Raw genomic sequence first — 113,618 nt, 5'->3', positions numbered from 1 at the left:
TATTTTCTAAAAAATAATTAATATGTTAGTGATGACTGTTTTGTATTTACTTAAAAACTCCTTTAAGTTAAAAGTTGTTTGCTGATTTTTTATAGAAAAATTTTAGTTTTATTTAAAATTTGTTATATCGTTCAATGAAAAAATATTGTGTAAAACTAATTTGATTTATATGTCCTTATATGATATAAAGTGAAATTTTGTTTAATAAGTTTCACTGTTAGATTAAGACCACCACCACTGAGTCACCAAGTCAATTCTAAATTTTGTTTAAAAGCTTCGCTATTAGACTAAAATGACCTCCGAGTCAGCGAGTCAATTCTAAATGTTGTTTAATAAAACTATAGAAGTAACCTATTAGAACAAGACCACTCCATTTAGTCAATTTATTTTATTTAAAAGCCTTGCTATTCAGAATAAATTCGTCAGTCACTCCCAAATTTTGTTTAATAAAAGCTTTAGTTAGAATAAGACTACCAGTTCCAAATTTTGTTTAAAAGCTTCACTATATCACCAAGTTACTCGTAAATCTTAAGATATGTTTTCATTTGAAACATTATATATAGTCATTAAATTACAATATATTTTAAATGAGATCACATCTTAAAATAAGAAATGGAAACTACTAATAATAGCCAATAAATTATAATAAAATAATTAACAGTTGAGATTAAGATTTGTATGATATTTTAATTAATTTTTAATATTTTTTAATAGTTGAAAAATTATTTGGTAAACAATTTTGAGTAATTTTTAACTTTTTTCAAATATTACTTGAAATAATATATTTTTTAAAACGTTATCATGTAGTTTTTATTTTTTTATATTTTTTTATTTTTATCTTAAATATATTAAACTAATTTTGTAATTATCTTTTTTAAAATAAATCATATTTTTATTATTTTCTTATCATTTTATATTTTTCAGTTACTTTAATAACTAGTTTTATCAAATACTTATAATTTAATAAATCAACTTTTTAACTTTTGGTTAGCAATTAATTTTACAACTTTAAACAAATTTTTCAGATAATTTTACAAGAGATAACATAAAAGTTATCTTTAAGTAAGTCACTCAAATCAACTAACTATTCGTTGATAAATAATAACTACATTTTTGTACCTATATAGTGTCACTCATCTATTATATTATGTTGGTTTCTCTTTCAACTTAATCTCAAATCTTGCGACATCAAAATTAATATCAAGTAGCACACACAAAAATATAGAAGTGTAAAAAATAGTAAAAGTTTGATTGTGTACTTCATTAGTTAATTTCAGACCTCAATGGTAAATAGTAATTTATTCTACCGCTAGAACTTGAACATATTTAACATGAGGAATTAAGTTTGTAAGTTTGCACACCCACAAAAGCAGTGGTGTCGCTGAATTCTACTCTGATGTGTGTTTTTGGTACATCCAAAAATGACCAAATTAATATTCAAAATTCGTGTGTTCGAATTCCAACAGCAGCTACCCGAGAGTAGATAGTCCATCAAGTACTACCTACCCACATCGTAAATTGGCAATTTGACTACTAATCCCACCTACCCACATCGTAAATTCTCATTATAAAAACGAGCTATGCTCACCCTTTTGTTTACATCACCATCACCAACAAGTTAATAGCATTCCGCAAAATGGCTGCCACCACCTTAGTCTCTGAAGTCACTCTCCCCTCCTCCTCCGGCCAGCGGAAGATGCCGCTGATGGGCCTCGGCACCGCGCCGGAAGCAACCAGCGCGGTTACCACAAAAGATGCTGTTCTTGAGGCCATCAAGCAGGGCTACAGGCACTTTGATGCTGCTTCTGCTTATGGTGTGGAACAGTCTGTGGGAGAAGCCATAGCTGAAGCACTTAAGCAAGGACTAATTGCATCCAGAGATCAACTCTTCATCACTACCAAATTGTGGGTCACTGATAACCATGCCCATACTATTCTTCCTGCCCTGCAGAAATCTCTCAGGTCATTGCTAATCTGCTAATAATTAATATTTACTTATGTAATAATTTCTCTGACTATATTTGTGTTAACTTTGCGTTGAAATTCACCATATGCAGGACACTTCAACTAGAATACATAGATCTCTTTCTGATCCACTGGCCCATTGCTACTAAGCCTGGAAAAGTTGTGTACCCCATTGAAGTATCAGAGATAGTGGAATTTGACATGAAGGGTGTGTGGGGATCCATGGAGGAGTGCCAGAGACTTGGCCTCACCAAAGCCATTGGAGTCAGCAACTTCTCCATCAAGAAGCTTGAAAAATTGCTCTCTTTTGCTACCATCCCTCCCGCAGTGAATCAAGTAATTAGTTAATAATTAAGTTAATCACACATTAGTTTAATTACGTGACTGATCCACTGATCAAAATCACTGATCGAACTAAACCTTAATCAATCCTTAACAGGTAGAAGTTAACCTTGGGTGGCAACAACAGAAGCTTAGAGATTTCTGCAAGGAAAAGGGTATTACTGTAACTGCCTTCTCACCCCTGAGGAAGGGTGCTAGTAGGGGTGCTAATTTTGTGCTGGACAATGATGTAATCAAAGAATTGGCAGATGCTCATGGCAAGACTGCAGCCCAGGTATATACTATATACTAATTAATTTCTGATTATTTTTATTTATATATTTGAAGTACTGTGTTTTCATGTTCAGAAAATTAATCAATTTTTTTTGCAGATTTGTCTTCGATGGCTATATGAACAAGGGTTGACTTTTGTTGTTAAGAGCTATGACAAAGAGAGGATGAAGCAAAACTTGGGGATTTTTGATTGGTCACTGACTGAGGATGATTACAAGAAAATAAGTGAAATCCACCAAGAGAGGCTCATCAAAGGACCAACCAAGCCTCTTCTTGATGATCTATGGGATGAAGAATGAGCAGTCACCTAAATTTCATAGTTTGAGTGTTTTCTGGTTACTCTTGAGAGAATAAAGCAAAGTGTCACCATTCTGTTGGTGCCAGATATTGCTCGAGAATTTTAATTAAATAACCCTTGCGAATGTTGATTATAGTGACACTACGCTATTTTCCATGTGATGTGGACGCAATCCAAATTCCAATTTAATTTCACTGAATCTTCTTACTTTTCTTACATTATACAATCAAGTAATTAAAAACTTTCAACTCTTGACAATTACAGATAACTTATTGAATCAAAATAAGTAGAATATCTATATATCCTACTTACCAACTTAGAAAAAAAATAAAAAAATTGTCAGTCCTAAGTCCAAACTGGTGTGCTGTATTTCAATGCAAACAAGTAGAATGAGTCCATTGAATTATCGAATTATAAAAATAATTGCCACGCCAAACCGCTACTCACTACGCTATTTTCAATATCAACCACTGTCACCTTGTGGGACACGTCGCTTCTAGCCAGCCCAAATTTTGCACAATATTTCAATTGAATAATTATCAACTTTATAAAATAATGGCTACAAATACAAAACGAAGTATCGTACTATAGTGTGGTTCTACAAACTGTTTAAAGAAAGTCACATGAAAAATATATTTAAACTTGAAATCCGTCTACCACAGCTTACATCAATTATTATTTATGATGTTTATCTTTTAAATAAAGTAATATGGCTGGTTTTTTTTATAGGAACCTCGATTATCTCACATTATTTTTCATCATACCTACTTCTACATCTGTTGAAAAAGAATCTCTGTATTTTTTTCTCTTTTATGTCTTTGTTAAATAATTTGATGTATTAAAAAATATTTATAAGGAGTGTGAATATTTGGTTAGACGAATGTTGTAAAATTAATTTTGAAACAATGTAATTTATATTTCGATATTTTCGTTAAAATTATTCAACATAAAATTTTTTAAAATTATTTCAACTTCTTAACATAAAAACCCAATAATGTAAAGGCACTTGAAAGATTATTAACTTCTACTTAAGAATTGGGCCAAAATTAGTATTAGGGCTTGAGAGAAAGTTGTTATAAACAATACCTACTATCTAGTACCTAGTTGCATAAAAGATCAAGATGTCAGCAAATCTAATGGAGAAAGTTGATATAGACAATAAATATCAATTTGTGTAAAACATAAGATGTCACCAAATCTAACACAATCACACATAAAATGTTATTTATCATCAACACCTTGATAGAACTTTTTGATATCATTCTCTAATTGCATCAGAATTTTTTACTTCAACTCCATTTCATTCCTAGTCTATACTTCTGATTAGTCAAATCTCTATTTTGTATGATTCCAAAAGCATGGCATTTTTAAAATCTAGAGGGTAAATTGTCTTTATGTTCGCCCAATATAATCTTTAAACCACTAATAAAGACTCAAAAAAGAAAAAGGCAAATGTGGAAAAGGCTAAAGGAATGAGTTAGAAGAGGTAACTCGAGAAAGACTATGAGTTAACACTGGAAGATGGGAGGAAGGAGTAAACACTTGAGATATTTAACATCAATGAGTCATGAGCAATTATATAAGGGAACCTGACACCACACTTTAATCCAAAATCTTAAGGCTCAAGTTTATGAGTTTTCTCCTCATTTATATGATGCTCAACTTTTTCACTTCTACTCGATGTAAGACTTCACCTCACACTTATACTCCAACAAATAGCAGTTTGCGAAAAACCCAATAATGTGAAGGCACTTGAAATATTATTAACTTCTACTTAAGAACTGGGCCAAAATTAGCGTTAGGACTTGGGAGAAAGATGTTATAAATAATACCTTCTACCTAGTACCTACTTGCATAAAAAATCAAGATGTCAACAATGAGCCGATCACCAAGTCGAACCATCGACTCCGATACCAGTTGTTGGGGAAGAGGAGTAAACAACTGAGATATTTACATCAATGAATCATGAGCAACCATACAAGGGAAACTGACACCACAATTTAATCATATAAGTGAAAAATTATTTACATCAATGAGTCAGTCACCAAGTTGAACCATCGACTATGATACCGGTTGTTGGGGAATTAAGGGTGGTAACCACCTGGGATATTTACATCAATGAGTCGTGACAAATATAATCTTTAAACCATTAATCAAGACTGAAAAAAGAAAAAGACAACTGTGGAAAAAGGCTTAAGGAACAAGTTAGAAGAGGTAACTGGAGAAAGACTATGAGTTAACAGTGGAAGATGGGAGGAGGTTGACAAATGGGTATAATAGGTAGACAAGGAAACAAATGACCATAAGACAGGTTGATAAGTCCCTTTTGAGGATGAAAAAATAAGTTATTGAAACTTTGCTTCAACATTTTAAGAGGGTGATTTGTTTCAATGTTTGACACCTTTTCCTTTTAATTGTTTATGGCTAACTAATGGATACATATTCAACTGAAATCCAATAATGCAACATGAAAGCAAAAGCTGACCATTGGTATATTGCACCTCCCAATATGAATCTTACACCTCCCAAAAAGCCTCAATGATAAAAAAAAATATCTTCAGCATTAACACCTACTCTCCCTCTTCCCTTGGCTTGAACTCCCCTCCACCACCCTTTTCGCCCGCCCCTAGTACTCCATCAACCATCTCCTCCCCGATGACCACCAAATCATCATTGACTACACCAAAAATGTTATCGTTCAAACCTTCCTTGCCATTCCACATGGCGACCTCAAGTTGACGAAATAAGGTGGTGCATGGTGGTGTGAAGGTGAATACACGACACACAATGACATGACTGCTTAGCAACACATGTTTGAGTTTGAAGAAAGGAAGGGGGGGGGGGTGTCTCCTACCACCTATTCTAGAACGACTATTCTGCTATAAGATATGTTTATGGGATAACTATTTTGAAATATGAAAACCTATGTTTCAGAATAAAAAAATCACATTTTAGAATAATTATTATGAAATATAATAAGTACTTCTTAAACCTACCTGAAATAGGTATTTTGGAATATGAAAAACCATATTCCGCAATAACTATTTTGGAAGAATATCTTATTCCAAGATAATCATTTCGGAATGAAAGTGTCTGGTAAATAAGTATTTTTGTATGCTGAAATTTTTTTGGGAGGTGCAGGATGCAAAATAAATGCCCAAAGGCTCATGCTCAAGCAGTCGATAAGAGGCCCAACCAAGTATCTAACGTAAGCCCAACATCTAGTAATTAAATAGATGGAAACTAGCTACAAACAAAGTGATCGGTGGAAGCCAGTCACAGCACTCGTAAAGTGCAAGAATCATTTGAAAAAATTATTAAGATTATTCAATAACTTCTAATTATCGATCCAAAATCATCCCAGTGATCCCACTCTAAAATTTGCTATCTGGTAATAACCACTGTACTTAGATGTGAGTCTTTATTAACTCCAGTTCTGTAATTCTTCATAAAAAAAGGTTCAATTAAAATCTCAATTCGTTCCATTTTTGGTTTATGGGTCATGTTCTAGTTAACTACATTCTAATCATTATGTTTGTATTAACACGAGACTTCTATATTACCGAAATTCTAATAATTAACATTTTAAAATTATAAATGTAAAAATGATTTGTTAATTGAATAAGTATAACTTGTTTTATTATAAAGATAACAAAATAAACAGCATAAAAGAATGTTATATTCAGCTATATGAATTAACGCCTATCAGAACTACCTTGAGATTGATTTGATATCAGTGCTAGGCATCGTGTAATAGTATTAGGATATATTGTATTTAGTTCATTGTCACAAAAAAAAGCTCAAAAAGGCAATACATTATTGGCTTATCTAGTTTCATTGATGATTTGTATTATTCACATTCTCTTTCAAACTTATGTCTAATATGTGACATCGGAATTAGGTGCCGATTAACTCATGTCTAATATGTGACATTGGAATTAGGTGCCGATTAACGTTGGCATGTTAATAAAACTCGTATGTGTGGGTATCCGTCTAAATCCGTTTCGATTTTGATGAAAAATATTTGAGTTAATTGGATATGAGTTCAGGTTCGAGAATTATCCAACATTTTTAATCGGGGTCGGGGTCGAGGACGAGGATATCAATATCCGTCCCATACCCATTTCCGTACCGGCTCAGATGAATAAATTATTAAAATTTTATTAATTATTTCTTAATTTTTTTTAAAAATAAAATGTGTAACAATCAATTTTTTTAATCAGATTTTCAATATAATTTTTTTTAAAAAAAACTTTTTTACAAATATGAACCGAGATAACCGACGGAGGATGAGGTAATATATTTTAACTCGTCAGGGGAAGATGGGATACAAGTATATGTTGGGACGGATCAGAGATTAGGAAGACAATACTCATTCTCACCCGACAAATACTAGTATATGTTGGGACGTCAGGATCAGAAACTAGGAAGACAATACTCATTCCCACCCCGCCCCAATGCTATGTCTAGATTACCGTGGGAAAGTAAAATTCTTTATGTTTGATGCACAAAGATAACAATGAAGATTACTCACCGTTAGATTGATGATCTTTATATTAAACCATTGGATTTGGTCTCTCCAACCTTTTACATCAGTTAATTAATTTTTGATAGTGATGGGTTATTTTACTTTTATACCCTTATTTATTATTAATTATTTTATTACAAAATGTTGGCAGACATGTTATTGTCTTAGTTTCCTTTGGTTAAGAATTTTTTTAATTTTATTTAATTATGATTTGTTGAGGCCCACAAGAATGACATCAAATAGGCGAAGAGACACGCGACACTTCCACCAAACTCGTAAGGGATGGATCCATAATTTCTGATGAACCAGAGGTACGTCAGGAAGCATAACAAGAAGAGCGGTGAAACAGCCACGGAAGAAGACTAAAGTGTCACTCTCAAGATTTACTATTATAATTATTTTTATGAGTTAATTTAATTTAGAGAATGCAGTACTTACTCTCATACTATCCTTGTTGGTTTTGTTTAAGATGCCTGAAATTCTATCAATGGATTATTTATTATTCAGTTGTTTATGCTTTAAAAAAAATGGCAAAATTGTCTTTTTCTGTTGACTTAAATAAAATATTCAAATATTTAAAAACCCTAGAACTTACCATATTCGGTTATTCATCTTTGTGCACCAAACACACAGAAATATATTTCCCCACCATAGCCTGCGCTTCGGAACTAATATCAAATAAACATATATAAAAATTTAAAAGTGTAAAAAGAGCCAAAATTGATCACGTACGTTTTCTGGTTCATTTTTTTTTCTGCGGTTCATTTTAAACTTGTGCAATAGTAATTTATTCTACTGCTGGAAATAGCAATATTTCAATTAACTTCAAGAGATTGATCGTACGGGGAAAAGGGAAAAAAACGATCCGAATAGGAAACGGTTGATTTTTTTTATTTAAATGGGATGCTTAATAGTTTACTAAAAAGACGATATATATCTTTTAGCACACAATATTGATTTTCGCACATCTCTTGAAAATGGTTATTAGTAATTACAAAATTAGTTTCTACAGGTGAGACCTATAACTTTCCAAAAATATCAATGCAACTATCCTTTTATAATATTCAAAATTCACCTCACCAAAAAAATATATCCAAAAATCAAATTCTAAAAACCTTTTAATAACAAACTCTTACAATATACTAATAAATTAAACAACTCAAATAACTTTTATGTTTTAACTGTCAATTCGTAGATACTAGCAGAATTTTTATTCAATTGGATGCTCAATCAATTAACTTATTAGATAGCAAAACTTCAATGAACATGAGAATTATATTCATACGTACGCACAAAATAGCTCACACATCACACATTAATTAGTGCAAGTTTTAATTACATTGAAAATTAAAGTACCCTAACATCATTAACTTATACCCTTTTTCATGTACACATTATCTTAATTATTTGAAGATTAACCACAAATGAAAATGAGCTGATATGAACCAAAGGGCAATGGGTGAATCCGATGCGAAGGCATGGGCAAGTTTTGGATGGTGGAAAGAGAAAGCATAGGTGTAGAATGATCAAGTTAAAGATGTTGCTGCTATAAGCACTATACATGTTAAATAGCTGGAAAGGCTAGTTAGCTTATTATGTTGCTGAAAATGCTGCAGGAAAATTGTGGCATCAATTGACGATCTGAGTTTCTGTTTGAGGTAATTCTATCTGGGGATGTCCCACAAATCACATGGAGGTCTCCTATATTGGCAGTTGCACAAGACAAAGGAGTGGTGGTCATTTACAATCTTCTCTAATCCCTTCTCAGCCAATTATCATCTATCTCTCACGTGGGCCCCACCTTACTACCCTCTCATAATATAATTCTCTTCTTTAAATTCTTCATATCACATACATTTGCACCTTCTCTATAAGTAATTCTCTCTTGTGACACTGCTGCTTTCACTTATCATACTTGCACATATACAGTGCACATATATAGTTTCCTGAAGTGAGCTAGCACATATAGCTAGTTTTAATTAGTATCATTGATCATGGGAGAGTCTTCTAATTCTTCTTCTGCTTCATACATTCATATGGTAAGAGAGCAGCTAGCTTCAACTTCAGCTTTAATTATCTTCAATTTTTATTTTTTGTGTTGATCATATGTACCCTTTCATGATCGTTGTGATATGTTTGGATACAATTAGGTGCACCACCTGATTGAGAAGTGTTTGACCTTTCACATGTCAAAGGAAGAGTGCATGGAAGCTCTCTCCAAGCATGCAAATATTAAGCCTGTCATAACATCCACTGGTATGTTCTCTTCTCTTTCATTCTAACCTATCCCTGTTTATAAAATAACACACTCCTTAGAAACAACACGTACACACATAAACCTCTCTCATGTTAAAATTAATTCAACTAAGCTTCTCCCATTAGTTAAATTAACTGGATTAAGTTTTTTCCACAAGTTAAAATTAACTAATGCATAAGCTAAAGTCAACTATTAGAGAATTTAAATAAGAAACTTCTATCAACTAGCTTAATTAAATGTAAAATTTAACTTATAAAACTAATGTCATTTATCCTTTTTTTTTTCTGTTCTAAGTGGTTATATTAAGAAATATATCCTAACAATATCATACTTGCTGATATTAATTATTATGATTACTTAATGTGAAATTTTAATTTAAATGATGGACACATCTAAAATTGAAAGACTCAGGGTTTGTTAGAATAAAAAAATTCTAAACACCTCAAAGGATATAAAATTAGAAAAAATAATAAAATAACTTTTACTGTAAATTAAAATTAACTTATGAAAAAACTTATTTTATTTTTTATGTTTATTTTTTTCTTATAGAAGTACTTATGAAGAAGTATATCTAAACATACCCCAAAACTATTATAGATTAATGTAACACACGTGTAAGATTCAACTACAATTTCCATTACACGTTATAATCTCTCAAAATTAAGATAAGTAAATACAAATATGTTTTCATTTCCGATGCTTTAATTTTCACGCACCAAACCAAACAATCCAAACAGAAGCATGCACGTGGAAAAATCAGGGTCACGTTTCTAAGAAGCACACAACATGTATATATCCGTACGTTGATGCATATACTGTGTACCAGATTTAATAAATATCTGTGCAGTGTGGAACGAGCTAGAGAAAGAAAACAAGGAGTTTTTCGAGGAGTATGCCAAAGGTAAGAGTAAAGAAGACCGAATGTCGGAGGAAGAGACAACCCAAATGTTACAGAAGATGATCTCAGATTCCTCTAAAGGTGCTGCCAAGGACTAATCGATCAGCCATTGAAAACGATTTCACCTCTCTGTGTGTGTGTTTTTGCTAGCTACCTTCCACTACCATGCATGCGTGTGGTTCATTTTCCTCACACTTCCATTTGCAATAAGCCAAAACACACAAACATATGTACACCTTCTCTTTCTCTCTAGCTACGTACGCTACTATCGAATGTGGTCCTTAATTAAGTTTCCAATTAATGCACATGGATATTTCTTATTAATTATTCTTAAATTAATATATGTTGTTAAATAGTACTATAATATATATATATATTCAGTCATGTTCTCATACGGAAGGAGCACGGAGACTAGACTACTAGCGTGGTCCATACGAGTTATGAACAAAAATTCAAGTCTCTCCCTATCTTTCAGTTAAATGCTATTGCTAGAGGATCTTTGAGTTAGCCAATAACAGTGTGCCATATCAGCAGCTGAAAGATTTGATATGGGATAAAGTTATATGATTAATATTATGATATATTAATAGATGTGGTTGATGTGGCCAATACTGATAAATATGTGTCTGTGTTGTAAACATACGATAATCAGAAAACTCAGTGTAACGTGAAGATTATATAACAGGCGTATCTCGTTGTTGTGAACATTCCCAGCCCTAAGAGCATGATGAGTGCAACCAGCCTAAGAAAACACAGGAGTGTTAGGTCCAGCCTAAGAAATGAGTGCAACCATAGCAAAATGGTTGAAATGTCTTTCACTCATGTTAAAGTTCAAAGTTATTGCAAGTGAGTGATAAAAATAATTGCACCGAATTGAAAACATGCATATATATGCTACCATAATGTTTGATGGATTCACGTTTTATATAATATATATATATATCACCATAAATTACAACAATGTTTACTGTAATTTTAGGCTATTTTTAAAAAAATAATAAATTAAACTTCATTTAATTCCAATTACATGAGAGAATACAAATTGAAATATAATCAAACACATGATTGCTATCATAAAATAATCTTGAAGTCCTTGCAAGAATGAGTTACATGATTTGCTTGTAATGAAACTCACCATTGAATTTTGTAAAACAGCTCTCTACACTTAGCTAAAATAACATGAGATTCAGTAGAGCCTATGGAGTTTGAAGAAAAAGCATCAACCACACCCTTACAATCAAAGCTCAATATCTACATTTTGGATTCCCAACTCAGCCATCAGTGCATGATAGAGACCATATGCCTCAGCTTCTCTAGGTCCAGGGGTACCATTATTTAGTGGCAATTTTAACAAACCAACTGCCACTATTTTACTATTTAGTACAAACTTTTGTGGTTAATAGATATTAGCCGGCAAGAAGTCACTATTGGTTAAGATACTTTCAATGACAATTTTTATATACATATATTACTACTGTTCTGAAACAGTTTTTAATTAAAAGCATCTTAGAAGGGTATTTTTAACTCAAAATTATCTTAGAAGGATGTTATTTTTTGACGGTTCTTAACTTAAAATAATAATATTTAGTTTTCTAATTAAAGACTCTTTATTAACATTCGATATAAATGTTGATAATATTTTAACATTGAATATATTCGTCTGTTGTTTTTTTAGGTGGAGTATGACTGTTAAAAGAACATATTAATGGCCTTTAAAAGTCAACTTTGCTGTAATATGAGTTTTGGAGGTGAAAAAAAATGCACCTAGCAGCAGCAGAAAAACAAAGCTTCATGTGTAAATTGAGAGGTCCTGAGCCTGAGAGAGAAAATAGTGAGTGCATAATGAGAGCTTAACAAAAATATCAGGCTGGGTTTCATCTTTGTTACTCTTTAAAGCTGTAAAATTGTATTAATATTATTTGAAAAGGAGTTGTTTGATTGAGATCGACACACGATACTTTACATCTTCTGTGTAAAAAAAGTGTGGAGAAGATATTATATCCATTAATATAATAGTAATATTTTTGAAAGATCTGTCTCATAGTCTTCTCTTATATAATACTTATGGACCATTTAATTTTATCCAAACTTATATAACTGATAAAGGGAGAGACATGAAGTTTTTTTTTTTTATGATATATTAGATTCACATAAAATAAGTCAAATTGAACTTGTTATAAATTGAAATCAAATTCTTGTATTACTCATTTTAAACGATCTTATCTGAGTCACATTGAACAAGTAACAGGTGAGAGTTAAGAATCGAACAAACAACAAAAGTTTTAAATAAGTTTAAAAGTTACATAAAGTTTTTAAATTATGTGCATCGTGACCAGCTCACTAAGGCCATCACTATGGACAAGATCCCACTGTGAAAGCCATGCTATTTTAACAATTTTCTCTAGTAACTACGATTTTTCGAGTTTCAATTCATATGGTTTTGGATCTATTCAATCATTTTACGTAATGTTAACTTCTCTCGTTTTCATGCAATGAAGATGAAATTTAAAATCCTTTTCCTTGGTGTGGCAAATGCTGATTGGTTTCTTACGTGTATGTGTATATTTAATTTTTCTTGTATTGATAAAAAACGACAAACGTAGGTCTATCTGATCGAATCCGTGAGGTGCACGGCCTAAGCATGGACATTTGTCTTATTGCATGAATACTACACATAGTAATAATATCACCATCGGTGTCCAACATTAACAAACAACAACGTTGTCATTTATTTATTTCTGACACTTTGACCACTTGTATAACTAACAACAAAATGGCTTGAGACGTTGTCACGTCAGCTAACTTTCCATTTTCAAGTGTCACCCCAAGCTGAACTTTAGGTAAAATTTCCAGTTGGGCGTGCTGTGATACATTATTGTCGGTCCTTTTTCTACACACAGAATTACAGTTGGTTGTGCTATGAAAAATATAATTCAAGAATCTAATACAAATACTTGTTGTGTCCAAAAATTAAAAATGATGAAATTTCATAGTTAAATTAGATTTGTAAGTCTTTCTCACTTTTACTTAACTTGTTTATTTATATTGAATGTAAGGTTTCATTTTTACACCTACATTCTAACACATATAGTTTATAAGAACAAGCTTAGAGCTTGGCAAAATTTAGCCATCAAACACCCCTCCTGATACTTATAGAATGGATCAACTGATACAATAGAGATTTTTTTTAATTTAACAAAATTTCGAGTTTTAGTTCTTTGGATATATAGTCACACAAATACTCAAAGGAACAACTTAATCACACATAGCAATCTTACTCTAGCTAATATATAATTCAGTTCAAATAGAATTATATATCGTCGATCTAATAAAGGATGCTTGTAATTTATACCTAAAACACCACTCCCGACAAAGATTCTAAGAAGAACTAGAATCTTCTGCTAAACTCAATCAGCTAAACATTAGCCCACCGTAACAAATCCTTAACATGTCATGAAGTAAAAGATTTTCCCAAGAGGTGGGGTTAATTCAACTTTGGTCTCGTTCATAACCTTAAAAGGATGGTGGGGGCCTACGGCCATAAGTAGAGAGGTGAGGAAAGATTCCCTTGATTAACTATGGGACTCCTTCAAATTCTCAATATAAGACCTAGGCCAAGGGTTGCCTGGAGTGGACTGAAAGCATTCAAAATAATATCTTGAACGAATAAATGACATCAACTGACATGCAGAAATACGACACATGAAATCGAAAACGACGAAGAGGGTCTTGAAATAACGTGAAATGTATTTTAGGGTCTTCTAGCTACTACATTCATATTCATATATGTAGAAAGCTAGATATTCCTCTCCTCTTGCAGTTTGTCTCATTGCTCAACTACAACATGTAGTGGCAGCCAGCCCTAGCTAGTTGAAATCTGGCAAATTGGCAATCATAATTTTGGCTATCCATGGATTATATTGTTATATCTGGAACCAATGGCTTTTTCTAGTATTTTCTTTGTCGATAGAGAGAAAGAATACCCATGGATCATGTTATTTTCATTTATCAATTTATTAATACCAGTGGGAGTTTAATCAAAGCCATATTACGTGAGTATGGACAATAAACCAATCAATGCAACAATTATATATTTGCATTCTATCTAAAGAAATACAAGTCTTTAATTATAACGTCCTTTCTCTACAGAGTACGTCAACAAATGCAAAAAATCTTTGTCAATTCTCAGCAAATAAGGCAAAATCATCCGATGTAATTCACTGTATAGGTTGTCTATGATATATAGTTTGATTGTTTTCCCTGTTTCGGAAAACAATACAATAGTTTCTACTCGTCACGCAATATTTTTATGCAATAAAATGAATATTTTCAAACAATAAAACATAAATTTGAGAATTGACATAATGCTAGGCGTTAGGGAATCCGACAGTAGTTCAAACATTAAAACATAACTTTGAAATTGACACGAATTTCTTAAACGCTTAAAGAATAAGAGGGAAGTAAAATACCTATCAATGATTTACAAATCAAATACTTATCATAATTTACAGATGAAATAGAATTATAAGGTTAATTTAATGATAAAAATAAATAAACCGTAGATTCATATATATTTTTTTCTGACAAAAAAATAATTATTAAAATTGATAAAAAAAAATAAGATAAATAATCTACAAATCAACCATACAAATAAAACTGATATCATATTAACCTTCGAGATATTAAGTTCATCGCATGAGTTCTTCTCACTTTACTCCACTTGTCAATTTCTACTAGTTGCACTCAAACAGCTAGTACTGAACATAAATATTTCGACACAACAATGTCTCTGGGTCAGCCTGTTCCCTGATTATTGGCTACGAAAAATGTCTTCATGACAGCCAAACCCTTGGCATTCACACATTTTCCTGTCCCATCAATAATATTAAAAAAAAAACTTGGAGCATCTCCAACATCAACACACATTGTTGGCCATGCCAACAGCAGTATTTGTGAGATTCTGAATTAAGAATATAATTGGTTTTTAAATTTAAGAATCGGTTCTTATTCATAATCATTATTTGAGGAAACTACATGACTTCTAAATGCAAGAGTCAGTTTTACATAAACAATCAATTCTTATTATTAAAAAGTCATTTTATTAAGTAGTATATATACGAGACATTTGAAGTTCTTAAATAATTGTATATAAGCTTTAGAAAGTTTTTAAAGCTCTTAAATCTATATAAGATGATAGGACCTGTTAAAAATAAGTTAAGAACCTTCACCGTTAAATATAGTTTATTTTGTTTTCTTTCTTTCCACAATCTCCAACTTTCCGGCTACTGTCAAATTTTGTTTTTGCTTGGCTAGTTTTTTTTTCCTCATGTTTCTTATGTGCTGGCCTCTTTCTAGTGATTTTTCAAAATGTAAAAAATTGTGCCGTACGTACTATGACTGCGATTTAAAATCATAATAATAATAATAATAATAATTTTTTAACATAAATTATTCTTTCTAACTTTGAATCTAGAACCGCCAATGAGTTGCATACTTACAGGGATAGAGAGTCATAAATTGATTTGATGGTTGGGGGAGTGACTTTAAGGGTTGGAGGTACAAGGAGATCTGAGTTTGAATCTTTTCAATAATATAACATATTATTTATTAAAATTTATCGAAAAAAATATATATAGGGATGCCGTGGAAGTGGAACAAAAATTTCGCCATTATGTTTAAATCGACTGTGGTCTCTGGATGATACATTTATCATTGGAGTTAGTCTTGTAATACCTGCACAACTGTAAAGTCACTTTATTTTGGTGAATGCGAAATGAATCATGCATTAGAATTCCTATGGTGCCGAAGATATTTTTTATTGAATCTCATGTGTTTACTGTTTTACTTTTACATGCCTGAAGGAAATTACTGAAGCAGTACAATAATTGAAGGTAATAAATCACTTCATAAAATTTTCAGTATGCTACAACTGAAAAATCTCTCGTACAGTCACTTTTTTCCACAAAGCTCAGTACCATGAATACAGATGAGCATCTCTAGTATGTCCAAAATACCGCGAGGTGCTAAATTAAATATCAAGTTGTCACCAAATTTCGCACGTGCATGAATAAATGCACTTTCACTTTACATGGCTTTTTGGGATCATTCCCACATTGGTTTTTTTAGTACATGGGATTGAAATTCTCACTTTGTTTGGTAGAAGAAAAATGGAAAAATAATAAGGACCAAAGAATTGTGAGATAAAATCTCAAATAGAATAAAAAAAAATTGAGTATGATGTGAGGAAAAAATTATGGTATTTTTAAAAATAATTATCTTTATTCAAAATCAATTGTTCACACTTCACCGTATATATAACAAAAAATAACCAATTTTCATCCTCCATAATCGATATTCATCAACAATGCAATAAAGAAGATCGAATTTCAGTTTCTAACATCAATTGGAGGGATTATAGGCCCGTAGTGTGTTGACGCTGCTTTACTTTGCTAAACTCTCATAGGCAGGCCTCCCAATTGCAAACCCCACTAATTAGTTTTTTATTCTTACAAATAGAAAAAAGATATTAAGAAATTTACAACTTATCTTAATTAATTGAGTTAGACATATTTAATAATAAGACCCACTAATTAGATTAAGTTAATGAAAAAAGTTTAAAAAATATTATTTATCCAAAAACATAAATAATTTATGCACCTTAACTTCATTTAATACGTAATTCATTATATGTGCCATGTAGTAATTTGCTGTTTTTTTAACTCTTCAAAATGCAATAAAATAAATAAATATTTTTCAAGCATTGATAATTTGCCTGAATTTCTTAAAAGCAAATGAGTAATGTGTAACATTACACATTGGACTCGAACAACATGACGCCAAATTAGGATTCTCTTCTGCAAAATTTGCTCTGATTATTTGACAGGAAAATTTCAAGCAAATTAGGATCCTTATGTTGATTATTGGCTATGTGTTTTCCGACAGCTAAACCCTTGGCATTCACATATTTTCCCGTCCCACCAATGATGACTAATTAAGAATGTTATTTTCCCGTCTCACCAATGATGACTAATTAAGACTGAAGAGGCAGTGTCCGAAAGATTATAGTCTGCAGTCTGCTCAACTATCATGTCACCCTGGAACATGTAAAGTTACTTTGTTTGATGAATCTGAGGTCAGAGACTCAGAGGAGCATCTGTGGACACGTGTGTATATATAAAGGACAGTCTTAATGACATAGGAGTTGATAAAATGGATTTAGTTATAAGTTATGACTGAAATTTCAATACATGTTTGGATTCCAGTTTACAAACTTAAGTTTGCTAAAATATCCTGTTGTTTTTTAGCCTCAAACATGCTTTTGAGGAGAAATCAAACATGACGTTAAACTCATTTTTTTCTTCAAATTGAGTTTGAAACTCACTCACTGGCAAACCAAACATAGCCTACTTCATTACTGGTGTTTCTGATTAATTCTTAACCAGAAAGTGCTTTAACTAAAGTGGATAAAAATCGAATAGTTTGGTTAGAGACAGAGAGGTTTAGGTCACCCAAGTTATTTGGCTAAGAAACCTGTCACTGTTATCATATTTAAATGGGAATTCATTTTTTCTTTTCTTTTTCTTGCTTAGGTAAAAATTGGGGGCAATTGACTTTGACAGTTTGACTGAGTGTGGTCAAGCCAAAGCAGAAAGTTGATTCTTGAATGAATAAGTTTTGTTTTCTGATCTCAGTAAATATACCTGGAGGTGTGTTTTCTGTTGTGAGCAATGATTTCTTAACAGAATATTCACTTTAATTATTACTGCTTGTTAAACCATTAATCAACCAGACTAATATATAAATGCAGATAGGGAATCTATCATGTGAGAGTTTGAGAGGTGAATATAATCATGACCATTAAATCTTACATGTATGCCACCATATGTGTGTGTGTAGCAAAACCAATATTTAATTTCCTCTTATGATTTAACTGTTTTACATTTGCATACCATTGATTCAACATTTAATGTTTTGTGTTATGCTTTCTTTGTGGGCATAGAAATCCGAAGTCTGTTGATACAGTAACCTTATAATGCTAAACTTGATACACTTATTCGTCGTGCCATGAAACAAAAAGGTTCTCATATTCAAATATGTTACACTGGATTGTGCTATACATTTGTGTTGTGTGGCTGCAGTTGATTGAGCTTAAAGAAGCAGAGAAATATTCCTCCTGAAGGGAATCTGTTTGGTAAAGGAAATTGCAAAAATACAGGAGCTGAAGGTAATAGAAATCGCCTCAAAGATTTTTCTGTTTGGTACAATTTAAAAGTCTCTCGTACTTTCTCTTTTTTCCACAGAAAAAAGCTTAGTACCATGAAGGCAGAAGAAGAGTACTTTCCCAAGTATCCCAGCTTATATTATTATTCCTCTAGTATGGCCAAAAGTCATTTATGCTGCAGAATTTTATACCTAAGAGGATCCAAATAACTGAAGGCAGCAGAATGATTACTAACCTTCTGTTTCAAAACTGAGCCAAACTTGTGTTGGGAGAAAGTTGTTATAAACAATAAATTCCAAGCTGTGTAAAAAATCAAGTTGTCACCAAATTCAAGTGCATGCATGACACTTCTACTTTTTTTAATCAATTGAGAAAGCTTTTTGGTATCATTTGGTGGCTATAGTCGGAAACTATAAGACTAATCTTATGAGACGTAGATATTATTAAAGTGAATTTTACTTCTCTTAATCAATAAAGTCTTTTTCATACATGGTCAGGAACTCTCTTAGCCTGCTTAAGAAATTCAGTTACTACCAATTGTGCTTTAATCCTCTCCTATATCTTGTCTTTTCATTCTCCTATGTTTCGTGTCTTTCAAAGTGACTACTTCCCACTTCCATTTGCTTGGCATTATACCAGTGGAGAAAAATGTATCCTTATTGATTCTTCGAAGTGTACTTTTTCCTTGTTGATTCCAATATACAATAACACTAGTTTAAGGTCTTTCTTGTCCATTTGTGAAATTTCCAATCTGTTGGAATTTAAGCTGAGTTTAACTGTGAGCAATGATTAATTATATGTTGTTATGCATGAGCAACGGCAGATAAGGACACTGCTACCACCATCTAAATTCGCAAGGAAATTGTTTGCCATATTCAAAATTACTTCCTTCCATTCCATCAAAATCATGATATTGATATCTTAATCTAAAATGTGATCATGATTCAAGGTGCACGGAATCATTTAACAAAAGCTGATGTGAGAGGCTTGGATTTAATGGTCTTTTCATGTTCAACAAGTATATAATCTTTAAGCCAGTAACCAAGACTTAGAAGAGAGGATGGCATTTGATGAAAGACATTCCAGACATAACGAATAAAAACGGTGACCCGGAAGCAAAAGTTGTGCAAAAAGAAAAAGAGACCCACATCGACTGGAAGCGAGGTATCGACCCAACATGTAGTAAATAAATATGACGAAAGCAGCTACATTCAAACCTGCCTTAAACTAATGAGTAAGGAAAACAAAGCAAGCAGTGGGAGCTGCTTGCAGCACTCATTGTGATGTGCAAGTAGTTTTTGGAGGGGTTATAGGCTGGCCGTGAGTTGACGCTGCTTACTTTGCAGAACTCTCATGGGCGGGCCTCCCAAACCCAAAAGACAACAATAATTTTAGTCCAAAATGACATTTTTTAAGCTGCTTTAAAACTAAAACCTAAAGTTAACTATGATTAGTCTAATATCCGCCAGTGTAGTGTGTGTGTAGAGTCACCAAGTTTGCTTTGTGTCTGTGCTGTTCATATTTTATAAACATCGGAACCAAAGTGCGTTTAGCTTCGTTAACAACAAAGGGCCTTAAGAATTTGAATGCCCAATCTTTGGAATGCTTAAGGGTTGGTATATGGTAATGTCCTGATTGCCAAGATAAAAATGGCCTAGGCTTACCTTCAAAACTATAATCTCGTCTCAGCCGAAAGGTGAGTCTGGATTAATATCTATTGAAGAATCTGAACTATCATATTCTCTGAGTTCATTCCTTGTAGAAACCCCCTATATTGTAAAATTGAGGGGTAAAAGTGAGTCATGACAGAGAAAGGGAGATGGGACGTGTAGTTTACGGTAAACTAAAGATGCTGGTATGAAAAGGGGAGACCAAAAAAGTGTATCGTCATATATATTGTTATGGCAAACAACTTCAAGGATGCTGTGATGATCGAATCCTTTAATTCAATAGGAGCTTGAAGAAGTTTTCTTTGGGGTTTTGAACACTCAATTCATTAGTTGGTGTGAAATTAAACCTATAATCTTGATTCCACTTGTAGTAACTGATGCTGGAACGCAAATTCTTCCGACGTTAGACGTAGTTCCACTTTAGACAAAACACAAATCAAGTTCAGAGACTATTTTACTGTACGTAGCCTTTGAAGTACTCTGCTTAAATAAATCCCACATCGAAAAGATTTGCTAGAGTAACAAAGAGAATACACTATAAAAGTGAGATGTGTAACCCATTGCAACATACTTACCTGGACGGGGTCAATGGATGATCAATAAGGTCCATGGCCTAGGGAAGTAACCTCCATTGCACTTAGGAGGGGTGCTTTCCTAAGGTCTGCCCAAGTGGCAGAGCCTACGTCATAATTTGTGGTAGTGGGGGCTTGCGTTCGCGCAGCCCCTTCCAATTTTAGTTTTGAAGTTTTTTATTTTAGGAGTTAGATAGGCATGTTTCCTGTTTTGTTGCTCAAAGTATCCGTTTGATTTGGTTGAATGATGTGAGGCTAAGATAAGCTTATTTTCAAACAAAGAGAAATAGTCATAGAATCCTCAGTGTTGCTGGAGAAGGAAGGGATTTTTTGAATTTGCTTTTCTTCTGGCCGGTAGATTAATCTTCACTTTTTTTGAAGCAACGTTCTATGCTCCAATAATTTTAACTTATTTCAGAACACAATTTTTATGTTCTAAGATTTTCACTTTAGTCTAAAAAATGTCATTTTCAGTTTTGTGACAACGCTTATTATTTTCCTTTTTAAAATGTTTTGAATAGATCTTTTTGTAAGTTTCGTATTTTTTTTTGTTATACATAAAGATAGTAATTAATACGATTTTTAAGCTGTAAAAATCTTAAATTTAGGCTAAAATTTACATTTTTTTCATGTCTCATCCTTAAAAATCTTCAATAGTCTTTCTCTCAATTTGAAGTTAATTGTTTTCAAATTAGAGTTCTATTCTAATATCAAAGTCAATACTCTTTCAGAATATTTCTGTTACTGCTAAAATATTTATAATTTTTTTTAGAATTTAAAGATCTTTTATTTCTCTCAATTTATTGATATTATAAGTTATATTACATTAGTTATTTTTTTTATCTGTTTTACTACTAACAGTACATAAAAATATTCTAGTTAGACAACAGAATTAATATAATCAATTTTTATTGTCTGTTTTACTACTAACAATATATCATTACAGGTGGAGTATTTTATTTATTGATTTCTGTCTTATTTCTCAGTACTGAATCTTTGCATTTATTCATTTCGTTATAAGGAAAAAGTGACTGCTCTACCAGGAAAGATAACAAAATCTAAATTGTAATATCTAAAAAATTGTTTACTAAAAGGTTGTTAACATCAAGTAATAGGCAAAGATAAATAAAAATTGTAAGACATCTGCATTCTAAAATACAAATGAAGTTTGCTTCAAATGCAATGAGATGCATAAAATCATCACAGCAAATACAACAAATCAACAAGCAGATTCTTCTTTTTTGGATACAAATGAAATACAATATTTGCCCCACATGAAAGAATAGTGAACCTACTATACCTATATGCTATTTCAAACTCTTGAAATGCCTATGTCCTAATTCAAACTCTCAAAAATTGACTCAAAAACCAACCTCCCAAAATCGACTCAATCAAGCTGTACACCAATTGCTTGTAACATAAAAAATGCTATAGTCGCACACAAAACTACAATCTTTCAAAAATTCTCCAAGCTAACTATCTCGTTTGTGAGCTCCTCTATTAACAACTTCACTATCTCTCTAACAATATCTTCAACATCTTCAACTAGTTCTATCCACCTAATCTCCCCTTCGAGCATACTGTCTGCTAACCCTTTACTAGCTTTCTTTTCCTGTGCAACAAGCAACCCCCACATCTCCTCCTCAATCATGTCCTGGCTTGGTTCAGTATTCAACCTTCTTGACATGGGCTTTTCCCACACTGGGATGTACAAATATGGCTGCAGAATCTCCAGCAGCCCTAGGTTAATGCAATCAAAGAGAAGTTTCCTTTCAGATCTCTTCCAAAGTTGCTGCTCGCCAAATTTTTTTTCCAGGATTTTGAAGACAGAAGGGCTAATAGGACATTCTGCAGAGTGCCATGTTGAAAAGTCTGTAAACAAGCTCCTATTACTTATACCTGCCTCGGTTAAGACCTCAACAATATACGAGAAATCCCTACTTTCTTCAGCTCTAAATAATCCTGCTACATCTTTCTTTTCTTCGGAGTCACCTACAGATTCATTCTCACAATCTTCATCACTTGAAACATTCAAACCATATTCTTCATCATCCACTTCAGAGGAATCTGAAATGAACAAATGACGTCACATTTATAATTAATACCAAAATAAAAGAAGGGGGACTAGGAAATGGAGCATTGACTTCAAATGAAGTGGATGATATGAAGAACAAATGACTCAACATACTCATTACATACCATATACATGATTGCCACATTTAGAGCTGTCTTCACCAAATAAGGGATCCAAAACTGAAATTGGACTAGGTTCGTATGCCTCCTCAAAGCTACCTATGGAATCTGGGTCAGCCTCAGAGCAAAGTGAATGAACGGAATCTTCTTGAAAGTCTGATGTATCCTGTAACTTAACAACAATAAAAAGCAACATCATGATCAGCAATTAAACCTGAAGAGAAAACTTAACATCACTGAAATAACAACAACTACAAAGAAATTCAAAAGATTATCTATGTTACATGCAATGATATAAAGAGAAAAGTCAACTAAAAAAGTTAAATACGAGTTGTCTATAACTATTTGGTATCCAATAAAAAAAATATATTTAATGTAACTAAGGACATTTCAAGATGTTACTCAAGGAAAACAATGATGCAGCAACATTAACTTCTAAAATTAAACTTCACCAAAATTGACATGATAACTAGAACTCGGCAATCAAACTTTTATGCTCAATGCCTCTGATACAGTAACGCATAAGTTTTATGTACTACCTGAGATTAACAGTTTAATGATTTCAATATTTTTTGCACCGAACTAGCTAGAAAACTTAAATGCTCATTCATTCAGTCCATCCAAAACATGAGATATTTCTATTGAAATGCAAAAGAAAATAATCAGCAACTTTACTGTTGTGCCAAGCTCACCCTTTATATTTTGACTTCAATATACCCAAGACAAAAATATCAGAAGTCAGAACTCAAAACAAAAGAAGACCGCGAAGTTAGCCATTCAGTAACAAGTCAGCATTCCTGAAACTACTATTACTTACTATAATTTTCCACATTGGTTTTGATATGGTGGTAGGTAGTGGAACTTTGAGCAGGTCTCAGAACAATTAGCAATACTCTTGAGTGTATAAATTACAAGTAGAAAAAAGAACACAAAAAAGTGATGGTCCCGTGTAAAAGCAAAGAGGGTTTTTACACTTCTAGAATTTATGACTGTTAGGTCATAAGGCAACAATAAAACTACCTTCAACAGGTAATCTGTTAATAATCAATGAGGTAATACAAATTATAACATTTCTTATGCATTTAAGGATTAAATCTCAACAAACCACATGGATCTTTCTATGGTATGTCCATTCATGGGTAAACTGAAAATATAAAGCACACCTAAAACAATAATATTACTCCATTATGGAAAATTCATGTATGTTTCCATCAAATATACAAATTATGACACCTAATATCATTTCAGGATACAAGTGTTATAAAAGTTCAATATCTGCCTTGTACCCACTCTCACCATTAAAAAAATTATTGAAAAAATATGAACATTCCTAAATTGTGTAAAAGAAAAAAAAACCTGTTTCTTTGAAGCATATGTGTGACTCAGAGAATCAATTTCTTGTGACAAAATGAAGGCTGCTGACTTATATTGACGCTTGGTTGGATTATTATGTGACCTGCCAACAACCTCATTTGTTGCATCAGATGCCAAGAATTCAACTGATGAATCAGGAGACACAACATGTTGCTTAGACATACTGCTGTCTTCATATGTTTTGTTCCTCACTTCATCATTTGCTGAGCATCTCTCTTGCAAGATCTGACAGTCTATCAAGGCGGAAGAAGGACTAGAACTTGACAATTGAGGAGGCATAGTTACCTTATCAGACAAATTGCTCCCATAACGTCTCTTCTCTGATGTATGGCCTGTAGAATTCTCTTCAGTGTGATTACTATTGAAATAAGAGGAAAGAGAAGGGAATTTCTCATGGCCAGGACTGAGGTTCACATCTTCCAAACATTCTTTCTGGTTAACATTTTGATTCTTTGACTTCCATGATAATCGATTTGCAGATGCATTCTTTCTCAAACCCCAATATCTCTGAAACAAGATATCCTGATTCATAGTTCCACAGTTATCAGCAATAACTGAAGCTGTACAAAGAGGTATTGCCACTCTTCTGGAAAAGCTATAGTTAACACCAGCCTTGAATCTAATGTTCCTTATAATTTTATCATAGCTATAACCACTTCGACGATTCAAATTTCCTGCTCTATTTCCATGTTCAGAAATCATAGGCAACTGGTTATGTATACAGTCTTGACCACACCGTCCAAGTTCTTGCAATTTTTCAGTCGCATCCCCCTGTGCCAAAGTGTTGGTCCTGGTATCAGAACAGAGGAAAGGGGAATTGCATTGGATCTCATTAACTGAAATATTTGAAGCAGGCTTCAGCATATTATCATTGGAAAATGCTTCATTCCCTCTGAAAAACGAACTTGAAGCAGTACCTAAAACTCCATTTGCAACATTTCCCGATGGCATAGAAATCTCCTCTGAAACTTTACTCAAAGGCCTTGAACTCTGCTTATCAGAATTCATGTGATATGATATTTTCTTTCTCTCCCTCATTTCAGGATATGGTTTCATGCTTTTAGGATAAAACATCTCTTGGAGCAGCCCATCAGGGAAATGAGAATTTTTGCAAGAACTAGGATTCTCTTTCCCATTTCCCTTTGATGGGTTATGTTGCTTACCTCGCCTTAGTGCTTTAACCACTTTCAAAACATCCTCCGATTCATCCTTTTCATTAGTATTCATTCCAGAGGAATGATGCTGATAAGATGAACGCTTCTTTCTGACACCAATAGAGGCAACTTTCTGCAGGTAATTCTCAGAGAGCACTTTCTGTTTATCTCTAACGGGATGTTGGGTAGGTACTTTATCAAGACCCATCAAGTTTAAAATAACACTTGATGCTTCTTGTTTGGACTCCATTGGACAATGATTACTCTACAAGATCAAGCTGATACACTGGAACTCAAGCACTCCCTAAAAATCAATGAAACTGTCTGCAATAAATCACAATGACTGTTACAAGGAAAAAAAGGTGATCAGTACACGCTGATAAACATAATCTATTTGACCATTTTTTTTCCTTTACAGCTATCGTAGTAAACAACTTATCAAAACAGTGAAGTCAAAGCAAGCAGAATAACAAACCAACCTCATATATTACATCTCATCTGTTGCCAAAAGGAATAACAAGATAGGGGCTGAGGAATCTAGAGCTTCCTATGCTTCAACACTTCCTGGAAATGATTTTAATGCTCTATTAGCACAAGAGACCTAAAAAAAGAAAGGGGAAAAAGGCATTAAAGCAAGTTCAATTTCGGCAAAAAAGAAAAACAAAAAAAATAAATCTCATATATGAGACATCATACCCTAAACCATATTCATCATTATAAAATTGTTCAACGAAATGAATATAGCAAAACAGAAGAAAAATTAAACAACCAGCAGCAAATGGATAGATTCGTCTAAATTTGAATCATCCATTGAGTTGAAACCTTGTAGTTAACTCTTCCAATTTAGTAGCAAAACAAACATAATAAAAATATTACAATAATATTTATATAAAAGCATAAAGGAGGAAGAAACCATCAAATCAACATGTCAATGAATCTGACTCAACTGTGTGCAATCACTGACAGCGAAGAAACAGTGTAAAGTGCTCAGGTAATTGAAACAAGTTGGAAAAAGGCCAAAACAAGAAATGATAAGGTTCTTCAATTCATAGAAACACAAGAAGGAGACAAAATCATTCTGATCCCACTAGAAACAAAAATAATAAAATAGAAACTTTGACAAAAACACAAGCAAATCAAGATCCCAACAAGATCACGATTTTCCAAACCTGACCCTTATAGATCATCACCATCGTCATCAAGAAGAAGAAGATGAAGAAACTCAAGAAGAATTTACTAAAAAACAAATGAAGAGGGGGTGGAAGAAAGAACCTTCTCTGACAATTCTCCCAAAAGAAAAGTAAGACCTTTTTGGATTATGCGGGGTGCCCATAATCCAAAATCTCCATTACATGCAACAAAACCAATCAGGGTCGCTTCCTTTTGCGAGAAAGCAAATTGGGGTAATGAATTCATGAATTGTTGCAACCGAATTTTTGTTATTCCACGAAGTTAAAGGACACAGCCGACATGAACATCAATTGGGTCAAAACAGATTTGGATTTTTTTTCGCTTAAAGGGACACGTAACTACTATTTCTCCTGGAAACAACTCTGATAAGTAAAATATTGGTTTTTGTTTTGGTATTTGATTTCAACCAATGAATATGAACTATGAAGTGGGCTCGTAGTGCGTATTGCTTTCTATTATTTTATTTTCTTTGTTGATTGATTTTAGTTTGTTTTGTAGTGTGTGGATTTACGCACCAACTGCAATTGTTTTGTTTGCGTATTTGGCGCCATAAAGTTATCGTTGATTAATCATTTTACTTGCTCTGTTCTATGCATAAAAATAATGTATTCCAAACAGTGTAATGTATATATCTATATATTTTTAATTCAAGTATATCTAGCTTATAAGTTATAGTTTTTCTAGACAGGTGTTACATCCATATTTTTTATATATTTTAAAAATGTATTTTTTATTATGTATCAATTTGTTTTTCATGTGTTCTATATCCAAGACTAACTATAGTTTATGGAACAATTTTTCAAACCAAGTCCGTTCCCGAAATTCAAAACATATGAGAAAGTCTAAAATTAGTATACTAATTACTTATTAAGCTTTTAGAGATCAAATGACTCGGAAGCCAAAATTAGTATATTAATTACTTATTAAGGTTATAGAATTCCGTTGAGGAAGTCTAATTCATATAATTGAACAAATGTATGAATTATTATAAATTTGATAAAAATCTGTTAAGAAAGTTTAACTCAAATAATTGAATACATGTATGAACTATTATAAATTTTATAGAAATTTATTAAGGGAGTCTAGGTCAAATAATTAAACGGGTAAGTAAATTATTGTAAATTTTGATACTGTTTATGATTTTTACGGATAAAAAAAACAAAAAACTTATAGACATCTAATGATTCAAATGTCTGCTAGTTTATACCGTAGGTGTTTTGTAATTCTGTTTGTTTAGTTTTCTAAAGCATAAAAATAAATTGAAATATTACAATCTTCCATAATGGACACTTCTCTTTTGCTTTTGCTTTTGGGGCCTTGTGTGTCAATTGGTTGCTGCTTATGTTATGCAACTTTCATAACAAGCCCGCGGGTCTTTTGCTTTGGCTATTTTTATTTGTTTCAACTTTCATGGAGCTAGCTAACGTACATGCATGCTGTCTTTACCTATTCGTCGTTTTAATGTACTTGTATAATCTAAATTTATAGTTTTGGAGAAATTGCATGAAAAACCTTATTTTTACCTTGTAAATTAAAGTGCTTTATGATTTAATTATATCTTCTTTTTAATTTGTTTTGGTAAATTTTATTGTAAGATATGAAAATGATTTTTAATTAATATAAAAATATGATAGCCTTATTAAATGAATACATAATTGATTAAAGTAACTATCCAAGTATACTTGTTATTCTCTCCATCATGAATCTATATTTTCAACATAGTAATAATTAGTGTATGAGACCACTGTTACCATGCTTGTTAATTTCTTAAATATTATATAGATTTTCATAATGACATGTGATATAATGAAGAGGGTAACACTTATCATTGAGGCTCTAGGCATGCGATCCCTCTAATCCTAGTCCCATAGCGTGTTTAGCTGTAGTTAACTCAAGTGGACGATGGAAGCAAAACAATATTTATTTATTTTAGGATTCATGTTGTATTGTAAAATTAATTATTAAACTAATTTAAATACATTTTATCGTCACATTCAAAAAATTAAAGTGAAAAGTATAATGTGATATAAGAGTATTTTTATTGTTGTAAAAAAAAACTTACTTTTTTTTATCCAAAAACGGGCAAAACATAAAAATACATTCGAACTCATGTCACATTCCTTCCTTTTTCTCCTATTACCAAATTAGAATGGTATATTAGCTTCCCCTTCTGTCCTCAATCCGTCTCCTTATATATCTGCAAAACAAAGCGTTTAAGCCGTTTATGTCTATTACAATATTTGAGTTATTTTTGCTTTGACAATTATATAGTACGTTTTCTTTTCTTAAGCTTGTACGTTATTAAATAGTTCATTTAGTTGGAAGAAATAGTTTTGAATAATTTGTCCATAGAGTTATCTCTATTTATTTTTAATTTGCTTCTTTCACTTATTTATTTATTTTTATACAGTGGGGACAATAAAATTAAAATCTCAAGCTCTATACAAAGTCTATAATCTATAATTAGGCGGATACTAGAGTAGTGCATATTTGCTTCTCTGATTTTATTTTCCTTTGTTTCCTCCTAAAAATCAAAAACCTTAGGCATCATGTATCCATGTATTAGTGGTTGAATAAATAAGGTGTTTAATGATTATGTACAGTATCCTTTAATTATAATTTATTGTTAACATGACTTTTAAAATAATTATCATAAAAATCAACTAATTTATCATACATAAAGATTATAATTAAATGATGATATGAATTTTTACACCCTAGTATAATTTTTTTTTTCATAAATAAATTGGAGCACGACTCATGTTGGTTGCATATTGAATAATGCATGTTAGGACCCCACGCACTACGGAGCGAGGGTGAAAGCGCGCGCAGCCTCCCATCTTTGACTTTCTTTTTTTTTCCCCAAAGAAATTGAAAATATCGGTTGCCGTCAATTTATAATTAATTGAGTTTTTTTTTCATAAATTTATTCTAGATAACATGATTTCCAATTTAATGTTTTTCCCCTATGCATAGGTGTGGAACGAGGCAATTTATAATTTATTTGACTGGGATGCTTTTTAATCAATCAGCTCATGAAAATAGTGAATAGGGGGTTCCTTCGGATTAGGAAAACATGTTTTTGAAATATAATTTGAAGCACTATAAATTAATATAAATGACATAATAACCTTGGAGATGAGATTTGTAATTTTTTTAAAATCTTGTAATTTATTTCCGTCTTGTAAATGAGTACTTGATTTTGAGGATAAAACTCCCACTCTTTCAATTAACTCATTATTTTAATATTCTACCAATTTCTTAGGCGTCCACAAAAGAAGAAAAAAATGATTAATTTGTTAAAATTTAGGAACTAAAAATTATTTTAAAATTTTATAGTCTTAAAAAACAAATACTCCAAATGCAAGGACTAAAACAACATACAACTAATAAGAATTATGTGCAGTTTTTAGTTTAAACTAATCTCTTAATTGCAATAAACATTTATGAACGAGATTTGTAGGACAATTTTTTGTTTCCAATGTCATATATAACTTTTGCTTTCTTTCAAAAAATATTCATATAAATGTTATATTCACAAAATGTAAGCAAACCCATACAACTAATGGGAATTATATGTAGTTTTTGGTTTAAACGAATTTCTTAATTGTAGTAAACATTTATGAACGAGATTTATAGCACAAAATTATTTGTTTCCAATGTCATTAACGATTAGTTTTTGAACAAATGTGCCATTATTAACTTTACAGTTTCTTCTAATTTTTTTTTTGCAGTTTTAAAATATAAAATAATATTTTTTTACAACCAAAAATATAAAATAAAATATTAAACATCCATATTAAACTTTGTGACTTGATTTACAAATCATATTTTTTTTTTCTTATCACTTAAGACAAATTGCCCCAAAGCGGTCTAAAATGATATAGTTTGGACTAGACCACTAAAGAAAAAATGTAGCTCTATATTTTAACTTTCCATAGACGTTGAAATTATGCAAAAATTCAATTTATAGCCAAAATAATGATTGTTGCTCAAAGTCTTCTAAGTCCTAACAACATCTTTATTAATCGTAAGTTTAGGGCCAAATTCACCTTTGAATCTTCAAAATGGGTAAAGTCTCATTTTTTACAAAAATTGCAGATTTTTCTCCTAATTTTCTTACAATAAAAAATAAAATAAAAAAAAAAAGATTTGCAGCTCAAGTTATTTACAAAATATAAAAGTGAGGCTAAAATTCCGCCCAAAAAAAATAGTATAATCAAAATGCTAAAAAGCCTAATTAACGTAGCCTAATAAATTAATTTAATGCTAAAACCACCCAATTAAGTTCAAAACTATTACAATAATAACTCTCACTCATTTATTCCCATGATAGGACTTGTGCTATATGATGGAGGATGGCTTATTTGAATGCACAATGAAAAGAGAAAACAACAATAAAATTTGAATTAATAACTAAAAAGAAAGAGAGAATTTTATTTTTAAAGCCAGGTTTCTATTTTCTCATTAATTAAAAAAATGTTTTTGTTTGTATTTATTTTTTCCCCCTTAGTTAGTCATATATAATGTAATGTTTTCATTAAAAAATTTATTCGATAATTAATGAAAATGTAATGAATGTGTGAGGTAGTGCTAATTTGTATATATTGACAAATGGAAATTATATAAACTATTTGAATCAAATTTAAAAAAAGCGCAAATAAAAGTGTGGATTCCAGGCATTAATTTTTTTTAGTAAATAATAAATGTACTGAATGTCATTTTTTTTATTAAGGGGAATATAACAACAGAAAGATTTAAAAATTACAAATGCCTTGGTAAAACTACTCCTATAGCATTTGGATGAGTCTGATTCACAAACCAGAGAGTTGATATCAAAATTTCAGGCTAGCTTTTAAGTCATGCCAAATAGCCAACAACTTTGCATTGAGACATTGTACTGAATGTCATTTAATTACAAATAATATAAGTTTTAAGATTTTTATAATAATTATTGTATAATTCATATTTTTTTTATTTTTTATGATTGATATTATTAAAATTTCCATACACCAATATTACTTTTTATTAAATAAATTGTAAAAAGAAATGAAAATATTGAAAATTAATAAGCCAGAATTACATGAAAAATTAAACTATTGAAGTATGCAAACCAAAAAAATAAATTAAGGTATAAGAGAAAAGAAATCATATTTTTTGTAAAAGAAGAAAAAAAAAGTGCAGATAGAGAATTAATTTTAAGAATAAATTTATTTTCAATAATACTTTCTCTACTTTGATTGGAAATTCAAAATTCAAAATCACAAAATTATCCCTTAAGCCCTTACAAAGGAACCGCTTCTTCTTCTCTTCATCTGTCTCACTCTCACTTTTGATTTTTTGCCCTAAAACCCTCGCTGCCGTCGTGGTGGCCGCCCAAGGTAAGTCTTCGTCTTCTCTGAACTGCATCGCTGCTATTGTCTTCTAAATTTCTGCATTATTATATTAATTTGTGCAAAAGAAAATTTTCTCACTTTTTTTTCTCTCTATATTGCTTCACAGAAAAGAGAATAGAGAGCGCAAACGAGTCTTCATCTTCGACTCACCATGAAGCTCGTCAGGTTTTTCTCTGCTCTATCTCTCTCTTTGTTTTTTTTTTTTTTTGTTGCGTTGGTAAATTGATCTGTTTATGTGCTGCTATGTATTTTATTTTTTTTATTTTCTGGGATCAAAGTCTAATAATATACGAACACTGCATGAGCAGGTTTTTAATGAAGTTGAACAATGAAACCGTGTCAATTGAGCTCAAGAATGGCACTATTGTTCATGGCACCATTACAGGTTTCTTTTCTTCTTCTTGTAGAGCCGTTTACAAACATCATGTTAGTGTTGGATTCAGTTGGGTTATTAGTTTTGAACTTGATCGTGAGGCATTTAATTATTTGCAAGGGTTTTCTTTACTCTTTAGGTGATTATTGATCGTGAGGCATTTAATTTTAGAGCATTTTATTGGTCTGGTATGGGTAAACATATAAAAGACCATCTCATTGGGTGGGGGATTTCTTCTAGCCTGAAAGTGGAGAGGGATTGGGGATTTAGCTTCCAAAATTGATTTTCTCTGGCGGCTGAATAACTGCAAATCTTTCCTTTACAGAGTAGTTCATTGTGGGGGTAATTTGGAGTATAATTAGACTGTGCTCTGTAGGATGATAATTTAAAGATACTGCAATTTCTTGTAGTTCTTATAGTGGTTTGAGACAAGCTGCCTCTGTGGGCTTTGGATGATGGTTGATTCTTGTATTAAGTTTTTGGGGGATAATTTGTGGGGAAATGATCCTTTCCTGGAAGATCTCAGGAACTTAATGTCTTCTAAGCTTATCACTTGACCGATTTCTCTTCTCATGGCTCAGTATTTTCTTGAAATTTCAACTTTCAGAGGAACTTGCATGATAGTGAAACTACTGAACTAGACTTCCTGACCACCTTACGCTTTTACAGTGTTACTTGATTCTAGTAATATCTTCCCAGTTCAAATAGAACAATGTGGATTTCCCACCCACACTCTAAGACGTATCTTTACCATTGTCTGATTAAAATTATTGCAACATCTTCCATGAAATTTCCTATTGGACATCCATCTGATTTGAGTTTGATCCAGCCATTTGGGTGTGTAGATAATAAATCTTTGATTTAGTGAGTCCTCTTACTATATTGCTGCTTCCTAGTTGAACTACACCAACAACTTTAAGACAGGAAGTCTTAGCTTACTGATTCTGGGATTTTTGCCACAGGTGTTGATATCAGTATGAACACACATTTGAAAACAGTTAAACTAACTCTGAAAGGGAAAAATCCAGTGACTCTGGATCATCTCAGTGTGAGGGGTAACAACATCCGTTACTACATTCTTCCTGACAGCTTGAATCTCGAGACCCTGCTTGTGGAAGAGACACCTAAGATCAAACCCAAGAAGCCAACTGCTGGTACTGTATATAGTTTAACTACAAAATTTACATCCATGCTCAATTCATTCTAATTGTTTCTTGGTGAGTTCCTCAGGTTTAATTTTTAACATATTTTCATCGCATTTCCAGGGAAACCTTTGGGACGTGGACGAGGAAGGGGCCGTGGGCGTGGGCGTGGACGTGGTGGTCGTTGAGTTGCACCTTTCTTCATTTTTGTGGCATGTGGTTATAAGCTATGCAGCAAGAATTTCTGGGTGGTTTTAGGAACTTCTGAGGAGCATATTATTTATTCCTGCTATTTTCTTGCAAGAGCTGAAACTGATGTAACCTGAATTACCTATCTGCTATTGCCTTATAGTTGTTAATGGGGAATCCATTGAGCAGTATGACAAATGGCCCACGACTTATTGGTTATACATAACACAGTAAATAGGCCCAAGAGTTGCCTAATGAGTTTGAACTAGATGATGGGTTTCCTGATGACACAGATTGCTATGTTTATTTACATGTATGAACGGTATTTCTTAAACGGCTTTTTTTTGTTTGCTTCTATTGTGTCACTAACTGACTGTCATATACACATTTTAAGTTAATGTAATTTTTTTTAGTATACCAGGGATATACTAGTTAGATGCACTTGCTACTAGCACCTTTGGGACAGGTCAGAGGGTACAAGTTGGTGCCTTTTGTTACAATACACATTTTGTTATGCTAACTTGAGAAGGAAGGATATTTACTTTAACATTTAGTTAATATAATGCCGCTCCTCCGCGACTTTTTTTAAGTGTTAAATCGTTGCAGCGACTCTGTTCGTTATACTATATATAGGTTTCTCTCTGTCTTTGCCCATAAGCTTTGAGATACGTGGCTTCATTTTCAATAGAATCTGGATTGCAACTTCCACGTGTTGTGGTTGTGAGCGTGTGATTCACATTAATCTAAATGGTCGAATAGAAATGTTGCTAATGATAGCTTCATTCCTTTCGGATTTGTAATAAGAATGTATGCCCCTTAGTTTTGTTCGACAGATCGTGACCTGTCTGTCCATAACTATTTGGCTCTAGTAATATTTATTATTAATATAGAAGTATGTTATCGTTTGGTATTTGATGGAATTTGAGTTCTGTTGAGATTTACTCTTTACATGGCTACGATGCCAATGTGGGGTGATTCAATTGGTTTAATCGACAACACTTGTCATTTCTAATATGCTCCACATAGTATGCTGCTTATTAGAGACCCTGCTAAATAGCCTGACTAGAATGAAGCCTTGTATAGAAATTCACCCAGTAATAATTAATACTATAAATAATGTAAAAAAAAAAATATGTTTTTAACTTTCTTAAACAATAACATCATATGCACGAAATAAAGCATAATATAATGCATTCATCAATAACAATTGTTCCTCATTCAGGCAACTTCCTGGACTGAAAAACAGCAAATTTGGAAAGTTTGGAATAAGAATAATTGATTCCATTCCCCTGAAGAAACTCCTCAAGCAATCTCTTGTGTCTCTCTGGGTCGTCACTCTCACATTCTAACTCGTAGTTTGTCCCGAAATCATAGTTGGTCTCATCAAGTTCCAGTTTCAAGCCTTTCCACTGATGCACAGCCCTCACATTCCTAAACCCACCTAAGCACACCACCCCATTTTCTCCAACACGGTACTCATCCCTCACCCTCTTGAGTATCTCTGAGGACTCCACGGATAAGAGCCTCCATGGCTCAGCAATGCATGCACGGCCAAGTGCGACGTCGAACGGCTCCTCGTGCTCCTCCATGCGGCTTATACCGGCCGAGATCACTGGCTTGGCCTTCAAGGAAAGGACGCAGTGTTCCAAGTCGTAGAAGCGGATTCGGAGAACGGCGAGGTTTGAAGTGAGCTCTTTGTTCATGCCATCGAAGAAGATGTTTTCTTGGATTAAGGTTTTGGTGTGGAAAGGTGCAAGCAAGTTGGATAGTTTCTGGTGAGTGGCTGAGTCTGGGAGACGAAGCTTGATCTCTACTTCCATTATTCAGTTTTTCCAAGCATCACAGAACAAGAAGGAATCAAAGTGGCATGGATTGGGAAATTCACGAGTGGTTTTAGCATTCGACTTTTTTCTGCCTCTAGAAATGGATAAGAGTTTAGAACGTTGCCCCTCATTCTTACTTTGCTTAGTGATAGACTTTCATTAACTTTTTGTTTTATACATATATACTCCTTTTTCTATGAGAAATATAATTATTTAATTATAACCTATCATCATAAATTTATTGATTTTTAAAAATTATTTAAGTAATTCAAAATCAATGCATAAATATTAATTTTTTTATATAAAAATTCACATAATGTAAGAGATTTTTTTTAGTCCAGAACTATAATGTGTTTATGGTCTGATGACTAGTTTATCGTGATATGTATTTAAATTTTTCAATTTGGAAAAAATAATTAATAGCACTCCAGTGACTCAACTATGTATCATATAGTATAGATTAGTGAGAATGGTAATTGTTTTAGACTATCTAATAATTTCTCCTGACAAAAAGTAAAAAAAAAAAAGAATTATGTAATGTAATTATCATAAATATGTAATACATGTGTATTACTATTCTGCTCATTATTATTTTTCACTCTAAATTTTGTACTTCAGTTTCGTATTTTATTTTATTTTTCACCTTGAGGATATGTTTTTAGGGTAAGCACACAAATATTATGATAAAAGATAGGCAGGTTAATATTTCTTTTACAAATTAATAACCTAAAAAATACTGTCTGATTTATATTTAGCACAAATTTTGCCATGTCAATTATTTAATTAACCATGCCACATGACATGTAGCATTTTAATATAAATAAATATCAACGAAAACTAATATTTCCACTAAGAACTGCCATGTGGCACAATTCGCTAACATGGCAAAACTACCTTAAATAATACGTTTATTAACGATATTTGGTGCATTCTAGAGGATGTTTGAAAAGGGAAGCTGTTTCCTTCTTCAAAGACCTTTTTTGTGCAAACTCCCGAAGCAACTCAGATAATTAATCTCTAGAGTGAGTTCCCAAAATTGACAATCAAGCTTATTTTCTTAAGCGACTTAGGTAATTAAGCAGGAAGAAATTTACAGCTCTAAGCTCTATGGATTCCTAGAAAGCCTCAGGTCCTTATGGTTATCAATGACTATTTTCTTCAAATCCAGTTAGGATATTGTGGAAGATGAGGTGTTTAAAGCAGTGCACAAAGCCTTTGAGACAGGTACCATTGATAAAAATATTGCAGAAACACATTGCTCTTATTCTTATAAGTTATTATTATAAAGGTCGATACTCCTGTTCAGCTAAATGAGCTTAGGTCAACAACTTTATACAATGACATTTTTGGAGGAATCTACGTTGCCCAAGTCATTGCAATGTCCACATCACCTGATAAGAAAATTTGACACCACACTTAGATGCTGTCTCTTCTTTTTTTTACAACGTCATGTCAAAGTGATCAAATATGATGATTTTTTTCTTCAAAATTGATCTAATTCAATTAGCGAAAACTCCTATTGCAAAATCCTACACCGTTTAACTCACATTTAACATGAGATTTAGTTAGATCATGAAGCAGCAACTACAAAAGAAAATTTGATAGCACACTTTAACCGAAAACCTTAAGACTCAATTTTATGGGGCTTTTTCTCACTTAGTGTTCAACTTTTTCACTTTTACTAATATTGGATTTCACCTCATACTTGTACTTCGACAATTAGTCCATGGAAGCTTGAAATGAATACAGTTTCACAGTTGTAAGAATCAGAACACATTAGTCCATGATGTCGGCCAGATATATGGAGATCAAGACAGTTGATAAACAACCAAGACTAATGTGCTGGATTTGGTGGTGTCATTAGAAATACAATAGATGAATAGAATATGGGCCCAATCTAGCGTGGGAAAGGGGGACTTAGATAGATTATTTGCTGTAGTGATTCTACAATTGCAACTACTCTCGTATCAAATAGAGTTTAAAATAAGATGCATTATTAATTTATGCGGGTATCATCATTCATCAGTAACATCAGCAAATGATTTGGCCGAGACTGTTCATTGTTGGACTATCAATTTAGAGCACACTAAAAGGGAAGCTAATTAATTAATATGCATATTGGCTTGCAAAGGTTCCAAAAATACTGTGACTTTCAGGATTTGGAAATTAAGTCCTCCTCTTCTAAGTAAAGATCATGCATGCTATCTGATGCGATGTGTGTTTCCTATCTCAGGGCTACTTGTTCTATCCTTCTGAAGCATAAAAAAAATAATCATATACATACAACTTAAACTTAACTGCTTATAAAAAAAGTAAGTTTATTAACTTAATTAAATGACTTTATTACAATGTAAACTTTCAAGTTAGTACAAAGTTTGAAAAGTGTTGGGTTAAATAATATTGAATGAAATGTAATATACTGTGAATTGCTATTCTTTTAAATGAATAAGAAAAATATAAAATAAGATTTAACAGAAAATACGCTTGTGTGATTCTAACAAATATGATTTAGTAACTATCAGCATTTTCCTTTTAAAAATTGTTTATTGAATTGATGGAATTGATTGAGAGACTTATCGAGTGTTTTGTAGTTTTATCATAATTGCAATACAGAATAATTAAATGCATTTTTTAAATACAATCTAACAATGCATATTCAACATAGAGTATATACCACGCAAGTTAAAATCCTGCATTGAAGAGTCATGAAAGCTCCCGAACATAAAAAATGAAGAAGGAACCTTTCTTAGCCTCTTGCTGTGTCACTTCAGGTTCACATCTCATGCCTAGGGCAGTTCTTAAAATTTGGGGTTTAAAATCTGAGGAGGCCCATTACAACTTAATATGCGTTACATATACAAGTTCTACATAAATCTTGGCACGTGAGAATCTCATACAATTAACTCAACATTGCAATTTTAAAAGAAAACCTCAATCCATCATAATGTATTTTATTATTCGTGACGCTTTAATATTTCATGAGACCACACTAAGCACAAAACAATATGCACATCACAGCTTTTCCCAAAAGGATTTGGTGAAATCTAACCTGCCCCCTCAGTATCAGCTAAAAGTTATATAAATTAAGAAAATTTCAATCGTCACTCTACATATATTAATTATATATACCGACTAATATTTTTTTTATGACGACCACATTATAATTAATCTGTGAGAGAATCTTATTGATAATTTTTAGTGGATTATCTCTTTCAATTAAGTATTTTTTTTTATCCATATGTAAGGTTTCAATCTAAAATATTACTTAAAGAAATTAAATTCAAGAACTATTTGGATCAATAACTTATTGATAAACTCATTAATATTAAATTCAATAATAAATATTTTTTAAACAACACAGAATCTATATACAACAACAAAAAAACTTTATCCTACTAGGTGAATTGGTTACATGAATCAATACAACTTTATTTAATTAAGTTAAAAACTAAAATTTTAAAAATATTAGTATTTGCCTTGAGATCTATTTTAATTATATTTTTCTCTATTTTTTTCTTCTTCTCTTCATCTCTTCATCAGACTTAAAAATCACCTAATTTACTTTTTTTCTCACCTGTGTCTCTTAAAATAAAATTCACTAGCTTGTGCCTCTTAGAATTTTTTTTTTTTGTATAAATATCAAAACCATCTTGATATGATATTTTCTTGAATACTTTATATATCCTATCATAAATTCATAAACTTGTTCTTATCGTGTTTATTAAATTTCACTCAGTTCAAGAGCATTATGCAGCCTATGAAAAAATACTCTTAAAATGCATGTAAAATATACGTTTATAAATTATACATTATCAACCGTACTAATAATTTAATGGTAGTAATTGATTTAAATCACTTTCTATAAAAAAATTACTACAGTCTTTTAACAGTACAAATACTAGGAGCCACATATATAAATAATAACAATATTCTCATAATTTTTTCACACCTTTCCACTGCAAAGCCAAACAAAACAATACGGGAAGAAAATTATTTTCCCACTTTTCACACTTCATTTCTTATTAATTTGTGACACAAAGATAATGTTGAATGGCAGAGAAAAAATATCCCTTCTTGTACTTTCACTATTCTTTAGTGCACTTATGGTTTGTTTCTGCTTCATCCTAGTGATCCATTTCGTAATGGAATTGTCATCTGTCATGAATAATAGAGCTCGAAAAAATCAAGAAGTGCTGTGGGCAGGATTTGGCATTGCTCTTTTCTTAATATTTTGCTTTGCTTTTGTTGTCTTTGCTATATTTTCTGGTTGTCATATGGTTTATATAATGAATAGTAGCATCAAGATTGCACCTGCACCCACTCCTGAAGAAGCAGAACAGCAGCCACCCATGGTTTAACACTTGCATTGAGATCTTCACGATCAAAGTTCATTACTTGAGTTAGGAAGGATTTGATTAACAGTATAGTAGGTGGTTTATTCCCCCCTCTTTTTAATTTTAATTTTACTGAACCTTTTTGCCCGCAAATGCTTGTAATTAAAATTATATGTGAAATGTACATGTTTTTGGGCTACATAGTAAGTAGGGACACTTTCTCGTTCTCAAAAGCTCAAACCCCGCACCAGATAGGGACTTTAGTGGCACTTGATAATCACGCACTACAATGCTTCAAGAGTCTCTTTGGTTTCACTGTGGGAAGTATGACAATTATTTTTGCCTCATGTCAAAAATAGTCTTAATGAAGATACAAATGTTTGGTTATTATTAGGTGAGGCTAATTTTGTTTCTAAGTTAATTTTGTTTTGATACGTGATAAAAAATAATTTTTATCTTTAAGTTGAAATTTTTTTTCTCCAAGTACGTAATTTAAGGAGTTGGTCGAATTATGAAAATAAAGTTTAGTACCTTAGATATGTCAAGTTTGAAAATTATGAAACTCTATCTTTATAATTCGATCAAATCCTTAAATTACATATTTAAGGAGTTTGTTGAAGATAAAGTTTTGTACCTAATTTAAGGAGTTGGTTGAATTATGAAGATAAATGATCTCCTCACCGGGAATTGAAGTTTTGTCATCTCTGTAACCATGCCAAGTTTGGAAATGCTCCCGGCATAGTTTGGGAATGGCTCCTGGAATTGACAATAAATTTGGTAAAACTTCAGCTTCTTGTTTCTTTTGTATAACCTAGCTTTTATATTGTCTAAGTTTTTGTTGGGGGGAAAAGATCCATTAATACTGGGATCTTATGTGTCTTCCATGCCTTGCACTATTGCAAGGACCTGACACACCCCAACTAAATCTAGTTAAAATATTTTATTGATAATCACGAATTTTAGATCGGATATATTTGCAAGTTGCAAAGGGTGTGGTACTGAACCTTTGTTACTTGATAAATTTGTAATTATTTTTACCATATATTTAATTTTCTTCTATCATTCGATTATATGTTGATAGATAATGTTACTCTAAGAAATTTAAAATCGCCAACCTAGCTTAAGATGCGAATTCAGTGAGCAAATCTTGATTATAAATTCAGGAATTACAGACTGCATCAATCTGATTTAATTGATGTATTCTTTAAAGAGTGTGCAACCCGATTGATGTATTTTTAATTGTCTCTTAGTACGTACATGGAAATAAGCAAAGTTTTAATCCATCCGGTTTTGCTAAAATCCCTTGCAGTCTTGCATATATTAAATATATAAAATGGCTGCTACAGTATACATTGTGTGATGAAAAATGGTAGGATGTTGCAAGAGTTGTAGTAATCACGATGTTGAACCCCATGCGTCGGATTTGTGAACTAACTCCATTTTTCATGCATCCAATCTAATTAAGCTACTTTAATTAATTTTGTTAGGCTGTAAAAGAAAGGTTTGCTGAACTTTATTATTATGCCACTTTACCAAGACAAGTTACATTGAAACACTTAATTGTTCCTTATATTATATATAAGGTTTTGGTCATTAATTAGATCTTCATGAAGAAGAAAATTAAACATTATGCCTACAGAGAAGACGTGGCATGGTGACAAGCATATCGAGCTCAAGCTGAGATTGTGAATTAATGTGATGCATTGGAGACAGAAACCCCCTTGTAATAGCTAGCAAGTCTAAAAGATTAGTAGCTAGCAAACAGAACAAAGTACATAAGCACACCAAAGTTGATGTGTTTGCACTAATGAGCGAACATAGAAGAGGATCCACCAATTACCGTGACAGTATATATATTCATATGGTTTTTGGACTAGAGGCACAATATTTTATACATATGAAAATATAGCCAAAAGAAGAGGGGGTGATGTGGTGTACCTAAATGCAATATCATAGAAAAACTAAAGCACTGGTTATTACTCATTGAGAAATGATATCAGCTTATAAAAGACTTTATTTCCATAAACTTGACATTTGGCAATGGCAGCAAAATGAAACCTCAAAAGTACCAGTTATAAAAATAAGTCAAACCTTGTATTTCAAAGTCATCCTCGGTTGAGCAAATGAGGAATTGAAATTTCACAATCTCTGTTGCCATGTCAAGTTTGGAAACGCTCCTGGATTATATAGTTCGGGAATTGTTCCCTAGAATTTGGAATCTGATTTTGTGAAATTTCAGCTTCTTGTTTCATGATTTGGTCAGATTGATGAATCACCTAATTTTTATTTTGTGGAAATTAATTTTTGTTGGGACATGCATGGAACGACAACATCATATAGAAAGACTAAAACACTGGTTAATACTCATTGAGCAATGATATCATCTTATAAAAAACTTTATATTCATAAACTTGGAAATGGTAAAAGTATGGGTGGTTAATTTTACACTTTTACTCATCTCGACCCTGGCTATATATCCCTTTGATCAAAACATCAGTCTTGCGAGAGCAAATTTAAAACCTACATCCTTTCTTAGATCGCTTATTTTAGTTCAAATGATTTTTGTTTTTTCGTTCACTTTTTTTTAGCTTCATTTTAATTATATCCTTCCTCTATTTCTATCTCTCTTTTATTCTTTGATTAATCTCACACCCCACAAGTACGGAAAAAGACATTATGATTAATAAAAGAAGAAAACCCGCATTGCAAAATACGATGTGTCTCACTCTTTATTCTTTTACAGAAATGTGTGTATATATATATATCATAGAGACTTTGTACCGGTCAATGATCATGCTCTCTTCCCTTAATTCCATGTAGCAAAGTTAATTAGATGGATAAAAATTAGACCACACACACAAACACTCTTTCACTTCATTCGTTGAAGATGTTCTCCAAAGAGTAAACAGCTAGGTTCATGTGATATATAGTTAAATTATTAATTAACTTTTCCCAAAAATTGAAAAACTCGCTGCGTGTCACCAGGAGATTGACTAGAACTATGGATATGTTGTGATCTTCTACCATATATATGTAGGAGCACATTTATACCGATATATATATATAGAAATTAAAGTTGAGGAAAGAGTTTCACCAGAACTTCTTGTTCATTCATTTCCATTAAACATGTGCTTCTTTATACAAGCTAAACAACACGTACACACGAACTACAAAAGCAAAAGAAAATTGAGAGAAAACAATTTCTTACAACAGATAAAGCTTGTTAGAAGTGAAAAGGCTCTAATTAGCTTTTTTCCTACTTTTTTTTTTGTTTCTTTGGAGGAAAACTAGCTAGCTAGTTAGCTAATACTCATGATAAAATCTCAAGTATGGATAATATAATAGTAATACGGTTGCTCCCGGAGACAACAAGCAAAGCAATGTCTAAAAAAAAAAAAACAAATGAAGACAATAGACAGTGCTTTGTTTTAATTACTCTAATTAATCAGTTTCAAAGCCACAAGGCACCAGCTTGTTTGAGAAGAGGAACAAGGGTGCCACTGATGTGGAAAGCCAAAACCCTGTCCATGGAGCCAACAAGTTTCCCTCCAATGAAGACCACAGGAACAGCAGCAGAAGCAGTGGAGTTGATTCCATTTCCAATTCCAATTCCAAGGAGTCTCATAAGTGCACTCTCCATGTCTTTCCCTTTGGGATCTTGGTCAAGCTCATGCACTGTGGGGTTAACCCCCATTCCACAGAAGAGCCTCTTCATTGCATGGCACATGCAACAGCTACTCACACTGAATATCACCACTGCACTCTGTGAGGCCAGTCTTGCCACTCTCTCCATCTGGTCCTCTTCCATGCTCCTCCGAACCCTCATGTAGTAGCTCCATGCAGGCTCCACTTGGTAATGCATTATGTTCTCTTGCCTCATAGTACTAACTACTAAACAAAACCAACTATCAAAGTGTGTTAATTAGAAGGAATGTGTGTGTATGTGGCTCGGAGTGTTTGTGGTGAGAAAAAGGGTGAAGAGAAGGCATGGTTTTATAAGGGTGAAAGTGGAAGAACTGAACTGAATTGAATTGAATTGCTTTATTTGTCTGTTGTTGTCGCAGGGCGTGTCTCTGGTTCAGAGGGGGTGTTGTCTGTGTTGTGTCTACGTACTGTGCTTTGATTTATACATCCAGCCGTAATGCTTGCTTACTCGAGGAGAGCAATGCATGCATGTTTGTCACACTTCGATTATTTTGTTTTTTTTTTTTACTAATTAGTGTTGATTAAAAATTTAAAAGAAAAAAATATTTATCGGAAATATCTGTAAAAAAAACCATGAAAAATATAATTTTATATATTTCAATAAAAAAAATATTTTTTATTTATTAATCGCTACCATTGGTTAAGCCTAGGATTTGTCAAAAAAAAAAAAAAGCATGTCACAGAAAAACCAAAAAAGCAAATGGTTAATCTACGTAGCAGGATTTCTGAGCCAGCAATAGAGCCGGATGGATGTTTGTCCAAGATTGAGTGAGACCCAAAGAAAGTAAAAGTGGAAACATTAAAATATTTAGATATATATATATATATATATATATATATATATATATATATATATATATATATATATATATATAATGTATTTAAAAATTAACTTTCTTCGCAAAACATATATCATTCATCTAATAAATGAATATAATATTTTTTTACATTATTATATCTCTTTTGTCATTGACATTATTAAGCAATGTTAGATTAGAAGAAATGTAGTATTTAAAAAGGCATTAATCTTCTAAAACTAAACAATATGGGACTTAAGAATGTGGAGATGGGTTAGTTTAAGATGCACTATATATTAAAAAGCAGCTAGGTTAGGCATGACGTGAGATTGTAGAAGCGGTTGATATTATTTAGTATGATTTTATTTTATATATTTATGAATCTATGAAATAAAAAGGGATATGATCGAAATTGAAACAAGATTTGTATTGAAGGTTAGAGACATAAGAAGCAGGCCTTTTTCTGGGAAAAGTGGAATTAGGATGTTGTAGTGCAGGCAGAGAGCGGGGTGCGTCCTTGTTGTCGACCAACCATTTACCATTACCACACTCCCTTTTTGTTTCTTCCTTCTGACATTTCCCATTCACTTATGTTTCTGCCTTTCCAAAATCCCAATTAAGATCACCACACTTCAGAGTCAACACATGCTTGCTTCATTCCACTTCGTTTTATCACCATCATGCCTTCACTAATATTCATATCCTTATATACTAGCTAGTACTAATCTTCCTCCATGTAAAATGATTACTTTATTATTTGCCGCTAAAGTAAACGCCTAGCTACTAATTAATTAAATGAAAATTATCTCAAGAAACAAAATAAGAGGTGCAATTTCTTTCTTTCTTTTAATTAAGAAAGAAAAATGTATATATGCATATCATTTAACCAACATGCATGATATTTAAAACAAATTACTACATAATCCGTAATCCAGGAACAACAGGATCTCAATCAGTTCTTACGTAATACATAATTGAATTTCATTCTTTCTTTTTCATAAATAAAAAATCTTGTTATGCATCACATAAAAAATTGTGGAAACTACAGATAAGTAGTAAATAATCCCAAGTCATGCAATAAATTTTTGTTATTTGTAGAGTGGAATGGCAACTTATAAAACACATGTAATTAAATTATTTAGTATTTTTTATCACATCAACCATCATATTTCATACTATTTTGAAAGTTTTATTTTTGTTTCTCTTATTTATGTAAATGTATTGCATGCATGTAATTTTTGTGTGGGATTGAAAAGTTAAAATATGTGCAAAATATATGAGTATAGAGTAGTAGTAGAGTGGAGGGATGTTCACCTAAAGCAGTGACAAAGTGGCAGTTGGTGTTGAAAACACGATAGAGGTAGGCGTGGGGTGGGTGTTGTTCAACCGCATGCTGCTGAATCGGGCGGCGGAACCATACTGACGTGGCCACACTTTTGGATGAATTGTCGTTTTGGAATAAGTACTAGTATATGCATTGGAAATCACACAACTTAATTAGTTTCCTCTCTCATCCTTTGCCATCAATCACACATTTCGCCTTCAAACTTTTTCTCCTCTTTTTTTACACCACTTCCAAGTTTAATTTGTTGAATCTATGTTTTAAGCTTCTTTTTCTTTTTCTTTAATGTGACCATTTCAGTTTTATAAATAAAAAATTATTAAATTTTTATTAATAAATTATCATTTAAATTATATAAGTGAGCTTGATATTTTATTTAATTTAAAATTTTAAAATTTAAATTTATAAATTCTTTTTAATTTATATAATATTCGACTTTCTTATTTTTATTTGCTATAAAATTTCACTTTATATTTATACTCCAAGAAATATGTTCATTATCATTAAATTTAAATTAGATGATATTGAATATAGTTTGTTTTCTTTTAGTATAAAATATGATTTCAAATACCCAAAGTTAATTAAAAAAACTGACAAACCTTGTTAGTCTATTTAGATTAGAAATGAATATAAAAATAGAAAATAAATAAAGAATAAAAAGTTTGGATGCATTAATATTAGAAATAAATAAAAGAACTTTCCTCACTTATTTGGATATATATATATGAAAAAAGGTGAAAAATAAATATTATTATATAAAAATATATTTATAACAATTAAAAATAGAAGTTTTTTCTGTGATACCTTTTCATAAGACTAAATTATTTATTGATTTTTTTAAAAATATATTATAAAAATCATTTGATTAATCTAATTAAGTATTGGCCGGAATGCGACACATGCTGAAGTCAAGCAACCCAATGAGATCGACCAACAAATCTTTTAATATATTATTATTATTATTACATAAGTTGCACTAAAATTTTTTATTATCAATCAAAACTTAAATTCTATAATAACTACCTATTTGAATCAATTTGATCAAAACTTATTATATCATTTTTTATTTGAAAGAAAAATTATTATATATATAAATAATAATTTGTTAAAAACATATATTATTATAATCATTAATGATTAGTAAATTTAAAATACTATTTGTACAAATTAAATCGTATAAGTAAAATTCTTAAATCATGTGGTGTTTAATTTTGATCTCATCCTTAAATTATGCACATTCACATTCATATCCACATCCTCATCTTGCTCTCAACATAAAACAACACACTTTATACTTTGGCTCTCCCTTTACCACTGTAGGTCATGGTGGTTGGAGTCGATGTCTCACCCCTTGCCATTCTGGCACTTGCATCAAGGCCAAAACAACCTCAACCTTCGTCGAGGCGCACCAACCTCACCTCCTGCATCGTGGTTACCATCTTCCCAATTTCCATCGTCATCATCATCGTCATTCTCATTGTGTACTATATCGTCTTCAAACTCTACGCCATCAAAATCATCATTAACGTCACCTAGCTCCTCTTTCTCCGTCGCTAATGGCACTATTAACTTTACTTTCTCTCCATGCGCCTCTATTAGAAACCCTAATCACTCCATGTTTTCCCACTATGATAGTTCCCTCCACTCATCTACTTTAGTAGCCTGATTAGTTACATGTTAATCCTTTTATTTTAGAAAATTCATAATTTTAGTTCCCATATTTTAAAATATATACATTTTTGAATCAACCTTTATTTTTGTCTACATTTTATTTCTTTTATTGCAATTAATTAAATTATTTTGTGATGATACATTAAATGAATATGTAAGGTCTAGGATTCAATTGGATAAAAAAGGTAAAATTGTATTTTTGGTCCCCCTAGTTGTCTCCAATTTTGATTTTGATTCCCCTTTAAAATTATTGACGAATTTTGTTCTCCTATTTTACCAAAACACGCAATCTTCGTCCCCCAGTTTAGAATTGGACGTTGACCGTTACAAATGAATGTTGACTGTCACATGTCACGTGTCATGTTTTGATTGACCCTTGACAATAGCAATGCATTTCATATTTCATGGAGTTGGGGGACAAGATTGTGTGATTGAATAAAATAGGAGGATAAAATTCGTTAATAATTTTAAAGGGAGACCAAAATCGAAATGGAAGACAAATTGAGAGACCAAAAATACAATTTTGTCTAAAAAAAGATAAATTTGAGGTTCAACTAGAATGACAAACTTTTTAAAATAAGACGATCAAATATTTTTATTTTAAAATAGGAGACTAAAATTACGTTTTTTTAAGATAAAAGGATCAAATGTCTTAATTTTAAAATGAAAAAATTAAAATTACATCAAACAAAATAAGATTTAAACCTAATTTTTACTTTATTGAAATCAAACAGTGAAATAGTCATTTGAGATATATCTACATAAGTTTTTCTTAGCTCATATTCCTCCATGTGATTCACGGTTAATTTGATTATAAATTAAAAATAAGCAATAAATAGTGATTCTGTAGTGGCTGTGAAGCTCAACCGTGGGCCTGTCCTTGGTAATCACCAGTATGTCTCCATGGTTAATCAGACTAAAGCTTGGCTCAAGAAGGACTGGTAAGTAGAAGGCCACCATACTCTTAGAGCAAGCAACTCCATGGCAGACCATTTAGCGGCTAAGGGCAATACTTTATCTATTAGCTTACACGTCTATTCACACTCTTATTACTGACTGTAATCTCCAAATGTGGAGTGATTGTATAGGGGTTACTCTACCTAGAAACGTTCCTGCGTAATGGCTTTTAGCCTCCTTTGAATAACAATAAAATTGTGCAAAATTTTATTAAAAATATTTCTGTGAATTTTTATTTTTATAACTTGAACCATGCATACCACTTATACAAACTCCACGTGATTCGCCTTATTGATGCATACAATAAAATTGTTATGAAACTCATTCAACTAACAAAAGTCACGTGCATTAATGCTAATTCTTTTTGAGGAAATGCATTAATGTTAATTAAAAATATATTTTCAATTTAATGGTTAATATTAATTATTTATTATTATCTTTAGATTTCAAAGAAAAATAAATAATGAAAATATTAAAATTATTCATGCAGTAAATTAATTTTTCCTATTTTTATTACAATAATTAAAAAATATCTTTGTAAGTACGTTATAAAATGTAAAAAATGGTGGCATGGAAGAATACAGAAAATTTATCTGGATTCTTCGGTTCATTATTTGGAACAAAGTCCGCGGGAATTTTCAAGAAGAATCGACGGTTATCTAGAAAGAGAAGAACTCATGCCACGTAAGCCGGCAACAGTTAATTCATCTTCTCTTGAAACTTCTCGAACTTTCATTCTTTCCTTGTCTTCTATTATAAATCTCCTCGTCTGTTACCTTATTCTTCGCAAACAAAAACAAAAACCTTAAAATTCTTGAAAGTGACACGATCCGAATGATGCAGATGAAGAACACCCCTTTGTACAGAACAACTCCTTGGGGGGGTATGCCTGAGCCTTGTTTTCGCAAAGCACCCTCTAAGGTGGTTTCCATCCCTGTTCACTTCGTGGGGTCAGAGCGCACCAGAACAAATTCTGATTCTGCCACAGAGATCCAGAGGGTGCTGAGAGGATTTCTGGTGAGGAACACCTTGAGGAAAATCACTGCCATGAGGGTGGAGTTGGAGCGGATTGAGAGCGAGATAAGTGTGGAAGTGATGAAATTGAAGAGGGAACAAAGGGAGAGGGTGAGGGTAAGCGAGACCATCATGAACTTGCTTCTCAAGTTGGATTCTGTTAGGGTGTTGCACTACTCTGGCCTCAGAGAGTGCAGAAAGTCTCTCATCAACAAAGCTATTGCCCTTCAAGAAATGCTAGATCAAATGGCTGTCACTCATTCTGATGAGATGGAAGAGAAGGAAAGTGAGTGTGTGGAAGCAAAGAATTGTTTGGTGGAGGAAGAGGAAGAGGAAGAGGAAGGGGAAGGCAGTGGAATGGAAACTTTGAAGAATGGGGAGATAGAAATGGAGGAGGAGGAGGGAAAGAAGAAATGGGTTAGAGAAGATAATTGTTTGGTGAAGGAAGAGGAAGATAATGGAATAGAAACTTTGAGGAGTGGGGAGGTAGAACGGCAAAAGGAGGAGAGTGGTTGCATGGAAGAAGAAAGTATTGGGTTGGGAAAAAGTTTGGTTGTAGAAAAGGAGGGAGAAATTGAATGCGAGGAGGAGCAAGAGGAAGGTGAAGAAATTGAAGCTTTGAGGAATGAGGAGGTGGAAGACAAAGAGGGTGTGGGAACAAGTTCGGTTGCGGAGAATTGTTTGATGAAAGAGGAAGGAGGGGATTATGAAAGAGCGGAAGGAGATGGGAAGAAGAAGGACTTGTTGGAGAAGATGGTGGAGGACAATCAGAAGATGGTGGAGATGATGACACAACTGTTTCAGAGGAATGAGATGCAGACTACACTTCTCACCTCTCTCTCGCAAAGGGTGGAACAGCTTGAGAGAGCCTTGGCTTGTGAGAAGTTGAGGAGGAAGAAAAAGAGAAAGGCTGATGCCAAAATTAAACGAAATAATCCTAAAAATGGCTTCATCTGACTTTTGCCATACTCAAAAGGATCCTCCATCTTTGTGATTTTGATTTTTCTTTTCTTTTCTTGAAACTAGTTTTGATGTTGATGTCGGTTTTTTTTGTGATTAATCAATGTGATGCTATCCAATGAAGTGAATTGCTTTTACGAATTTTGCCTCTTATTAGTTATGATTATTTCCTCTATATGAATAGAAATCCGATTTTATGATACAATTTGATGCTTTTATAATTTCCATTCCTTCTACACTCCAACTACTTCGACAAATTATATGTAGAAGAATGTAACAAAGTCAAATGCTTATTCAATGCTGGTTATTCACCTAGAACAGCAGGGCAACCAACAAAAATATTGGTGTACGAATTTACCAAAGACAAGAACAAATGTCATCAGTGCAGAGACAATTTTACATGTTACATTCAACATATAATTTAAGAATACAACATGTGAAAGTGCTTTATAAGACTCAATCTGAGAGACATCACTCCCGCTCTCTATGAAAACCTTGCTTAGCATCAGTCCATTGGTTTGGGAAGAGTTGTGCAACAGTTCTCCCCATGATCCACTCTAAATCAGACGGAGGCAAAGAGATCTGGTTGGCAATAAGAAGCACTGCTTCTTTGGCTGCTTTGTAGCCACATTCAGCAGCAGCATATGGAAAATCACTTCCACAGCATGATTCAAGGAAGTTAATATGATTGTTATAAATAAAGTTGTCTCACCCTCTTTTCCCATTTTATTTGAAAACATATATGATAGGAAGTTACCTGCCCCACATAACACGGTTAGCACCAAAGCTAGCGACAACTTGGGACAAAAGAGGAGCCAAATCCAGATAAGGAAACTTCTCTCTTGACACTTGAAAAAGAGAACTAAATTTCACATATACCTGTCAAAAATTCAATACTTTAGTATTCCATTCCTCATGTTGGAGACTTCACTAATTACGGGGACAAAAAGACTGACAATTATTTTGATAGAACATATCAAAAAGCTAAATGGATTCAAAGAATCGTATCCATATATAGGATATAATCTATAGTTGATTGAAACCTTTTACTACTTTACTCATTTAAATTGACATGAGAATGAAGACAGAATAAGCATCTACATCAGTTATAAATTTGTGTTTCTGTCAAGGTCTTCAGCAATAAAGCAAAAACGTAACTAGTAAAACAATTAGGTATGCTTTGTTTCCTTGATGTTCTTGTCACAAGGAAAGAATCCAGCACTTACTTTTGGGAATCTAGATAGATTCAAAAGCTGAGAAAAGACAAGACCTTCTTCTTCATTCCTGCAATACAATGCTCATATAAAGGTGCATTTCTTTACCTTTGAAACAATGATATAATATAGCTTACAATGGTGGTTTGATGAAGCCCAAGTGATCAATCAATACAACTGTTGATGGAAATTCTGTGCACAACTGCTCAATCTCAGACATATATAGACCAATCCCCTGAAATCACTCGACTCAGTAATTCTTTTTTTCATTAACTTCATGCATAAAAAAATATGCCCCTTACTGTGTAGAAGGGTAGCAATACCATAGGCGGCACATAGAAATATTTTGACAACCTAAGGTTCTATTGGGAGGAGAAGAAACTTTACAAGATAGTTCTTTTATATATACAAGCAAATAAAAAAAAATACCTTCATGCACAAGAATCCCACTGGTACATTCAGTTCTCCAGCCCTTTGGAAAATTGCCTTCCCAACTTTATTTGTCATCTGCAATGAGATCATTTTCAGATATTACCCAGAAAAAATACTTTGATTTGATAAACAACTAAAACAAAACAAGCATTTTTGGTCACTAGGTGATGTAGGTTACATTGATGAAATGATGCCGTTGTATTCTGTCCGAAACCACATTTTGGTTCAATATAATGTAGTTGTGCACTAATAACTATTAGTGAAACATACAAAGCCACCTATTAAAAAAGCAGTTCAAATCTTTTACTCAAAGTGAAAACTGTATTTACTTAACTCTACAATGATATGACACTTTCTTGTTTAACCAATTTTATTTTATTTTTGTCTCTGACAGTATATAGTGATATCACATTAGTTCCCCCTGAAACTAAGAAAATTCCAAATAAATATTTGAAGGTGTAATTCGTCAATCACATCAGTCCAAAATTAAAAAAATGTATAACTTAAATGATAATATTAGCATATGTTTAGAATTAAATGTAAGTAAATAGTTAAGCTTAGGGACTTAGATGAAACAATTGGAAATTTCAGACATTTATTTGAATATTCCTAAGTTTTAGGGCTATACACTTTCAGAAATAAAAACCGTGGTTTACTCAATATAGAAAACTAAGGAGGAAAAGAAAATGGTTCAAGTGTATCTCTTTAGCTTACATGGTGAATAGACACTACATAGATACTGTGAAAAAGAAATAGGGTTGCCTACCTTTTCCCCAGCTGGCCACAATTCTGGGTTGAATCGAACAGCACGATAACCATCCTAACACAAGCAAACACAAAACTCCAATTGCATTCCAAAAAGAAAATAATCTATCTTGATAAAAAGAAATTATCCATTAAACCTTTAAGACAAGATCTTCAAACTGCTTCAGTCCACTTCCATCATCAGTTGGATTAGCAAGGCAACAACCAACAAATTTGGTCGGGTATTTCTTCAAAGCACTGTCCAATGAACAAATTGACATATGAAATATCATACAATAAATTGAGACTTTATATGAACCTCTAATTTCCTTTGGTACAGAAACTGTAGACAGAACTCCATATAAGAGTGAATAGATATAGTTGACAGATCAGGCTTTTTAAACAGTTGGATTCTGTGTTTATGTAAATTTCACCTTATCTATGGTTTATAATTTATTTTTCTAACAATTTGGGAGACCTTTTTTACAAGTACAAAAGCGATAGTTTTCCACTTTTACATAAAGGTCGTCCAATCATAACTAGCATTTTGCATTTACAAAATCTCTCTCGATCCTTCAGTTCAATCTGTACCTTATTCTCTTATATCCCTAGCAAGTCCAGCATGGAAAACAGGTCAAATGCTGAGATCATATATTACCACTACATCTTCCATAGACACCAACTGCCATTTCAGTATTTCTTGCATAAACTGGGGCAAAATGTGAAACAAACCTTGTGACATAACTATGATCAAATTTATGAAATATTGGCTGCACAATGAGAACGCCATCTACTCCTGCCTCCTCCATATTCTATGGAAAGAAAAAAGAGTATCAGCATCAATGATATAAACACAAACAAAAATCAGCTTCTATGCAATTAATTTCAAGCAGCCATTAATTAAGACTTGTATGAAAACAGCAGATATGCAGGCAGTATCAATTCTATATATACGAATCGGTCAAGATTTGCAGGAAATACAAGAATAAGGTGTCTACATTTAAACAAATATGCAATATTAATGTGGGTGCCGTGGGGGATTCAACACATATACTAATCCGAAGGTAAACATAGGTTGATAGATAGATACTATAATATACCTGGAGCAAAAAATGAAGATTTCCTGGTACAGGGGGCTCTTGTCCGGGAGCATAAGGGAATTCCGAAGCCTACATTTCCAATCTTAAAAGTTAGTTAGCAGATGAATATCCGTAGGCAGAAAAGTTTTGATGAATTAGAGTAAATTAGTATAAGAATTTTAGTAATTATAGTAAAGCATTGAGGTTTGGAATAAACAATAAATAGAGGGTAGTTAGTATGATACAGAACCTCTTGAGGAGAAGCCCAGATATGGAGATGGGAGTCAATGATTTTGGAGGTTGAAAGGTTATGAGTGAAGGGGGAGATCATTTTAAGTTTAACTGTAACACAGAATAGAACCACCACTTGTTTATTAAACATCAAAATCCAATGAAAGAAACTAACTAAAAGAGAAACTTACGAATGTTATGATGCTGCGGCGAGCAACTTCCAGGAAACAAAGCAACGCCGGAGAAGAGGACCCAAAGGGACACCAGGCTGGCAGCGGCCATGGCAGTGTAGTAAAAGAAAAGTACAGCCTCATACTTCAATATACACCTGTTATGTGATGTCTCCTTAATTACATTACATACCCACTTCCTCCTGCTAGGGACGAGTGTATATTTGAATTAGCATCCACAAAATTGATTTTAAATAAAATTAATTTAAAAGTAAAATTTAATATAAAATTTTGGATCCCTAATTAAAATTGTTTTAATTTAAAATTAATTCTGAGTTTTTTTAATATAAAATCAAATATATAAAAATGTATTTAAAATTATTTATGAATTCAAAAATAATTTTGCCAACACTAAACTAAACAAGCACTTATTTCAATTTTACAACTTTTCTCAAGTCCTGTTTATACCGTGTATTTCTTGAGTGACGGCCAAATCATTTGGATCATATTCTTATATTCGAAGACTCTTAATTTTTTTTGTGTTTAACCTTTCAGTAAATTAGGAAAAAAAGATTTTGATAATTTGAAATTCAATTCAAAAGTAAATTAAATTTGATCAATAATTATTTTTATCAAAAATTAAATAAATGATTCAATTTTAATTTGAACACACTTATACTTAATAAGTTGATTTACTCTATGACTCTATTGTTTTTTTAATCATATAAATTCAAGCTATTTACTTTTAATTTGGATAGATATTAGAAACAAACGATAAAATTGTGCAAAATTTTATAACTTGAACAATGCATACAACTTGTATCAACTCCCTGTGATTCTTTGGTTAGAGATTAGAAACAAGGCGAAGGCTATGGTGCTTAACTTAAACTCATTACGCATCGTACAAAAGATTTTTTTTTTATCTGTTAGATATATTGGGATTAAAATTAACAATTGATATAAATACGAACTACAGTGAAATTTCCTATATCATATAAAATTAAAAAAAAGTATTTTCATTTTTTCTTTGGTATCAAAACATTTTCCTTCACAGTCTACAATCACTCCTCCCGACAAATTGACCAAGGCTCCTTTTAGAAACTTATTTCTAAAAGAGGCTCTATTGAAACTTATTCTTAAAAGGGGTTGTTTTGAAACTTTTTTAGGAGGTCTGTTTGTGGGGGGACTCGTCAATGGAGTTGGCGAGTTTGACACGTAGCGGGTCCCACCATCTGTATTGACGAAATGTTTTTATACGGAAAATTTTTTTTAACTTCAAACGGCTATAATTTTTTATAGGAATGTCCGTTTAAGACCTATAATATGTCAAAATGCTCAAAATTAAATGAAGAATCCATTGACAAATTCTCAAAGGAGATTTGGTCAACTCATTTTCAAATCTGATGGAGGTTCTTGTTGTTTTCTTTACCTCATATCTGATTATTTCTCTCAGACACACATTTTTAGTAGCCACAAAACATAACCTTAGATCTAAAATGCAACTTCAACATTTGCGCGTTTGTGAAGGATTTCATCGTCGCCGCACTCAAGTCACAAATAGAACACATCACTAACCTCAAATTCGAAAAAGAAAAAAACAAGCTCATATTTGCAACACATCACCATGTTCAGATCTGAAACAAAAGTAAGAAACGCAGATCTGGAATGTGACCTCGGCATTTAGGGCGTTCATAGAGGAATTATTCGTCATCGGATTTAATGTGCGAAGGAAACCATAATGGTTGTCACGTTTGAGATGACGACTAAATGTAGACAGAATTTTTTTTTTTGATTTGCATTGACAGAATTTTTTTTTTCTTTTAATTTGATCAAGTGTGTGCACTCCTACAATAGTCCTCTAATTATTATTTTTTTGTTTACGCACACTAGACTTCATCTAGAAACAAACAACAAAATTGTGCAAATTTTTATAACTTCAACCATGCATACACCTTGTATCAACTCCATGTGATTCTCTTTAAACAGAGAAGTGAAAAAAGAAACCTTTCATTCTCAATATCACAATCATTGTCTAGCTAGAATAAACTCATTTCTTTTATACAACTAACCAATTGAGCTAATAACTTAATTATATTATAAAAAAATATTATTATATATAACACTAAAATTTCTAATGTATATTTAATGTGCATGTAAATTTAAATAATAAATTTTATGATAATTAATTTTGATATAATTCATACGAAATATTTAATTTATATATTATTTTATAAATAAAAAATATTTACTATTAAAAAAATTAATTTATTAATTTTTTTAAAAAAAATACTTACGAATCACGTATTTTGTACGAGTCATATAAATTACGTAATCCATATAATTTATATGGATTATGTAATCTGCATGAGTTAATCCATGTGATTCATATGGATTACATATGAATTATATTAATCATGTAATCCATAAAACAAAAAACACTTAAAGGTGTTTTTAAAATTTTGTTTCAATGCTGGGTGCCCAAGCAATGTCTGGTGCACCTAGCAAAGCCCAATCAGTTTACTGAAGCAAGTCCAATAACAACTTATAAAGCCCGATTTACTAATGTACTTTCAACATGTCATGTGTTATCTAACTAAGAGGTCATAAATGGAATTTCATACATCTAGAACTTTCATGTATGTTTAGTAGAATCATCATGGAACTCATCCATCTAACAAAAGTGGCGTGCATTGATTTTAATTAAAAAAAATATAAAAAAATGATGACGTGGTATAAGAGAATATCTAGAAACAAAATCCACGAGAACATACAAGAAATATCGACAGTTATCTAGAAAGAGAGCATAACTCCAGCTCTCCTGATACTTCTCGAACTTTCATTCTTTCCTTGTCTTCTATTATAAATCTCCTCGTCTGTTACCTTATTCTTCGCAAACAAAAACAATAACCTTAAAACTCTCGAAAGTGACACGATCCGAATGATGCAGATGAAGAACACCCCTTTGTACAGAACAACTCCCTTGGGGGTCATGGCTGACCCTTGTTATCGCAAAGCACCCTCTAAGGTGGTTTCCATTCCTGTTCACTTCGTGGGCTCAGAGCGCACCAGAACAAATTCTGATTCTGCCACAAAGATCCAGAGGGTGCTGAGAGGATTTCTCGTGAGGAACACCTTGAGGAAAATCGCTGCCATGAGGGTGGAGTTGGAGCGGATTGAGTGCGAGGTAAGGGTGGAAGTGATGAAATTGAAGAGGGAACAAAGGGAGAGGGTGAGGGTGAGCGAGACCATCATGAACTTGCTTCTCAAGTTGGATTCTGTTAGGGTGTTGCACTACTCTGGCCTCAGAGAGTGCAGAAAGTCTCTCATCAACAAAGCTATTGCCCTTCAAGAAATGCTGGATCAAATGGCAGTCCCTAATTCTGATGAGTGTGTGGGAGAAGAGAATTATTTGGTGAAGGAAGAGGAAGGTAATGGAATAGAAACTTTGAGGAATGGGGAGGTAGAAAAGGAGAAGGATATGTGCATGGAAGAAGAAAACATAGGGTTGGGAACAAGTTTTGTTGTGGAAAAGGAGGGTGAAATTAAATGTGAGGAGCAAGAAGAAGGTGAGGAAATTGAAGCTTTGAATAATGAAGACGTGGAAGAGGAGGATAGTGAGGGAGGAAGGGGATTTGTTGGGGAGAATTGTTTGGTGAAAGAGGAGGAGGGGGATTGTGAAAGAGAGAAAGGAGATGGGAAGAAGGACTTGTTGGAGAAGATGGTGGAGGACAACCAGAAGATGATGGAGATGATGGCACAACTGTTTCAGAGGAATGAGATGCAGACTACACTTCTTACCTCTCTCACACAAAGGGTGGAGCAGCTTGAGAGAGCCTTGGCTTGTGAGAGGTTGAGGAGGAAGAAAAACAGAAAGGATGGTTCCAAAAAAAAGCAAAATCATCCTAAGAATGGCTTCATCTGACTTGTGCAATACTCAAAAGGATTATTCCATCTTTGTGTGATTTTGGCCCCTCTTTTCTTCCCTTGTAACTAGCTTTGTCTTTGAAGTTGGTGTTCATTGTGATCATTGTAATTCATTTTTGCCTAATGCCATACAATTTTCTCATGATTTTGGAAACTGCATTGCCTCTTGTTAGTTATGAATCTTTCTTCTATACGGATAGAAATCAAAATTTACGATACAATTCAAGGCTTTTCCATTCCTTTGATTTGACTATGTAGAAGAATGTAACTCAGTCAAATGACATGTTGTCATCACAAGATATTGTTTTGCCCTCTATTTAACGCACATCTATGTCATGAAGAAGCCCCCAGTGAACTCTACAGCAGGACAAATATACTCTGTCATCAATGCTGACACGAATTGTACATGTTTACATTCAACATATCATTTCTGTAATACAAGTATACAACATCTGAAAGTGTTTTATTAGACTCAATCTGAGAGACATCATTCCCACTCTCAATTAGAACCTTGATCAGCAGTAGCAGCAGTTCATTCATTGATTTGGGAAGAGTTGTGTAACCGTTCTTCCCATCATCCACTCTAAATCAGTCGAAGTCAAAGAGATCTGGTCGGCAAGAAGATGCAATGCTTCATTGGCTTCTTTGTAGCCACATTCAGGAACAACATATGGAAAATCACTGCCACAACATGATTCAAGAAAGTTAATATGATTGTTTTGAATAAAGTTCTCTCACCCTTTCTAAACATTCTGCTGTTTCCTCACAAAACTGTTCAATTTTAGTTGAAAACATATACGATGGGAACTTACGTGCCCCACATAAGACGGTTAGCACCAAAGCTAGAGACAACTTGGGACAAGAGAGGAGACAAATCCAGATGAGAAAACTGCCCTCTTGACAACCTGAAAAGGCCACTAAATTTCACAAATACCTGTCAAAAATTCGAAATTTAGTATTCCTCAAGCTGAAGCATTTACTAATAAAAACATTTAAGCATGCTCCTCTTAGGAGGAAAGAATCAGGCACTTGTGGGAATCTAGATAGATTCAAAAACTGAGAAAAGACAAGACCTTCCTCTTCATTTCTGCAATACAATAATTCATATAATGGCAGAAGGGCACATTTCTTTACCTTTAAAACAATGTTTACAATAAAGCTTACGATGGTGGTTTGCAGAAAGCCAAGTGATCTAGCAATACAACTGTTGATGGAAATTCTGTGCACAACTGGACTATTTCAGAAATATATGGACCAAGCCCCTGCAATCATTCAACTCAGTAATTCTTAATTCCATTAAAATAACAAAAAAAAAAATGTCCCTCAACTATTAGAAGGGTAGCAATAATACAATAGGCCACAATTAGAAATATTCTGACAACCTAAGGTTGTATTCATGGGGTGGGAAGCTCTAAAAGATAGTTCTTTTACATTTACAAGGAAAATTGCCTTCCCAATTTCATTTGTCATCTGCATGAGATCATTTCAAATGTAATTTAGCAAGCAAAAATTGATTCAATAAAAACTTCAACAATAAAAGCCTTTTTCAACTAAGATGAAATGATGCCATTGTATTTTGTCCGAAACCTTAATTTTGATCCAATACAATGTAAAAGTTGTACACTAATGGTGAAACATATGATGCCACCTATTTAAAAAGCAGGGCAAATCTTTCCCTGAAAATGAAAAAAACGTATTTACTTCAATCTTAATGCATACCTTGGAGAAGAATGGATTTCTTATTAACTACTACCCTATTGATTAATCAAAGTGATTATTGACTAATCAAAGTGATATAGAAGAGTAAGGGGAAAAAGAGATTGGCTTACTTGTATCTCTTCAACTTATACCACGTATAGACAGATGGTCACAATTCTGGGTTGAATCGAACAGCACGATAACCATCATAACACAAACAAACACAGAACTTCAATAGTATTCTGAAAAAATAAGCTATCTTGGTAATATATATATAGGACATATCATATGAGAATAATTAATCTCAACTATTAGATTAATATGAAAGATTAAGATTGAAATATTTTAAACTTAAAATAAAATCTTATTTAACCATAAAGTTTCTATAAATTTATCAAACAAAAAATCAAATATCTTAAAGGTTAATACAATGTGCGTGCTAAACTTGTGTTGTTGTAGTTTGGATGGCATGCAAGATGGGAGGTGGATTCAGGCTGCTTGACTTAGTTGTCCCCTTTGTTCCAGAAGTTGAGACTGCTGACAGGAAAGTGGCATTTAGAGAGAATGTGATATACACTGTCATCTCTCTATTCGTTTTCCTTGCTTCCAACCGCGGAACTGTTATGGAGCTTGGAATCACCCCCATTGTCATGTCAGGGATGATAATGCAGTTTTTTTGCTGCCTCAAACATCCTTGTGTAAAACAGTTTAAAAATACAATTCTTGTGATATGCATGTTTTACATATTTCTTAAGGAGGTTTTGTGGTGTCATGTATAAAATAGAATACTGTTTTCTTGGATACTAAGGAACACTCACTTCTCCCTTACCTTCACAGGATAAATGATAAATCCCATTACCTTTCGAGGATGTGCCCCCTTCTCCTAGCTAGGGTGGTTTTATTATTATTATTTCATTTTCCATTTTGTTGTCACTTTACTTTTTTACATTATCTTTGATCTATATCACGGTCAATATTATGCAGCGGGCATCTTGTATTTCTCATTTAGTAAAAAAGACAATAGAAAGATGCTATTCTACAATAGATAAAAAAAATTATAATTTTTTTTCTAAAATAAAAGATATTATGTTCACCAGTCTTCATTCTATAAGTTCTAACAAAAGGGGATAATACTTGCTATAAGGACAATCTTACGAAAAGTGTCATGAACACAGTACAAAATCATTATTTTTGCAATTTGCATAGAAACTTCTGGATAGGATTAGCAAAAGTTTTTATGAATTAGAGTAAATTTAATAGTTAAGAATTTTTGTAATTACAAAGTGGTGTCTATAATCTATACTCTATAGTGAGGTTTGGAATAAACAATAACAGAGGCTAATGTGGGAGACATGGAGATGGGAACCTGACTTTGGAGATTCTAAGTTCTAACTGACAACTGTAACAGGAGGAGCCCCGCTTGTGATTCAATGTGTAATGAAAACAAACTAAAAGGAGAGTCCCCACTATACTTCAATTTTTTTTACATATTTTGCACGTGGTACGGTGTTTGAAAGAAAATCATTTTTTTATATCGATAAATGTTAGTTTATTCGTTTTATTAGAAATATCAGTTAGGATGTTTTCAACCCATGATTTTTCTCTTTCCCTTTTCTTTTCACCTTTTTTTAATCACAGAACTAATCTTATATCTCTCCGGAAGAAAATCATCTTAATTTATTTTATGTGAAAATAATAGATTTATAATTGTCTCGATGTACAACATTAATATTCAACTATTAGGTACCCCTTTGGATATGCCAAAGCTCGGGTAAAATATTAATTGTAGTAAAGTTGTACACAGTTGAACGGGAGCAAGAGAAATTGTCTCCAACAATTAAATTATGTGTAAATTACACTCATTTCGTGAGGTTTTGTCAAATTTCTCTTGACATCCTTCATTTTTCTACCTCTACAGGCTACACTAACATTCCTTAATTTTTTTGAAAAACATCAGGCTAACATTTCCTTGTATATACCACTCATAATGTGTACTTTATAAAGGAGGCTTCTATAAACAATAAAAAAAAAAAAATGGAATGTGTGCAATCTCAAGAAATCAGAGGAGTCTGTAAGTTACTCTTAAATTATCAGCAACAAATGATTTATTTCGCACAAAAGAACCAAATTAACCTCTAATTCAAGAGAAGACAACAATATTTACATCGTGTATTATGATTCTACTCCACATTCTTATTCATTTTTGTTTACTTTTCACTAAGATCTTTTTTAAAAAGAAAAAAGTTGTAAAGATGTTCTTTTATGTCACAGCGTTACCAAAAACAAGAAGAGCTCAGTCAGACAACTAAAAAACGTCTTCAATGCTGTCAGAATTGTAAATTTATATTCAAGTATTCAACATCTAATTTCCACTATAACAGCTAAAAACTTTTTATACAACTCAAACAGCATCCCCACTCTCAACTATTGACTGGAGTCAATTGGTTTTGGAAGAGTTGTGTAGCTGTCCTCCCCATGATCCACTCTAAATCTGATAAAGGCAAAGAGATCTCACTGGCAATAAGATGCACTGCTTCTTTGGCTCCTTTGTAACCACATTCAGCAACAACAAATGGAAAATCGCTGTAGCAGCATGGTGGGAAAAGGAAAAAGAAAAAGTTAATTTGGTTGTTTATGGATAAGATTCTCTTACCCCTTTCCCTATTCTACTGTTTACTCACAAAGTTGAGTTCTATTTTAGCTGAACACATCATATTTATCAAATTTTGGTTGGCCTTCCAAAAAAAAATTAGCTGAACACATGTATGATTGGAAGTTACCTGCCCCACATTACACGGTTAGCACCAAAGTGAGAGACAACTTGGGAAAAGAGAGGAGACAAATCTAGATAAGGAAACTGTGCTCTTGACACTCTGAAAAGGGCACTAAATTTCACATGTACCTGTCAAAAAATCAAAATTTAGTACCACATCCTGGAGGTTTCAATAATTTAGGAAACAAAGACTAACAGTTATTTTTTATAAAGGACTTCGGAAAGTTAAAGGAATCTAGATAATTATATCAATATCTCAGATTTAATATTTTTGTGAATTCACATCTTTTATCATTTTACTCATTTAATTAACAAGATAATACTTCCGTTGATGTCTGGTATTAGCAAAAAAAGAATAAGCATCTACAAGACTACAACAGTTACAAATTTGTGCTTCTCTCAAGGACTTCAGCAGTATAGCGAAAATGCAATAAATGAAAATATTATGCATGCTTTGCTTTCTTGAAGTTTTGTCATGAGGAAAGAATCAAACACTTACTTGTGGGAATCTAGACAGATTTAAAAGTTGAGAAAAGACAAGACCTTCCTCATCATTTCTGCAACACAATATTCATATAAGGGAACATATCTGGGCCTCTAAGACCATTGTTTTACATAAGATATGGCTTACATTGGTGGTTTGCAAAAGCCCAAGTGATCAAGCAATACAACTGTTGATGGGAATTCTGTGCACAATTGCTCAATTTCAGAAATATGCAGATCAAGCCCCTGAAATTATTCAACTCAGTCATTCTTAATTTTGTCAACTTGATATAAAAAAGTGTGCCAACAACTGCATAGAAGGGTAGCAATACATAAGCCACAAGTAGGAATGTCATAGCAAACTAAAATTGTCTTTCTGGGAGGGGAAGAAACTTTACAAGATAGTTCTTCTATATACACAATAAAAGGAAATGAAGTTAAAGCACCTTCATACACATGAAGCCCACTGGCACATTGAGTTCTCCAGCCCTTTGGAAAATTTCCTTCCCAACTTTATTTGTCATCTGCAAGAATAAAATAGAAAGAAACAGACCTTCTAACAAATTTTGCTGAAATCCAGTGTTATTCAAATTTAGTGTTTCTTGCCAAACATATTTATAGCCTTTATTTAGGATATCCTGTTTTAATCATTCATAGACTTGTCAATAATATAATTATGATTTACTTTAAAAGGTCAGCTGAAAACATAAGGATCTTCCCTTGCTTGATATCCTTCCATCTGCCCTTAACCACAAGAAATTAAAATAACAAGTTCCAATCTCTCAGCCCAACAATTAAGTCAGTCCTATAAACTTTCCTCCTAGTATATAATACTGGCTGTTGGATACATTCACCACTGAATATTCAATACACGTTTGAGAGAAGGAAGGCTTCTTTATTAATTACTACCTTCTTCACTAAACACAGTGATATAGAAGAGTAAGGGCAAAAGAGAATGACTCGATTGTATCTCTTCACCCTAAATCATGAACAGACAAGACAGACATGTGAGAAAGAAAAGGGGATGCCTACCTTTTCTCCAGGAGGCCACAAATATGGGTTGAATCGAACAGCACGATAACCGTCCTAACACAGATAAAAAGGAAAAATCAATTGATTTCTAATAAAATAATCTATCTTGATAAAAAAAAATAATCCATTAAACCTTCAAAACAAGATCTTCAAACTGCCTAAGCCCACTTCCATCATCTGCTGGATTAGCAAGGCAACAACCAACAAATTTCGTTGGGTATTTATTCAAAACGCTGTCCAATGAACAAATTGACATGAGTAATATAATATAATAACACTAAAAAAAATTAAAAGAACTCCAAATTAAGTTCAGGTGAAAGTTTCTCCTCTAATATACGGCCATCCAACTCACAGTCCAACAAATATTAAGATAGCAACTAATAAATCAAATAAAGCTAATCACAACAACAATAGTCTTATCTCACTAGGTATGGTTGGCTACATGAACCATAGCCATACAATGTCATTGGGCTCAGTCAAAAACCAAATTTCCAGGGTTATTATTCATTATAGGATCCCTTTCAATAATTTCCTCCAATTTTCTCCAATCAGATGAAGCATATAGTTAAGCATATATCACATTCTCAAATATGGTTGTTATTCACCTGCATCTGAAAAATCTGAGATTACAAAAAAACCTCAGAAGGGAGAAAAATATAATTTACTAAGGAGAAAGACTCCTTAATATGCACATGTATGTGCAAACACGCAAGCACAAATAAATAAGGAGGGCCCCTTTCTTCAAGCAATTAAGCAAATAGAATAGAAATGATGGCTAGTATGAAGCCATTATTCTGGATATATAGGATCAGTATTTGGAGATCTAATGAGAAGAAATCCTAATTGTCAGGACTTTGGGATTAGACTTTCCTAAGATTCCTTCAGTGTCAGGCACTGTATTTCCTATTAAAACTACTTTTCAGAAAATTACTACGAATAAAACTATCTCTCCATGCCACACAAAATGCAGTCTTTTTCCCATTTCCAGTAAACCAGAAACACTGCTTGAATCAAAATGTGGTCATCAAAGCCCAGAAAGTTCATGTTAACCTTATCTTTGATGGATCATTAAGACATAGGCATGTCTTGTTAAGTTCTGCACATTAAGAAACAAAAACTTTGATACACACAACAAGCATTTCTTCACATTTGCAAAAAAGTTAAGTGTGCCAACATTACATTCTGTTTTTATGTAATTTAACAGTCCACAGTTTATATAGTTTAATTTTCCCAAGAATTTTGGAGATCTTTTGTTCCTTTTTTTCTATTACAAAAGGGCAGTTCTCTATTTTTACATAAAGGTCTTTTTGTAACAGAATGTCCAATCTATCAAGCATTGCCATTATTGCATTGTTAAAACCTCTCCCTATCCTTCTCTCTGTACCCTATTCCCTTCCTTCCGTAGCAATTCCAGCATTGTAAAACACTTCAAATGCAGAGATCATATTGCCACTAGATATTCCATCCATACAAACTCTCATTTCAGTATTGTTTAACATAAAAGTGCTGAATAACTGAGCTCTTACATCAAATGTGTAAAAAAATTGTTGAACATACCTTGTGACATAACTATGATCAAATTTATGATTAATTGGCTGCACAATGAGTGCACCATCTACTCCTGCCTCCTCCATACACTGGAAAACGTGAGCATCAGCATCAATGATATATACACAAACACAAATCCAATCACATTCAGTTTCCATGTAATTAGCCTCAGGCCATTAGGATTTGTGAGAAACAGAAGATAGGGAAACTGCATCAAATTCTAAATGAATTATTCAAGATTTGCAGGAAATACAAGAATATAAGGCATCTACAAACTGTTTACACAATATTCAAAAAGTATATACACAATTGCTAAGTTACTGACCAAGGGGATAATCATAGGTAGAAAGATGGTAAACTAAATGCATACCTGGAGCAAAAACTCGGCATTTCCTGGTAAAGTAGGTTCTTGTCCAAGAGAATAAGGGAATCTGCCAGCCTTCATTTCCAACAAAAAATAATAATATTTACTATATGAACAACCTAATAAAAAGATAACAAAAGTGCAAAATCATTATTTTGCACACAAGTCTCTGCATAGGATTATGCAGAATAGGTTTTAGCTTTGATGAATTAATTAAAAGTAAATTTAATGGTTAACAAATATGTAAGAACTTCTGTGATTACTATAAAGTATTGTTTATTAATACTACATAAAATAAAAACAAACAGTGGTAATAATATTTATTAACGTTAATAATATACAAATAGATAAAGGTGAAGAAGTGGAGTATGTTTTCTGTTACCTCTTGAGGTGAAGCCCACACGTGGAGATGGGAATCAATTACCTTGGAGGTTGCACTGAAGGCCATGTTTCTAACTGTGGCAGCAACACTTCTGATTCTGAACCTAAACCTGGGTTTCCCCGAATGACCAACACTTGAAACAACAGTAGTCAGCCTCAGCGCCATTTCAATTTTCGTGTCAAGGATAAATTGCTTGCTTGGCATGGAATTTCTTCATTTTTATTGCTTATAATAATTATGTGTAAGTAAATTATCTTTTCTTACTTTAAAGACAAATTATTATTTTACTTAATATTATTTATTGAAAATATTAAATATAAAAAACAAAAAAAATGATTATTTTAATTTTTTTTAAAATGTAAATGAATTTAGTTCATGATTGATGTCTCAAACTTTTGTTTTTCACCTGCAATGTGCAACTTCTAAGATCTTGCCACTTATGAAGGCAGAATCATGTGCATTTTGATGTTCTTCCGTTATATCAAAAGAAATATGTTAGTAATATATTTTTTTAAAATATTTCTTTTATTATTAGTTAAAGTTTATTAAAAACATAAAATTATGTAATTTTGTTTCTCATTTAATAAGTCTTTTGCTCAAAATTGTTTAATTTGAATAAATTTTAAATAAAAAAAATGTGTAAAGGCAAATATATTAAAAAGTGTATTTGTAACGAGTGAGTCTCATTTTTCATTTATGATATTTTTACTCTTAATTTAAAAGTAGAATTCACTGGAATAGGAGATTTCAATAAATTTTAACAGCCAGTGTAAAAGAAAGAGTCCCATTAGCATTCCTAAATGTTATGCCCTTGGAAGTCCAGCAAAAGGGAATTTTATTTCCTTTTGTAAATTGTAGCTATATTGAGAAGCCAAATTCACATTGATATTTGTACTTTTTTACCATATGTGATGGTTTGTGTCCAAATCAAACAAGCTGTAAATCTTGCGCGTACAGCTACATAAGTAACAAAATGTGCATGAATCTAGAGTGATGTATATGCAAAGGATGGACAACTTTCATAACTCAATCTATATTATCTGTCTCTGGATTATATGTCAGAGCTATAAGGTAAAATGAGTGATTCTAGTTGAACCTGCACAGTTTTCCACAAAAGAAAAGTGTAGTCTTCCCTCTTCAACCAGCGTGTGGTGGCTATAAGAATTAAGAAACGTCTCAATCTCGCAGCCACTACTATATCAAAAATTACACGACCTCTTGTACAATGTACAAGACACGTGCTACTACCACTACATTAGTGTGCCACATAACATCCTCTTTCCAGATTTTTTTCCCTCACGTATCATTTCTAATTATATAGATTATTATGTGTAAATTGTTGTAGCTGTGTTTAACGTGATGTGTTCTTGTTACAAAATTTACAGCAAGTATTTATTTTATTGTTAGAGTATAAATACGAGGTAAAGTTCTTTTTTTGGATTGCACATCATCTGTATTTTAATACATATATGTTTGGAAATAATTTTTATTAGATTTATTTTAAAATCAATTTATATTAAGTGAAGTTGTCCAACAGATATATAAGTTGTGCACTCCAAGAATTAAGACAATTGATGTGAGACTTGGATATTTCTTAATAGTTTTGAACTTGACGTAACATGAATTTTTAGAAGCAATCAGTATTAGCTTATGCATGGATGTTAAGATTTTGACATGGAAATTGAAGGATGTGCGTTTATAAAGCCCTTCCAAACATGCATTTAATACATGTGTGTTTGGAGATACATTTCTCATTCAATAATAACATGAAGCTAGAGTGTCTGTTTAGTTTAACTTCTCACATTCCAATGCACGTTGAACGCAATTCACTGAGAGGAAGCTTTCATGTTCAACATACTTAACGTCTAAACAAACACAGCAAGTACTTGTAGCCTTTCGCGTGAAAATTGTGTATCCCATGATACGTTACTAACGGTGTGTTTGGACACGCTTTTAACACACACCTATGTTATTTTTAACGTTAAATTTAAAAGAGATATAGAAGTCCCTTCTGAATTGACGCGGTAAGAGAATATTGATTCATGTTAACAAATAGTTTCCAAACACACGCATGCATGCTAAACGCAATGACCGGTTAAAGTTGGATTGGTGTTCAACATGCCTTAAAATGTGGAAACCACTTAACCCAATTACCCAAATTTGCTGTAAATGAATGGACAAGTTTGTTTGGGAAAGTGATCGATCAGTTGAAGCAGAGCAGAAGAAACTGCCATTCAAACAATTAAATTATCAGCTACCGATGATTTTTTCTTCTTTGTACAAAAGAACCAAATCATCCCCCATTTCAAGAAAAGACAACATATACACCCTGTATTATTGTTCTACTCCACAATGCTTGAGACTAGAAGAATGTAACACAGGCATATTAATATACAATTCACCAAGAAACATGCCTAGATCAAACTCTACAGCTTGACATCTAATTAGAGTCTGAGAAGAATGTAACAAAGGCATATTAATATACAATTCACTTAGAAACATGCCTAGATCAAACTCTAGAATCTGACATCTAATTACAACTTACACCAAATCTAGAAAGATCTACCGTAAAGCATTGCAATGGGATTCAAAGCAGACTACCTAGGCTAAACTAAGATCTACTGTTTACAAATTAAAGCATTACATATAGCTCCTAATTATGGAAATACTCTAGGTTCAAGAATAAGACTTCATCAAACCCAAGTTGTAGAGAAATTTCTCAGAGCTTGACCGAAAGAGATTAGACAGAGAGAATTTTCCACTCTCTTGCGGTGGAGGTTTAGAGCAGACATCATCTTTTACATGCAGTATGGTCAAGCCAATCTCTTTTCGAACTGTTTCAATTGTTTCACTCTTAACTGGATTTCCAGATACATCAGTCACATAGAAAACATTCATGGCTTGGCTGCCCCTGGTTGTAACTTCAGCACGGTTGACTGAAAGACCATTTTCTCTAAAGATGCGAGTTACATCAGACAGAAGGCCAACCCTGTCTTCCCCACATAATTCTAGCTTTATACCCTACAATATCAAATACAAAATAACAGTGTCACTAATAAATATTTGGTAAAAAATTGTGAATTAGCATCCAAATCATGTGTGGTAGTAGTACCTCAGAAGTTCGTCTCCTAACAGCAGCCTCCAAACAATGAATCACTCTTTGCCTTTCTGCTTCAGAACTGATAGGACTTCCATCTACATGCCTTATATAATATTCCTGTAAAAGAAGGCAAAACATATATATTAGGGAAGTTTAATGGTATAGTTAGTATCTTGAGTGATGAATTTCAATAGCAACCACGTAGAAAGGAGTTGACCAGATTGGCTTTTGATTTTCCACTCAAGTAACATGGCGTGACATGTAATATAACCAAGTATGATGTACAAGTCTAAGCTGGTAAGATGTGCAGGTACTAATTGAATGTCAATTCCAAGAACATCAACAACAAACCTGATATGCCTCTGGTCCTTCAGCAATGACAGTTCCATGGTACACAACATACTGCATGTCTGTGAGTGTGCACACGGTATCAAACAGTAACTTTGGTCTGTCTGGACACCTCAAGTTCACAACAGTGTATCCCTTATCTATGCAATCATCAACAGTTACTAGGAGCTTGTTCCTGTCACTTGTTGACCCAGAATCCCCATCATCTACGTCATAATCACGGTCGGCATACATCAACTGATGCAGCCTCCTATCCTTGTGAGTAGAACCAACAGAAACAGCAGTGTTAGCACTCTTCTTATCTATGTCTCCTTTCAGCACATACAGTAGAAGCTGCTTAATCTTGGCAAGGCGATCCGGATCGTCAATGGACAATCCCGTCGCCTCGTCTGTGATGTAAACAACAGATGCCATTCTTGAATTGTGGGTCCAGACTTCTGCTGCTACCACATTGCATTTGAGGTCTGCAAGAACAGCAAACACTTCTGAAAGCAATCCTGGCCTGTCTCTTCCAGTTAATTCAATGGTTGTATGTTCTGCTTCAGCTTGGACCCCAACAGACCTTCTCAAGGATCGAAAACTAGAGGCTCTTGGACCCAGTGACTGCAACAAGAAAAATGAATTATCAGCATGAATTGAGTAATTCAGATGGATCCATAGACAGTAATGACAAGCAAGAGTAAAATTGCAGATTCAAGTTTCAAAATGAAAAGAAACTAGTCCTTCTTGTTTTGTCCGGGCTTTTTTCAATCTAGTTGTTAATTTGATTTGTCGAAAAGAAATATCATAAACAGAATCATGATTTATTTCCTTTCTTGGAGTTATATGCAGACCAAAAAATCACAAGCCAACTACTCCTTTTCCCTTTGTTTTCCATCTCCTATTCCATTCAAAGATAACGACAAATAGTTGAATAGCAGATATTCAAGGTCATGAATTCACACAGCTCTAAGCCGAAATTTGAAAAATTGAGCAGCATAAAGGTGTTAAGAAACCACGATAACTCATAATTGAGTGTTGTTATTAGGGGGATAAAAAGAAAAATATAAAATAAACTTCATCCTAATTTCAATGCCAAATTATACAGGAAATGAACAACCATAAAAAATGTCAAAGTAAATATGGTCTGAGATTGGTTTTGCAGATCTACTACCTGTTGAATGCGGTCAGCAACATCATCTTGCATAAACTTTTTCCCATTTTGATCCGTGACATGAAAAACTAGCCAGTGAGCAAAAAAAAAACAAGATTACACAAGAACAGGAAAAAAAAAGAATTCACCAAAGCCATGGTAGAAGGAAAATTGAGAAGCGTGAAGGGAACCGTACCATCCATGAACCATTCTCCATCAGAGGAAATATAAGCTCTTCTAACACTGAGATTCATATCAGTGAGAACCTGAACCACCTCCAACAAGCTCCCACGCTTGTTCGCGCTATCAACCTGCAACAACACACACGGAAAATTGGTCACACAAAGAGAAAAAGGACCCTTTGGCAATGCAGAAAAGACAAAGCCAACGAAAGGTGAATTTGGAACCTTTATGACAGTGTCTGTTCCGCTTGAAATGTTATCCACAGCAACTCTGCAAAAACATAACATGAAGCACACTATTCAGCTGCATAAAAAAATAAAAAAAAAAATAAAAAAACTAGAAAGGAGGAAGAAGGAAAATGGTTGGAAAGTTTAGAGTTTGACCTTGGGGGGTTCATTCGAATGACAAGCTTCTCGAATTCATCATGGAGAGGGTGAGGAGAGTACCAACAATCCATGGGGGGGTGTGGTGGGAAACAGAACAGAGCAGAACAGAACAGAACAGAACAGAGTAATGGTGTGTGTGGATAACGGAGAGTGAGTGTGTGTTGTGTTTGTGTTGTGTGTCTGATTTGATTCGTGTGTTGGACTTTCGTTGTACACTAAGTTCGGAATTGTGATGTGTGTTGTGTAAATTGTGATGTGTTGGGGCTTTGAAATGTGATCGGGTGATGGATTGGTGGGATGGCTCCAAAGCTAGACCAAGAGTTCCCCCCTCCCAACGACACACCACACAACACCAACACAACACACCCTATCGATTTTACACTCATCATAAATAAGGGGCTTTGCTTTTGTTTTTGTTTTTTCATGGGGCTAAATATTATTTATTATCACAATTGATGATCAATAAATGTTTAATTAATTACTCAAGATGTCTGTCCAAAAACTAACTTTGACTTTCGTATGGTAACAATAACAACTCTTTACCTTATAAGGGACATATCAAATTTTATATTAAGAAAGGTATAATTATATTTATAGTTTATGAAATTTAGAACAAAATTTTAGTCTTTACAATTTTAAAAATACAATTTATATTAACAAAGGTGGTGAAAAATGACGATGCTACGTTATCACTTTAGGGGCAAAAAAACTTGGTGAATAAATACAATTAAGCTAAATAAATACTACTCATTTTAAACATTTAAGACATTAGTTTAAAAAATTTCACTTTATATTTCATTAAATTGAAAAGGGTTGTGACTTTTTGGATATAATTCGTCTGAAGTGATAAATGTATTACCTCTAGTCTTGTATATCAACCTCTTTTTAATTACTTCACAACAACTAGGAAAATTAGTTAATAATATTAAATTTATTAATATTTTATATTGTTTTATTTTTAAAAAAAATCTTACAATTATTGGGAACTCCTTTGTCACTTGATTAATTGATGTATATTCACCCAAGTAACGACCTTTTGACTAGTGATTATCCTCGTGAAAGAGAAGAAGAAAATATCCAAAGAATTAATGCCCTGCTTTTATTACTTTTTTACCAAAAAAATTTTATTAAGTAATTAAGAAAAGAATTATTAAAAAAATAATACAGTAAAAATTTGACCGAGGTATAGGGATGGTAAAATGGATCTGGAACCAAAGTGGCTGCAAAAAAATATCCGTAAATAGGAAGAATAATTATTTATTTATTGGGACTGGGATGGAAGTGTGTATGTAATCGTATTTTTGTGTGAGAATAGAGCAGGTATGACCCCATATATATAATTAAAATATGTTATTTAATTAAATAATTTATTTTATTCATATACTCTTTTATAAAAAAAATATATTTTTTTATTTCTATGATTAACAATATCAACCTATCAGAGAATATATATATATATATATATATATATATATATATATATATATATATATATATATATATATATATATATATATTTCACATTTTAAGAATATTAGATTATTATTTGTTTTTATTTATAAATTTATGAATTTGTTGACAAGTTATTTTAAGATTATCTTTCTATTTAATAAAAAAAACTTTATGAAAAAATTATAATTCAAATTTTAGCAGTTTTATAATTTTATACATATGAATTTAATTAGAAGATATTAATAGTATAAAAAATTATATTTTAATCCAATTACGAATTATTATCTTATATAGTAAATTTTTTAATATATAACAATTACTTTAAAAATGTTTTTTATTAATGGATTTTATATTTTGTTTTTAGAAAAGTACGTAAAAGCTAAACATGCACATATATGCGTATATTTTATCATGATTTCAGTAGCCACTTTTATAATTAACCGTTATGATTATACTTAATATTTTTTTTATACACCATTTTAAGGCTTTGCGGTTAAAGTGAAAGACTAAAGTGTTTTAGCTTTTAATTTGTTGAGAAAGATGAAAAATAAAAAAAAAATTAGAGTTATGTGGTTGGTGGCGACTGAAACATGTGTATGTTGGATTGCATCATGATAAGATGTCCTTTCTCATAACAAACCGCTTAGGAATGAGCTGGCATCTCTACTCTTAGTCTTAGCCTTGCCTTCCATGGAATCAATAAACCGCTTAAGAATGAGTTGGCATCCATCTTCACTTAACCAACTATAATTTCACCTCCACTCATAAATAAAAATTATTCATTTTATAATATTCAAATTATTTAACCCTTTTTATCTCAAATAAAATATAAGATTATGTAACTCTTTTATTACCACTAAAATTTAATTGTTATGAATGATAAGTTAAATAATTATGATGGTAATAGATATCCAAGTATATTCATGACATTTAATAATTTGATTTTTATTTTCTAAATTTAGAAAAGAGTATCCATATGCTTGTCCACAAAGATGGCAATTCTTTAGAAGTGATTTTCTTAAGTATTTCTCAAAATGATATTGTTGGAAATATCACAATGACAAATGATATCTTTATAGAAATCGATATACACGTTTAGTTAGCATTTAATGATATTTTAATTTTAATCATGAAAAAATAATTTTTAAAATGAAGTAGACATGCAAAGTTAATTAAGGAATGAAGAAGTAAGATATTCATCTCTCATCATGAGAAATTAATAAACCGCAAGGAAAGATGGATATGTAATCTTCTTATAAAATAATAATTCTAAAAATTATTCTTTTAAAACCTATACTAAGCATGAAAGTGATATATATATATATATATATATGGATTCTCACTTTTCTAGACATGATTTTTGACTCCTTAAAACAAACACATTGTTTATTAGGTTTTGTTAAATAATTAAGAAAAAAATATTTTATAGGACACAAGTGAAGATATTTAATTTAACATAGGAACACCCCCCTCCCTCCCCCTTTCCGACCGTGATTATTTTTTGTTTGATTAAAAAATGATACGTATGTTTCATGCGGGAAAGACTTTCTAACAGATTACTATAAGTCTATAACAATTGTTTTATAATTAGATTATAAATATGAATGAATTAATAGCAAAAATGGCTCAATAATATTTTGAAAGTAGCATATTTAGATTCAAAAAATATTTTATAATCTTCTCATAAATTTTTATAGATAAATTTATCAAAAAAATATTTATTAGTATGATTTATTTTAGTAAGTTTTACGCTAAACTTTATGAATGCATTTTTATTTGTTAAATATTGTTTAGCTAATGGAAACAGCTTAAACTGTGAAAAACAGTGTTCTGAAACAGCTATATATACAAGCATCATGTTACTGGATGCATGAAGCTAATGAGTGTTGCACCTTGGATGATAGGAGTTTAATTAATAATTAATTAATACTAGTAGTATATAACGTATCCAAGTAATACGGAACACACAGAATCTTTTATGATAACGACTATCTGAATGATTTTTTTTTATTTGTGAAAATCAAAAGATAAAATTTATAAATTCTTATACTTTATTTAATCAATTGAGATAGGTTTTCTGGAGAATTAAATAATCTTTCTAATAGAGTTGTTTAGGTTGTTTCTTAAGGTTAAATAAATTTGAGCTGTAAAAAATTAAATAATATTGAAAATATTATTAGAGCAAATGATTTTTTATATAGTTTTTATACAAGGAACTATTATCAAGGTTGTTGAAGATTGTGTTAAGAAATTAGTGTAAAATAAGAATTATTGTGGGAGTATAGAGATAAGATGAGACTCACTAAAAATAAGTTAACAACTTAAATTAAGTTATGCTACCATTAAAGTAAAAATTATGAAAGACTAGTAATGAATACAAAGTATGATATCGTGAGAAAATTAAGGGTGAAAAGCATGTGTATCATAGAATTAAAAAAAAAGCATTAAATCATAAACTCCCAAGCAATGAGAGGAGTTCAACTTCAACATAAGACTGCGACAACAACATGTCGATTGAAGAAGGAGCCGACAGCATAGTCACCTTAAGAATCAATTAATATTGACATGAATGTATATGCATTATATATGTTAAATTATAAAGCAATTAAAAATTGTAAATAAATTAAAGGTGGGCCTAGGGTCAGTTTCTTTTCCCGACCTTGTCTCATCTCCAACACAAGTATTTATTTTCAATGTCACAAGAAAATCAGTCATCAATGTCTATGCCATTAATAATTAAAAGCAGTAAAATATTACATAAAAATGTCAAATATTATCAAATAATTAAAAGCTATAATCTTATCACAATACCACTTGATAAAATGTCAAATATTGTTAATAAAAAAAATTAAGGCATCAAATATTTTTTTATTTCTTTTCGTATCTATATATTAGTAGACTTTAATTTCAAATATAAGAATTAAAATTCTGCACTCTATATCTACGTAAAATACAAATATGAGTACTACATATTGTAGAAGATTTTGCTAGCCGCACAAACTCACTCGCAGTGTTTTAACTTTCAATCTTTGATAATTTGTTTTGTGTTTTCTGAGATACATGGTTATGCAATAAGGAAAACTTGAAAGCAAAAGTGTCGTATAGTTGGAACTCATTGTGGACCATATCATGCCTCTCTAAATATTAAAGTCTGCATTATCAATTAAGAGTGTCAACAAAACGAAATGAGGGTGGATAGTGCTTCTCCTACCCTTGTCCTATCTCTATCGCATAGATTCATTTCCTATCCACAGGACAAGTGCATGATATTTAAGGTTATTTAATAAATATAAATAAAATTTTAAAAATCATGAAAATAAATATAACTTTGTTTAATAATTTAAAATACTTATTAAATGAATACAAAAAAAAAAACAACTATAGTTCAACTAATTAAATTCTCCAATTAATGATGAATTTATAACAAAAAAAATTGTTGACAAGTTTTATCAAGAAAAGGCATCTATTAAGAAACTCATTGTAAAATAATAAAATATAAGTCCTCATTTCATAAGAGTGGAAAATCATAATGAATGCAAAAGGTTAAAAAAAGAAGAAGTTAAATATGTGTCACGAACATGTGTGGGATGCATGAGATGAGTATTATATTATGATTTTTACCACATTCATGTTTACTAACTGGGTCAAGTCCTCTATTTTACTTATAGTAATCTCTGAAGATCTTTGTGGACACATATATTTTGTCGTTCCTATAGTGATATTTGGTTGGGACACGCAAGAAACAGTGAGCAAAATTTTGTAAGTATATAAGTTTGGTTTTATATAACATCACTGTAAAACATTGCCAACTAAAAAATAATTAGGAGGACAATAAGTGTCCTGTTATAAAAATCAACAACCAATAAATAAATACCCAATAATATCTTAAAAAATAATACTGGATACTATATATCCCACATGCATAAAAAATAATTATTGTCGATTCAATTCTTCAGGATTGAAGTATAATAACAAGAAGAAGATCTATCCCTCTCCATTACAAAATAATAAATTGTACTCGATCTCCTCTATTGCATTAGAAATGTATGATAAATAAATTGCTGTAAAGCATAAGGCATGGGTCATGGGGCTGCAAAATCCTGGGTTTGTCGTAAGGTGGTCTTTTTTATTGATTGAGTCCCCATGCATATAAGATTGTGTCTAATATGTAGAATCAGTGAAACAAAGAATTTCTCTTCTTTTCATCCAAATGCAACATGATCACATGGATGGTTCCTTTTCCTTTCGTTCCCTTAATCGCTTTCAATCTCTCTTATGAAATCCTTGATTAGAGTTTGAGTTTTATTAGAATTAGAATTGCGCCATTATAGTATGAAATCTTTGATTCAGGTATATTCTTTTGTTTTATATTTTTAGGGTAAATAATTTATGCATCTGATAATTTAAATTTTTTACATTATTATTTAATAATAAATTATGAATAGTAAGTTTATTTTTTATAATAATTATTTCATAAAAATTAAACGTGACAATTTTTTATACGTGCATAGAAATTTGGTTGATTATAGATTTTTTTCTTCATATTTTTAAATTGATGCAAAAACTTATCTTGTCAAATTCATATTAACGTGACAGTCTTCCTCGACGCATCATATAAGGCAATGTGTTCTCAAAAAATAAGGTTATGTTTCAACATATTATTTCAGTCAATCTCTAACTTTAATTTTATCAGCTAAAAAATTACTTCGAACAGTGTTTTTTTTTAATATTAATTTTTAACTTTTTAAAATATTTTTATAACTTTTTTATTATTGAAAGATTTTTTTAAAAAAATTCCTTTTACTATTTTTTATATAAGGTAAGATTTATTTATTTTTTCTCTTCTTCCACTTATAATTAAAATAGGGTTTTATTACTTTTACCCTCCTGTTAATGAATTATTGATAATGATAAATAATATTTTTTATTTATTTATTTTGTATGCTTTTATATTACATTATTTATTTTAATCGTTATACTATTTATAATATTTATTTTATTATTCAACATTATATTTCAAGATATTGATAGATTATGTGTTTATTTTATTATTTCTAACATTATATACTTCAAGAGATATTTAAACTACTACACTAATAAACTTAATAGAAGTAAGATATCTACTCGAGTGTATGTTATTTTTACTTTATTTTAAACACGTTTAAAATATTTTAATATATAATTTAATATTAATGGTAAATTATACATAGAAAAAATATAATAATTCATCTATAAATAAAAAATTATAAAAAAATTAAAATTATAAATATTTCAAAATTTATTTCGTTAATAAAATAGCATTAAAAATGATATAAATATGTTTTTTTTATTTTACATTTATTAATAATTTTATCGATTACTTCTAATTTAATAAGTTATTTGTGAACTTTCAACTATCAATTACTAGTTAGGGTTTTAATTTCTCCCAAATTTTTCAACTGCTTTGATTAAAAATAGTCCAAATTTATTAGTGCTATACTTTCTTTTATTAAGTTTATACAAATGAATATAATAAAACTGTACCAAATAAGTAAAAATATAACATCAACTTGAACAAGGCTAAAATTATGTTGTATACCAGAAAATTAACATAATTCAATTTATCTTCACTGCTCCAAGTGAAATTCACTGCAAAAAATAAAATTATTAGAATAGTGTGGCAGACAGAGTACTGACATGTACGGTAACTAAGTGTATTGCCACATCATTATTTTCTTTTGTCTCTCCTTACTTTTTTCTGTCTCATCCAAACCAAGTAGTGCAGTGCAGTGTCACACGAGGTCTGCACCATTCACACGTATGTATCTGCCATTGCCAAAGATAACCGCACTTGCATTGCATTTGGTTAGTCAGAAAAGCAAGGGAAGGGATAGAAGAATTCTTTTTACACAAGCCTATATTTAAATGAACTTATATATAGTTATATTTGTAACATGTATAATGGATATACTTTCAAAACATGTAAAATCTCCGTTAAAACTGTAAACAATATATTTACACACTCATATTAATCATTAATACACGTCTAAAAGTGAATGATGAATCACATGGGGTGGATCGTACTAATGAAATGTTTCTTGAATATTTAACTGGTAAAGGGATCACTTATTATGCAGCTGTAATCTTCTCAAACTAAAATTAAGGTTTCTTGTAAATTTATATTATTTAATTCAAATGTTACTTTTCTTTATAAATCATTCAATTTCATTTTGATAATTCTTTCTTTATTTTGACATATATTACTCCATGATACGGAGGAACAACCTGTTTGTTTATCATCGCTCTCATAGTGGAAGGAAAAAATTGGTTCGCACACACTTTCTATTTTCTAATGCTATTTTTTTTTTAGTTTTTAATCTGTGTACCAAACTTACAAACACTTAATCTTTAATTTTAGTTTATCATTAAATCATTACCAACATTACTTGCCGGTAGAAATGATAAAATGGATCAAATTAGTCGGACCGATCTGCCTAAAAAAATATAAGATTTAAACTTAAATTTTTTTAATCCAAATCAAATATAAATTTTTAGTCCGATCCAATTATGATTCATAAGCCCGCAAAAATCCATTAAAAACCCAAAAAATGGTTTTTGTAAGATTTAGACTTATTTTTTAGCCCAAATTAAATATGTACTTTTTGTCTTATTCATTATAACCCGCAGCCCATCTATACTTGGTGTGATGGATCTTTTATATTGAATCTTTCTAAATTATTTATCTCTTTAAGCAAAAGTCATACTTTAATATAATTCATGGTAACCAAAAAATAAGGTAATAATTTCTTTCCCTCGTTTGTTCTTCTCTGCACCCTACATTAGAACTCCTCTCTTCTCTTCTTTAAATCACTTTGTTTCTTTCCCATTGATAAAAGTGTTAAGCAAATTGGTATATATAAACCTACATTTAAATGACCTTATATTTATAATGTTTGTATATACTTTCGGAACATGTAGAATTACCGTTAAAATTGTATGCATGGTTTAAAATATGTGCTAACATGTTTAGTATTTTATGGAAATATTAATTTTACGACATTTATATTGTCCAACTACAAAAACAATATTTTGTAACTTATGCGATAAAGGAAACTTCAGTTGAATATGAACTGATAAAAATATCCTCGTTGTTTAATAGTAGTAATACCATCAAAGTAACAAGAGAGTGACTTGAATGGGTTGAGATTCATACCAACTTGCTAACTTTCTTCATTTTCTCTTTAATTGTGTTTCACAAAATGCAAAATGCAAAATCAAAATACATCACCTAACTAGATCGATTGGCAACTAAATGAAATATTTGCTCTTGTCCAAACTGTCCCAAATAGCAACAAAAACTAAAAAAAAAAAATCAATGATCTAAGAGCTTTATTACTGGACTTTGAAATTTGATGCTTTTATTGCTTTGTATGATTTTCGTGTGTGCCTGGTACCTGTCTTCCACCAGAGAAGTAACCATGCTGCTGATGAGAAAAGAAACTGCATGCCAAGAAGAAACCACAAAATAGCATGCATAATAGCTAACATCTTAGGCCGATCAGAAGTGCAACAAAATGCGAGGGTTAATGGTCTACGTCTGTCCCAAGGTCACCCCATCGCACGTTGTGTCTGGCTGCAAGATAGTGAGCACCAACAGGACCCCTACTACCATAAGGATAGTACTCTGGAATTATCTTCTTCTCTTCAAGCTCCTTCAGTACAGGTGTAAAGAGTGACCAAGCAGCATCCAGTTCATCACTACGAATGAAGAGTCTTCTTTCTCCTTCAATGGCATCCAGAAGTAACCTTTCATATGCATCTGGAATCTCCTTTGAATATCTGAAGTAAAAATGAAAATGTTAGCTTATGTGATCATAGAATATGTCATCTATAAATGGCACTTTACTATCCGCCAAAATTCCCAATTTCATTTACGGAGCAAGATATACTGCAATTATAGAGTCGCAAACATGCCACAGGCCCATAAAGATTATATGTACATTAGATCAATGTCACATCTTGCTACCAGTTTAAGAAGATAAGAAACTAAGAATGAGGTAAGTTTGTGAGTTAATAATCCAATGAAGAGTGTATTTCAGGGGTCCCATGAAGTTGATTTTTAGAGTAAAAGGAAAATACCTTGCAGCGTAGTGAAGATTGAGATTACTGCGATCCAACTTCATTCCCAGACCCGGAACTTTGTTGTTTATCTTCAGATAAATAGCCTCATCAGGCTGAACTCTTATAACAAGTTCATTTGTAGCCCGATCAAGATCAGTACCGAAATTCCGATTGTACAGATTACCTGGCACATGCCTGAACTGTACCCGTATCTCAGCTCTGAACCAAAAACAACACAGCAGTTAAATATATCTAAAAGGGGGTGTGGATACCTAGAAAGTATAAATAGGTGGCATCAAACCATCATGATATATGAAGTAAAATTTATTTCCTCCACTTACCTTTTGTTGTGTAATGCTTTCCCAGCCTTCATCAGAAAAGGTACCCCATCCCATCTTGCATTATCTATGAAGAGGGCAGCTGCAGCAAATGTTGGAGTTAAGCTGCCGCTTGGTACAGTTTTATCATCAACGTATGCTGGATATGTAACTCCTCCTCTAGTGTGGCTCTTATACTGACCTATAACCACATCCTCAAGTCGTAGGGGTCTCATCGAACGAAGAACCTTGACCTGACATCCATCAGGTAATTGAAATTCTGGTAAAAAAAAAACATGACTATTTAGAACAGTTGAGTTCAAGGTATATAATCATGTGAGACCTTTTCATTTCTAATATCCTCTGCATCCAAACTAACAGGGGTTTCCATCGCAAAGAGTGCTAGTATTTGAAGTAAATGATTCTGCATAATGTCTCTTATGATACCATAATGGTCAAAGTACCTAAACATGGTACAGATACGAAAATGGATAAGAATCCCATATATAAGAACAGAAAGTGTTAAAGCTGTTAAGGAATAAAGGTTACCCGCCACGTCCTTCAGTGCCAAAATCTTCTGAGAATATCAACTGTACATTTCTTATATACTGCCTTGACCATAATGGTTCAAAGATGAGATTTGAGAATCGGAGAACAGAAAGATTTTCCACAAGCTCTTTCCCAAGATAGTGGTCAATCCTGTATAATACTTCCCATTTTATAAAATGTATTTTACAATCTTAAAGTTGAAAATGATCAGTTTTAGTTCGAAACCTGAAAATTTGATCCTCTGTCAGATACTGCTTGAGTGATTTTGTTAATGCAGCCGAAGATTCTGAATCACGGCCAAAAGGCTTTTCAACAATAACCCTGGTCCAACCATTACCAGAAGAAGCTGACAAGCTTGCACATTTAACAGCATCTATGAATATATTAGGAGGAATTGAAAGATAAAACAGGCGATTAGAAGTTCTCCCACCCTACAAAAACAATTTTCATATTCAAACAGAATGGTTAAATTATAAAAATGCTCAGATTAGCTTCAACTATGCAGACAAAAAAAAAAATAGAAGAGTAAGTTCCTTTAACTGTTAAAATATAGGACTTGGTGCAAATTAAAATATCATGCAAAAAAAGAGGTGCAGAGTGGGGGGAAAAAAAAAAGATGTGATTTTGCTTTCAATTGAGAAATTGTATTTAGTTCCCATTAATAAAATACTACTGTTTCAAAAAACTAAATTTAAAACAGTGCTTGCTTCTTAGTTCTTACAGGAGGAATCTGAACTACATTAAGTTATAGACTAGAGTCATTTCAGATCATCCCTTTTTCAACTACCTCATGTTCCTTCAGCTTCTTGTCTAGTGCTGCAAAGTTTTCCTGAGAATCATATTGACCAGAATGGTAGAAACATCTTATTAGAAATTGGTCCATCTTCTCATTGCAGTTCTCTCTGAAATTCCACGACATGAGTTTCCAAACATTAAAGATGTCCCCTAACTCTAAACATAATGAAAAGGGAGATATAACGATTACCTCTTATCAATTCTACAAGTGAGGGTCTTGCTAACCATATTTCTCAGTTCTGCATCAGTCATCTTACTTCGTGCATAACCATAGATGGTGAAGTGCTGCCATAAACCAAAGCATTAGTTCAATCCAAACAACACAAATAAAAAAGAAAACTATCCATCCAAATTCAACCTTAGGGAGACAATCCTCATAGTAAAGCGCAAAGAGAGCCGGAAATATCTTCTTCTTAGCAAGGTCTCCAGAGGCTCCAACAACAGTAATACTAACACTGGACTCATTTTCATCCTTTTCAAAACCGTCTTCAGACTCATCTGGGGACTTAAGAGACAATAAGTCAGCCTTCAACTGCTTGTGAGAAGTGCCATTTTCAACAGGGGTCACAGCAGCTGTCACTGTACCTACATTCACGAGCCATATGCATACTATCACTAATGATTTCCCGAACCATATATTATAAGAATAAATAATATATGCAATAGCAGTGTAAATTTTTACACGATCTGACAATTGCAAACTGCCATATAAGGCAAGTCAGGAATAAACCCTCAATTTCATCCTTAAAGTATTACTCTCTCTCCTAAATTGCCCCTAAAGGAAGAAAATTATATAAGTAATCCCCATGTATTAGGAATCATAATAAGTAGTCCTCCAAGCATTGGAAAATCCATCTAATTGGTCACTGAATGTTAGTAAAATATACCAACTTAGAGACTAAGCTGATGGATATTCAATAATTGAGTTTAAAGGCTATCTAGGAGAGATGGCAAAACTTCGGGGACTAAATTGATGGTTTATTCAGTAAGTTTTTAAATTTTATAATATCTACTATTCTACTTAAAAGTATGATTTTTGATTGTGTGACGGGGTAAAATTTTAAGCTGACATATGCCTATTAAACTCATATTATGTCATAAACACACAATTCCAATTCTCCCTAACACATCCCAAAGGTTTCACTCTCACAACGTAAAATCCGAATTTCATGTGCAGTACAGCATAAAAAGAATGGAAAGTGCCCACAAGAAAAGGTTAAAAATTTAAGCGAAACGAACAAAAGGGTATAAGAAAAGTCAAAGAAGAAGAACGAACCTTCCGGCTGCTGGGTGTGAACGGGAATCTGATACGGTTGGGGTTGAGATTTGAGAGAGACCTTGGAGGCGAGAAAGCGCTGTGAGAAGGTGACGCGTTGAGGGTAAGCGAGGTTAGACGACAGAGGGCAGGGTTGCAACGACGAGGAAGAGGAGGATGAAGTAGCCAGTGAACGACAAGGCGTTGAATAAAGCGTGGTGGCCATGAGGGAATGAATAATTGGGGAGGGAAGAGAGAAGAAAAGGAGCAAATAAGAAGACAAAGTGAGAGTTCGGAGAGAACGAGGGAAAGGCCCTTGAGATCTCCGAAGGGCTGTTTGTCCCTTTCCCTAGCTCTTGCTCTTCAACTCTCCGCTCTATTAGGTTTCTCTTTTTCTTTTTTTGTTGTTAGGCATGCAAATTGTGTATACAGTAATATTAGTTCAGTTGATAACACGCAAAATGATATTATGAATTCGATCCCATAAGATACATTGTTTAAAAGGAGTGACATTAAAGGTAATTAAGTCTCGTATTAATGAGTGAGCTTAAATGTAATTAAGTTTCATATCAATAGTTATATGATTACTTATATAATTCGTCCAAAAAATCAAAACATAAAAAATATTCGAAGTTGCATGAGAACCATAGGCCATAGTCACTCGTAATTGAAAAAAAGTGTTTTGCCTCTGCTTTGTATCGCGTCGCAGTGCACCTTACCAAATTTTTGAAATCTTCTCAATTTAATAACAATTTCCAATAAAAAAAAATTCAAACTTGTACAGTCGTACTGCATGTCTGCGTCTGCATCATGAAAAGTGCCTCACATGCGTCATCATATTAACAGTCAACAATAAACATATTAAAGTCAGAGAAAAATAAGGTTATGCAAAATTAAAAGAAAAAATTATACAAATATTATTAATAATAATTCGAACACCTGTGCATGCATATTGCAACTACTTTTTTCTCTTGTACACTTGATCGATGGTGATGATTCGGATGCTAAGAAGGTATAAACGGCATAAATGAATTGTGCCATATATATTAGGCCATTAGCATAGTCCTATCATCCTTTATTCTTTTGTCAAAAAGAATAGTCCTTTCAGCCTGATTTTTTAAGCAAAGCAAACTTGCCATCCAATGAACATTTCTTTGAACACCTAAGTAAAAGCAAAGCCATTTGTGACATTCGTATAAGAGGCAAACAAATATATACTTGAAATTATTTACAATAGCATACATCTAAATCTGATGTATATTTTGGTTAGATATTTCAAAAGGTTAATGTAACATCCCAATTTTTCGTAAATAAATTTAAAAAGTTTTTTAGTAAAAAAATAAATAAATAAATAAATATAGAGCAAATAATAGGCTGAGTACCCTAGGTATAAATAGTTATGTTAAGTCAGCTGCCTCCTTTTGGCCTCATTTTCGTTTTTCCCCTTCTCCTCTCAAAACCCTTTCTTTTTCCCGCAGCTCACCAAACCAGTCTAAGAAAAACGACGATCTCGAACCCGTTCACCGTTGGATCGTCGTGAAATTTGAGTATCATGTTCGAAACAGAATTCCGAGCATTCTCACCGTTGGAAATTTTAATATCATGTCTTAACTGAGAGAAACACCCTTCGCATTGTAGCCTTTTTCTTTCCCGCAGAAACCCAGAGCTGTCTTGGTAAAACTACGATCCCGGTTTCGTTAACCGTTGGATTATTGTGAAATTTGGATATGTTGTTCGAAATTCAATTCCGCACGCTTCCACCGTTGGGATTTGCGAGATAATATTCTTGGAGGGAGAAAAAGGAATCGCATGAAGACAGTATAAGTGGAGGTTTCAATCTCTTCTCCGTCTCTCTGACGTTTGGGAATTCTATCGGAGCAGTCGGAGGAATAACTGAAAGAATTTCAGGGAACCGCTAAAGATGTTGCTATCCCTGGCTGAAGACACGTGAGTCCGCTCAGAGGTAAGGGATGAGTTATTCACAGTTGGGGATTAGTGAGAACATGTGTAGGGATCCTTAGAGGATTAAATTGGGGTTTTATTTTGAGATGTTTATTAAATTGCAATTTTTCCTTTATGATTATAAATAAAATATTGATGTCCTAATGAAAATTGCTTGATAAATTGTGTTCTTGATATTTGTATATTTTGACCTATGATTTTGATATAATTGTGTAATATTAGTTAAGGGGTTTTAGTCCTAATGTTGTGATAGTGTTCTATATAAATTGTTATATTGAGGATATGAAATGATGATTCAAATTGTGAGTATGTGATGAATTGTAGAAGAATATGTTGCTTTGAGATTATAATATTGTTATTGAGATTGAGTATAAGTGTAAAGTTTAACATGTGTTAATTTGTGAGATACGTGTAAACATGTGATGGTGGATTGTCACACTATGAGAAGTGAAATTGTGAATGAGTTCTAGTTGTGGATAAGTGTGTAGTTAACACTTGATGTGAAATTACTTGTGTTGTAAGCTATGAATTGTACAATAACCCGACCAGTGTTATCTTGAGAAAAGCGTTGATGCGCAGTGTTAAAGAGAAAATGTAGGTTTCCTATTTAGGAGCCAGTGTTAAATCATAGTGCGATTGTGTTGAACGTGTTTAAAACACGAGTGTAAGGTCGTGGGTATTGTATAATTCATGAGCAGTGTCTGCATGCAAAAAAAATTATTTTAGGGGTTGGACCTGAATCAGGAGGGAGAGGCCCTGACGGACTCTTCGGAGTGTAGGCCTTGGGGGTCACCGGGTTTGAGTGCTCCTTTAAGCCTATGCTGATCTCATATGGTTGGAGCATTCTCGCAAAACATCGTGACCCTGACTGGTCTCCCTATGATCTTACTTAGTGAGAGTGACCTGACAAACCCATTGTGTGGTGTGTCTTGTTATGTACTCCTAAGCGCCCCAGGGTGGTTTTTCACTAACATGGTACCACATTGCATATAGGATTGAGTCTTAGCATAACTATTGCATATGCTTGCTAATTGATGTGTTATTATATCTTGATCGAAGTGTGGGATTCTTGTGTAATGTGATTGATAATTGAAAAGTGAATTTTGAATGATGAAGTGGTGAAGTTACGTGAGCTATGTTTAAGCAAGTGGTATCTCATTTATATAATATGTATATTTAATTATCTTGTTTCTCTATTAGCTAGGAATGTGATAACTCACTCCCTGTGTGTTGTTGTGTTTGGATTCTGTGATGATCTTGAACTTGTGTTCGGGGGAGCAGATGAATAGGTGGATGACTAAGAAGAACCTCATGCTAGAGGACACGGGAACACCACGCTCTGATAGGATGTGACATTAGGATATAGGTTCTATATTAATTGTATGAGACTTATATGATTTTCTTTGAGTCGAGATGACTTTATTATTTATTTGGACAAATTTGAATATGATGTAGAAGAAAGTGAATGTGAGCCTTTTATCCATTTGAAAAGCTTGTATTTAAAAATGTTTTAAAAATACTTTTAATTAATATTTGAATTTTTATTCCTTTATTAATATATATGTGAGGGGTAGAGGGTGTCACAGTTAACATATCATTTAATTACCTTTTAATTTTATTAATTGGTGATTATTTCTTATTAATTACTATGAATACATACATCGAAGAAGGTTTAGAGAGTCAAGCATCAGATCTTTTCCTCTCTCTTTGTGTGAGTTCCTTGGTTTTTTTCAAAATAAAAAAAAAAAGTTTCCTAGTTCTATTATCCTAAATTCATATCAGAAAGAAGCTGTTATATCATGGAAAACTTTGCATATATTATTAGGCAGATAAGTCCTTGAGGACAATGCAATTTTACACCTACAAACTTTACTTTGTTTGTGATATATATATATATATTTATATATATATATAATTTATTCATAAATTATGGTTCGTGATTACACGCAATATGGGCAACAAAATCTAGGTATAAGGATATCACCTCAAGGAAGAGTAAACTAAGATGAAGTGTGTAAGCTGTCACTTACTATGTGCCATAATCTTAAGATGTTGCTAGTGCTGAGTGCATGAATGAGGAGGGTTGGGGATGGAGCAAAGGATGTTTATGGAGTGGACGCAGTGAGCAAGAAGCTTTCATGACTGTTTTGAACCTGAACGACACTGCCACCATGGGTGAGTGAGCAAGAAGCTTTGCTAACAACAACTTGAATCAGATCAAAGCAGCAGTGGAAAATGCTTGTGCCGGCGTGGCACAAACCAAAGAATGAGAGTGTCATCCCTAAATCAAGACATTCCTTCATAACTGATCATTCTTAAAGCTTCACATTAATTTTCTAAGATGGAGGTCAAGAATAATTTTTGGAGGTATGGGAACAAGGAAAGGCGTATTTAACATGCATTGCACACAGAAGAAGAAGAGAAGAGAAGAAAGATGTTGGTGGTGAACAGAGCACCGAAACAGGGGAGGGGCAGAGCAACAACAACCAAGGAAGCAGAGAGAAGAGTGGTGGGCGTGGGAATGAATGAAACTCAAGTGTTGATGGATGACTCTATTTATAGACAAGCGCCAAACACAAACAGAATGAGAATTCATTTCATTTTCAATGCATTGGTAGTGAGTTCAATTAGCACCAAATTAAATCTCACCCTTCAAACAGAACCTTCCCCATCAAGTAGTGTTGCTGATTCACGCTATGCTATTTTTGCTCAGACAGCTCCATCTCATCATGCGCACTGTTTTTCATAATGTTGGGCAAATATGCAAGTCATTCGACAATGCAACATTACAATCCATAATCAAAAGATATTGGTTAAAAAAACACAAGGTACAAGTCACAAGAAAAAAAGAAAATCACCAGCTACATACTTGCATGGCGTTAGATTATGTAAAAAAAATGCTTATTTATTTTTACGTGTGTTTTGGATAACTCCAGGCTAATAATAAATTATTCATTTATGTATATTTATTTAAGGCAGAAATAATTTATACCATATCCTCTGGTTAACGGAGGGTGTGAAATGCTTTTTCTAAATTTCAAGAGACACATTAGTTGCCAAAGATGTTCTAATGGAGAGAAGACAAATGTTCTGCAAGCCTACAAATTGTAGCTACAATTTTGGATGTAATTAAACTGTCCTGCAATTATTTCCTATCCTCGTACTCGTAGTGGACAACTATGACCAATTATTCATGCCATGGTCATGTAATATACCACCCTCTCCCTTGAAATTCACTAGGATCTGATATTGGAATACTATATATAAGATCTTACTTAGGTTTTAACTTTGTTGTTATCATTGTATATAAAAAAAACTAAGAATGAAATTGGTCATGAAAGTAGCTAGTGTGGTCCAAAAGTGAATGGGAGCAGAATTAATTAATTGCAATAAGCCAATAATAGTCATACTTTGACATTGTCTAGCCAATTTCATTAGCTTGCATTTCCTTTGATCTTTGGAGAATATTGAACATTTAATTGCTATTACATTCATGCACGGCCTAACTTTCCTCATTGCTGATTCAGCATCTGCTAATTTTGCTCATACACCGATTGCTCCTCCTATTATCATGATGTCCTCGTTTTGATATAAAGTCTTAATTAACATTAATGATTAAATAAACACAATTCAGATATAAAACTAATGCAGACATTTACCCTAGTTATATATATATATATAAAAGATCATAAGTTTTGTATCCTAAAAACTTTTAAAATAGTAGATTAAACAGAATAGCATTTTCACAATACTTGCAACTGTCTTTACACGTCAAAAATCTGTATCCTTAACTAAAGTAAATAATATGGAATGCTTCAGATTTGCTTGTATTTTGTAAACAACTATTCGTTACCAACTGAAAAATAAGGGTAAGGTTTACAAGACAAATTTATAAAGAACAGGCAACCATATATTATTGATTCTTCATCTCTCCATCATCCCACTGCTTACTTAATTTTCATTTTTCCGATGACTGATTTCCATTTAAATTATCTTCGTCCTCTAGGCATAGGATGGGGATTAATTAAGCTAACATGCATGATATAAAAGTATAAAACTAAATTGCATAATAATTGGGTAACCTCACCTCACGGAAATTAAAGAAAAACAGGAGCATTGAATGAAGCAAAAGCGCATAAATAATTTGCTATTTTAAGGGAAACACTATCTGCTGCATCTTTAACTAGTACTGGAAAATGGTAACAAGAAATTGTGGGGGACCAAATGAAAAAAAAAAAGAAAGAAAAGAGTTGAATGAATAGCACAAATATGAGGTGATAGTACCTCGGGTATTTAACATGTCCACATTGTAATGTAATGCAGAAAAAAAATATTAACTGTTATTTTTGAGATATTAGTTAAAGAATTAAAGGAAAAAATATTATTAAAATATGTAAAATTATGTATTCATGACTTTTTTACGTTTCCTTGTTATCTTTACAATAATTACTTTTTCATTTTAATTTTTTAATCAAAGTTCAAAAGACACTGGTTAGCATCTCCTAATAAAGTGTATTACATGGTATCCTTTGGATCACTTTGCATGCATTAACTGACTACCAAACACAACAGGTTGCTACTTGTCAATGTTAAGTAAAAACATTCCCCACTAAAATAATGACTACTTTAGTCATTTAATTTTGCTTAATTGTATTATATATTCATTTACACAAAGTCATTTTTACACATGTGACATTTATTAGTAATATTTTTTTCCTAAAAATGTTAATAAAAACTTCTAACAACTTTTAAAATTATCATCAAATATGAATAAATGTTATTAATATATTTTATAATATTTTATTAGATACTGTGTATAGTCATGTTATATTATTAATATTATTTTATTCATATTTTACTACAATTTTTAAAATATTATCGAAAGTTTTTAGTAAATTTTGCTAAAGATCACATGTGATAATGAGTTTATTGTACTATATATTCAATTTTTATAATAATATAAGATATGTAATGATAAAACTAAAGCATCATTAATTGACTCGAATGTAAATTTTGTTCAAAATATTTAATATATTAGCATGTATACATTTGTTATCATTTGCTTATCAATTAAGCATCACCTATTTTACCTACAAAATGTGCGAGTCCATATACAGTTAATTCATCATCGAGCTCATTTATTTGTTTTTTGTTTTAACTTTTAAGGATTTCAAATCCACAATAAAAGACCACAAATTCTTCTATGCTATTAAATTTTTTTAGCGTTAAGTCAATATGTATCTTTTACCATCGGCAAAAGATAATACTTGTTGTTTTCTCTTCAAAATAATTTGTTAACATAATTCACGAATCCTTTTTCTGCCGCTGGTTTTGCACATTACTAGACTTTCAGTTTTTATACATGTACCCTTCGAATTCACTTCAATTTATATATAAATAGAATGATAATTATATTTAAATACACGCGCTGTAAGTTTGCCTAAATTAATTTTTAGTAATTTCATAAATAAAAATTTCTGCTAATTGATATTTAAAATATGACTTATGAGATTGAATTTTTATATAAAAAATCAATTTAATCTGATCTGTTGATATAGTATATACAAAATAATATTTTTATCTTTAATATTCTAATATAAAAAAACTACTGATTAATATTTATATGATAGTCTTAAAAATTTTAATTTATTAATACATAATAAATATTTGGAAATTTAATTTATTGAATATATCTTTATTACATGATAGTAATCTTTGATTAATACAGTCATTTTCACATATCAAGGGAGAAATTTTCATAGTAATCTTTAATATTTGATATATATGGTATACCTATATATAGGCATAATTAAGAAATTAATTCGTGAGTTGGAGATGATGGTCAAGTAAAGTCATTGCCACAATAACAATTCTTGAGGTCCTAATAGTAATAATAAAAGTAAAGTTCGTGTCAAGTCATTCACTTCCATTATAATTAGACGCGTTTAGGTAGGTAATATTATCGAAATAAAATTTTTGTATTTGATAAAAGTAACTTTATAGACATAATTATGCAACTAATGGTCAGTTAAGATCCTTTGTGGAGTAAAAACTTTGAGCTCTTGAGTCTTGATCGAATATATTTCTGTGACGCGTTCTCATATATTAGTCTCTGAAACTAGAAAAAAAATTAAATAGGTTTTTGAAATTTTTTAGTTTTCCATCTAAGTATTTTAACTTAACTACTTACAATCATTTTAATGCTTAAATATATAAGAACGCGTACAATAATTTATTTATTTGGAATTTCTTTACTAAATTTTAGAAATTAATGTAATAACGCTGTACACTTTCATGAACTAAAATAATGGTTTACTCTTATCTTAATTAAAGTCATATGTCCATTTTCATTGCAATGAGTCATTGTATAGATAATAGAGTAAATAACCAATTTCTCTCAGAAAGTATATAACATTGTCATGTTAGTCTTTGAAATGAATATCTTAATAAAAATATGTATTCTAAGAATAATTTTAGTTTGACAACATATATAAATTTCTGCTTAATCTGATTCTTGAGCTATCTATTAAGAACCTAAATATTACTACTTGGTTAGAGTTAGACCCAATAACTGCCATGATTGATGCATAACTGAAATTCTTAAAGCATTCCCAATCTTCATTTCATTTCGATGATGGGAATACTTTAAGAATTTTCAGTTAGGAATCAAGACAGGGAAGGTAGAGTGAACTCTTTTCTAAGAAGGTGTATCGAGTGGAGAACAGAGCACCGAAACAAGAGGGAAACGAGGGTGAGAGCATCAACAACGCAAAGAGAAAAGAAAAGAGAATGAGTGAATGAATTATACGGAAACTGATCGAGGTTGTGGCATTTTATAGACAAGCTCAAGGAGGGCCCAATGGGAAATTCACACTGAAAAAAAATAAATTAAATAGATGGGCAAAGCAACGAGATTGTAGAGAAAGGAGTGAATACGTAATACGTACTTCATTCTATGAATCTGCATGGACATTTAGGGCAAAATGACGTACGTGGTGCATTGTATGTGGGTGGAAATACATTGCTGTGCTACTAATTAATTAATTGATTAATAATGATCATGATTGAAGGCCATTTCATGTAATAATAGTACGGCTATTTGTTATTCAATTCCATGTGTGGTGCTTGTTGCTTTATAATTTGTAAAATGGGACTTTCACACTGAATAATTGAACCACGCCTAGATTAGTAAATTACCCCACATGCAGTGACACATTAGCCAAAACAATAGTCAACAATTCACTCGTTAAATGTTCTTCTCCTTCTACTTTTCTAACCTCTTCTTGCAACTAATTAATTGCACTAAGCCAAAATAAACCAATAAATAAAATAGTCAAGTTATTTTCATAGGTTCTTCCTTTTGAAAATAATGAACATCTAGTTGCTATTAGATACATGCACAGTGTAACTTTTCTGTTCAAGTGCGTGCATAATTCAGGTAAGAATCTCCTATTCACAAGCTAAAGCATCAATAAATATATTCAATTATTTTCGGATAATTTGCCCAGCTAGCAAAACCAGACTGTCAACCATTCAATTATTATATATTTAAGTTATCATCTTGTTGCTAAATATCTATAATTCACCTCAGGGTAAATTATTTGAATTAGGCAAAGAAAATTAGAATTATAATATGTCGTGCCAACCAGATTGTCCAGCAAACCACACCGTTGGCCACCTCCATCTCCATTTGGTGTATCCTCCATTGTTTATAAGCTCATTCCATTCTCTTAGTTCATGTTGTAATATAGAATTAAAACCCCAACATCTCCATTTCATTTCATACTTTGATGTGATATTCTGCACCAAAATAAAAAGGTGTTTCTCTTCCTTGCTCTACATCCTTCACAATGCACCGCATCTGTGTCTACTATATTTCCATGTACAAGGTTTTTAAAATTGAGTATAATTTATCATGTTTAATTATTATAAATTTTAATTATATAAAAATAAATATTTATCATATCATATACATAATCTTAAATAAATACTAGATAATAACTGGATTGACTTTACTCTAATGTCTTGTCTCTCTTTTCCCACGAGACAACTGTTAATCTATTAAAATCTTTAGCAATTTATAGCCACACTTCTTTTTACTTTTAAGGTAGACCTTGGTTTTTTATTTTAAAATTATTCTAATTTTATTATTTAATAACTTTTACTTATATAATATTTATAGAGTTTAATGTTTATATACCGAAAGTGTAAAATGATTTTATACTATAATCTAATCATATAACATTCTTTAAATTACTTTAAAATAATAAACAAATTTATTATACATAATCAATAAGTTTTTTACTGCATAATCTTTTTAATGTCATTTCTATTAATATTTTAAGTTCACTAAAATTCTCTAAATATAATCTTATATAGAGTTAACCAATTTTGTTGGTGTAAAGTAAACTGCTCAGATTTTTATCACGGTAATTGGTGATTGTATTAGTTTCATGGCTACAATTGATAATTGTTTGTCTTCTATAAGAAACCAAGTTGTATGGCCTCAATTGACTAAATTGTTAATTGGTTATATGTGAGCGTATAGTAATTTGGATGTTTCAATTTACCGTGATTTCATCCACGTCTTTGTCTTGTCCCTCTTTTATGTGGTTGTTCTTGTATATAGAATTTGTGAGACTGCATGGTGCTCAGTCAATTGGAAGCCTAAAACCTTGGTCGATACCATTAGTTTGTTCAATTAATGTTGAAACAAATGTGGATTTGGATTTACCAAGGCAGAACAAAGAACAAATAAATCTGAATTCGTATCCACGAAAAAGAAAATTGAACATTGAAACAGTATCATCGAAGATTTTATGATTTAATAGATCTTTCGTATCACAAGTGCTTCAACGTAACGGATGGAATTCATGACACAAAACAAATCAATAGACATAAGTAAACAATGTTGCAATAATTGTTATTAGGTTTTGGAACAATGAAGGTGAAGCAAACGAGAATAATTTATATTTTTCTGAATTTCGTGAATTAAGAGAAAAAATCAAGATGTATTAATATGAATCATTTAATACTATGCACTTTACCATTAAAGAGTAGGTAGCACTTTAGAGGAACCTGATCCCTACATGTATTGCTTTATCATGTTTATATTACATGCATGCAGGTTTCGTTTATAAATGAGCAATTAACAAAACTTCGAAGTATACATTCTGCATGCCCAACGAAGATAGCAACATCAAAGCTTTCAGTAGTACCCACTCTTCTCCTTCTGCAACTGTTAGACATGGGCCTCTAAAATCAGTTCGAGTAGCAACAACTCTTCCATGGTGATCTCAGACACACACCCCAGCTCCTGTCAAGTTAGCGTCCACATTGCACGTAAGGCTACCAACTGAAGGAGGACTCCATCTCTCAGCTGCATGTGCTTCCTTCACTTCCTCTCCCTATTCTCCCCCGCTGCTTTTTTAACAAAATGGGTTAAAAACAAAAACTAATTACCATAATAGGTTGATCAAAATCAGTGCATGAACTCACATCATTTATCAAGTCCTCCACTATATACCCAACCAAGATGAAGCTTTTCCCAGCATCCCGAGTTCACCAAGCAGGTCACAAAGGTATAGAATGAGTTTTCTATCTGCGACTCACAAAGAGGTCCCGAGCTCTCAGATTAGACCTCGTAGGTAAGCATTCCCGACAAAGCTTCCATAGGAACAGTTTTTCTCGAGGTAGAATTTCAAGGTTCCAGGAAACTGTTCATTATGAAATGATACACACTTCTAACTGTATAAGCCCCACTACTATGAAACCTCCACACTCTATCATCCTCAAGGTTTGGCTCAAAGATAGGCATCTTCAGAATTGCCTGTACATCCCTCGGACAGAATAACTGCTCGATAAGAGCAGAATTCCAACCATCACACTCTATCTGTCAATAATATCACTCACTCTCAAGTGTTGAAGTCCATCAGTAATAGGAGAGACTCTAAGAAAAGATTGTTCTCCAACCTCAACCAAGGCTCGTTTCACAATCCAATCTTTCTGTCATTACCCAACTTCCATCTATAATATGATAGACTAAAATTTGAAGTCCTTCAATAATATGATAGACTAAACTTTATTAAAAATTCTTAATTTTGATGAATTCAAATTCTTAATCGAGAGATAAATATTGAATGAAAAGCAAAAGTGCAAAATCACCAAAATTAGTAATTTTCAACCATAAAGGTGGTGTTAAAAATATAGTTTCAATGAGAATGTCACTAGCATAGGAATCAAAGAAGAACTCATATCTTTGTTCAACCAAATAAGTTAAATTCCATTGTCACAACATTTAAATTGCTTTGCTCTAAAGTATGCTTTCCTTGATTTTTTTTTATTTTCTTATTTATATTTATTAAATTTCCCCTCTTATTCATCACCAAAATCAAGTTTAATCAAGCTTAGTTCCTATTACCTTGTCCAAAGCCATGAAAGTCCAGAAAAATTATAATATTATTTTTTAATTTATCATTTATAAAAAATTGGTAGATAAATCATTTTTTGAATATAAAGTGTACCGGATACTAATAAATTTTAAAAAGATAACATATTCAAACACCCATTTATTGTAAACACTCCATCAATTCCTCTTATTTTTGTCTCTCTACCTATTTTTCTTTATAACTTTTCACTCTCTCACTAGGTATCAATTAGCACTTTTGAGTGTCCAAGTATAATTTTCCATTTTAAAAATAGTAGTCACGTCACCGATACATGCGTTCCCCTTTCCTGAAGTAGCCCATTCGAATAAAAGATTACTTAAATTGCATTATAGATATGATTAATCACACATTAAAGCAGCGCAGAAGCACAGAAAAAGAAGCAGCTTAGGAGATACCGAGAAGGGAGACATTATCCACTAGGCAGTGAAGAGTGGATAACATGTCACGTTCTGGAATGCAATGTAAAATGACACACATGCAGATGCCCAGAAAATAAGATAAAGCCACATCATTAATATGTGATGCAACTCAACTCTTCCAATTTGAACAACACACTACCCTCTAATTAACTCAACAACAGGAACAACAAAACAGAAGCCGGTGAAACTAATACAATAATACTCTAGGGTTGCTCAAACAGCAGGCAACGGCAATGGCAAACCTGCTTGTCCAATGTCAAGAGAGTCAAAGATGATTGATTCTAAATGTCAGTAACAAAACAAATGGCTACCCGATTAGGTGGTGGTTTCTCCCTTGGGACGGAGAAGAACCATAATGCAGGAGGCCAAACAGTTGAGAGTGGCCCATAAAATAGGGTGAAGAAAATTCTAATTCTACTCGATCTCTACTCCACAAAATTGCAGGCCGCGAAACCTCACAGTACCACAGCAACCTTTTCTTGGGAAACAAAGGCGGAAGGATGAGCAATGAGGGGCTCATAGTGGTCAGCTCCAGCACCGCACCAACCTGTATGTGGAAATTTGCTTAGAAATTTCATTATAAAATGACAATGAAAAAGTTAACCAGACTGAAAACAAACACTACTGTTGAAAGTTTGAACAGAAATGGCCATATCTATTAAAATATTTTGTTCTCCATTACCTGTTCCTTTCATGAAAAGGAAAAATGGAGGTTCAGTAATTCGGCTCCTTGGACGATGTGGAAGGAAGAAAACACAATTTTCTTCATCGACCATGGCATCTGAACCATGTGCTTGCACCTGAAAATGATGACCAAATTCAGATGGAAGCATGGTGACCGACAATTACCCACATGTACAAAAACTAACAGCACAAAAAGATTAATTTTTGCCTCTGCACCCATTATATTATGGGTAAATTATATCAGGAGAAATCACAATCAATACCCATATCAAAAAGTGGGAAAACAAGAACTCGGATGATTATAAAAGAATTCCCAATTATAAAAGACTCGTAAGAATGACTTAAAAGTCATAATCAAGCCTGTACAGCAAGCCACACACAGTACTACTAGGCACAGAAACAAATAAATAATTGAATGTGTCACGGATATATCTGCAGATGCAGGCCATAACTGAATAGTTCATGTAAAGTGGCTCTTAAGGTCCCATCAATCTGCCAATTAGTTCCTGGAATGCAATTGAAGAAAACGCCCGACACAAATATATTATGAAAACCTCTTAATAATAAAGTTTATTTTTCTTCAAAAAAAAGTTTATTCAATTTCAATTTACTTCTACTAGAAGAGAACTGCCATACAGAAGCACAAAGAAGTTAAGCTTTTCTCTACTATATACACTGCACTGCTAAAACAAGTAGGAGCTTAAAGATTGTCATCAAATAATAATGTTTTTTTTTTAAACACCAAATTGAAAGAATACAAACAAACACCAAAAGCAACTCAAGTTTCCACTGAAAGCTCCGGGATTTTGTTACTTACCACATATATCTCTCGCTTGAACTCTGTAGCAAGGCATTCAATTGCAATATCATCACCGAAAGCTGCAGCACGACCCTCTCTATTCTCATCTACAGATAATAAACCCTCCTCAGTATATTGCAAAGTGATGATATCATATTCATCATCAGGAGAACCAGAGATCAACATGTATTTGGCCCAACTTGGACCATCATTCACCGAAACACATCTCTCTTTGTAAATAGACTCCGCCGCCATTTCTCTTCAATCACAAAAACAACACATAGTAAAGAAAACAACCAAAACCAATCGCAACAACAGCAGTCATGGAACTTTCATGCCCCATCTCAACACTTCTCACATCAAATAAGTTAAAATCTCATAAATCTCTTTAGCAAAGAAAAAGAAATCCAGCTCAGAAACACATCAAAACAATACAACTTTCATTCTTTAATTTCTTTCGTCTTCTTTATAATTGTAGCTGTGAATCTTCTAGTGTAACTAACAAAGTAAAGTTCCACGCCTATTTTCTCAACTTTTATCAAACCCTAAAAAAGAGAAAACGAATCGATTAATTCAAAATGTTATGAAATGAAACAATTAAAACGGAGAAGAACTTATTCTTGCATTTCTTCCTTTCAATTCAAACAAATAAAATTAAACTTTATATGAAATCAATGAATGAAACTCCTAACGATTCAAAAGCAAATAAAAACTACGAATGAAACTTGTAGCGATTCAATACCTTTGCATGCCGAGGTGAACAAGCTCTTCGATAGCCGAATCAAGAGCAAATCGATCCTCCTTCTTCGCCAACAATTTCACCTCCTGAACGACATGAATCCCCCAACCGTTCTTCAGATCCGGCGAGTACATGTGCCGAATCGCGTTGTCGATCGCTTCTCTCTCCTCAAAACTCACAGATCCGAGATCCTCCAAGAACCGCGCCACCGTCCGCCGCCGCAGCTCGCGCGCGTCAACGTCCTCGCCGCCCATTGCCTTCCGCGACGCCGTGAACAGGCAGTTTCCGTCGGCGGAGACCTCACCGCCGTGAGAGAGCCGGAAGACAACAGATCTGAGGGCGGAGGACGACAGCGGAGACGACGAATCCTCCTCCTCCGGCGGTGGCTTCCAGAGCACTCCCTTCGCGTGGAGCCTCTGGAGGTGGCGCCGCTGCTGCTCCTCCAAACCGACGACGTCTTCCCACCCACCGCCGGCGAACGGCGCGCCACCGACGTTGGCCGGAACGACGAGATCTACGGTTCCTATAGGTTCTGGTTTGGGTTCCCGCCACGGAAGCGCGGCCGGCGGCGAACCTTGGAATGGTTCGGCGACGGAGGTTGAGTCACAGAGAAGCTTCCCCATTATGATAAATGAATGAATGTGTGTGAATAAAGTTTTCTCTTTTTTTTTTTCAAAATTTTCTTGATTATTCGGAACGAGAGAATTTGGTGGGTTTTCTTGTGCCTGTGTGTGTTCAACGGGAAAGAGCTGCGGAAGAGAGAGAGAGAGAGAGAAGAGAGAGAGTAGGGTTAACGGATAGATGGACGGAGCGGGAGAATTAGACACGTGGATAAATGTGAACGTTAACGTTATTATGACCTTTCTCGGCCATATAAATACAAGGGAAATATATATTTTTAATTTTTAATTTTTCAAGTTTTTTTAAATTACTAATGCTCTTAATAAATAAAAAATTTATTTGAAGTCACGGTAAAGAGTGAATTATCAAATATGAGAGGAGTGCTGAGATGTACTCTTTATTACAAGTTACATATTCTCTATAATACACTTTCACCATAGCTTAAAATTTAATAAAAATAATGAAATCATGAAAAAAAATCTTAAATGAGGAATGAGATTTATATAATTTATGATTTAACAAGAGATTTGATAAAGTAAATCCACTTATTTTTTTTTAGAAGAATACCTTAGTAAATTGCATCCGAATGCATTTTAAGATTAGTTGTAATTGTCAATTATTAACATGCACCTTTTAATTTTTTTAATAATTAGTTGGCATTTTAATAAACTTTAAGCAATTCCATTAAAAATATATATTTTAAGTAATAATAAAAAATATGTTTAAAAAAATATATTAAATAATGCCTGAGAATATATATTTGTTAATATTTCTCATAATTATGATGAGAAAATATTACTAATACTTTTAATAATAATTTTTACTTTTAAAAATTAACTTAAATGAGAATTAAAAAGGAAATAAGGATATCATATTCACTTTTCATTTATTTTAAAAAAAATTTTCATATTGACCACTAACGCGGTTGTTGAGAGGAAAATCACAAATGACAACCAAAAAGAAAATAGGGAGAATTGAGTTGCTGAGAATTAGATTCATATTTTACAAAAATACAAGTTTAAATTTCATTTTTGATGAAATAATTATATTGATAAATGATCTATAAATATATTTGTAAGTGTTTTGTGAGGTCAGCATATCCGATATTTTCAATAAATTCCTTTGAAATCCAACTCATATAAGTTTTTCTTTCAAGAAAAAAAAAAAAACAATGCAACATTGGTGGTCGAACCCAAAAGCTAATTATTGATTATTTATTGTATGTGACTTATGGAATATTCCAAAAGGATTTCGACAACTCATCTCCTCTGGTTGATTTCAACATTAACTTCAAATAAAATAATTCCATACCTCAAATAAAATAATGACATTTCATTAGTTAATTTGAAAATATTGTCATTTTCATTTGTATTAAAAATATCACCAATTCGACGGCTAAAAAAAAACTCACCAACCAACTCCAATTTTGACTACTTTGGAGTCTACACCACCTGCACCCACTACTCATATTTTGATTCTAATTAACGGCAAAATTCTAAATCAATAAATTAATTTTTTAAATTAATAATAACATAAACTGAGAGTTTTACCACTTAAATAAATTTCTTTTTATATGTAATTATAAAACCTAATTCAAATCAGTATATTTATATAATAAAGTCATAGAGAGCGTTAGCACTGTATTTAAACTTAAACATGCACTAATACATTTTTTCTAACATTTGTATTCAAAATTAATTTTAACATTTGTATTTTATCTATTTTATTTTCATTAAAATAATTTTATGTCAAGTAAATTTATTTTACACAGTGTTTTTATTTTATAAATATATCTTTTGTTGAACGATGTAACTAGTTTTAAAACTAAAGTTTTTAACTTATAAGAAATTTTAAAGTTAAAAAATAAAATTGACAAACAATTTCTATTTTTGAGTTTTTATTTATAGCTTTAATTTAAAAGTATTTTTTAAATAGAATAAAAAATAAGTCCTAACATCTCTCAAAACAAAACAAAAAATAATAATAATAAGTCCAACATATCCTAAAACTTCTCTCATCTTTATCCTAAAAGTTAGCGGAAGCCTAATCCCAAAATCAAAACAGATTTCAATACTATCTTAGAATGAATATGAGAAACATAATTCAAGCCTAAAAGCTAACTCAAGATGTGAGAATTACTCCTTACTTATATATTATAATATGGGATTATTTTTAACCGATGTGGGATTTGGATTATTTTCAACACTAATTAAGAAATTTATGTAACTCAATAAGGCAAAACATACAACTTTGGATAAAGAAGTCCACGAGTTGGAATGAATTATTAGATGAGGAAAGATTCATAACCATCTTATTATTTTAAATATTTTTTAATATTTTCTATTTTTTTATTTTTTTTCTATCATATCATAAATCAAATAGTGTTTATAATTTTATTTTATTTTCCTCTATAGATGTTAAATAGTATAATGGGTGACCTTTTTCACTACTACTATTATACACGCTTTTACTCAAAAACATTATAAAATTATTTATGCACTTTATTAATAATTTAACGCGAGAACATAAAATATGCGTCCGTTAAAAACGTTTCTCCAAGTCCAAACCAAACATGCGTATACATATTTTGAAAAAAGGTGGGTTAAATGAGAAGCTGCATAAATTTGTCTTGATGGATAATTTACAAGTTTCCCTCGTAATTAATGACTCTTCCCAATTGAAGCTGCCTAAGGAGCAAATTAAAATGCTCATGAGTTGTTAGGGATGCAAAATTTGTATCGAGAAGCAAAAGAGACATTTTCCTTTTAACTCAATAACAACGTAAAGTAAGCATCTTTCAAAAAAAACGTAATTAAAGTAAGCAAATCACGAAACAAGAACCACAAACGTTAAGAAGTAAGAGATTTAATTAAATACTACTAGTAATTAAAGTATACGAAAAATAACAGATCTCAAGCAATTCATGTTCCGAGTATCACCAGCATTGAATATCATAAGAATTAATGAAATTATATCAACTTAAGCTTAAGTGTTACTACGGATATCTTAGCCACCGGAAAAATATGCCATAAGAAAATGAAAAAAAGTGATGAAGAGAAAAACTTTGAAAGATTCTGTAAAAAGAAAAAAACAAGTAAGGAAAAGTTTGAAAGATAGCAATGGAAGAGTTTAAATATTATACTAGCCCTATATTCCTTTTATCCTTACTTATTCGTTCGATCAAGACTAATTTGGGTTATCCGAAACCAGTTCTTTTTTTACAGATAAAATAACTTTTTTGTATTATTTTGCTTTTATAGTATATAATTCACTAATTAATTTTATTATGTGTTCGGGTCCTCTACACTAATTTATTCCTCCAACCATCATCTTTCAGCATCCCAATCTTTGATTTGATTAATCATTATATAACAAGCCAATTGTCTTCGTTTTTGGAGCAAAGAAAACCTTAATTACCTGGAGAAGATTTGGCATGTGAGTTACAGGAGAAGTGAGTTTGAAAAGAGTGTAATTATAATAAGTGATATCATGTGTTAATATGATAGAGAGAAATATAAATAAGATAGTAGTATTAAATAAGTGTTTCTAGTTTATGAATATGAATGTCCATATAGTAAATATTTACTCGTTATTAAAAATGTTTTTTTAATAATTGGCTTGTTTCTATATTTATAAAGATCAAGGAGAAGAAAAAAATCCCCCTTAATGTGGTAGAAGATTCATTTTTCTCTTGAATAAATTAATGTGAAATAACTCATAGCAAGAACATCTCAACTATGTTAACATTCACTAACTAACAAAAACCCACCAAATAACATTAATAAAAAAGAGTTAGAAAAACATATAGGGAGACTAAATCAAAACCCATAATAAACAAAGTCAAATGAACCTATAAGAAGGGAGAATAATATAATTACAAAGAGATTCACTCCTAACAAAACGTGGGGCATGATCCCATATCAATAAAAAAACTGTCCTAGAGGAAACTCCATGATTAGCAAGGAGGTTAGCACAGGCATTTTTTTTCTCTAAAAATGAGTGAAAACAACAAAATTATATCTTTACAAGCATATAGACATGCAAATTTTCCATCTCCTATATGAAGGCACAAGGAACAGGGTGAGCAAAAGCATTGAAAACTAATTTAAGGTAGAAGATTAATTAGAAAGTAGATGAGGAATGTAAAAAAATTATGTTGTGAACCACTAATCAGATATTAATATAAGTATACTTTTTAAAATAATTATTATAAAATTCAACAAATATATTAATATGATAATTTATGATTTAATAATAACTGACTTAAATATAAAAAATAGTGTTAAATCTCTTCACATTTGTTAATACATAAATTATTTAATCTTAAAAATGGATGTGAGATAATCAAATCCCCATATGAAATGAAATTATAAGAGAATATTTATGAAAAATTATTTAACAACTTTCATTGATGACAATGCGATAATTAAAAGCAATAATACTTTACAAGCACCAATCAACTTTTCCCATCTTGGTTTGCTTACCCATTATCTTTGTGCATCATTATTGAAGGGTGAATGGATGAGGATGATGGAGATTAAAATAAAAAAGGTGCATGATTAGGTGAATAATTAGGCAAATAATATAGGGTGATTAATAAATATGAAAGATAAGTCCTTCGATCTTTATTATTGACTTTAGGATAAAAGTCCTATGTGTTTATATCTCAGAGTCATGCATGATTTGAGTCATATCCAAGAATTAATTATGACAAGATAGAGGGGTATCTCAATGTTTGGAAACATTTTCTCAATGAAAGATATTCTACAAACGGGCGTTCAATGAGATGTTAACTATAGCTTTCAACTCGACCACCTAGTCTCTAGGCTTGATATCCTCGTTATTTCACATAGGTATCCTATCCACGTGGTTCTGGTAGAAACTATGAACCTATGTCGTTCAATAGCAAAAATCAAAGTAACTGCTTGGTTTAGACCACAATCAACATGACAGGACAATCTACACCTAAAATTTATATTGCTCTTCATTTGATTTGCTTTTTTTAAGTGTATTTTGTCTAAAGAAAATGTAGCTTTCTTTCCTTTAAAAGTTTGTTTGGAGAATACTTAAAAAGAAAAAGAAAAAAGTATGTATTAATAGTGTAATTTTTTTATATATTATCATTAAACTATAAATCATCATGTATATTAAATTAATTGATTTTTATCATAATTAATTTATAAGTCATACTAAAAATGAATTTAAGTTCATCTAATTTTTTCTTACCAGCGATTAAATTTCATATTGAGAACTGAACAAGTTTGCCTGCATAATTTTCACACCGCCGACACTTTATTCTTAAGTTCATCTAAAAGGTTGGGTGCAGGTTCATCATCTTCAAAAACTAATGCACTGCTCGGATGCAAAAAGATGAAAAGGAAAATAAAAATTAAAGAATAAAAAAATAGAAATCTATATTAACTTCAGTCTTCAAAGCTTTACTTAATTCCTTTTGTTCACAAACTACGTACTAAGCTTAATTAAGTTTAAACGCACACTTCATTACATACATATAATAAGTTCAAAATTATATATTTGGCTCATTTGTGTGTGTATATTTTTAGATATGAAGGCATATTGATAATATTAATTATTTATTGTAATTCTATCTAGAGATTTGTGATTTTCATAGGCAATCTAATTTTTTTTTCATTTTATAGAATGAAGATATCTATATTAAGTTAATAAATTAAAAAATACTTCTAAACAGATTTTTTAAAAAAAAAATATAATTTTTTAAATAAGTTGGATATATAAACGGAACTTCAACTTCATATTTTTTAATAAGTCAGGTGCCAGGGTTTAGATTTTACTCTTTTAAATAAAAGAATGAAGATTGAGTAACTAAACTTTATTATATATAGAAAATAGGAACATTATATTAGATTTAGCTGACGGGTTTATTCTTGTCGATGGCTTTTCTTAGAAAGCTTGGGGTGCATTGTGTGACAGGGAAACGAATCTTTTATGTTTTAGTTAAGGATAGGGAAACCATTAAATGATTTTAATGTTTCCTTAATCTGACAAATTTATCCTAGAATTATCTTTTGGTTCTTTTTCCGGCCCTACATGCAAATATTAATGGGCGAATCACTTATTGAAGGATTTTGATGCTTATTCCAAAATATCAATATAAAGTATTTAAGAGTGTGTTTGAATAGATAATTTTAACTGAGGAAAGTAATTTATTAGAGAATTTGAATTTCTGTAATTTAGAATTCATGCTTTTTATGAAGAATTTAAAATTTTAGAATTTTAAAACAGAATTTTAAACAATTAAAAGTCTAGAATTTCAATTTTCTTCTACAATGTGAGAAATTGAAATTCTCTTCTTTCAAGAAACGCACCACCGTCTAAACTCCTAAAATATTGATAGGATGTGAGGATAGAGGAACATGTATCACTAATGCACCAACCATATTTTCTCTCTTTTTTTCATTCATTTTTTCATCCTCATAATTTTAATTTTTTTATTTTTAAAATTTTGTGTTTGAATTAAAAAAATTAAAATTTCAAGGATAAAAGAAGATGAGTCACGAGTTCGAAAACAAAAATTTTTAAGTGGAAGAGAGGGTGAATGTTAAAAAAAATACGAAAATGTTTTGAAAAGTTTTATCTGTCGAGAAGAGAATTTTAATTTTTCATTTTTAAAAGGAAATTAAAATTTCACATTTTTAGTTATTTTAAAATTTAAAAAATTTAAATTCTTCATAAAAAAACATTCAAACAATAAATTCTAGATTAAAGAATTTTTTTTCATCCAAACGCACTCTAATTTAAAAAAAATGCTTTTACTCTGAATCATCAAACCACGTTAACAAAAATGGTGATAAGTGCTGACACAACATTGTTAGCATTTGAAATGTATCCACTTCCTTTCACCATTTTTGTTAAGATTGTCCAACTCCAATGACTAAAACTGTACTTTTTAAAAATTTGGGAAACTGTTTTTTTTTTTTTTCAATTTGGGGTAACCAAAATAAATTTACCCCAAATTTTAGGCACTACAAATATAATCAGGCCTAAAAAAAACAGTCATCTCATTTAACATAATTTAATAAGAATTTTTAAAAATGTGAAATTATTTTATTTCTTTCTAATCAATAAAATAATAAAAAAAGGGGAATGAAGCAAACAAATTCCTACAAAAGAAAAAAGGAATATAAGGCTATATTTGAGCTTTGAAATATTTTTATTTCTATTAATAATTATTAAATCATAATATTATCTTTTTATTTTTTAAAAATTATCTATACACAAAAAAGAATATCCTTGATGTCTCCTTTTCGTTTTTATGTTAATAACTAACTAGAAAAAAAGAATAATTTTAATTTCTTTTATTGTAGAATGTCATGTTAACTAAAGCTTAGAAATATATTTAAAAAATAAACTTGTAAAAGAATTAATTGAAGTTAATTACATATTTTTCTAATTTTATTTTATTGTGTTATTGATTGAAAGGTAATAAAAATAAGAATGAATTATACTAACCTTGTCTGTTACACAAACTTACATTGCTTTTTTAAGTTTTAACCATTACAGAAACTTCTCTTGCAAGGGAGCCAGCGCAATGTTTTTAAACAATAAGGGCAGTGCTGTTAAAAAAATTGAATTGGACTGGTGTTTAATTCAACTGTTCTGTAATTTAGTTTTTAAAGTTGAACTGCTCCAAAACTGAATTTATGAGATTAAAAATGTGAAAATTTTGCTTCAAAGTAAGATATTTATTGAGAACAATTTAAAGTAGTTCGGGAATAATTCAGATAATTTGGAGCAATTTAGAGTAATTCAGAGCAATTCCATTCAATTTAATTCACCTAAATTATTATGCAGTTTATTTGAGTACTCACCCCTAATTACAGGAGGTTAGAGTAACGTATAAGAGGGTCAATGTATATTTTTTAAAAACTAAAGGAAATTAGTGTAGAAGTAGATAAAAGTAGAAGATTTCCGGGTAATTTCATAAAACTTCAAGGTAAATTAGTGTAAACTAATTGTCTTTTCCTTGATCCAGAAATCAATTAAGTTAAATTTTGTTATAAGTTTTAACAAAACCTTTATCCAACATGACTGAATGTGTGATATTTACTATTTAATTACTCTTTTGGTTCTATCGTTACAATAATTTTTCATTTTGATCCCTTTCAAACATCCCAATTTAGTTCATATGGTTGCAATTTTTTTAATGTTTAGTTCTCCTTGTCTAAATTCGCCCAATGCAATTACATCCATATCTTTTAAAATTGTTACAGAAATTGGAACTGATGGTGAAAAAACATCAAAAATTTAGATAATTTCAATTTTGTAACGATTTTAAAGTATCTAAACGTAACAATTTTAGGTGATTTAAGACCCCGAGGACTATAAGGGTTAAAAAAAAATCTATTATGTGAAATAAAATGAGATATTTTAATCTATAGTGACTAAAACGAAAGGTTGTGGTAACTATTGAGAGAGGGAAAAAAAAAAGATAATCAAACCTTTTATCAAAATAGCCACAGTCACAATTTAAACATATCTTGTCACGTATATATCCACATCCACCCCCATAAACTAGTTCCAGTATTTATTCATTATGCTAGCATACATCGATGATTTGACGGTGGATTCTGTGATTATAATTTATACCCAATTTATATTGTCAACTAAATAGCTATGATTTATATTTTTCTTCTTTTATTATTACTAGACAAATCTTACATTTCACACTGACCACCATGAGGTAGACACTGAAACTACCTCAATTATTCGTTTTATATATAAGTTTTCACAGTACAAACACAATATTAGGTATTACTAATAGAGGATGACAGCTTATAAACAGCACAATTTCTTCTCCGTCTTTCACAGCTCTAGAACTAAGTCTGCAATGCACAGAGAAAAAGAAAACTGAGTCAGGGTAGAAGAAGCAACACATAAGACTGAAACTGAAAATAGAGATGCTACAAATGATTTGCTATGTTACAATCACTTGCTGCTTTCATCAACAGAATTATGAAATTCTATAATGGGCCTATGAAAAATTTAAATACATAGCATAGGTTAAACTGTGAAATAGGCCAATGAAAAATCTTTGTATACTTACAATCTGCATCTGTTTTGATCCAGTACTCCCTGTTGACAGATGAATCTTCCTCTGGATGCACCAGGTCACTTTTGTTGTAGCCTCCATCATTGATTGTTTTCTTCTTCTTCTGGTTCTTGTGGTGTTTAGCAGATTTTTGTGCAGCTGTTGAACTTTCAGGGTGAACTTTCTTGCGGAACATATGGAGAATCTAAAGACCACAAACATAGCTACAGTCATAACCAGAATAATACTACATGTCAAGACTAAGACCATAAATAAATAATATGCTATTTAAGGCAAAAAGAAAAGAACATTAAAATGCAAAGCTATAAAAATCAACACGAAGAATGCTGGTTACTTTATGTAATAGTCCTTATTCAATATATTTTTATACAATTTTAATGTAACACGTTGATAATCATTACTCATACTAAAGATTATGGTAATGCATAGTAGTTATACAGAAACAAGTGCAAATAGAAAGTTATAGAACCTATTTGTGTACCTTATTCAGTTTTGTCTCAGCAGAAGCAGAATCAATAGGCCCACCATTTATTGAAGTAGAATTCTTAGAATAAGCATGGAGCATTCTTTTCTTCAGCTTTTCTTTCATCAGGTTCATGGCAGACTTGTCCACTTCCTTCTCAGCTCTTTTGTCCTCCTTTTCACATTTTGCGCTGAAATTCTCCTCAGCTGATTTGCTTCTCTGAAACAGCTCCCCGAGCGAAGTCCTATGTTCTTTCTTTGCTGCTGCTGCAGTAGTTTCAGACAGTTCAATAGCTGTTCCAAAGAGATATCCCTGGAGTGGACAAATTGCAGCACCATTTCCATTTGGTTCTGTGCCTTCTATTGGCTTTCCACTGAGTGTTATTATGCTGACATGGCTGCTTCTCCCAGTGCTGACATGGCTGCTTCTCCCAGTGCTAACATGGCTAGTCCTCCTTGAGGAGTCAATGCTAACATCATCCTTGGTTTCAGCTCCTAGAACTTTCTCTAGCTCATCATTGATGAGCTTCAGATCATTCTCAGTGACTTCATCTTCTTTTTCAGTTATGCTCTCAACAGAAATGGGAAATGATGGTGTTGTTGAGGGGTCAGATACTCGTTCTGAACCAAGAGTTCCAATTGCAAGGAAGCCAGGGAAGTATTCTCCCTCATAGTCTTCATCTACTCTTGCTGCTTCTAGGCCAGCAAAAGAGTTTCTAAGGTTGTTGTGACCTTTCTGAGCATGTTTGGAAAGTCTGATCCCAAGGTTTGGTTTCTGATAGACTTGTTCATCATCAAGTGGTGCCTGCCCTGAAAGACAATTGCAAGAATTCCCTGAAACAAACAAATTTAAAGGAACTATGGTAATTGAGAGGCATAACGTGAGAAGTGGAATTCCATGATAGCATTCGGCTAGACTCTTCCCAATTCTGATATTATGCTAGTAGAGATTTTATGGATCTTATTACTCTTAACAGCTTTTTAAACAGTCTACTTTTTATGTTCCAATTTTCAATTCTAGCCAGCCATTCCACTTTATTTTCATAATACCTCAAATTTAATCATAGCCTTTCAATTTCAATGTTTGTACCTAGGTGGTTAATACTGTGTCTTCATCATGGGCCTATATTTGTGGTCATAAGTGTTTGCAAGAGAATATTTGAATTCTCCTTAACTTACAGTTCAAAGGTCATCATCAGAAATCAAGTTATCTATTGTCTAGTATAGTAAATTTTGCTTTAATGTAGCGCCACTGGTTTTTTACTAATTTCATGGCCATCACATAGTTAATGCATGTATGGAAGAACATAAATATGTAGCTTGCTAACGGCATATGACTTACCAATGACCAAGTCCTTGAATGGTTCACTACTATTCTGGCGAAGTTTCCTGTGCATCCAGCCTAGTAACTGCAGCAAAAAATTAAAAAAAATAAATGAGGAAACCAACTTAGAAGAGTATGTACAGTGAATATTTTGTTCTGCAAGGCATGATTGATAAAGGATCTCACCTTCATCTTTGATATTCAACAAAAATCTTTGGAGTTTTGGTTGCCTAACTTGGGAAGATAAGGTAATTGGAGGGATTGTCTATCGTACTTAAATGATATCTTAAAAAGAACATATAAAATATTGGTGAGAATCAGTGATGTCTTATAGAGAGGATACAGCAAGAAAAACATAGAGAAACTTACAAACATTGTTTGCTGTTATATCTCAGCATTAAATCAAGTGGGTCCTAAACACGCTAATCTGATCATGTGCAAGGTCGACTAACAGTAAGGCTTATAATTTTTATGAATGATTTGGTATAGAAAATATTACTTATCAGTATTCTTTTGTCCATTGTTAAGAATTAAGATGCCATGCATCAACTGCCTCACACTTTCTGGTTTGTACTTGAACACGCATATTAACCAATATGAAATAGTTTGGTACTCATGATGTACCACGACGTGTGTGTGCAACATAATGTGCCTCGTGCATCTCATTAATTAGTAGAGTTTGCGTTTGAGTAGTGATGAGCCATTGATTCTTGTGATTGGATAATCTCCAAATCATTGGTTGATGCCAATAGAGCATAAAACAATTGACAAACAATTGACCAACAAATGTATCTTTTCTCCTTCAGACAAGAAGTTAGAATAGTCTAGACCATAGAAGAATCCAGGGTCCCATCTCTTCAGCCTGAGGCAATAAAAAGTGTCTAGACACGTTAACAGTTTAGACCCTTGTAAATGATATGCCATGTTTCCTATTTCATTTTCAATTATTGTTTCCTAAGTGTTGCAATTTTGATGTTGGTTATTTAGTATTGTGATGTGGGTTGAGGCTAATTGTCCAAGGGACAATGTTGCACAACTGGAAAATTTTGACAAATTTTGGTTGGATAAGTGCTGATTAAACCATAATGGTGAGAATGGCACGTCTTATTTCTTGAAAAGAAAAATAAAAACGTATGTTTTAACATTTTTTTTCCATGTTCACCACAGTGAGTTGGGTTTGGTAGAGCACCAAGTTGATACACTTGGCAACCGTTTGAACTGTGTTATTCTGGAGCAGTGATAATAAATTCATTATTCATAAACTCTGCACCAAATAGTAGGTGAGGGGACCCTCTCCCCCCGTAAAAGGAATATGGTATGTTTTATATGTCGTTAGCAATGTTGCCATATGGTGTTTCAGACTCATTAGTCACTACGTACTCCTCTTTCCAGAAGAAAGTTAAATGTACTTTCCCATTCTTGTAAATATTGATCCACATCTTTGACTCTTTCTGCCAACATGGTTATAATGATTTGGTAACTATTGTTGCATCATTTGGATAAATAAAAATGAGAAAAGATAAAAAAGAAGTTCTATTTGTTAGATGAGAGAAAGAACAGTAGAAATAAAAAAAATGAATATAAAGACATTTTTTTTATTTGTGTGTGAATTGCAGTTTTATTGGTTCACTCAATGAAAACTCAACTTGTTGCTTGTTTATTAGTAGATATTGGACACTTTAATAAAATAATTTTTTTTATTAGTAACCTTCCAAGGAAGTTCCCAATTCGGGATGCAGAAAAATTAAGGGCAAATTGATATTCAAATGTATTTCATTAAAGTTATGTTTAAATATTTTTTCTATAAATATTTATATGAAAAGATAATAAGAAGATAAAATATATTGAATTTTTTTATAAGTTAAAATTAACTTATGTATCTTAATTTTTTTTAAAATTAAATGAAAAGAATTTCTACAAATACTAAGAGCATAAGTTAATTTTAGTTTTTTTATGAATAAGAATAAAAGATAATATCAAAAAAATTATAATATCCTTGCATCATATTTAATCAATTAAATTAAACTCCTTTAGTAAGTTAATTTTAACTTATACAAGTGTTAATACCGCCATTTTTCAATTATATCAAAAATTGATATTTGGATCATTATTGAAAGACAAACATCAAAGTCTTCAACATTGAAAATTGAAGACAAAATTATCAACTGTATATATCAAAGTTCAAAGTTATGGATGGTGAAAATTAAAAATAAAGCAATCAATGATAAAGATTGAAGACCAAAGTCATCGATGGTGAAGATTTAGTGAAAGTTTGTAGTTATTAGGGATAGTTATAATTTGTGCTCTATAAATATAGAACTTGCATGTTATAATAAGGGTTAAAACATGTAACATCATCGTATCCTCTCGAGTTCACTTGACGTTTACGCATCAACAAGTTAGGTTAGGACAATATTTTCAACTAACATTTTAATTCCAATTTTTATTTTCCTCTAAACCCTTTACATTTTTCGATTTATATTTTTTCTTGAAATCTTTATTTTTTCCAATCTCCATTTCTTTTAAAGACTTTTACTATTCAATCCCTACTTCTTATTATTATCGAAATTATTATCAAAATTATTATTATAACTATTATCAAAATACTATTAGGATTATTATTGGAGTCAATATTATCGAAATTCATCACTCTTTTGTTTACAATTTGTTTTAATGACTAATCTTTGATATTGATAAAAGTTTAAAACACAAATCCATGGTGAAGGGCCTACCAAGAGG

The 113,618-nt window shown here is 32.0% G+C and overlaps 14 protein-coding genes, 1 long non-coding RNA gene and 3 other non-coding genes across 30 annotated transcripts; 8 read left to right on the top strand and 10 right to left on the bottom strand.

Annotated features, from left to right (window-relative positions):
- The first annotated feature begins 1,598 nt into the window (after positions 1–1,598).
- Positions 1,599–3,099, top strand: CHR5 (chalcone reductase CHR5). Its single transcript, NM_001367006.1, has 4 exons — positions 1,599–1,962; positions 2,058–2,301; positions 2,405–2,581; positions 2,679–3,099. The coding sequence occupies exons 1-4, from the start codon at positions 1,637–1,639 to the stop codon at positions 2,877–2,879; spliced, it is 948 nt and encodes a 315-aa protein (NP_001353935.1). The 5' UTR covers positions 1,599–1,636; the 3' UTR covers positions 2,880–3,099.
- A 6,187-nt stretch (positions 3,100–9,286) lies between these two features.
- LOC100797035 (uncharacterized) lies at positions 9,287–10,850 on the top strand. Its single transcript, XM_003551768.4, has 3 exons — positions 9,287–9,445; positions 9,557–9,662; positions 10,511–10,850. Exons 1-3 carry the CDS (start codon positions 9,401–9,403, stop codon positions 10,657–10,659), a joined length of 300 nt encoding a protein of 99 aa, XP_003551816.1. The 5' UTR covers positions 9,287–9,400; the 3' UTR covers positions 10,660–10,850.
- Positions 10,851–19,999: 9,149 nt separating this feature from the next.
- Positions 20,000–20,150, top strand: LOC113000273 (U12 minor spliceosomal RNA). The gene has a single exon (XR_003265564.1). It is a non-coding gene; the product is annotated as a U12 minor spliceosomal RNA (small nuclear RNA).
- Positions 20,151–21,019: 869 nt separating this feature from the next.
- LOC113000302 (U1 spliceosomal RNA) lies at positions 21,020–21,180 on the top strand. Its single transcript, XR_003265592.1, has one exon. It is a non-coding gene; the product is annotated as a U1 spliceosomal RNA (small nuclear RNA).
- Positions 21,181–22,191: 1,011 nt separating this feature from the next.
- On the bottom strand, positions 22,192–27,382 carry LOC100796503 (uncharacterized). 10 transcript variants are annotated; one of them, XM_006602954.4, is made up of 5 exons: positions 27,018–27,382; positions 26,225–26,346; positions 24,574–26,088; positions 23,224–23,389; positions 22,192–23,091 (listed from the first exon to the last, which is right to left on the bottom strand). In XM_006602954.4, exons 3-5 carry the CDS (start codon positions 25,993–25,995, stop codon positions 22,481–22,483), a joined length of 2,199 nt encoding a protein of 732 aa, XP_006603017.1. In that variant the 5' UTR covers positions 25,996–26,088; positions 26,225–26,346; positions 27,018–27,382; the 3' UTR covers positions 22,192–22,480. The 10 variants fall into 10 exon arrangements, with proteins under 10 accessions (XP_006603017.1, XP_003551815.1, XP_040868155.1 ...); XM_003551767.5 differs by having other exon boundaries at positions 23,224–23,383; XM_041012221.1 differs by having other exon boundaries at positions 24,574–26,069.
- Positions 27,383–32,272: 4,890 nt separating this feature from the next.
- On the top strand, positions 32,273–34,370 carry LOC100819089 (small nuclear ribonucleoprotein Sm D1-like). The gene is given in 5 exon segments (NM_001254090.1): positions 32,273–32,317; positions 32,439–32,497; positions 32,641–32,717; positions 33,668–33,859; positions 33,971–34,370. Coding segments are annotated over 4 exon segments (348 nt in total). The 5' UTR covers positions 32,273–32,317; positions 32,439–32,483; the 3' UTR covers positions 34,036–34,370.
- A 711-nt stretch (positions 34,371–35,081) lies between these two features.
- On the bottom strand, positions 35,082–36,045 carry LOC100818552 (triphosphate tunnel metalloenzyme 3). Its single transcript, XM_003552617.4, has one exon. The coding sequence runs from the start codon at positions 35,854–35,856 to the stop codon at positions 35,251–35,253; it is 606 nt and encodes a 201-aa protein (XP_003552665.1). The 5' UTR covers positions 35,857–36,045; the 3' UTR covers positions 35,082–35,250.
- Positions 36,046–39,596: 3,551 nt separating this feature from the next.
- Positions 39,597–42,202, top strand: LOC121174053 (uncharacterized). Its single transcript, XR_005889761.1, has 2 exons — positions 39,597–40,587; positions 40,858–42,202. It is a non-coding gene; the product is annotated as an uncharacterized lncRNA (long non-coding RNA).
- Positions 42,203–43,291: 1,089 nt separating this feature from the next.
- On the bottom strand, positions 43,292–44,177 carry LOC100818015 (glutaredoxin-C1). Its single transcript, XM_006602953.4, has one exon. The coding sequence runs from the start codon at positions 44,071–44,073 to the stop codon at positions 43,645–43,647; it is 429 nt and encodes a 142-aa protein (XP_006603016.1). The 5' UTR covers positions 44,074–44,177; the 3' UTR covers positions 43,292–43,644.
- A 5,247-nt stretch (positions 44,178–49,424) lies between these two features.
- Positions 49,425–50,780, top strand: LOC102667357 (neurofilament medium polypeptide). The gene has a single exon (XM_006602952.4). The coding sequence runs from the start codon at positions 49,500–49,502 to the stop codon at positions 50,634–50,636; it is 1,137 nt and encodes a 378-aa protein (XP_006603015.1). The 5' UTR covers positions 49,425–49,499; the 3' UTR covers positions 50,637–50,780.
- A 133-nt stretch (positions 50,781–50,913) lies between these two features.
- LOC100817481 (4-sulfomuconolactone hydrolase) lies at positions 50,914–54,698 on the bottom strand. The gene is made up of 11 exons (XM_003552615.5): positions 54,531–54,698; positions 54,359–54,450; positions 54,130–54,198; positions 53,762–53,841; positions 53,188–53,287; positions 53,052–53,105; positions 52,283–52,360; positions 51,991–52,088; positions 51,866–51,923; positions 51,397–51,518; positions 50,914–51,294 (listed from the first exon to the last, which is right to left on the bottom strand). The coding sequence occupies exons 1-11, from the start codon at positions 54,619–54,621 to the stop codon at positions 51,111–51,113; spliced, it is 1,026 nt and encodes a 341-aa protein (XP_003552663.1). The 5' UTR covers positions 54,622–54,698; the 3' UTR covers positions 50,914–51,110.
- Positions 54,699–57,450: 2,752 nt separating this feature from the next.
- LOC121173982 (uncharacterized) lies at positions 57,451–58,431 on the top strand. The gene has a single exon (XM_041011861.1). It carries the CDS (start codon positions 57,451–57,453, stop codon positions 58,429–58,431), a length of 981 nt encoding a protein of 326 aa, XP_040867795.1.
- A 3,925-nt stretch (positions 58,432–62,356) lies between these two features.
- LOC100816951 (uncharacterized) lies at positions 62,357–66,936 on the bottom strand. Of its 2 annotated transcripts, none has more exon segments than NM_001255161.2 (10): positions 62,357–62,714; positions 62,912–63,033; positions 63,404–63,461; positions 63,536–63,633; positions 63,834–63,911; positions 64,420–64,473; positions 64,553–64,652; positions 65,977–66,056; positions 66,338–66,406; positions 66,714–66,849. In NM_001255161.2, coding segments are annotated over 10 exon segments (888 nt in total). In that variant the 5' UTR covers positions 66,780–66,849; the 3' UTR covers positions 62,357–62,551.
- A 2,111-nt stretch (positions 66,937–69,047) lies between these two features.
- On the bottom strand, positions 69,048–72,272 carry LOC100816426 (ACT domain-containing protein ACR4). Its single transcript, XM_003552613.5, has 7 exons — positions 71,860–72,272; positions 71,701–71,746; positions 71,490–71,604; positions 71,315–71,382; positions 70,165–70,764; positions 69,826–69,930; positions 69,048–69,734 (listed from the first exon to the last, which is right to left on the bottom strand). The coding sequence occupies exons 1-7, from the start codon at positions 71,931–71,933 to the stop codon at positions 69,390–69,392; spliced, it is 1,353 nt and encodes a 450-aa protein (XP_003552661.1). The 5' UTR covers positions 71,934–72,272; the 3' UTR covers positions 69,048–69,389.
- An 8,227-nt stretch (positions 72,273–80,499) lies between these two features.
- LOC100815891 (glucose-6-phosphate 1-dehydrogenase 2, chloroplastic) lies at positions 80,500–84,903 on the bottom strand. Its single transcript, XM_003552612.5, has 10 exons — positions 84,352–84,903; positions 83,434–83,660; positions 83,266–83,360; positions 83,068–83,182; positions 82,506–82,711; positions 82,281–82,430; positions 82,075–82,195; positions 81,756–81,985; positions 81,433–81,633; positions 80,500–81,132 (listed from the first exon to the last, which is right to left on the bottom strand). The coding sequence occupies exons 1-10, from the start codon at positions 84,554–84,556 to the stop codon at positions 80,877–80,879; spliced, it is 1,806 nt and encodes a 601-aa protein (XP_003552660.1). The 5' UTR covers positions 84,557–84,903; the 3' UTR covers positions 80,500–80,876.
- Positions 84,904–92,869: 7,966 nt separating this feature from the next.
- MIR1512A (microRNA MIR1512a) lies at positions 92,870–92,964 on the bottom strand. Its single transcript, NR_048620.1, has one exon. It is a non-coding gene; the product is annotated as a microRNA MIR1512a (primary transcript).
- A 4,269-nt stretch (positions 92,965–97,233) lies between these two features.
- Positions 97,234–100,243, bottom strand: LOC100815356 (uncharacterized). 2 transcript variants are annotated; one of them, XM_003552611.5, is made up of 4 exons: positions 99,385–100,243; positions 98,661–98,901; positions 97,842–97,959; positions 97,234–97,706 (listed from the first exon to the last, which is right to left on the bottom strand). In XM_003552611.5, exons 1-4 carry the CDS (start codon positions 100,002–100,004, stop codon positions 97,615–97,617), a joined length of 1,071 nt encoding a protein of 356 aa, XP_003552659.1. In that variant the 5' UTR covers positions 100,005–100,243; the 3' UTR covers positions 97,234–97,614. The 2 variants fall into 2 exon arrangements, with proteins under 2 accessions (XP_003552659.1, XP_006603014.1); XM_006602951.4 differs by lacking the exon at positions 97,842–97,959.
- Positions 100,244–108,638: 8,395 nt separating this feature from the next.
- On the bottom strand, positions 108,639–111,450 carry LOC100795458 (protein LAZY 1). Of its 2 annotated transcripts, none has more exons than XM_003551766.4 (6): positions 111,249–111,450; positions 111,066–111,164; positions 110,898–110,964; positions 109,575–110,365; positions 109,088–109,277; positions 108,639–108,866 (listed from the first exon to the last, which is right to left on the bottom strand). In XM_003551766.4, exons 2-6 carry the CDS (start codon positions 111,069–111,071, stop codon positions 108,847–108,849), a joined length of 1,074 nt encoding a protein of 357 aa, XP_003551814.1. In that variant the 5' UTR covers positions 111,072–111,164; positions 111,249–111,450; the 3' UTR covers positions 108,639–108,846. The 2 variants fall into 2 exon arrangements, with proteins under 2 accessions (XP_003551814.1, XP_006603013.1); XM_006602950.3 differs by having other exon boundaries at positions 109,575–110,389; positions 111,249–111,449.
- Positions 111,451–113,618: the final 2,168 nt, after the last annotated feature.

The sequence above is a fragment of the Glycine max genome, chromosome 18, assembly GCF_000004515.6.
Source record: "Glycine max cultivar Williams 82 chromosome 18, Glycine_max_v4.0, whole genome shotgun sequence".
Lineage (NCBI taxonomy): Eukaryota > Viridiplantae > Streptophyta > Magnoliopsida > Fabales > Fabaceae > Glycine > Glycine max.
Note: the sequence above shows the minus strand (reverse complement) of the source record. Positions and strands in the feature narration are given on the sequence as shown.

What these genes read in the sequence shown, in the direction of transcription:
- LOC100815356 (XM_006602951.4), bottom strand. Translation starts at nt 100,004, where the DNA reads ATGGGGAAGCTTCTCTGTGACTCAACCTCCGTCGCCGAACCATTCCAA. An exon ending in GTTCACCTCGGCATGCAAAG is followed by an intron (nt 98,902 to 99,384) that starts GTATTGAATCGC and finishes TTGTGATTGAAG; the next exon opens with AGAAATGGCGGCGGAGTCTA. An exon ending in TCAAGCGAGAGATATATGTG is followed by an intron (nt 97,707 to 98,660) that starts GTAAGTAACAAA and finishes TTCCACATACAG; the next exon opens with GTTGGTGCGGTGCTGGAGCT.
- LOC100815891 (XM_003552612.5), bottom strand. Translation starts at nt 84,556, where the DNA reads ATGGCCACCACGCTTTATTCAACGCCTTGTCGTTCACTGGCTACTTCA. An exon ending in ATGAGGATTGTCTCCCTAAG is followed by an intron (nt 83,361 to 83,433) that starts GTTGAATTTGGA and finishes GGTTTATGGCAG; the next exon opens with CACTTCACCATCTATGGTTA. An exon ending in ACTTGTAGAATTGATAAGAG is followed by an intron (nt 83,183 to 83,265) that starts GTAATCGTTATA and finishes GTGGAATTTCAG; the next exon opens with AGAGAACTGCAATGAGAAGA.
- CHR5 (NM_001367006.1), top strand. Translation starts at nt 1,637, where the DNA reads ATGGCTGCCACCACCTTAGTCTCTGAAGTCACTCTCCCCTCCTCCTCC. An exon ending in TCCCTCCCGCAGTGAATCAA is followed by an intron (nt 2,302 to 2,404) that starts GTAATTAGTTAA and finishes AATCCTTAACAG; the next exon opens with GTAGAAGTTAACCTTGGGTG. An exon ending in ATGGCAAGACTGCAGCCCAG is followed by an intron (nt 2,582 to 2,678) that starts GTATATACTATA and finishes TTTTTTTTGCAG; the next exon opens with ATTTGTCTTCGATGGCTATA.
- LOC121173982 (XM_041011861.1), top strand. Translation starts at nt 57,451, where the DNA reads ATGCAGATGAAGAACACCCCTTTGTACAGAACAACTCCCTTGGGGGTC.
- LOC100795458 (XM_006602950.3), bottom strand. An exon ending in ATTCAAGGACTTGGTCATTG is followed by an intron (nt 110,390 to 110,897) that starts GTAAGTCATATG and finishes TGTTTGTTTCAG; the next exon opens with GGAATTCTTGCAATTGTCTT. An exon ending in CTGAGACAAAACTGAATAAG is followed by an intron (nt 109,278 to 109,574) that starts GTACACAAATAG and finishes TGTGGTCTTTAG; the next exon opens with ATTCTCCATATGTTCCGCAA.
- LOC100797035 (XM_003551768.4), top strand. Translation starts at nt 9,401, where the DNA reads ATGGGAGAGTCTTCTAATTCTTCTTCTGCTTCATACATTCATATG. An exon ending in CTGCTTCATACATTCATATG is followed by an intron (nt 9,446 to 9,556) that starts GTAAGAGAGCAG and finishes GGATACAATTAG; the next exon opens with GTGCACCACCTGATTGAGAA. An exon ending in GCCTGTCATAACATCCACTG is followed by an intron (nt 9,663 to 10,510) that starts GTATGTTCTCTT and finishes ATATCTGTGCAG; the next exon opens with TGTGGAACGAGCTAGAGAAA.
- LOC102667357 (XM_006602952.4), top strand. Translation starts at nt 49,500, where the DNA reads ATGATGCAGATGAAGAACACCCCTTTGTACAGAACAACTCCTTGGGGG.
- LOC100816951 (XM_006601781.4), bottom strand. Translation starts at nt 66,917, where the DNA reads ATGCCAAGCAAGCAATTTATCCTTGACACGAAAATTGAAATGGCGCTG. An exon ending in GATCATAGTTATGTCACAAG is followed by an intron (nt 64,653 to 65,976) that starts GTATGTTCAACA and finishes TTCATTGGACAG; the next exon opens with CGTTTTGAATAAATACCCAA. An exon ending in GGCTTTTGCAAACCACCAAT is followed by an intron (nt 63,462 to 63,535) that starts GTAAGCCATATC and finishes ATTGTGTTGCAG; the next exon opens with AAATGATGAGGAAGGTCTTG.
- LOC100796503 (XM_006602954.4), bottom strand. Translation starts at nt 25,995, where the DNA reads ATGGAGTCCAAACAAGAAGCATCAAGTGTTATTTTAAACTTGATGGGT. An exon ending in CATATGCTTCAAAGAAACAG is followed by an intron (nt 23,390 to 24,573) that starts GTTTTTTTTTCT and finishes ATTGTTGTTAAG; the next exon opens with TTACAGGATACATCAGACTT. An exon ending in ATGTGGCAATCATGTATATG is followed by an intron (nt 23,092 to 23,223) that starts GTATGTAATGAG and finishes TGTTCATTTCAG; the next exon opens with ATTCCTCTGAAGTGGATGAT.
- LOC100818015 (XM_006602953.4), bottom strand. Translation starts at nt 44,073, where the DNA reads ATGAGGCAAGAGAACATAATGCATTACCAAGTGGAGCCTGCATGGAGC.
- LOC100816426 (XM_003552613.5), bottom strand. Translation starts at nt 71,933, where the DNA reads ATGGATTGTTGGTACTCTCCTCACCCTCTCCATGATGAATTCGAGAAG. An exon ending in TGGAGAATGGTTCATGGATG is followed by an intron (nt 71,383 to 71,489) that starts GTACGGTTCCCT and finishes CTCACTGGCTAG; the next exon opens with TTTTTCATGTCACGGATCAA. An exon ending in AAGGACCAGAGGCATATCAG is followed by an intron (nt 69,931 to 70,164) that starts GTTTGTTGTTGA and finishes CTTCTTTTACAG; the next exon opens with GAATATTATATAAGGCATGT.
- LOC100817481 (XM_003552615.5), bottom strand. Translation starts at nt 54,621, where the DNA reads ATGGCCGCTGCCAGCCTGGTGTCCCTTTGGGTCCTCTTCTCCGGCGTT. An exon ending in TCTGGGCTTCTCCTCAAGAG is followed by an intron (nt 54,199 to 54,358) that starts GTTCTGTATCAT and finishes TTGGAAATGTAG; the next exon opens with GCTTCGGAATTCCCTTATGC. An exon ending in TGGGATTCTTGTGCATGAAG is followed by an intron (nt 52,089 to 52,282) that starts GTATTTTTTTTT and finishes GAGTGATTTCAG; the next exon opens with GGGATTGGTCTATATATGTC.
- LOC100818552 (XM_003552617.4), bottom strand. Translation starts at nt 35,856, where the DNA reads ATGGAAGTAGAGATCAAGCTTCGTCTCCCAGACTCAGCCACTCACCAG.